The following is a 144,179-nucleotide window of genomic DNA, read 5'->3' as shown; positions in this document are numbered from 1 at the left end:
TAAAATGGCTCTGGGTTAGAGAAAAAAGAATGGCCCTGGAAATTCCCTGGCAGTCCAGTGGTTAGAACTCTGCACTTTCTCTGCCAAAAAAGAGAGAGAGAGAGATGGACAGAGGGAGAAAGGGAGGGGAGGAAGGGAGGAAGGAAGAAAGGCCCTGATAACAAAATCTTTTTGGCTACTTGACCCTTTTCCCCAATACTAGTTCTGCTCTGTCACTTCCCTGTAGGAAATCTCTAGGTTTTACATTTGTGAAGTGAAATGTAGTGAATTGTGAAGTGAGTCTGACCTAGAAACAGTCTCTGAGTTTCATTAACTGGACATTCAGAAGCTGTGCTCTGAAATAGTCTTTGCCTTCTTTCTACTTGTGCCCAAGTGATGGTAGAGCCATGTAATCAGGAAATAAGAGAGCATGCAGATCAAATCCAACCATAACAATCTCCCAGGAACCATTAGACATATCAGTTATTGCCAGTTATACCTGCAGCCCCAGCAAAAGCAAGATATCCATCCATTTGACCTGTGAAAGGAATAGTCCCTTAATTACCACTAAAGTTTGGTTTAAGGGCTAAGATCTGTCTTATGGCCCATCTTTGTCATTGGACTACCATATGGCCTGTCCATAATAAATGTTTACCCAAACAGACCAGAATGCCTGTTCTAGGAATCTGAATAATGAAATACAGAAAAAGCAGATCATTTGGTAGCCAGAGAAGATACTGGATGTATACAGTATCTTCATATGGACTTCATATGGTGTCTTCAAATTAAAGAAGCTTCCCAGGTGACTCAGTGGTAAAAAAAATTCACCTGCCAATACAGGAGACAGGCAGGAGGCACAGGTTGGATCCCTGGGATGGGAAGAGCCCCTGGAGAAGGAAATGGCAACCTACTCCAGTCTTCTTGCCTGTAGAATCCCATGGACAGAGGAGACTGGCAGGCTACAGTCCATGGGTTGCAAAGAGTTGAACACAACTGAGCGACTGAGCAACTGAGCATGTGCCGCGCGCACGCACACACACACACACACACACACACTTCATATTAAAGTTGGGCACCAAAAGCAAAATTAACAGATCTCTCTTTTGAGGATCCCAGACTTGTGCTAGACTCCAAGTCATTTCCCACTTCCTGTTTCATTTTCTAAAGCACTTCTACTATGATCCCAGTACTTGAGTTTCTGAGACACTGTTTTTCCAAACAATATATGTATTGTTTGAAATTTTACATTAAAAATTTTAAAATTATTGGAATAGATGATGCTTTAGTCTTTACAACCAAAAGAGCTGAATAAAACTGCACAATTATTTTATTACATACTACTAAATTCTGTTTAGTACAATAAATAAAGTCTATTGGGTAAATGAGTAAGCTGTTTTGTTATACTGCTGCTGCTGCTAAGTCACTTCAGTCGTGTCCGACTCTGTGTGACCCCATAGATGGCAGCCCACCGGGCTCCCCTGTCCCTGGAATTCTCCAGGCAAGAACACTGGAGTGGGTTGCCATTTCCTTCTCTGATGTGTGAGAGTGAAAAGTGAAAGGGAAGTCGCTCAGTCGTGTCTGATTCTTTGTGACCCCCATGGACCTCAGCCTACCAGGCTCCTCTGTCCATGGGATTTTCCAGGCAAGAGTGCTGGAGTGGGGTGCCATCGCCTTCTCTGCTACATATACTATATGCTACTAAATTCTGCTATGTCAAATAAGACTGAAATTAATACAGATTTGGCACCTGGTCTGCTTCTCTCAAGGCCTAATTTATAATTGCTGCAATATACTGCCTGTCATTCTTTTGGCTAATCAGACTGGCTCCATGATAATCATTGAGAATCTTAAGAATTCAGTAGGACATACCAGGAAGAAACATCTAGCACCATGCTTTATCTATCAGCCTAAAGATCACTTTTTTCTAAAGCCAATTCCATATTCTCTGGGAGCAAATTTTGGGCATTTGGTTTCAATCTGTCTATACCTGCTATACTAATAAGAAGCTGGATTTTTTTCAATTGCAGTGAAACTGTATATAAAAATATGTCTACTGATTAATTATGAAAGTAATGAATATTCTCACAGTAGGTCAAGCAAGCTTCTCTTTAGAGAAATCTTTTGGCCAATAAAGTTGAGTCTAAGGGTTTCCAACCTCCACAAGGCATTCAGCCCTGTAAATTTCATTTCCATCAACAACAGTGAGTTCTGTATGCCTTAGGAAAGAACAAAACACTTGGTTCTTTCCTTGTATTCTGACTCTCCATGCCCCTACTGCATCTAGCTCTTCTGACGCTCATCAGAACCTTTTTCACATGTTTTAATTTAATATTAACATGTCCCTCATTGGCTCATTAACTGCCATCCAGTGCAGGTTAAACCCTGTAAGAGGTCTCCAGTTGCTTTACAAGGATGATGAGCAATTCTCACCCTGCACTACAGCCAACAAAAATGTTGGACCTTTTTACAAGCAGCAGAAGTCCCAGAACGCCCCACGGTTCCATGGCATAATATATGCAGAAAAGTAATAAAAAGTTTTGTGACTCTGCATAAGCCAGCCGATCTCGGTAATGCCCCCAGGCAGGTAAACCTGGTGTGTCCTCACTCAGCCTCATGCCTTGACAATGTTAACCGATGGCACTTAGACTCAAGTGCTATTTCAGATAACTGCTTATGCCAGGCCCTACATGAGTGCATTCATATCTAATTGGTATCTTATCTAAGAAAGCAGGAGAATTCTGAATTTGAAACATGAAAGCTAAGCTATTTTTAATGAACGGGATGTTTTTAATACCCTTGGCAAACCCAGAAATACACATTCCACCTCCCAATGGGAAAGAAACAGGACTTTTTGCTTAAGATGTTCAACTGGATATTAGCTTCTGGTAGTTGTCTTCCATCCAATCTAAGTGTTCCTTGAGAAACTTTCCCTATGGGCTTCTCTGGTGGCTCAGTGGTAAAGAATCTGCCTGCCAATGCAGAAGACATGGGTTCGATCCCTGGGCCAGGAAGATCCCACATGTCACAGAGCAACTAAGCCCATGGCCACAGCTACTGAGCCCGTGCTCTATAGCTGCAAGTACAGAGCCCACGTGCCACAACTACTAAAGCCCTTGCACCCTAGAGAGCATGCTCTGCAAGAAGAGAAGCCACTGCAATGAGAAGCCCTTACACCCAATGAGTGGCCCCCACTCACCACCACTAAAGAAAAGACCGAGCACAGCCAACTATAAACAATTAATTTAAAAGCTTTCCCTACTCCCTGAACATATAATCAGCGGACACAGGGCTATTGCCAAAAAGTGGGGAAATCTTTTCAAAGGTTACCATTTCATTATATACCCCTTTAGATGGATGGTCAATACTTACACCGAGCAGGAGATGCTGGCTGTGGTAACCCCTGCAAAATAAAGTGGAGAACTGGAGGTGGGGAAACATGATCCAAGTAATAGAAGGAGAAATTCACCCACTAAGGAAAATTTATAAGTCACTCACTTTTTACGGAAATTTTAATGCGTGTATAAATTTCCTTAATCGGCAAATTTGCTCAGGTTGAGGGTCAAACCATGAACATCCTAGATGTTCATCCCTAAAATGTCATGAAATGCCCAGAAGGGAAAGTCTTTGTCTTTTATCAAACATTCATCATTTTGCTTTTGCATTTGTATAACTCTATATGCGTGTGAAAGTGAATTCGCTCGGTCGTGTCCAACTCTTTGCAATCCCATGGACTGTAGTCTACCAGGCTTCTCTGTCCATGGTATTCTCCAGGTAAGAGTACTGGAGTGGGTTGCCATTTCCTTCTCCAGGGGATCTTCCTGACCCAGGGATCGAACCCAGGTCTCCTGCATTGCAGGCAGACGCTTTGCCCTCTGAGCCACCAGTCAAGCCTATGCATGTAATAGGAATATATTTGTGTGTGTATATATAATGTGTGTATGTATATATATATGTATATACATAGTATATGTGTATATTACACAATATATTATTTATGTTTTGATATATACATAATATATGGATATATGACATTTGTTATGTATATTGCTAAGTCACGTCAGTCATGTCTGACTCTGTGCGACCCCATAGACGGCAGCCCACCAGGCTCCTCTGTCCCCTGGGATTCTCCAGGCAAGAACATGGGAGTGGGTTGCCATTTCCTTCTCCAATGCATGAAAGTGGAAACATAATATTTATTACTAACATACTATATATACATATATATATATACATATGTATTTTTTCCTAATACAGTTTTTTCTTCACTGAACTCTAAGGTAATCACCATCCAAAATATAATTGCTCACAGATTCTGTTTAGTTTCCTAAGATTTCTTGATCCTACAAACATGAATCTGGTCCAGAAAACTACACTGCTTAGATGTCTTCATGAAACATTGACGGAATTTCAAAAGAAATTCTGTTTCTTCAGAAAAAGAAGGATGTGATGTCCATGAGGTCTTTGTGAGAAGGTAAAAAGATCCAAGTGATTCACAACTACCCTTACTGCCTGCAGGTAAAATGGCATATCTCTCCGAAATATTGAAGCTGTCATTTCCATGTTCCTAAACCACATAGAAATTCACTGAGGTCTAGGGAGCTCATTCATCTGATTGTATGTTCTGTTGTCATCCAGATACATTTATCTTAGTGAATCCAGAAGTTTTAGATATTTCCTAATGGCTTCGATTGAATGATTTCATCCAAGCATGCTGCCTCTTCTTTTTAATTCTAAGGCTTCACTGTGAGTATTCCAATGACAGGGGGGAAAAAAATGTTTTTTTAATCTTACCCTAAAAATTACTTAAAGTTAAGATTTTCATAGTAACAGTATCTTAGTAGTTATAGACCACCTTTCCTTTCTTGGAAATAAAGCAACAAAACACGTGTAAAGATCATGTTCACCCACTGCAGAAAGCACCACCTTCCTCCCTGAAAAAATGCCACCGTTAAGCTGCCAACAGTATTCCCCGCAATCCCTTTGGCTTTTCCTCCAGATCTTCTTTCAAACTCTTACCACAGTTGAACCTGACATTATGGAGATCAGGCTCTAGGAGGATGTGACTATAAAAAAATGGAGATATTAATTTTAAAAAGCATTAAATGTATATAGATAAAAGTATTAACTTTCTTGACTTCATTTGCATATTCATTATTCACTAATACATTAACTGGCATGTAAATAACCTATATTTTGTTAATTGCATCATTAATATCATTATCTATTTACAGCAGCACTATCCAATACAAACATAATATGACCCACTGACATCTGTAAATTAAATGTTTTCATTTCCTATTCAAAAAGTGAAAATAAATTGAAATTTAATACTATTTTGTTACACCCAGTATGTTCAAAATAGTAACATATCAATATGCAATCAATATTTTTAAATTATTAATGAGATATTTTATGGTCTTCTTTACAATTCACAGTATATTTTACACTTGCGGCATATCTCATTTCATAGATACTGAATTTTCAGGCCTCAGTAGCCCCAGGTGGGTGGATGGTGCAGGTCTAAAGGATGCTGGATTTTAAAAGAGCTGCACAAGCCCTGTATGCGCACTACGAGCTCCCTCAGCTTTCCACTGGGGGCCAGTACAAGTTAGCACTTCAAATTAGCCCACCTTTTACATCCGCCATGCTATGTCTTTAGAGATTTGAAACTGGAGTCCAAAGTTTAAATCGCTTTTCACTGGTCTTAGTTGTACCATGTTAGAAAATAAACTCAGTGATGATTAATGTACTATTCCCCTATTGCTACTTTAACAAATTACCACAAACTTAGTGGCTTAAAACAATATAAATCTACTCTCTTACAATTCAGGAGATCAGAAGTCTAAAAATGGGTTGGCAGGGCTGCATTCCTTCTTGAGTCTCCAGGGGAGAATCCATTTCCAGCTTCTAGGGCTCACCTGTGTTCCTTGACTTGTTGACATCCTCCATTTAAATTTTTTTTTTTTTTTGCCCCACTGCTGGGCATGTAGAATCTTAGTTCCCCAACCAAGGATTGAACCCGCCCCTCCTGCATTGGAAGCATGGAGTCTTAACCACTGGGCCACCAGGGAAGTCCCTGTCCTCCATTTTCAAAACCAGCATCTTCAAACCTTTCTCTCAACCTGCTGCATCCATCACCACGTTTCCTATGCCTGCTCTGACTCTGACCGCTCCCTCTTAGAAGGAACTTTTTGACTATTTTGAATGCACTTGTATAACGTAAGATAATCTCCTAGTATGAAGAACACTAATTTAATCACCTATGGAAACAATTGATGCTTTTGAACTGTGGTGTTGAAGAAGACTCTTGAGAATCCCTTGGAATGCAAGGAGATCCAGCCAGTCCATCCTAAATGAAATCAGTCCTAAATATTCATTGGAAGGACTGATACTGAAGCTGAATCTCCAATACTTTGGCCACCTGATGCAAAGAACTAACTCATTGGAAAAGACCCTGATGCTGGGAAAGATTGAAGGCGGGAGGAGAAGGGGACGACAGAGGATGAGATGGTTGGATGGCATCATGGACACAATGGACATGAGTTTGAGTAGGCTCTGGGAGTTGGTGAGGGACTGAGAAGCCTGGTGTGTTGCAGTCCATGGGGTCGCAAAGAGTCAGACATGACTGAATTGAGCTTAAAGTCCCCTTTTGCCAGGTAAGGTAAATTTTCACAGATTCTGGGAAGTAGAATGTGAACGGGCTTCCCTTGTAGCTCAGTTGGTAAAGAATCTGCCTGCAGTGCAGGAATCTGCCTTCAATGCATGAGACCCGGGTTTGATTTGTGGGTTGGGAGGATCCCCTGGAGCAGGAAATGGCAACCCACTCCAGTATTCTTGCCTGGAAAATCCCATGGACAGAGAAGCCTGGTGGGCTACAGTCCAAGAGGTCATAAGAGTCAGATATGACTTGGAGACTAAATCACCAACCACAGAATGTGGACATCTTTGGGGGACCATTATTCTGTTCACCATGATTAAATATGTGCAACTTAGGTCTACAGGTAAAATTCTGTCACAACACATTTAGTTAGGACATCCATCTATATGGGCTTCCCGGGGGGGCTTGGCAGTAAAGAATCTTCATGGAATGCAAGAGATGCAGGGTTCAGTCCCAGGGTCACGAAGATCCCCTGGGGGAGGAAATAGCAATCCACTCCAATATTCCTGCCTGGAGAATCCCATGGACTGAGGAGCCTCGTGGCGGGCTATAGTCCGCAGAGTCTCAAAGAGTTGGACATGACAGAAGCGACTCATAGATCTACATGTGACAAAAACTAGCTAGGTCCTAGATGAATCCTTACTGTGTCAAGCAATATCTCAAAAGCATGAATACATAGTACAATAAATGTTAGAAATGTGCTCAGCATTTGTTTTTAATAAGGATTTGGCAGTCTAGAAGTAATTTAAGCTGGAAGCTTGTACTTTTTGATCACCTTCACCCAATTTAAAAGGTACAAAAGGTCAAAAGGTGCAAACTTCCACTTTAAATTATCTCTAAAAACTGCCAAATCCTACTTATTAAAAACATTATACAGAGTGAAGTAAGTCGGAAAGAGAAAGATACATATCGTATATGAAGAATATACATGGAATCTAGAAAGATGGTACCAATGCGTCTATTTGCAAGGCAGCAGTGGAGAAACAGACATAGAGAACAGACTTATGGACACAGGGGAGAGGGGAGGAGAGGGTGAGATGTATGCAGAGAGTAACATGGAAACTTACATTACTGTATGTAAAATAGATAGCCAATGGGAATTTGCTGTATGACTCAGGGAATAGGGGCTCTGTATCAACCTAGAGGGGTGGAATGGGGGAGGAGATGGGAGGGAGGTTCAAAAGGGAGGGGATATACATATACCTATGGCTGACTCATGTTGAGGTTTGACAGAAAACAACAAAATTCTGTAAAGCAATTATCCTTCAATTAAAAAATAAATTAATAGCAACCCACTCCAGTATTCTTGCCTAAACAATCCCATGGACAGAGGAGCCTGGTGGGCTACAGTCTATGGGATCGTTAAGAGTCAGACACGACTAAGCAACTAACACTTTGACTTTTGAATGGTTTTCACAAAACAGTGGGGTCCCAGATCCTTCTGGTGGCAACAAGATAGTCACGTCCAAAGAACATTTTCTCTCTCTCTCTCTCTTTTTTTTTTTTTTTTTGGCTGCACCGTGTGGCTTTTGGAGTCTTAGTTTCCTGATAGGTACTAAACCCAGGCCCTAGGCAGTGAAAGCACTGAATCCCAACCACTGGACCACCACGGAATTCCTCCAGTGAACACTTTCATGGTGCGGATTCAACTATATGCACAGTCAGCAAAAAAAAAAGAACGTTAACAATTTTAATAGTGCATACCATTTTGCTTTCTGGTTTTCAGTTGTTTAGACGTACGTTCTGTGTGTATTAGGTAAGTGGTACAGGAAAGTTTGTGTTTCTGCATCTTGGTTTCAGTTCCCGTGTGCCCATCATGACGTGTGCATCTCATCTTCCTGCGTGTGGTTCTAGTGTCTGAAGATAGGTGTTGTCCATACAAGTGGCCCTTTCAAAGCCAGTCACAGAATTCATCTGGTGTTTAACTGGATGAAAACAAACCAACCCTCACTCTCTTCCACTGCTTCTGGAAAAACTGCCTCTGTTAGACTTACAGACAGATGATGTCTGGGTCTTGGTCCCAACCCATGGCTGATGGAATCTGAAAGGTAATTTTAACATTGGGCTAGTCCATCAGTCAGAAAAGCAAACCACTCTAGATATTTCAGAGGATTTAAAATGGGGATTTAGGTTATGAAATTGTTCATAGGATGAAGGGGCAAATGGGAGAGGCTGAACTGCCCGGCGATGGGGAATTGAGGGGAAGCAGTTACAGCCCCCCGGAGCAGCTCAGATGCACACGGCCTGGTGCTGACTTTGCAGACTCTGGGCTGTCTGCTCCTGCAGGAGCCTGTGCATGTGTGTCTGCTTAGAACAAAACGGCTTCCACCTCGCTCCTACTGCCTTGCCTCCCACAAGTGCCTCCCATGGGCAGCCCCTTAGCAGAACCCTGCTGGCAAAGGAAATCCAGTCCCCAGGCTTCTATCCTCTTCTGGACAGGGGGGAGCATAGAAAAGGAGGTGTGAGAGAACAACATCCCATGCCATGATGTCCCCTCTGGGCTGAGATGCAACAACCCCTCTCCTGAGGATTCTCTGATGTTGTTCTTGTACCACCATGATGTACGATGTTGGTTAATTCATCCACAAAGCTAGACATCCTCCCAAACTTGCCATCATGGGAGAAGGAAGAATACAGAGAACGAGTTTTAGAAGTCCTTGGTCACCAGTATATCCCCAGACCTATCACGGTGTTGTGCACATAATAGACACTCAATAAATATTCAGGAGACAAATGAGGATCTTCTTTTCAACAAGTGTTTTGCCCTAGTCACCTCTTTCTGTCTAACAGACATACCAATCTTCATGCTGATAGGAATATGAATTACATGTTCCTTCTGGGGACAAGGGCTTCCCTTGTGGCTCAGCTGGTAAAGAATCTGCCTGCAATGTGGGAAACCTGGGTTCGATCCCTGGGTTGGGAAGATCCCCTGGAGAAGGGAAAGGCTACCCACTCCAGTATTCTGGCCTGGAGAATTCCATGGACTGTATGGTCCATGGGGGGTTGCAAAGAGTCAGACACACTGAGTAACTTTCACTTCTGGAGGACTATCTGGTAGAATACATCAGAGCCTTCAGAATGTACATATTCTGAGTGTCTAAACAGGTCCTCTAGGGGCAGGATGCCTTCAGGGAGATCAAGAAAAGCCAGGTGGGATGTCCACTGTGCAGCAGACAAAGAATGTGAACTAATGTGGGGGGCCAAGGCAAGTTCTGCTGTGTCCTCCAGAAACTGTAACACCAGGCACAGTGTCTGGCATGGAATGCCACCCAAGACCACCTTTGCCCCCCAGGTAAGTGATGGAGCTGGAACCTTATACACCAAAGAAGGACAAGGAGGCACCTCTCTGACCCCTTCCTGCTGCAGGCATCTGAAGCAACCCAGGAAGTCAGGGAGGGTCAGAGGGAGAGAAAGGATGAAGGAAGCAGAGTCAGAGTGGAGCAACACCAGAAGGTCAGGGTCCGCTGTGGTCGTCTTTGAAAATGAAAAGGCCACCAGCCAAGGAATACAGGCGGCCTCTAGGAACCAGGAAAGGTGAGGAAGTGAATTCTTCCCCAGCATGCCAAGGAGGAACACAGCTTTGATGACACCTTGATTTTAGAGACCCATGTCAGACTGCCGACCTGCAGAACTGTAGCATAATAATTTGCATCATTTAAAGCCACTAAACTCGCAGCAATCTGTGATGGCATCAACAGGAAACTCCTGCCCCGCCAGCTCTCTCCCCTGTCCCAGAAACCCCAGCGGACTCAGAGGCACAGGCTCTCCATGCCAGGCTTCAAGACCACCAGTGCTCCGTGTGCTGACCCTGCCCCTCTGTGGATAATCAGGAAGAGGTTCCAGTCAGCCCATGGGGAGTTCAGAGTTCTATCCCAGGCCCCAGTGGGGAACAGGCCTGCCAGCTGCTGCATGTGGAAAAGAGCACTTGTGCTTTGGAGTCTGAAGGGCCTGAATCCAAATCCTGAATTTGCCCTTTACTAAGTGTGTGACTGTGGACAAGACACTTAACCTCTTGCTGCCTCAGTTTCCTTCTGTGCAAACTGGGGAGAGTGGTACAAGCCTTAGAAGACTGTTTGAGTAAACAAGTTCACACAGGTAAAGTGCTTAGAACAGTGCCTGACACCTAAAAAATATGCCCAAAAATGTGAAAAAAAAATAATTAAAAATAAAAAGATAAAAACAAATGCCAGGCATTTAGGTTCTGGATGTAATGCACAACACGATGACTATCACAATATAGTGAATATTCGAAAGTCACTAGGAGAGGACTAAAAGTTCTCAATATAAGAAAAAAGTGTGTGACTGTGAAGTGATCGACATTAACTAGACTGATGGTGGTGATCATTTCCCAATACACACATATATCAAATCATTAAGTCATTTGTCTTAAACTTATACAATGTTATATGGCAATTATGTCTCAACAAAACTGGGAAAAAAGAAATAACTTATATTTATGCTCTGGCTGACCTGCCTCTTGAGAAATCTGTATGTAGGTCAGGAAGCAACAGTTAGAACTGGATATGGAACAACAGACTGGTTCCAAATAGGAAAAGGAGTAAATCAAGGCTGTATATTGTCACCCTGCTTATTTAACTTACATGCAGAGTACATCATGAAAAACGCTGGACTGGAAGAAACACAAGCTGGAATCAAGATTGCTGGGAGAAATATCAATAACCTCAGATATGCAGATGACACCACCCTTATGGCAGAAAGTGAAGAGGAACTAAAAAGCCTCTTGATGAAAGTGAAAGAGGAGAGTGAAAAAGTTGGCTTAAAGCTCAACATTCAGAAAACGAAGATCATGGCATCCGGTACCATCACTTCACGGGAAATAGATGGGGAAACAGTGGAAACAGTGTCAGACTTTATTTTGGGGGGCTCCAAAATCACTGCAGATGGTGACTGCAGCCATGAAATTAAAAGACGCTTATTCCTTGGAAGAAAAGTTATGACCAACCTAGAGAGCATATTGAAAAGCTGAGACATTACTTTGCTGAGGTCCGTCTAGTCAAGGCTATGTTTTTTCCAGTGGTCATCTATGGATATGAGAGTTGGAGCGTGAAGAAAGCTGAGTGCAGAAGAATTGATGCTTTTGAACTGTGGTGTTGGAGAAGACTCTTGAGAGTCCCTTGGACTGCAAGGAGATCCAACCTGTCCATTCTGAAGGAGATCAGCCCTGGGATTTCTTTTGGGGGGGATTGGGGGCAGGAGGAGAAGGGGACGACTGAGGATGAGATGGCTGGATGGCATCACTGACTGGATGGCCGTGAGTCTGAGTGAACTCTGGGAGTTGGTGATGGACAGGGAGGCCTGATGTGCGGTGATTCATGGGGTTGCAAAGAGTCAGACACTACTAAGCAACTGAACTGACTGAACATAAGGAAAGTCAAGATAATAGGTACCTGAATCAAGGCTAGAGAGAAAATTTGTGCACATCTGTATTACCTATTTTTAAGCTGCTTTTCCAAATTTGCCAGGGTGAATCTTCACTCACACTCTCAATTAATTAGTGCCACTTCTAGCATAAGCAAACCATAAAAGTTCATTTTCTAACAAGAATGTAATAAAGTTTCTGATTGGCATCGTGTTCTTTGATAAATTTATGCCACAAAGGAGAAAATATTTAAAATCAAATCAACAAATAGTTAATGAGAATAATATGAGGAAGGCATAGAGTCCAGCTGAGAATGCTTCATAACTTAAACTATAAATTCAACTTTCTTAAGAATAACAGTTACTTAAAGAATTTCATTAGCAATTATACAGGCAAAATGATTTGACTCACAAACTGCTCATTGATCCTGCTGGAATGCAGTTCTTTGAAGGCTGTCTTTTTGGCTTAACCATCTTCTCAGATTCTACTAATACACTAAAAGAGGCAGTAATTGAAATTATAAAACATGTGCTCCTGAACTGCCTGGAACACCATCTGAACACTCTGGACCCTATGGTCCATAGGGTTGCAAAGAGTTGGACATGACAGAAGCGACTTGGCAAGCATGTACATCTTCTTTGGATATACTCATGTGACAGGGAGAGAGTGGAAGACAGCAAACTCTCTGATGTCTCTTCCTGTTGTGTTTAGTTGCTAAGTTGTGTCTGACTCTTTCATGACCCCATGGACTGTAGCCCACCAGGCTCCTCTGTCCATGGGATTTTCTAGGCAAGAATACTGGAATGGCTTGCCATTTTCTTCTCTAGGGAATCTTCCTGACCCAGGGATCGAACTCACATCTCTTACGTCACCTGAATTGGCAGGCAGGTTCTTTACCACTGAACCACCTGGGAAGCTGATGTCTCTTCTTATAAGGACATTAATCCCATCATGAAGGCCTGCCCTCTCATGACCTCCTCTGAACGTAACTACCTCCCAAAGTCCTCACCTCCAAATACCATCGCATCGAGGGTGATGGTTTCTTCGTGAGAACTGTGGGGAGGTGAGGACGCCACACTTTGGTCCACAGGCAGGCAGATGCAAGATGTAGGCAAAGAAGAGTCTTGGAATGACAGTGTATGTTTCGGCAACACCGATCCAAGTCAGCCCTTTGGTCGTCCTCCAGCTCTCGCCGCGACGTCTTCCACACCAGGATGAAGTAAACGCGATTACTGCCGACAGCTCGTATGTCTAGCTCTCTAACCATGGTTTCAATGTGCTACCTCCAAAGCGTGTCTTCTATACAAAGGTGCAGCTTTGTAGTTAAACAATTACATCTTGAAGTGATGTAACAGAGAAGAACAAACCTGACTCCATATTACAGCTATTCCTTTAGCTCCAATCTTTGTGCTCTGTTACCTGTGCTTAGTCCTGCTGGTTCTGCAACTTTTGTAAAAATTTTTTTTTAAAAAAAGGAGGGGTTGCCTGTGGCCTGAATGTGCTGCCCAGCTGGCGCTAGTGGTAAAGAACCTGCCTGCCAATGCAGGAGACTTAAGAGATGCATGTTTGATCCCTGGGTCAGGAAAACCCCCTGCAGGAAGAAAAGGCAACCCACTCCAGTATTCTTGCCTGGAGAAGTCCATGAACAGAGGAGCCTGGTGGGGTACAGTCCATAGAGTTCCACAGAGTCAGTCACAAATGAAGAAACTTAGCACACAGGCTCCCATATCCTGAATTATATAGAACAGTCCATTCTCAAGGCTCTGACCTTTAACGGTGCAACACTTTCCCATTCATATAGAGATAAAATGTTGCAGAACAGAGAATAGCATTTGTCTTGTTTATAGGAACGTTGTGACCAGACCTACCTGTGTACAGATGCAAAAGCAAAGAATTCTAGCACCTAAGAGTGTGCAACTTTATAAAAGAAGCCTGAATTCTAACTCTTGGGTTCCAGTGCACCATCTTCTCAGATGGATGGCTTTCTGAGGAAAGTTGCTGTTCCTTGAACTTGTCTCTAGATTTTTTTGGCTTGTTTTGTGAGAAGTGAAGGAGAAGGCAATGACACCCCACTCCAGTACTCTTGCCTGGAAAATCCCATGGACAGAGGAACCTGGTAGGCTGCAGTCCATGGGGTCGCGAAGAGTCGGACACAACTGAGTGACTTCACTTTCACTTTTCACTTTCATGCATTGGAGAAGGAAATGGCAACCCACTCCACTGTTCTTGCCTGGAGAATCCCAGGGATGCTGGAGCCTGGTGGGCTGCTGTCTATGGGGTCGCAGAGTCGGACACGACTGCAGTGACTTAGCAGCAGTAGCAGTAGCTGTGGGAAGTGAAGGAGATGGGAATACCAGACCACCTGACCTGCTTCTTGAGAAATCTGTAGGCAGGTCAGGAAGCAACAGTTAGAACTAGACATGGAACAACAGAGTAGTTCCAAATAGGAAAAAAAAAAGTACATCAAGACTGTATATTGTCACCCTGCTTATTTAACCTCATGATGCAGAGTACATCATGAGAAATGCTGGGCTGGAGGAAGCACAAGCTAGAATCAAGATTGCTAGGAGAAATATCAACAACCTCAGACATGCAGATGACACCACCCTTATGGAAGAAAGTGAAGAAGAACTAAAGAGCCTCTTGATGAAAGAGAAAGAGGAGGGTGAAAAAGTTGGCTTAAAGCTCAACATTCAGAAAAGTAAGATCATGGCATCTGGTCCCATCACTTGATGGCAAATAGATGGGGAAACAGTGGAAACAGTGGCTGATTTTATTTTGGGGGGCTCTAAAATCACTGCAGATGGTGACTGCAGCCATGAAATTAAAAGACACTTACTCCTTGGAAGGAAAGTTATGACCAACCTAGACAGCATATTGAAAACCAGAGACATTATTTGTCAACAAAGGTCTGTGTAGTGAAGGCTATGGTTTTTCCAGTAGTCATGTATGGATGTGAGAGTTGGACTATAAAGAAAGCTGAGTGAGAAGAATTGACGCTTTTGAACTGTGGTGTTGGAGAAGACTCTTGAGTGTCCCTTGGACTGCAAGGAAATCCAACCAGTCCATCCTAAAGGAGATCAGTCTTGGGTGTTCATTGGAAGAACTGATGTTGAAACTGAAACTCCAATACTTTGGCCACATGATGCGAAGAGCTGACTCATTGGAAAAGACCCTGATGCTGGGAAAGATTGAGGGCAGGAGGAGAAGGGGACGAGAGAGAATGAGATGGCTGGGTGGCATGGACATGGATTTGGGTGGACTCTGGCAGTTGGTGATGGACAGGGAGGCCTGGCATGCTGCGATTCATGGGGTGACGAAGAGTTGGACACGACTGAGCGACTGAATTGAACAGATACAAGCTCGCTGCATGCTAAGCTGTCCATGGGATTCTCCAGGCAAGAATACTGGAGTGGGTTGCCATACCCTCATCCAGGGGTTCTCCCTGATCCAGGGATAGAACCCTTGTCTATTAGGTCTCCTGCACTGGCAGGTGGGTTCTTTACCACTAGAGCCACCTAGGAAGCCCTGTGCGAGCTTGGGACTTGGTGAAAATGTCTGCAGAGATTGAGCTTTCTTGAATTGATAGCTCTACAGAGAAACCAAAAGCTAGGTAGGAATATGACTTTCTTACCAAACCTCACTTTTTAAAATATTCTTATTTTTCTTGAAATGGAAATGGATAGGATAAAGTTTCATAAGCCAGGGAAAAGATGCAGTTTATGATTCCTAAGCTAAAATATCACTGTGCAGAAAAGAGAAGTAAATGATGAATATCCACAATGATCATTTTTATGAAACCTTAGTTTCCAGAAAATACTGAATTTTATTCAGGATTAGTCTTTTTTTTAAAAAAAAAGGAAAGGGTAGTTATTAATGGCAGAGATTAACTGGAAATGTTTATTTCTGTGCTTTATTCTGTATAAACACAATGTGATTATGCTTTCTGTTATGAATTTCAGTAAAACATGATTTAAGACTACATCAAGGGTGCCATTAAAATGTGAATATTAACTTTCCAATAATTTCTAGAAATTGAAATGGAATCTGTTTGGCACTAACATGACATTTTGACACCAATGAAAATATTTTATGTAGTTATGTAAGGGATAAAAATAAATGTTTTATAAAAACTTATCCAGAAAGACTTATAACTAGGAAAAACAATCATAATTAACAAGATTTCATAAAGTACACAGCAGCCAAAGACAACTTTTAGACCAGCTGAAAGTGATGAGGTCATTGCTGGTCCTAAGTTCATAAGATCTGAGCACCTGTAGAGATTCTTTTTAAAAGCACTTAAAAGAATTAATTTTCCAACCATGGACAGGCTGATGGTCTCCCTCTTTTATGTGAGTCTGTATTGTGCCAAACTAATGGAATTGAATGCATGCTTCAACTTTGCTAGCAGCTGTTCCTATGGTACAGAAGTAAACGTGTAAACCCTACCCGAACCAGCTGGAAAAAAAGATATGAATCTACTATTTCTGAATTTATTATGGAGCCTAGATTTTGTTTCCAGGATAGAATGTGTCCAAAGCAACCAAATTTAAGAAGAGAGTTGTGAAATCATCCAGTAGATGAGTAACCACCTTGACAATTCAACTGGCTAACGCAAACAGAACTGTATTGGCAGGTAAACCACTGTTTACTGCACTGGCTATGCAGTATTGAATTCTTTTTAACATTTTTAATCAAGATTATTATAGCATGAGAATATTAACAACAGCAGTGTCAGAAGGACAAAAACTAGTTTTGTCAAGCATACATGTGCTCAGTCGTGTTCTGACTCTTTGTGACCCCATGGACTGTAGCCCACCAGACTCCTCTGTCCATGGGATTTTCCAGGCAAGAATACTGGAGTGGGTTGCCAATTTCTAAATTTACAAGGTATACTGAGGATATACCTATAACAGAAGATGTTTCATTTACATGCTTATCTTTTGATTCTATATTTATTTTCATAAAAATATTAAAAATTACACTTCTAAAGCTAACCAAATACATACACACACTTTATATATATATATATATATATATATATATATATATATAGTTTCAGTTTGCTCTTTAAGCAGTTTTAGGTTCACAGAAAATTGAATAGAAAGTACAAAGTTTAAATATATGTAATGTATGAAACTGAAGCTGAAGCTCCAATACTTTGGCCACCTGATGCCAAGAACTGACTCGTTGGAAAAGACCCTGATGCTGGGAAAGACTGAAGGCAGGAGGAGAAGGGGACAACAGAGGATGAGATGGTTGGATGGCATCATTGACTCAACGGACATGAGTTTGAGCAAGCTCTGGGAGATGGTGAAGGACAGGGGAGCCTGGCATCCTGCAGTCAGTGGGGTCCCAAAGAGTCCGACATGACTGAGATACTGAACAAAAACTAAATGTATGTGTATACATTACAACACTACTGATCCAGTCTGGGTTGAATCCCAGGAAATTTCTGTAAAAGATCAGAAAAAGCTATGTGTAAGAAAATTAATTACAGTGATATTCATAATAGCGAAAACCTGGAGAAAACTAAATGTTTACCAATTGATATTTATCCATTCCAGATAGAAATTGTTTTATATTTTCAAAGAATAAAAAACTATATGGAAATTAAGAGGAATAAACTAATTAAAATCTTAGTTAATGTTGAGTGGAAGGAAATTTGAAGAAAAATATGTTCAACCTGTTACCAGTTATACAAATATGAAAACACATAAATTAGATGTTGTCTATGAATGCATGAATAAAGCTTAAAAAATGGGTTAGATGAATACTGAATCCATGAAAAGAAGTTATTTTGGGTTGAGGATTACAAAATGGAACTGAAGGTGAGTACAGAAAGAACACCCAATTCACTTGTAACATTTTCATTGTCATATTTTAAAACTATTTTAAGGAAACGTGAGCAAATACTGTTATTTATCAATTCTGGGTGGTGGCTATTCAAGGTTTTTAAAAACATTATCCAAGTACTTTGTATTTTTATTTTTCAAATTTAAAACATTAGATGTCAATGTTTTATTTAGAAAGAAATTTCCAAAAGTTGACTCAAAAAGACTGCAAATACCTGAATAGTTTAAAATCTATAGAAGATTCCCCCAAAACACCAGAGAATACCCTCTGAAAACGGCACCAAGCCCAACTGGTCCTATAGGTAAGTTTTATATACTTCAGAAATAATGTCCTATGGAAACCTAACCCTGATACAAAACAGAACTAGTTCATTAGCACACCAAATTCAGCAGGCATTTTAAAAATACTTTTTAAAATTTATTTATTTACTTGTGACTGCACTAGGTCTTCATTGCAGTGCCTTCGCTTTCTGTGTAGTTGCAAGCAGTGGCTACTTTCTAGCTGTGATGCAAGGGGCTTCTCACTTCCCTGGTTTCTCTTGTTGCAGATCAACGGCTCTAGAGCTCAGGCTCAGCAGTTGTGGTGCTTGGTGGGGAGGGTGGGTTGTAGTCGTCACACATGTGGAATTGTCCCAGAGCAGGGATTCAATACAAGGAAGTCTCAGCAGTGTATTAAATGAAAGAAAAATGCATCCTCTTGTATGAGTGAGGTTTATAAAAAGAGAACATTCATGATACAGCATCAAGAAGGCAATTTTTGTAATATTACTAAAAAATGAAATAAGGGAAAAAATCTTAATCTAAAGGCTCAAGGCTGAACGTTCAACTGATGGAAAGAAAAAAATTCGTTAAATTTGGTAACCTTTCTATTACGGATTTTTTTCAAATCCTTGCAAACTAGAATAGAAGAAAACTTCTAAATATATAGAGAAAACATTCTCCTTAGTTAAAAACAACAAAGGCTGCCTCTGCCCAGCGCTAGTCCATAAACTAAAATAAAATTTAATATTCGAAAGAAGGAAACAAACGTGAAAAGTTGCTGATTATACAAATGTCTAATTAGCAATGGAAAGACACCCGCGGACCAGCCCTGGAGGAGGCTCCTCGCCGGCCCTGGTGCCCCGCCCCCAAGCCCAGGCCCGCGCCCTTGCACGTACGCATGCGCAACTTGGGCGCACGCGCGCCGACCAAAGAGAGGGGAAAGATGGCGGGGCCCAGCTTCCCAACGCCGCTGCACGGACATGTGGGCCGCGGCGCCTTCAGCGACGTGTACGAGCCCGCGGAGGACACTTTTCTGCTGCTGGACGCACTCGAAGCGGCGGCGGCCGAACTCACGGGGTGCGAGGAGGGCGAGGGTCCCCGCGGGAGAGGGCTCGGGAGTCCTGGAGAGGCGGCGGCCCAGGACCGAGGCAAGGACTGTCGCTGCCCTCCCCGCGAGGAGGCGGTGTCGGCCCGCCTGGGGACAGCTGACGCCAGAATACTGTAACTGAGGGTTTTCCCGTGGATACACACAATCAGTGTGGCAGGGAGCTAGCCGCTTTCTTCCCAAGGTGCTGTTTTGGTTTCAGGGGCTCCGTGCTTCCTCACCACTTCAGGATGTATCATTTCCTATCAGCTGTTAATCTGAAGAACCTGAAGGGTAGCGATATTATAACACGTTCAAAAACAAAACGTCCTGAGAACGCTGCCTCGCAATATGACCGTTTTAAGTAAATATCAGTGCCCCGTGGCATTATTGAATCTACGCAGTATATAAAAGCATCCTCCAGCAGTGGAAGGGCACCAAAAAGAAATGAGGTTGTAAAATATTGGAGTAGGGGAGTGTGTTTAAACCCATTGGATAGCATACTCATCTACCCAGCAAAAGCCTGGCCACGTGTGGTTACTGGGCACTTGAAATGTGACTAGCACTGAATTTTTTTTTTAATGAATTTTTAATTGTAAAAAAATTTAAAGTTACATGCAGCTAGCTGCCTATAGAATATACCCTAGCGTATAATAAGTATTAACATTTATTTGTTGAAGGCTCATATAGATTTTAACATTATAAAAAGTGAATACTTACAGTGTCATTTTTTAGATGAAAGCAGTTGGGGTAGTTAGATTTAATTAATTTGGGCTTCCCGGGTACTTCAACTGGTGAAGAATCCACCTGCAGTGCAAGATACCCCCGCTTCGATTCCTGGGTTGGGAAGTTCCCCTGGAGAAGGGATTGGATACACACTGCAGTATTCTTGGGCGTCCCTGGTAGTTCAGATAGTAAAGAATCCCCCTGCAAAGTGGGAGACCTGTACTCCATCCCTAGGTTGGGAAGATTCCCTAGAGGAGGGCATGGCAACCCACTTCAGTATTCTTGCCTGGAGGATTGCCGTGGACAGAGCAGCCTGGTGGGCTACAGTCTGTGGGGTCCCAAACAGTCCACACGACTAAGCACACAGCACACACAGATTTAAAGATCAAAAGTTGAAATGGGTTTTTTTCAGGGTGAAACAAACAGCTGTCGGGCTTAGAAGGTCCAAATTGTATTTGTTTCTCTCTCTTGGTCAGGTTTTTCTGTGTATAAATTGCCCCAACGCTTATTAAACCAGTTTTTCATTGTAAGCATTGGAACTTTTGGATCTACTGGAATACAGAATGGAACAGTACTGTTTTATAACATATCTTTTAAGATTTTAAAGCACAAATTCCCTTGCTGTAAAAGGAACTGTTTTTATTTTAAAGTCTTGGGTATTTCTGGTCATGGAATTCTAATTATTTATTAGGCCATGATAGTTATTTTCAAATAGAAGCCTCCTGGTAAGATTCAGCAGACCTTCCTACAGCACAGTAAAGCCTTGTCAGATGTACAGAGTGGTTCCAGAAGTTAGAAACCCCTCAAGTCTGTTGTTTTTGAATATTTCATTTGGGGAAGTTGGGTGCTAGTGAAGTTGCTCGGTTGTGTCCGACTCTTTGCTACCCCATGGAGTATAGCCCACCAGGCTCCTCTGTCCATGAGATTTTTCAGGCAAGAATACTGGAGTGGATTGCCATTTTCTTCTCTAGGGGATCTTCCCAACCCAAGGATCAAACCCTCATCTCCTTAGGTGCTAGAGTGCCCCTTAAATACCATCAAATCTATTTCTGGAATGGGGATGATTTGTACTTTTACTGTATATACAAGATTATGTTGTTGTTTAGTCACCAAGTCATGTCCAACTCTTCGCAACACCCCTGGACTGTAGCCCGCCAGACTCCTCTGTCCATGGGATTTCCCAGGCAAGAATACTGGAGTGGATTGCCATTTTCTTCTCTAGGAGATCTTCCCAACCCAGGGATCAAACCCTCATCTCCTGCATTGTCAGGTGGGTGCTTTACCACTGGGTCACCAGGGACGCCCATGTACAAGATTATAGGGAAGGATAAGTACAGTAGAATCAAGAATTTATGTATTTAATTGCATTCTTAAGAGTATTATTAATATTCTAAGGTCAGATTACTTGGATGTTTTCCCAATTCACTGTAGAGATGTATAAATACAGGATTTCTCTGCTGCTCTAAATCTATTATTAGTAGAAGGCAGAGGTGCTCTTGTCTTCCCCTGGGATATGCTGATGGATTCATGAGTTACTTCAAAATGAGAGAAACATCTTTTATAAATAAATGTTGTAATAATACCTTTTCATTTTTAGGAAACACCAAACTAGGAGCTCCTTCTGGGAAAAGCTGATGTCTTCCATATTAATATTTCCAACCCTAAATTAACATTCCATTGTTTATGTAATGTTTTGTGAAAATCAAAAACTATTATTTTACAGACTTCGATCACACACCCAAAATTTCAACAGTTTTGAACACTAAATGAGCACTAAGTGATTGTTGGAAATTAGCTTATTTATAAATTTCTTTTATATTTCCATGTATTTTCAGGTGAGGGATGATTCTGGGAAATAGACATTAAAAGTAGCATGAGTTATTTTCCATGATGTGTATTTTAATACCACTGTGCTAATATTTATTTTATTTTGTTTTTTTAGAGTGGAAATATGCCTCGAGGTTGGCTCAGGGTCTGGAGTGGTATCTGCATTCCTAGCCTCTGTGATTGGGCCTCAAGCTTTGTATATGTAAGTGTAAGTATACACATTCATCCACACCTTGGTCTAAGAGATTCACTGTGACTATGACTGCTTGAATGAAACCATTTTTGTAGGTGGATAATATGTATCTGATAGTGTCTATTTTAAGTGTACTCTGAGAGTCCCTTGGACTGCAAGGAGATCCAACCAGTCCATTCTAAAGGAGATCAGTCCTGGGATTTCTTTGGAAGGAATGATGCTAAAGCTGAAACTCCAGTACTTTGGCCACCTCATGCGAAGAGTTGACTCATTGGGAAAGACTCTGATGCTGGGAGGGATTGGGGGCAGGAGGAGAAGGGGACGACCGAGGATGAGATGGCTGGATGATATCACCGACTCGATGGACATGAGTTTGAGTGAACTCCAGGAGTTGGTGATGGACAGGGAGGCCTGGGGTGCTGAGATTCATGGGGTCGCAAAGAGTCAGACACGACTGAGCGACTGAACTGAACTGAGGACTCTGATTACAAATTATGCCTCCCTAAAAGTGACAAATGCATGTTCAAAATTGTCCCATTATGCTGCATAATTATAGACGCCACATAATAATTTTAAGGCATCTGTAAATTTGAATCATTTTTAGATAATTTATCAGAAAAAAATTGGAACATAATAAAATTTCTTTTTAGAAGATTTGAGAATATAGAAAATATAAACAAGAAAATAAAAATCACCCATAAATTTTACCACACGTGGCCCAAACTGTTTCATTTCTTTCTTTACTTCCTGTGTTTTTCATTTAATACTGTATGATGAGCATTTTCCTTTTAAATTTCATTTTTGGTAGCTGCATTGTATTTCTCCATTAGATTCATAATTTAATAAATTCCTTCAGATATATTTGCATGTAGCTATATCCTACTCTTGGACTTTACATCAATATAACAATTTTTTTCATTAGTATGACAAATCTGAATTGTTTTTCTATTCACCATTATTAAAGTATTTCAGTTTTTTTCTAAATCTACTTTATATAAAAGGAGTGGGACATTCTTTGAATTTTTATCCATAGACATAGGGTATAGTTTTTTCTTTTCTGTTTATAGGTGCACCGATGTCAACCCTGAGGCAGCAGTGTGTACCCTGGAGACTGCACGCTGTAACAGAGTCCACATTCAACCAATAATTACAGATTTGGTAAGCTGTTACTCTTTGCCCAGCAGTGTAATAATTAATTTTCTTTTCAGTTAAGTTAAGGTCAAGATGATTTACATCAAAGAAACTTGAGTGGTTAATTAATTAACTTTTAACCCAGTTAAAAGTACAGTGCAGTTCATTCAGTCATGTCCGACTCTTTTAACCCACTAGACAAAGTAAATTCTTAACTGATCAGTTCAGTTCAGTTCCGTCGCTCAGTCGTGTTCTACTCTTTGCGATCCCATGAACTGTAGCACGCCAGGCCTCCCTGTCCATCACCAACTCCCAGAGTTTACTCAAACTCATGTCCATTGAATCGATGATGCCATCCAACCATCTCATTCTCTGTTGTCCCCTTCTCCTCCTGCCTTCAATCTTTCCCAGTATCAGGGTCTTTTCCAATGAGTCAGCTCTTCACATCAGGTGGCCAAAATATTGGAGTTTCAATTTCAACATCAGTCCTTCCAATGAATATTCACGATTGATTTCCCTTAGGATGGACTGGTTGGATCTCCCTGCAGTCCAAGGGACTCTCAAGCATCTTCTCCAACAACACAGTTCAAAAGCATCAATTCTTTGGCACTCAGCTTTCTTTATAGTCCAACTCTCACATCCATACTTGACTACTGGAAAAACCATAGCCTTGACTAGATGGACCTTTGTTGGCAAAGTAATGTCTCTGCTTTTTAATATGCTGTCTAGGTTGGTCATAACTTTCCTTCCAAGGAGTAAGCGTCTTTTTATTTCATGGCTGCACTCACCATCTGCAGTGATTTTGGAGCCCAAAAGTGATTTGGGGCTGTTAAGCTAATACAATCTACCTTTTCCACACTCCAAAGGAAACTTCTGCTGGCTTGTACAGATCAGGTATCATTCAGTCAGGAGTGAAGAGAATCCATCAAACCAGCTTTAATAAAAAGAGTGGATGGCTTCAGGCACGGCTAGCTTCAGGAACTCAAATGATGTTACAGGCATCTTTTTCTTAGCTCTAAACTTCTTTCTAGTAGCTCTGTTCCTCCGCAGTCTTTGGCTGCATAGTAGCAAGATGCTTACATCTCCGTATCTTATTTCTCAGCAACCCTATAGGGAAAGAAACACTTTCTATTTTCAGTTACTATAGCAGAAACCCCAGACTGAGTACCATTTGTATCAACTTCTGTCATATGCCCATCTCTCAGTCTGTTACTGTGATCCAGGGGGATTAGATACGCACGAGATTGACTTGAGCCTGAGTGGTAGTCCCACTCCCACAGCTGGGTTGAAATAAACCCTTACCCGTACCACTCCTGTTGAGGAGTGGAGGTAGAGTTTCCTCAACGAAAGTCAAGGAGACATCATCAGAAGAAGGCAGAACAGGTCCAAGGCTGGTAAAAACAACAGATGGCAACTCCAGAACCATTATTTTAAGTTACACATCATATATTTCTCAATTCCAGATTTTAGAATATTTTCAATTAAATGAGTAAGATTTGGATAATTTTGAACCTTTTTTTACTTATAAATATTAATGACTTTTTATAAGCAAAAATCATGATAGTATGTACAAGGTGGGCCTAAGACATATAAAACACTTTCATGTTGTTTGGCCTGTGTTACTCTTAGACTGATAAAGTTTTGAGGTTTTTCTCTTTTTTTAAACTCACAAATGATTTAAGGAATCAAGCCAAAGATCTAAGAAATTTTGTATCACTAGAAGTCGTTAGTGCTATTATTAAAAATTAGATTATCAAGAAAGGTACTCGGTTGATTTACATGAAATCAGTATGGTAATTTTGCTCTTGAAATTTTTAATATGTCCATGAAGTGAAGTCGCTCAGTCGTGTCCGACTCTTTGCGAACCCCATGGACCGTAGCGTACCAGGCTCCTCTGTCCATGGGATTTTCCAGGCAATAGTCCTGGAGTGGATTGCCATTTCCTTCTCCAGGGGATCTTCCCAGCCCAGGGATCAAACTTGGGTCTCCCGCATTGTAGACAGACGCTTTACTGTCTGAGCCACCAGGGAAGTCCTAATATGTCCCTAATTAGTATTATATGTTTTTTTTGGTATAACAATAAAACTTTAGAGATAGAAGACATAAGTCGCTAAACTAATACAGTGATAAATCCAGAGTTTATGCCCAGATTGTCTGAATCAAAACCTAGAGGTCTCACAGCTTTTTAAAGGTGGAAGTCAGTTCTAAAGCTGTCAAATCCATTTTGTCAATAGTGAAAGTTGACCATAATACTCAGTGCTGACTTGTGGCAAAGAAAATAGAAAGAGGTAGGTATGAAGTGAAGTGAAACTTGCTCAGTCATGTCCAACTCTTTGTGACCCTATGGACTATACAGTCCATGGAATTCTCTAGGCCAGAATACTGAAGTGCGTAGCCATTCTCTTCTCCAGGGGATCTTACCAAGCCAGGGGTTGAACCTAGGTCTCCCGCTTTGTAGGCAGATTCTTTACCAGCTGAGCCACAAGGGAAGATCACTTTGCCAAACTTTATATTTATTTGTATTCAGAACACTAGATATGAGGCTTCCCTGGTAGCTCAGATGGTAAAGCGTCTGCCTGCAGTGCAGGAGACCTGGGTTTGATCCCTGGGTCAGGAAGATCCTCTGGAGAAGGAAATGGCAACCCACTCCAGTACTCTTGCCTTCTTGTATTCAGAACACTATAGATTATCACAACTATCAAAAACCATTATTTTGGATAATTGAGTTTGTTTACAAAGTTTGTATTTCCTTTTTAGCTTTAGAAGGAAGTCTTTTTCAAATGTGTCTTATGCACTTCCTTACATTCTTAAACTGAACATAATTTTACCTTTTAGTGATTCAAGGCCATTAATATGAATATTAGTCATCATTCTGTACTATATGTGATGATGACAAGGCTTATTAGATTCTAAGTTTTTATTTTCTGCAGTGATTCTGAGTTTTTATTTTCTCTCCTCTTTGTCTTTTCACTTGCTTTATGTTGTCATATTTTAGTGCTCCCCATGGATAGCACTTCCTCTCTCTTTTCATATGCTTTGTGCTAGAAATGCATGGATGTGTGCCAAGTCAATTCAGTTGTGTCCAACCCTGCGACCCTGTGGACTGTAGCCTGCCAGGCTCCTCTGTCCATGGGATTCTCCAGACAAGAATACTGGAATGGGTTGCCATGCCCTCCTCCCAGGGGTCTTCCTGACCCAATGATTGAACCCATGTCTCCTACATTGCAGGCAGATTCTTTTACTGCTGAGCCACCAGGGAAGCCCTTGTGCTAGAATATCAAGCAATTGATTTAGTTAGATTTGTATTTAAACTGAGAGTTTAACAGTTCTGAACAATTCTATAGAAAGTTGTATCAGTTCAGAGATTTACAAGATGCCAAACAACTTGTGTTTTTAGTGTCTCTTCCCACTATTTTTAGTTCTTTTTTTCTTTGATATGTAATTGTTTCAGCCAGTACATTTACAAGTTACTAAAGAAGTAGAAAGAAAAGTACAGCCCCATCATCTGGTACTTTTGTCATGAATATATGTTTTCTGTCATCTTATAAAACATTTCCGTTAGTTGTAGAAAATAAGTATTTAAGTTAGCAGCTATAAATTTAACGTTGTGTACAAATCTATGTAAAATATATGAGAGCTTGCCTCCTTCTTATTTTATCTTCTAAAAGTGAGCCCAGAGTGTAGCTATTGAAGCTATTGAAGAGCAGAGTGTTCATTCTGATAAATAGCTTATTTTCCTTGTTTATAGGTGGAAACATGTTTTTTTTTAATCTGAATCAAAATACAAAAATATTTATCTCCATTTCTGTCTTAAATATGGGCTCTAACACACTTTTGTCTAAAAACGTGGGAGAATATATTTAAAGATTGATTGATTGATCCATCTATCCAACCATCTACTTATTTATTTATTTCTGGGTGCAGCTTAAAATTCTGACTCTCTTGAACATTTTTTAGGTCAAAGGCTTGCTACCAAGATTGAAGGAAAGTGTTGATCTTCTTGTGTTTAATCCTCCTTATGTTGCGACTCCACCTGAAGAGGTAAGACGTACGGCAAAATTTAATTACTAATATTTTCAGCTGTTTTCTATCTCAGATCAAATGTACTTCATCAAATGACATCAGTCAGCTGCTAATAACAGACTGCTCTGATTTTACTCATGGGTGAAAGTGAAAGTCGCTCAGTCATGTCCAACTCTTTGTGACTACATGGACTATAAAGCCCATGGAATTCTCTAGGCCAGAATACTGGAGTGGGTAGCCATTCCCTTCTCCAGGGGATCTTCCCAACCCAGGGATCGAACTGAGGTCTCCTGCACTGCAGGTGGATTCTTTACCACCTGAGCCACAAGGGAAGCCTAAGAATAGTGGAGTGGATACCCTATCCCTTCTCCAGCAGATCTTCCCAACCCAGGAATCGAACTGGGATCTCCTGCATTGCACGTGGATTCTTTACCAACTGAGCTATCAGGGAAGCCTGATTTTACTCATAATTGTCTATTATTGAATACTGTTGGTAGACATAGGAAAGGAGCCTGAAATTAATGGAAATTCAAACTGTGATCCATATCTAGTCTTTAAAATCCCATGCATATCAGGCCATGGTATTTAAATCGTATGTGTGTGTGTACCTTTATCATGAATAACAAATCTGCAAAACAAAATATTTTACTCAGCCTTAAATTTGCATAGGAATTATCTCTGAAAGGCTCAGGTTTCCTCCTTTCACAGGAATTTGGAAGTGGGGGAAGAGGAGAAACAATTCTCACTTCAGGTAGGAAAAGATACAACCTTGAAATACATAATTATAAAGTTTTCAGTCATGAAGAGGAAAACCATGTTAGAAGTGTTAGGTACTCAGTCATGTCTGACTCTTTGTGACCCTATGGACTGTAGCCCGCCAGGAGGCTCTGTCCATGAAATTTCCCAGGCAAGAATACTGGATTGGGTTGCCATTTTCTGCTCCAGGGGATCTTCCTGATCCAGGGATCAAACCCCCATCTCCTGTGCTTCTTGCATTGCAAGTAGATTCTTTACCTTCTGTGCCACCAAGGAAGCCAACCATATTAACCACTTCCCAATTTAAAGAAAGAATGGACAAAGCAGACAGAAGTCTAATAATGGACTAAGGCTTTCCTTTGAATTATTATACCTATTTTATTCTTTGATTATCAGCAAGGTGGATAAATCTTGCATTCATCTCCACTGAGAAGGGAGAGGTCTGCATTGCTGCTGCCGCTCGTAGTGAGAAGCTGTTTCTCCCTTGACATCAGTTCAGTTCAGTTCAGTTGCTCAGTCGTGTCCGACTCTTTGCGACCCCATGAGTCACAGCACGCCAGGCCTCCCTGTCCATCACCAACTCCCAGAGGTCACTCAGACTTGTGTCCATCGAGTCAGTGATACCATCCAGCCATCTCATCCTCCGTCGTCCCCTTCTCCTCCGGCCCCCAATCCCTCCCAGCATCAGAGTCTTTTTCCAGTAAGTCAACACTTCGCATGAGGTAGCCAAAGTACTGGAGTTTCAGCTTTAGCATCATTCCTTCCAAAGAAATCCCAGGGCTGATCTCCTTTAGAATGGACTGGTTGGATCTCCTTGCAGTCCAAGGTACTCTCAAGAGTCTTCTCCAACACCACAGTTCAAAAGCATCAATTCTTCAGCGCTCTGCCTTCTATAGTCCAACTCTCACATCTACACATGACCACAGGAAAAACCATAGCCTTGACTAGATGGACCTTAGTCACCAAAGTAATGTCTCTGCTTTTGAATATACTATCTATGTTGGGCATAACTTTTCTTCCAAGGAGTAAGCGTCTTATAATTTCATGCCTGCAGTCACCATCTGCAGTGATTTTGGAGCCCAAAAAATAAAGTCTGACACTGTTTCCACTGTTTCCCCATCTATTTCCCATGAAGTGATGGGACCAGATGCCATGATCTTTGTTTTCTGAATGTTGAGCTTTAAGCCAACCTTTTCACTCTCCTCTTTCACTTTCATCAAGAGGTTTTTTAGTTCCTCTTCACTTTCTGCCATAATAGTGGTGTCATCTGCATATCTGAGGTTATTGATATTTCTCCCGGCAATCTTGATTCCAGCTTGTGTTTCTTCCAATCCAGCGTTTCTCATGATGTACTCGGCATAGAAGTTAAATAAGCAGGGTGACAATATACAGCCTTGACGTACTCCTTTTCCTATTTGGAACCAGTCTGTTGTTCCATGTCCAGTTCTAACTGTTGTTCCTGACCTGCATACAGATTTCTCAAGAGGCAGGTCAGGTGGTCTGGTATTCCCATCTCTTTCAGAATGTTCCACAGTTTATTGTGATCCACACAGTCAAAGGCTTTGCCATAGTCAATAAAGCAGAAATAGATATTTCTCTGGAACTCTCTTGCTTTTTCCATGATCCAGCAGATGTTGGCAATTTGATCTCTGGTTCCTCTGCCTTTTCTAAAACCAGCTTGAACATCAGGAAGTTCACAGTTCACGTATTGCTGAAGTCTGGCTTGGAGAATTTTGAGCATTGCTTTACTAGCATGTGAGATGAGTGCAATTGTGCGGTAGTTTGAGCATTCTTTGGCATTGCCTTTCTTTGGAATTGGAATGAAAACTGACCTTTTCCAGTCCTGTGGCCACTGCTGAGTTTTCCAAATTTGCTGGCATTTTGAGTGCAGCACTTTCACAGCATCATCTTTCAGGATTTGAAATAGCTCAACTGGAATCCATCACCTCCACTAGCTTTGTTCATAGTGATGCTTTCTGAGGCCCACTTGACTTCACATTCCAGGATGTCTGGCTGTAGATCAGTGATCACACCATCGTGATTATCCGGGTCGTGAAGGTCTTTTTTGTACAGTTCTGTGTATTCTTGCCACCTCTTCTTAATATCTTCTGCTTCTGTTAGGTCCAGACCATTTCTGTCCTTTATCGAGCCCATCTTTGCATGAAATGTTCCTTTGGTATCTCTAATTTTCTTGAAGAGATCTCTAGTCTTTCCCATTCTGTTGTTTGCCTCTATTTCTTTGCATTGATCGCTGAAGAAGGCTTTCTTATCTCTTCTTGCTATTCTTTGGAACTCTGCATTCAGATGCTTATATCTTTCCTTTTCTGCTTTACTTTTCGCCTCTCTTCTTTTCACAGCTATTTGTAAGACCTCCCCAGACAGCCATATTGCTTTTTTGCATTTCTTTTCCATGGGGATGGTCTTCATCCCTGTCTCCTGTACAATGTCACGAACTTCATTCCATAGTTCATCAGGCACTCTATCTATCAGATCTAGGCCCTTAAATCTATTTCTCACGTCCACTGTATAATCATAAGGGATTTGATTTAGGTCATACCTGAATGGTCTAGCGGTTTTCCCTACTTTCTTCAGTTTGAGTCTGAATTTGGCAATAAGGAGTTCATGATCTGAGCCACAGTCAGCTCCTGGTCTTGTTTTTGTTGATTGTATAGAGCTTCTCCATCTTTGGCTGCAAAGAATATAATCAGTCTGATTTCGGTGTTGATCATCTGGTGATGTCCATGTGTAGAGTCTTCTCTTGTGTTGTTGGAAGAGGGTGTTTGCTATGACCAGTGCATTTTCTTGGCAAAACTCTATTAGTCTTTGCCCTGCTTCATTCCACATTCCAAGGCCAAATTTGCCTGTTACTCCAGGTGTTTCTTGACTTCCTACTTTTGCACTCTAGTCCCCTATAATGAAAAGGACATCTTTTTTAGTTGTTAGTCTAAAAGGTCTTATAGGTCTTCATAGAACCGTTCAACTTCAGCTTCTTCAGCGTTACTGGTTGGGGCATAGAATGGATAACTGTGATATTGAATGGTTTGCCTTGGAGACGAACAGAGATCATTCTGTGGTTTTTGAGATTGCATCCAAGTACTGCATTTTGGACTCTCTTGTTGATCATGATGGCTACTCCATTTCTTCTGAGGGATTCCTGCCCGCAGTAGTAGATATAATGGTCATCTGAGTTAAATTCACCCATTCCAGTCCATTTTAGTTCGCTGATTCCTAGAATGTCAATGTTCACTCTTGCCATCTCTTGTTTGACCACTTCCAATTTGCCTTGATTCATGGACCTGACATTCCAGGTTCCTATGCAATATTGCTCTTTACAGCATCAGACCTTGCTTCTATCACCAGTCACATCCACAGCTGGGTATTGTTTTTGCTTTGGCTCCGTCCCTTCATTCTTTCTGGAGTTATTTCTCCACTGATCTCCAGTAGCATATTGGGCACCTACTGACCTGGGGAGTTCCTCCTTCAGTATCCTATCATTTTGCCTTTTCATACTGTTCTTGGGGTTCTCAAGGCAAGAATACTGAAGTGGTTTGCCATTCCCTTCTCCAGTGGACCACATTCTGTCAGACCTCTCCACCATGACCCGCCCATCTTGCATTGCCCCGCAGGCATGGCTTGGTTTCATTGAGTTAGACAAGGTTGTGGTCCTAGTGTGATTAGATTGACTAGTTTTCTCTATGGTTTCGGTGTGTCTGCCCTCTGATGCCCTCTTGCAACACCTACCATCTTACTTGGGTTTCTCTTACTTTGGGCTTGGGGTATCTCTTCACCGCTGCTCCAGCAAAGCACAGCTGCTGCTCCTTACCTTGGACGAGGGGTATCTCTTCACCACCGCCCTTCCTGACCTTCAACGTGGGAGGCTCCTCTAGGCCCTCCTGCGCCCGGGCAGCCACCTCAGGTTGCTCCTCCCGGCCGCCGCCTCTGGCCTCGGGCAAGGGTGGCTCCTCCCAGCTGCCGCCCCTGGCCTCAGGCGCCGGATGGCTGCTCAGGGCCACCGCCTCTGGCCTCGGGCGTGAGGTGGTGTCTCCCGGCCTCCCCTGGCCTCGGATGCGGGGTAGCTCCTCTTGGCTGCCACCCCCGACCTCAGACGTGGGGTCTCTCCTCCCGGCCGCCCTGGACTTGGACACGGAGTGGCTCCACTCGGCCGCCGCCCCTGACCTCGGACGTGGGGGTGTCTCCTTCCAGCCGCCACTGACCTCGGACTTGGGTAGCTCCTGTCTGCCGATCCTGCGCCGTCGCAGCCTGGCACTCTCGGCAGCTGCCCCTGACCTCGGACGTGGGGTAACTCCTCTCGCCCGCGCTTAGTGCGCCGTGTCGCCGCCGCCCGGATGAAATCATTTTTGAGAAGGAAAGTCATTGTCATAAGATGAGCAGCAGTTGAGGGAAATGCAGCTAAATAAAATACATGCAGCTCAGGAAAGCACTATGGAAATAAATATCAAGAGTAACAAAAATGGTTTAGTCTAGTAATCTCAGTCTTTGAGATGTAATTTAGGAAAATCATTAACAATAGAATAAAAATTTACAAAAATATGTTTATTGCACCTTTATGTGTGTCTAATGTGTCGTCACTCAGTCGTGTCCACTCTTTGTGACCCCATGGGCTGTAGCCTACGCGGCTCCTTCTCCAGGGGATCTTCCCGACACAGGGATCGAACCGGGGGTCTCCTGCATTGCAGGCAGACACTTTACCCTCTAAGCCATGTATATGATGGCAAATAATATGAACCTCAGTATGTAACAGAAAAGAAACAAGTAAATCATGGTTTATCAGGCCCACAAGCTACTGGGAAGCCTAGTGAATGAAGAGGAGATTCTGGGAACATGCTGGCACGATTGGGCTTCCTTTCTGCCATATTCCTACTACTAAGCTATGCGTGTAATTATACAGATAATTGAGTGTGGGCAATGTCTTGGACTTTGTCACTTTTCCAACAGAGAAAGCTAGTGTCATCCGTTAGCAGAGCAGTTGGCAGGGTTAAAAGGCAGTGTAACAAAGATTTCCTCAAGCTTAAAAACATGTTTTACAATGTGAAACATTAGGAAACGAATTGAGAGACTGTAGTCTCTATCATGACCTGAACCAGTGGTCTGGAAACCAGATAAACTATTTTGGTTTATGAAGCTAAAAAGAATGAAATCATGAAGGTAAAAGTTGGGAAACTTAGAGGTTAGATCCAGGAGATGTAACATACAAATACCAGGAGTTTGCACATATAAAAATTGTGTCTATACTTACTGTTCCATCCCTAAACGTGAGGTTAGATATTGTGGTTTGAACCTGTGACCTGTCAAGGATTAGGAGCAGGCAGTCAGCAGGCCACCAAAGGTGACCCTCCTCCCGAAGATAAGAACTCCCCTCTGTGGCCTGTGAGATTGTGGTTGGTGCCAGGCCATCCTCCTGAAGGGCTGTCTCTAGTGCAAGCAGACAGAGCTGGCTGAGCATCCCCGGAAGGCAGGTAGACAGGGTCCAGCACCGAGGGCTCCTAGTCCATGCTAAACAGGCCATCACCATGCATGCTTTCCACAGAGCAATGTACCCTGTGAAACATTCAGAGAGTGGGCTCCTCTGAAAAAAGGGAGGAAGCCAAGGAGGAGGAAGACATGAGCCCCAGAAAAAGGGAGTGCTAGGAATGCTAGGAAAGGAAGTCTCCAGGAGGAAGGTCTTGATTAAAACAGAGGAACTGATAAAGTCCTTTCTGTGATTAACTTTGTGGGAAAGTATATGGAGAAGCTTATGACACTATGAGAATAATTGAAATACAAAAAAATTAAGCAAATGGACATGCTGAATGCCCAGCAATAGCTAAATAAGAGATGATACTTTTACACCATAAAATATTATGTAGCCATTAAAAAGGAAATGGAACTATACCTGATCACAGGAAGAGATTTCTATAGGGTCTTGTTGAGTGAGAAAAGTAAAATACAAGTAAGAATGTGGATACAATCCTATCTTTGTAGAACATGGACAAAAAAGAAAACCGTGTGTATATGTGTGTGTGTATAGAAGATGGGAGGGGAGCAGATGAACAAAACAGTAAACGGGGAAAAGTACAGTTGTTTTTCTTAAGGTGTATGAACACACTTCTTTTAATTAGACATGAACATCATTATAGGTATAAAGAAATTACTTTTATGCCTTGACAAATGAATAAAAGTAGAGTGTACAGCTGTACATAGATAATTTAAACTGAAATATGGACAAAAACCATTAAAGGGATTAGGAAGAAAATAATTATATTAGAGTTTAAGTAGTTTTTGAGTGACTTATTCAATATATTTCTTAGTTTTAGAAACAATATACAGTGGTAAGGCTCTAAAGATTTTTAATTCTATATAAACTCTCAAGGTTTTGTTTCTATAATAAGATTGTTATAGGAAAAAGTGCTTCTTTATACCTTTATATAATAAATGGGTTCCTAAGAAAGGGCTGTGATACTCTGAGTATCTAAGAGAGCTGGCTGCTCTGGGAAGTTGTCAAATTTTGTTGCTGTGAAGTAGATCTCTTATAATACAAGTTCTCCCGTCTAGTTTCTTTCTGATTGTTCTGTTTTAAATAGAAGAATTTAAACATGTTGATGGTAACAGCTATTACTAACCCACATTATTATGTGCAGGGCACTGTTCTCAAACTTTAAATATACTTCCTCATTTGTTCCTAATGGATAAAAAGATTTTTTTTTTTGATCATTTTCCTAACTGTACAGATAAAAGTGTTACTTTCCTAATGTTGCAGATGAGAAAGGAAACTAGTTCATCAAGATTAGAGACTTATATACAAGGTTACACATGCTAGGAAACAGTGGGGCCCAGATTCAGCTTTACCGCCACCTCCTCATCAGCTGTCAAATACACAATACATACCTGTTTGGTCATCGTAGCTTGTCAAAAAGATTCCATTTTTTGTGTGTGTGTAACTTAGAACAGTCTTTCTAATTTGGTACAGGTTGGGAGTCACGGGATACAGGCGGCTTGGGCTGGTGGCAGAAACGGTCGTGAAGTCATAGACAGATTCTTACCGCTGGCTCCAGATCTCCTTTCACCAAGAGGATTGTTCTATTTAGTCACCATTAAAGAAAACAATCCAGGTAATACAGACCATTTTATCTTTTAACCATTTCCTTAGCTGAAATCAAGGTTACTTGTGTTAAAGACTGTAATTAAGTAACCCAGAATGTTAATGAATGTAGTGCTGACAACTGCTAATACAGACTAGCATTCATGTTGAAAGAGGAGATTTTTAAGAGGTAGATTTTTCTGATTTGAAAGAGTATTGTGTTTTTGAGGGGTTTTCCCCTAGTTTATAAACCAGTACTCAAATACAGAGTCTGTAGTTTCTTCTTCTAACACCTGACCTTCAGTGCTGTGGGTTTTCTGTTTTCTAGTCTTTTATGTCATCGGCAGTTCTGCTGTATGTTCTTTAGTTCATCTGAAGTTTTATCGTGAAAGCTGTCTCCTGATACCGATTTTTATATCCTGGCTTTCAGATTAGTTGGTAACTAAATTGACTGTAATCTTTCTTCTCTTTTCTGTACGTCTCAGGTTTGATTTTTATGTGGCATGTTATATTCTTAGTCCCTCAGATCACATCATAATTACCAGTGTTGTTGGTTTTAGAGTGGGGGAAGTGGGTTGTGTGTGTGGTTTTTTTGGGGGCAGTAACTCCAGTTTCCTGGTTTTATCTTTGTAGTGTTATATATTAACAAAGGGAAGGTTTTACTTTTTTCAATACTCCTGAAAAAAATAAGCTATTTTGTTTACTGCCACTTTTCGACATCACTGTATGATTTGCCCATACCCTTGTTGGCGTTTTTCATCCAGAAGGAGGAATGTAGGGCAGATATTAGAGTCAGGCAACTCAAAAATGAATCATTTATTGTAATAGCAAGTATAACTCCTGTTTCTGTTGAGTCCAGAGCAGGCTACCACTGCAGCACAGTCATTCACTCTTGATTAGAGTTCTCAGCAACACCCTGAAAATACAGATTGCGCTCATCTATCTGAAGTCCAAGTTCACTTTAATAGAAATTGCATGGTGTTCACTGTTTTCTCAGATGAGTGGAATTTGTAAAAAGTCCGTTTATCATCTTACTAAACTGTCTAGTGATCGTACATACTTCACCAAATGATTGAATTGGATTTTATCTTTTAATTTTCATTTTAGAAGAAATTTTGAAAATAATGAAGACAAAAGGTCTACGAGGGACCACTGCCCTTTCCAGGCAAGCAGGCCAAGAAATGCTTTCAGTCCTCAAGTTCACCAAGTCCTAATCTACAGTGTGTGCTACTTAAAGCCGAATGCTTTTGGCGTATTTTGAAACTGAAAGGTCTTTCTTTGTTAACAAGTAAAATTGTCAGAAATTTGTTATCTAGAAAAAGGCAGGCGAGTACAGCATTTCCTTTTACCCAGCAGTCAGGCCTACAGGAATATTTGCACAGATGCAAGTAAATATATATATATATATATATTGAATTTCACATATTTATATGTATTATATGTGGAGAATATATAATGAAAAAATTACACTTAATTATATGTGAAAAGGATGTTCATTTCAGCATTACTTGTAACGGCAGAACAATGAAGTGAACTGTCCATCAGCAAAGGGATTGGTAAAATAAAGTGCAGTATATTCATGTTACTAAACATCTCCAGCCATTAAACACGAGTCATGTCTGTATATACTGAACCAGAAGGGGTTCGTTATGTACTACTGATCAATGAAAAAAAAGCAAGTTGTAAAATAATGTTCTATATGTACATTTTTTAAAAACTAACCAAGAAGGTTTGTGTGTATGTGTATATAAGAAATTCTCAAAAGGTACATGCTGCTGCTGCTGCTGCTAAGTTGCCTCAGTCATGTCCGACTCTTTGCAACCCCATGGACTGTAGCCCACCAGGCTCCTCCGTCCATGGGATTCTCCAGGCAAGAATACTGGAGTGGGTTGCCATTTCCTTCTCCAAAGCAGAACAGATGGGAATAGAGGAACCTTCATTCTTTTGTGTTGGCATTTGTACAGTGATAATCTATTCTGTAAGGAAACAGTTTTTTATATAAAAGTTTTTCAAGTTTACATGCTTATTGTCTCCATTCTCTTCTATTATTTAGCGTGGCTTCTGCTTCCATTCTTCTCTCTGGTCACATTTCTCTCACTTTTTATCCTTTATCATATATTTCTATTTTCTTCTTATATATTGCAAACTGCTCTTATTTTTTTTCTTAGATAAGGGAGAGTTGTATGTAAATAAACTCAACACTCAGATTAATCACATAATGTAAGAGCCTAGGGACTTCCTTGGTGGACCAGTGGTTTAGAATCTGCCTTCCAGCACAGAGGACGCAGGTTCGATCTCTGGTCAAGGAGTTAAGGTCCCACATGTCATGGGGAACTAAGCCCATGCACTGCAGCAAAAGAAGCCTGCACACCACAACTTGAGAATCCCATGCGCCGCAAGAAGCTGCCAGTGTGCCTGCCACAGCAGCAGAAGCCCAAGAAATGCGCCAGAGCCCCAGTGCAGCCAACATGTAAGTAATCAATAGTAAAAAGTTTTTTTTGTTTTTTTTCTCTTTAAAGAGGCCAGGTTAAAGCGTCTGCCTGCAATGCGGGAGACCTGGGTTCGATCCCTGGGTCAGGAAGATCCCCTGGAGAAGGAAATGGCAACCCACTCCAGTATTCTTGCCTGGAGAATCCCATGGACAGAGGAGCCTGGTGGGCTATAGTCGGTGGAGTCACAAAGAGTCGGACACGACTGAGTGACTTGACATGTATCTTTCAAGAAATGTCAAATTACCTTAACTAAGTTTAGGAACCTCTTCTGTAATTCCCTCCCCAACCCCCATTTAAAATATGCAGTTGACCCTTGAATAACATGGGTTTGAACTGTACAGGTCCACTTACTTGTGCACAGATTTGTTTCAATAAAGGCACTGCAGTACTTCACAATCCATGGTTGGTTGAATCCGTGGAGACCATGGAGGGTCTGGCTATAAAGTTACATGTGGATTTTTGATGTGCAGAGGGGATCAGTGCCCTAACCTCTGTGTTGTTCAAGGGTCAACTGTATTTATGAAAGTCAGTTAGCAGGACTGTAGGACCAGAGTGAGAGGAATCTAGAATTTATTTTTAGTTTGGTTACATTCAGAATCACCTGAGGAAGTTTCAGTTCAGTTCAGTCGCTCAGTCGTGTCCGACTCTTTGCGACTCCATGAACCACAGCACGCCAGGCCTCCCTGTCCATCACCAACTCCTGGAGTTTACCCAAATCCATGTCCATTGAGTCGGTGATGCCATCCAACCATCTCATCCTCTGTTGTCCCCTTCTCCTCCCACCCTTAATCTTTCCCCGCATCAGGGTCTTTTCCAGTGAGTCAGCTCTTTGCATCAGGTGGCCAAAGTATTGGAGTTTTAGTTTCAACATCATTCCTTCCAATGAACACCCAGGACTGATCTGCTTTAGGATGGACTGGTTGGATCTCCTTGCAGTCCAAGGGACTCTCAAGAGTCTTCTCCAACACCACAGTTCAAAAGCATCCATTCTTCGGCGCTCAGCCTTCTTCACAGTACAACTCTCACATCCATACATGACTACTGAAAAAACCATAGCCTTGACTAGATGGACCTTTGTTGACAAAGTAATGTCTCTGCTTTTTAATATGCTGTCTAGGTTGGTCATATCTTTCTTTCCAAAGAGTAAGCGTCTTATTTCATGGCTGCAATCACCATTTGCAGTGATTTTGGAGCCCAGAAAAATAAAGTCAGCCACTGTTTCCACTGTTTCCCCATCTATTTCCCATGAAGTGATGGGACTGAATGCCATGATCTTCATTTTCTGAATGTTGAGCTTTAAGCCAACTTGTTCACTTTCCTTTTTCACTTTCATCAAGAGGCTCTTTAGTTCTTCACTTTCTGCCATAAGGGTGGTATCATTTGCGTATCTGAGGTTATTGGTAAAGACAGTACTTAATGCGTCTGTGTGGTAAGCTGAATAATAACCCCCAAAGATATCCATGTTCTAATCCCTAGACCTCTGTAAATATTACTTTATATGGCAAAAGGGACTTGGCAGAAGCAACTAAGAATTTTGAGATGGGAAGATGATCCTGGATTTTCCAGGTTGCCTCTCAGTGTAATCACAAGTGTATTATGAGACAGAGGCAGAGGGAGACTTTACTACAAAAGAGGAGAAGGTATTATGACGACACTGCTGTCTTTGAAGATGGAACAAGGGACTGTCAGCCAAGGAGTGCAAGCGATGAGCCCTGGAATCTAGAAACGGAAAGGAAATGATTCTCCCCTAGAGCCTTTGAAGGGCTTGAAGCCCTGCTGTCAGCTTGATTTTGGTCCAGAAAACTGCATTTCAGACTTGTGGCCACCAGAACTGCAAGAGAATAAATTCCTGCTGTTCTAAGCCACTAAGGGTGGTGGTAATTGGTTGCAGCAGCCATGGGAGACTAATACATTATGGTCAAAGTTCAAGGGTAACTACCAAAATAGTAGAAACAGGAGAGGAAAACAGCAAATTATAAAACAAAAAGCCTCAATTAATGCTCTAAGACACCACCTTTTGGTCTTTCTGAGCTCTTAGTGAAGGTTTACCTTTAGTAATACTTTTAACTTCATCTGTAGGCCGGAATTTGATTTTTGCTTAAGACAGCAAAGTGAAAACAATTGAGGCTGAGTCTCACTGTCATCCTCACAGATCTTTAAACTCCAAGTACATTGGCTTAACTCATCAGCATAGGCAATAGAATTGGCAAGAAGGACCTCACGATTTAAGTGAAGAGTGGGAAAAGAGTGTGAAGTATAGGTCACCAGGGAGACTTGTTTCCATCCTGTAGCCCTTGGCGGTGGGTCCTACAGAAACACTTCTGCAAATGGGCCCTTACAACGTTTGGGGTGTGGACTATTGCATGAAGACCCATTGGCTCCAGTAAGCCAGCATTAATGGAGGTTTCGCAGGGAATACTGCAGGACTCAGCACTGCCCAGAAGTGTAGAAAGATCGGAACATTTACCCTACTTGAAAGCTAAGAGGTTAACCTGACACAGTTTCACTGTTGGCAGACGAAGGCAGGCTTTCTGAATCAGAGACAAAGAACTTCATTACTCAGCATAGCAATTAATATGAACATCAGCATATTTTCATCGGCTTCCCCATGCCCCTGAGCCCCATGGGAGCACCATGGAGGGGCCCAGATGGGTACCTGCTTACACAGTGGGTTGCATTATAGGAGAGAAAGCCTGGACTTGGGAAAGCTCAGTTCTACACCACAGGCATCAAGCATGCCTTCCCTTTGCTGTGGAGACACACAATGTTTATCAGACTGGAGGATAAGAGTACCTGTTCTTTAGTTGAAAAGTGTCTTCTCTCTGCTTTGAGAGACACTATCCCTATTTGTATAGTGACCACAGGATGGTCACTATACAAGTATACTTGAAGAGGTAATCCAGAACAGAGAGAAGTTAGTGCCTTGATTTCAAGACATGAAGAAACTCAAGAGACCCATGGAGAATTATGTTCCAACATGAATCGTCAATCAAGTAGGGGAGATAAGGGACTAGGAACAGTGACTGCGTGTCCACAGGGCCTGCAGTGACTGTAACAGCTCATGTGATAAGAGTCGCAGAGCCTGGGTCATCTGAGAGGTGGTTTCCCTGCATGACTGCACCAGTAGGGTGATGGTGGAGATTTCTGGTGAAAGGTTTGGTTCTCCAGGCCCAATCCTATTCAAGTCACCACAACTTGGGCTATGCTAACAAACTGATTTCAAATAGGTGACAACTAGGAAAATGTAACCCTTTATCATCGCCAGAATTCAGAATTCATTAGCGAGACAACTGAAGTTTGGTGGCACCACCAGAGGCTTCTGTTACAGCTTTGGAGGGCTATTCATGTTGTGTTGCTCTAGTTCAAGGGCTGGCAAAGCATAGCCCACAGGCCGCATCTGGCCCACTATGTGTTTTGGTGAATAAAGTTTTATTGGACCACAGCTCTTCATTCATTTGATTCTGTGATATACCGGCAGAGTTGAATAGCTGCCCATAAAACATAAAATATTTACTACCTGTACCTTGGGCTTCCCCGGTGGCTCAGATGGTAAGGAATCCACCTGCAATGTGGGAGACCTGGGTTCGACCCCTGGGTCAGGAAGATCCTCTGGAGGATCTTACTGTCTTGGATCACTCACTCTGGAGGAATCCAGATGCTATGTTTGCTGGAAAACTCAACCCCTTGAAGACATCCAAGTGGTGAGGGGCCACAGTCTCCTGCCCACAGCCATGTGAGTGAATCATTTGGAAGAATATTCTCCAACTTCAGTCAAGTCTTCAGATGATGACTACAGCCACAACTAACATCTCAACCCCAATTTAATGACAGACCCAAAATAGAACCACTCAGTTAGACCAGCCTCAAATTCCTGACCCATAAAGAAAATGTATCAGAAAATAAACGTTTTTAAAATGGAAGGCTTGGGATGATTTGCCACATAGTAATAATAAAACCATTAAGTAGCTTTCTACTCAGTGTTGAGCTTCTTAATTTGTAACATGCACTTTGTGGTCAGATGTTGGTTGTATCTTCAATGGAATGAATATTCAAGAGGTTCATTCATTGTCGTGAATTGAATTTTAAAAATTTTAAGTCAATTTTGGCACTGATTTAACTGATTTCTTTTGATGTGTCTAATGACACTGGTATAAAAACTGACATTAACTACAGAGTTCTGCTAATGGGCTTCCCACGTGGCACCAGTGGTAAGAACCCGCCTGCCAAAATGAAAAACGTGGGTTCAATCCATGGGTTGGGAAGATCCCCTGGAGAAGGAAATGGCAACCCACTCCAGTATTCTTGTCTGGAAAATCCCATGGACAGAGGAACCTGGCAGGCTACAGTCCATAGGGTCACAAAGAGTCAGACACAACTGAAGCAACTTAACACACACTCTGCTAATGAAACACATCAATTATGATAGTTTCGCTTTTCATGTGCGAAGTTAAAATTGGGATAGAAAATAATGAAATTATTTGAGAAAAATCAATTGATTTAAAATGAAGTCATGCTTCACAGAGTGATACGTAAATGCACTTTTTGCAGTAGCTTATAATAAAGCCATTGTTTTTGAGCAATCACCTTGAAATAATTAAATTCAAACTCACCTGCTTCATCACTTTCTTAACTTAGAACATTTTTTCTAGCACAATACTGCTGCTGCTAAGTCACTTCAGTCGTGTCCGACTCTGTGCAACCCCAGAGATGGCAGCCCACTAGGCTCCTCTGTCCCTGGGATTCTCCAGGCAAGAATACTGGAGTAGGTTGCCATTTCCTTCTCCAATGCATGAAAGTGAAAAGTGAAAGTGAAATCGCTTAGTCGTGCCCAACTCTTAGCGACCCCATGGACTGCAGCCTACCAGGCTCCTCCGTCCATGGGATTTTCCAGGCAAGAGTACTGGAGTGGGGTGCTGTTGCCTTCTCCAGCACACTTCACCCAAATCTGTATGTGCTCTATCTCCACTGTGCAGATTTTAAAGTACGTCCACAAATTCTTTGACACTCCTCCCTTGAAAACATGGAGCCTACTTTTCAACGTCTTGGGTGTAATTTGGACTTAGTGATTCACTTCTGAGGATCAGAGTATGCAAAGAGAAAAACAGTAACCACAACAAAGTAGAAATAATAAACACAATGAAGTCTATGAAGAAATTTATTTTATTTTCACTATAAAATAAAAATGCCAAAATGCTTCCTGTATTTTTTTAAACAAACTCAAATTATCAGTCATATTTAAAACTATGAAATGGAAAAGTACTTGTGGAAAATGGCTCAACTAATAGAACCTCATCTCCCAAATACATCTCCTAGAAAACAAAAAAATATAGAAAGTCAATGAAAAACTTATATTACAAAAATAATAAATAAACCATTACAAGTATAAAGAAATAATAGGAAAAAGTAATGAAACGAAATCTGAATGGTTAAACAAAACCTGCAAAGATTAATTAGACAAATCTTTAGTTAGTTGATTGAGAAAAAGGACAAATAAATATTAGGGATGAAAAGATCATACTTACAAATAGTGTACAGATGTTAAAATTCGTAAGAAAATATCACAGCTTTATACCAAGCCATTTGAAAACTGATGAATAATTTCTTAAGAAAATAAAACTAACTTGTAAAAAAAAAGAGTCTATGACCGTTAAAGAAAGTGAGTTAGTATAGTCTGTCCATTCTATTTTGCAAAATAAAAACAGGCTTCCCAGGTGGCTCAGATGCTAAAGAAACTGCCTGAAATGCAGGATGCCTGCCTTTGATCCCTGGGTCCAGAAGATTCCCTGGAGAAGGGAATGGCTACCCACCCCAGTATTCTTGCCTGGAGAATCCCCATAGGCAGAGGAGCCTGGTGGGTTATATAGTCCATAGGGTCACAAAGAGTCGGACACAACTGAACTGACAAATACACATGTGATTCTACAAATGAGTTTTACCAAACATTCAAGAACCCTAACATTTTTTATATGAATAAGTATATCATTGATATGCTAGTATATCAGTGATACCAAAAACAAACAGAAACAATATAAGAAAATTTTAGGTTAATCTCACTTGTGAATATACAGTACAAGAAAGATTATCATAGGGTGGTTTGTGAACAAAGATTCAAACTTCAAAAAAAATTTTCAAATCCACAAATATATTATTAATAATAGTATTGATCATGACCAAGTAGGGTTAATACCAAGCATGCCAGGATGGTTCAACATTAGAAAATCTATTTAGGAAATCACCACAAGGATAATGGGAAGGAAAAAAGAAAACCTTGCCATTTAATTAGATGTAGAAAAAGCATTTGTTTAAACTCACCATCCATTCAGACCTTAAGAAAACAAGATGTGAGATTCTATAGAACTTTTCTCAGAACTACTGTCAAGCAGATTATGATAAAACTTGAATTACTTAGCCATGTAAGGGTTTTAAATTAAGAGAAGTCTATCCAAAAAAAAAAAAATCTAACTACTTAATTGTAATCTTGAGACAACTGAAAACTCATTTCTAGTAACACATGTTAAAGTGTATATTATTTTGTTGACAGAAAACGTAACCTCTACATACCTGTGTGGGCCTAGTTTTTAAAAAATACACTTCAGTCAACATATGGCAGGCAATTGAAAGCAGAAGCAGACATGAGAATCCAGCTATCTTCCATCAAGTCAGACATTAAAGAAATCTACAAAATTATCAACTATGTTGCTTTCCCCCTAAACATTTTATTTTGGAAAATATAAATGTTTGTCATAAAAAATAAGCTAGTTCTGTACAAACAGGTGACGGATTTCTTACTGTCATTTAAAATTAATATGTTTTAAAGAAAATACAATCTTTTCACTTTGTCAGAGCTGTCAGTTCTTATTAGGGAAGAATTAGGGCTTCCCTGGTGGCTCAGCACTAAGAATTCACCTGCAGTGTAGGAACCACAGGAGATGGGATTCAGTCCCTAGGTTAGGAAGATTCCCTGGAGGAGGGCATGGCAACCCACTCCAGTAATTCTTGCATGGAGAATCCCATGGACAGAGGGGCCTGGCGGGCTACAGTCCATGGGGTCGCAAAGATTCAGACACAACTGAAGTGACTTAGAACAGCACACACAGGCTTTGACTATGAACAGTTTTGTTTAACTTCTCTCTTTTCTGGCAATGACTAGGATCCTAGCAACAGGGCCTTTGGAAGACCTGGCCCAAGCAATACAGCAGTTTCTTCAACATTCCTAGCTCCATGACTTGACTGGCTCACCTGGAAGATAAAGTGACCTGCTATTTGTAACAGATGCTCTAACACCAAATCTAAAGTTAAGAAACATTTTTAACTCTCTAAAACTTTCAACAAAAAGCTGTTTGTGTGAGTCTGTCAAACTTGTATGGTAACTTGCTGCCAACCTTTCACTTACCATTTGTCAGAAAACAATTTCCCAAACAAATTTTAGATAAGTGTGTACCACTTCACATATTTGAATAAAATAATAGCCAGGACATGGAAGCAACCTAGATGTCCATCAGCAGACGAATGGATAAGAAAGCTGTGGTACATATACACAATGGAGTATTACTCAGCCATTAAAAAGAATACATTTGAATCAGTTCTAATGAGGTGGATGAAACTGGAGCCTATTATACAGAGTGAAGTAAGCCAGAAAGAAAAACACCAATACAGTATACTAACACATATATATGGAATTTAGAAAGATGGTAATGATAACTCTGTATGTAAGACAGCAAGAGACACAGATGTATAGAACAGACTTTTGGACTCTGTGGGAGAGGGAGAGAGTGGGATGATTTGGGAGAATGGCATTGAAACTTGTATACTATCATGTAAGAAACGAATCGCCAGTCTAGGTTCGATACAGGATACAGGATGCTTGGGGCTGGTGCACTGGGATGACCCAAAGAGATGATATGGGGTGGGAGGTGGGAGGGGAGTTCAGGATTGGGAACTCATGTACACCCATGGTGGATTCACGTCAGTGTATGGCAAAACCAATACAGTATTGTACAGTAAAATAAAAAATAGATAAATAAATAAAAATTTTTAAGAAAAATCAAGTTTAAACAAGTGTAAATAAGATAATTTCCAGGGGCATACTATAAATACATTTTTATAAACAGAAATTGCTACATCATTCTTTTAAACATATCTAATAGAAATTAAATACTACAGCAATTTGATTCCCACCATTATCAATAAAATACAGGAAAGTTCAACAGTCAGACATCTAACATCATTCACTGGATCTGTATTTTTACTCCATTTCCCTTACAGAACTATAGTATCTTTGGGGTGCTGAAAGGAACTTATTTTATTCCCCCTACAATGTATGTGTGTGTGTGTGTACACACCAAGTCACTCAGTTGTGTCCAACTCTTTCTGACCCCATGGACTACAGCCTACCAGGCTCCTCTGTCTCTGGAATTTTCTTCATCCAGGGCATCTTCCTGACCAATGATTGACCCGTGTCTCTTGCATCTCTTGTATTGCAGGCAGATTCTTTACCAATGAACCACCAGGGAAGCCCTATAATACTGCTGTGTAATAAAAATATGAATATAAATTTAAAAAAATTTAATTTTCTGTGAATAAGCTGTAGGTATTAAAAATATTTTTCTAGATTGTTACTAAATAAAAATTAGAACAGAAATGTTAAAGATAGAAACATTAAAAATATTATAGGTAATTAAGAATAAAATATTTTAAATCATACTGAAAGTTCATCGGTTAGAGTTGAGAGTAGTTTGTAGGGTTTTAGTTCCGTTTCATAAATATATATTACTTATAACTATATATATTACTATTTCTATAACATTTATATATAACTAAAACAAGACAGCAGTTGACATAAATTCTACTCCTACTTTTCCTGTTTATAGATGAAATCACTGAAAAAACTTTTCATGTAAATATGTAGATAATGGAGTTTTATAGTAACTCAGTCTTTATTACTTGGTGTCACTACCTTCACTAAATTTTTCTGAGTAATATGCTAAATATGCAATAGTGCCTAATGATTTATTGACTGAGAGCTCTATTAGGACTTTCCCTTTTAGGCCATGCGGCATGTGAGATCTTAGTTCCCTGACTAGGGATCGAACCCATGCCCCCTGCAGTGGAAGTGTGGAGTCTTAACCACTGGACTGCCAAGAAGTCCCTCTGCTAAGCTTTTAAGCAACTGAAAACCACTGAGTTGCAAACAAGTATTTGTTAGCCATTACAAACGGGTTTTGCAACATATTTCAAATTACCTCTCTAGATTCCCAGGGTTTCTGTTTTCCCCACCATGGCCACTGTAAAATTAGAGCTACATGAGCCAGAATCATGTCTTAATTCTGTAAACAAAAGGAAAATGTGTAAGAGATGGTAGGAAAGAGAACCAGTCTGAGGTGAGTATATTAACAGGAAGATTTATTTTTGGAGAGTACATGAGAAAATAACAGATTCACTTAAAATTCTCCCTGCACAACAAGCATCCCTTGAAAAGTCTTGGTGTGTCCTATTTGCTAAAATCTGATTTAGGTAACATAAGGGTATTTACTGTCTCACATTTAGGAGTAAATATAGTGTCAATGAGGGTCTCTGCTTATGAATTAAAATGCAGCCACTTCTGCATATTGTCCGAAGTTATATTGATGAATATATCTGAAAGAGAGTTGGAGGGTGTGGACAGTGAAAATCACCTATCATTCAGAAAGCCTTCACACTGGTGAGGATTTGGGAGAAAAAAAGAAACAAGGTTTAACTCAAGGATTGATTTAGTATATCTGTGTATGTTCTTACCCTGCAAAAATCTGAATATTATATAGTCTCTTAGTGTGAGTCACTTCTGTGAACTATAATTGACACAGAGTCAACAAAGTATCCAGATGAAAAGACTAACTTAAAATCAAACTAAAACACACAGTGAAAGTTCCTGAACCAAGACAGATCAGATTCTAGTTTGAGATCAAATAAAAAGGGAAAGTATGATCTACAGCTGGCTTCACCAGTGCTTCTACCACACATCCTCTCTCCGTCCAAGCGTGAGATGGTGAAAGCGAGTGAAAGCTCTACATGGACTGAGACATGGCAGAGTGATAAAGCATCCTGAAAAGTGCTCAAGCAGAGATACCAAAGTGTTACATGTGTATATAGTACTGCTTTGAAGGTTATAAAGTTTCTAAAAGAAGAGAGGAGAAAATGAACAGAACTGATATTCTAGGCATAATCTAGGTAACTGCTTTCCTCTAGTGGGAGCTTTGGTCACGCTACAGATTGTGGGGACTTCTGATTTTGCTATAGTAGACTAACATTTTATCAGGCCAAGTGCCCTGGCCAAATATTAGATGTAGTTATAGACACAAAATCCACCTGCAATGCAGGAGACTCAGCTTCAATCCTTGGGTTGGCAAGATCCCCTGGAGAAGGAAATGGCAACTCACCCCAGCATTCTTGCTGGGGAAATCCCAAGGACAAAGGAGGCTGGCGAGCTACAATCCATGTGGTCGCAAGAGTCGGACATGACTCAGCAACTAAACCGGCACCATAGATACCAATATAAAGATGGAGAGATCTTTATGGTCTACTTGAAAAGACCAGGGCCACCAAAGCAGTAAGGACTGAAGGCTCAAGAGCATGCCCAGAAGGGAAGTACAGAAATGAGGCTATTTAGCATTTGTTTTCCTCTTACGGCAACTGCCAATTCATAAGCAGTGGCCCAAGACTGAGAAGTATGAACAGGCAAAAAGATAGGACACTGAAAGATGAACTCCCCAGGTCAGTAGGTCCCAATATGCTACTGGAGAAGAGTGGAGAAATAGCTCCAGAAAGAATGAAGGGGCTCTGAGCCAAAGTGAAAACAACGCCCAGGTGTAGATGTGACAGGTGATGGAAGTAAAGTCTGATGCTGTAAAGAACAATACTGCATAGGAACCTGGAATGTTAGGTCCATGAATCAAGGTAAATTGGAAGTGGTCAAACAGGAAATGGCAAGAGGGAATATTGACATTTTAGGAATCAGTGAATTAAAATGGACTAGAATGGGCAAATTTAATTCAGATGACCATCACTTCTACTACTGTGGGCAAGAATCCCTTAGAGGAAATGGAGTAGGCCTCATAGTCAACAAGAGAGTCCGAAATGCAGTACCTGGATGCAATCTCAAAAACAACAGAATGATCTCTGTTCGTTTCCAAGGCAAACCATTCAATATCATACTGTGCCCCAACCACAAAGCTGAAGTTGAAAGGTTCTATGAAGACCTACAAGACCTTCTAGAACTAACAACCAAAAAAGATGTCCTTTTCAACATAGAGGACTGGAATGAAAAAGTAGGAAGTCAAGAGATACCTCGTGTAACAGGGAAATTTGGCCTTGGAGTACAAAATTAAGCAGGGCAAAGGCTAACAGAGTTTTGTCAAGGAACACACTGGTCATAGAAAACACTCTTTTCTAACAACATAAAGGACGACTCTACACATGGACATCACCAGATGGTCAACAACAAAATCAGAGTGCTTATATTCTCTGCAGCCAAAGATGGAGAAGCTCTATACAGTCAGCAAAAACAAGACTGTGAGCTGACTGGCTCAGACCATGAACTCCTTATTGCAAAAGTCAGACTTAAATTGAAGAAAGTAAGGAAAACCACTAGACCATTCAGGTATGACCTAAATCAAGTCCCTTACGATTATACAGTGGAAGTGAGAAATAGACTCAAGGCATTAGATCTGATAGGCAGAGTGCCTGATGAACTATGGACGGAGGTTCATAACACTGTACAAGAGGCGGTGATAAAAACCATCCCCAAGAAGAAATGCAAAATGGTTGTCTGAGGAGGCCTCACAAATAGCTCAGAAAAGAGAAGCAAAATGCAAGGGAGAAAAGGAAAGATATATCCATCTGAATACAGAGTTCCAAAGAATAGCAAGGAGAAATAAGAAAGCCTTCCTAAGTGATCAATGCAAAGAAACAGAGGAAAAACAATAGAATGGGAAAGACTAGAGATCTCTTCAAGAAAATCAGAGGTACCAAGGGAACATTTCATGCAAAGATGGACACAATAAAAGGCAGAAATGGTATGGATCTAACAGAAGCAGAGATATTAAGAAGAGGTGGCAAGAATACACAGAACTATACAAAAAAAGATCTTAATGACTCAAATAACCATGATGGTGTGATCACTCACCTAGAGTCAGACATCCTGGAGTGTGAAGTCAGGTAAGCCTTTGGAAGCATCACTACAAACAAAGCTAGTGGAGATGATAGAATTCCAGCTGAGGTACTTCAAATCCTAAATGATGATGCTGTGAAACTGCTGCACTCAATATGCCAGCAAATTTGGAAAACTCAGCAGTGGCCACAGGACTGGAAAAGGTCAGTTTTCATTCCAATCCCAAAAAAAGGCAGTGCCAAAGAATGTTCAAACTACCGCATGATTGCACTCATCTCACATGCTAGCAAATGTAATGCTCAAAATTCTCCAAGCCAGGCTTCAATAGTACATGAACTGTGAACTTCCAGATGTTCAAGCTGGATTAAGAAAAGGCAGAGGAACCAGAGATCCAATTGCCAATATCCGTTGGATCACAGAAACAGTAAAAGAGTTCCAGAAAAACATCTATTTCTGCTTTATTGACTATGCCAAAGCCTTTGACTGTGTGGATCACAATCAACTGTGGAAAATTCTTAAAGAGATGAGAATACCAGACTACCTTACCTGACTCCTGAGAAATCTGTATGCAGGTCAAGAAGCAACAGATAGAACTGGACATGGAACAATGTACTGGTTTCAAATTGGGAAAGGAGTATGTCAAGGCTGTATACCATCACCCTGCTTATTTAACTTCTATGCAGAGTACATCATGAGAAACGCTGGGCTGGATGAAATGCAAGCTGGCATCAAGACTGCTGGGAGAAATATCAATTACTTCAGATACACAGATGACACCACCCTTATGGCAGAAAGTGAAGAGGAACTAAAAAGCCTTTTGACGAAAGTGAAAGAGGAGAGCGAAAAAGTTGGCTTAAAGCTCAACATTCAGAAAACTAAGATCATGGCATCGGGTCCCATCACTTCATGGCAAATAGATGGAGAAACAGGGAAACAGTGACAGACTTTATTTTCTTGGGGTCCAAAATCACTGCAGATGGTGACTAGAGCCATGGAAATGAAAAGATGCTTGCTCCTTGGAAGGAAAGCTATGACCAACCTAGATAGCATATTAAAAAGCAGAGACATTACTCTGCCGACAAAGGTCTGTCTAGTCAAAGCTATGGCTTTTCCAGTAGTCATGTATGGATGTGAGAGTTGGACCATAAAGAAAGCTGAGCACCAAAGAGTTGATGCTTTTGAACTGTGGTGTTGGAGAAGACTCTTGAGAGTCCCTTGGACTGCAAGAAAATCCAACCAGTCCATCCTAAAGAAGATTAGTCCTGAGTGTTCATTGGAAGGACTGATGCTGAAGCCGAAGCTCCAATACCTTGGCCACCAGATGCGAAGAACTGACTCACTGGAAAAGACCCTGATGCTGGGAAAGGTTGAAGGCAGGAGAAGGGGATGACAGAGGATGAGACAGTTGGATGGTATCACTGACTCAAAGGACATGAGTTTGAGCATGCTCCAGAAGTTGGTGATGGACAGGGAATCCTGGTATGCTGCAGTCCATGAGATCTCAAACAGTCCGACGTGACTGAGCAACTGAACTGAATGGAACTGAAGACTGAAAAGCTAAAGGTGGGAAAAGCTGAGCAGAAAATGGTAGTCCAGAGGTTGATAAGGTAAATAGAGTTGAACACAGTCTTATAAGTGTGGGGATAAACCAAAACTGGAGTTCAAGATCAGCTGAGGTGAAAGAATGCTGGATGAAATGTAAATATACCAACCTTCAAAAGGACTGAAGATCAGTTGTGAACCAGTTAATTCTCCCAGTGATCTGTTTTTATGCAAACTGCCTGCTGCTAGGGTCAAAAAGTAAATCCTTTCTGGACTTTTGGTGGCACAGAGGATAAGAATCCTTCTGCCAAAGCAGGGGACACGGGTTCAATCCCTGGTCCAGGAAGATTCCACATGGCACAGAGCAACAAAGCCTGTGTGTTAGAGCCCATGGTCTGCACCAAGAGAAGCCACCACAGTGAGAAGCCTGTGTACTGCAACGAAGAGCTGTCCCTGGCTCACTGCAACTAGAGAAAGCCCTCACAAAGCAGTGAGACGTGGTGCTGAGTGTAAAGTACCCAAAATGGCTGGAGCTTGAGCAGGCACCTTGGAACATGGAGTGGAGTCACACATTGCAGATAGTGGAGCAACAACGTAAGAAACCAAGGTCTATATACATATATAAGAAACCTAGGTCCATATTCATACACAAGAAAGGTCCATACACATACATAGGAAACCTAGGTCCATCTTCATACACAAGAAACCTAGGTCCCCAAACTGCTTATATCTAGACTTCATTTAAAAAGAGAAATTTCTTTCCTGTGTAAACCACATTTATTTTGGATTTTTTGTCACGCAGAACTAAACCTAATCAATACTGAATCCACAAGAACTTCTCCTAAAACTAAAGAATATTAATATCCTAATACTAGACTAGATCTTATCTAGTATCCAGAGAATAGTAATAATAATAAAAAAATCTTAACAGCAACAACAAAATTTTATCCCAATTTAAAAATGAGCAGGGCTTCCCTGGTGGTCCAGTGGTTAAGAATCCGCCTTGAAATGCAGGGGACACGGGTTCGATCCCTGGTCTGGGGAAGATCCCACATGCCACAGGGCAACTAAGCCTGCGTGCCACAACTACTGAGCCTGCGCTCTGTAGAGTCCGCAAGCTGCAACCACTGAGCACACATGCCACGACTGCTGCAGCCTGTGCCCCGAGCCCATGCTCTGCAATGAGAAGCCACTGCAAAAAGAAGCCCTCACACTGCAACCAGAGTAGTCCCTGTCCACAACTACAGAAAGCCCACGTGCAGCAATGAAGACCCAACCGAGCACAGGCAAAAATGAATAAATTTGAAAAAAGGCTAGACAAGGGTTTAAATGAAATAAAAATGAACAAGATATTTCTCCAAAGAAGATACACAATCAGTCAACAAGTATGTGAAAAGATGCTCAACATCATTAGTCATGAGAGAAATTCTACTCAAACTCACAAGATAATACTATCTACCCACTAGGACGGCTATAATTTTTAAAAATGCAAAGTAACAAGTATTGGAGAGACTGTAAAGAGAGTGGATCCCTCAATGACCTTGCTGAAGCAGAATGTAAAATTTGGCAGCTGCTGTGAAAAACAGTTTGGTATTTCCTTAAAAAGTTAAATACAGAGTTACCAGCAATTCTACTTCTATGTATGGACTTCCTTGGTGGCTCAGAGGTAAAGAATCTGCCCACAACGCAGGAGACCTGGGTTCGATCCCTGGGTCAGGAATATCCCCTAGAGAAGGAAATGGCAACCCACTCCAGTATTCTTGCCTGGAAAATCCCATAGACAGAGGAGCCTGGCAGGCTATATAGTTCGTGGGTCAATAAGAGTCAGACATGACTGAGCAACGAACACTTTACTTCACTTTCTACTCCTGTGTACATACCCCAAAGCACTGAAAACAGGCGATCATAAAAATAATTGAACACAAATGTCCATAAAAGAAGCACTATTCACAACAGTGAAAAAGTATAAACAACCCAAGTATCCATCAAAGAAGATTGATAATCAAGTTGTGGTATATACATGCTATGGAATGTTATTTAGCCATTTAAAAAAATGAAGTACTGATACATGCTACAACCTCAAAAGCACGCTAAGTCAAAGATGACAGGCATAAAAAGTCATGTGTTGTACAATGCCATTTATATGAAATGCCCAGAATAGGTAAATCCATAGAGACAGAAAGCAGGTTGGTAGTCACCAGGGGCAGTGTGGGAGGTTGGGAAGTAATTGTTTAATGTACCAAATGCTACTAAACTGTTCATTTAAAATAGTTAATTTTATGTTACATGCATTTTGCTTTATTAAAAAAGAGGCAAATTCAGCAAAAGCTATTTAACAAATCCAGTAAGAATAAAAAAGCCTCTCTCTCCACAGTCCTGATAAAAGACTGACTATTCTACAGCCAGTAAAAAGTGAATTAGCACCAACTCAGAATCTATTTAATCAACAATAACTTGATCAAGTAACCTTGCCTCTGGAAGCCAACCATTCAGTGAGTCTCACACTTTTGAAGGTCAACCAGTCGACAAACTTATCACTAAATCTTCTGACAGCCAGCTGGCCAATGTGTCTTGCCAGAATAACCATGTTTGTAAGGGTGACGTCAACCCACTCCACCTTTGTAACCAACATAACACGAAAACAATACCCAAATCAGAAACCTTATGTAAAATTAGCAGTTGGATTTACTCAAAATGACAGGCCTAACCAGCATAACTTTCCCTTAAATAATACAGATTTTGTTTCAGATATCAAGTGGTAATCTTGATCTCTCCCTTGGACAACCCTCAAATCAAGATTTTTTTAAAAGACCTTACTGACAGTATCCCAGGGGACCCTTGGACCAACAAGGAAGACCAGTGGCCTCTTGAGTCCCAGACTCCAATAGTTCTCACATCTGTTGCCAGGTGAGTCTCTCAAAAACAATCTGAACTTTGACTAGGTTCTTTGAGATCCAATTGCTGAATTTATTTTATCTAAGAGTTCTAAACAACAGATCTTCGTATAAGGTTACTGAGTACATTAAGATATGAATTTATGATGATCAGACCCATTGCTTGGCTTCACTTTCTTGTTGATCTATTTATATAAATTCTTATCTTATATATTCTTATTTTGTCCCTTACTGTCTTGTATCTGTTGAACATATATGGAAGTGCTTCGGAGAGAACAGATGGAGGCGTAAGCTAGGTCTCCAAGTCTACGCAAGTTGGCCTTAAAGACTAATGGTTCATTAGTTGGATGAAAACAGGCTGCTAAAATGACTGTGTCAAACTTTGCTTTGAGTCCCTGATGAGATCCTCTTAAGAGTACTCTGCAAGGCCTGGCAATTTGTGAAGAAGTTCATTTTGTTTAGTCTGTATTTCAGGACCAATTGCTGGGGTCCCTGATCACGTGGCTCCTTCTTATCCTCTGCTTCACTGAATTAACAAACAGCGCTGTTCATTAGCAAACACACTTCACTGTCATTAACAAACACACTTGACTTACATAGTGCCTTTTCCTTGTTGTCACTGATTAGACTATGTCAAAGGCATGATGTTCTCCTGGCAGAATTCTCACAATAATCCAATCCCTTGTGCTTACCTTGATAAAGAGAGATTTTTGCTAAAACTGTCTTAGAATTACAATACCATTATAGGGAACTTCTGATAGATCAAAGTTTATATATTTCAAAAGAGCTCTAGAAAAATAAGGGGGAAAAAGCCTAAAGCATTCAACAGTCAACTGCTGAGGCCTTAAAATGAAACGGACTCTTAGCCTCCCTGAAAGAAATACCAGTTAATCCCTATTTTAACTTTCTGAAACCCACCCTGCTTGCACCTTTCTCTCTACCCAGCTGTATCTCTACTATCCACTAAAATTCCTTCTATCCTTCTGCACCTTCTTTTACCTCCCAAACAAGTAACCATTTCCTGCAAGTTTTTCTTAACAGATCATTTACATTATACATATCCCTTCAAAACTAATATACCAGAATACAGATCTAAAGAAACTGATCTTTGAACCTTGATCTAAAATCAAGTTGAGAGCTTTGATCAAGGATTTTTCTTAACCTTAGGAAGACAGGTTTATACAGAGTTCAGATTTTGTAAGATTTTTACTGTCCTGGACTACTAAGTTTGTACCAACCAGTTCACTTAATTATCAGCCCCTAAGATGAGGGCAAAAGAGTCAAAACCAGCAAAAACAATGACAACAAAAACAACACAAAAAGCTAGGAGATGGCTTAAATATTCAGCTCTTCATAATTCAAGGAATGACCTGGAACGAGTAAGCAAACAGGAAATGTATGATTAAGGCATTTCAGATGCCTTTCCTTTAGGAAAAGTCTTAATGAAAATCAAAACTATAAACAAACAAACATAAAAAGATGAGGTGAGTAAGTAGCAGATTTCAAAACAAATCCAGAAATAATTTCAAACAACATTCTAGAGTATCCTCAAAAGCAAACGTGAAGATGGGCTTGCCTATTTTTTTGAAAATGGACTCCAGAAGTACCAACTGAGATGATCTTCAACATGTCACTAAACACTTCAATCTAGAAATCAAAACAAACTTCTGACCTTCAAGATAAAGCAGATGATATACAAAACAAAAATAAAGACCAAAAGGTTCTCTGTTCTATGAGAGATGGGCAGCTGTGTCAATAATACCATAAGCAGGAAGGCCAGGGGAAGAATTCACGTTCTGTAATGACTAAAAAACAGGACAACTAGCCAAAATCTCCCCAGTAACTTACTCCAGGAAACATTAGTTAGTGTTACTCGCTCAGTCGTGTCTGATTCTTTGCGACCCCATGGACTGTAGCCCACCAGGCTCCTCTGTCCATGGAATTCTCCAAGCAAGAATACTGGAGTGGGTTGCCATTCCCTTTTCCAGGGCCCTGGCCTTTTAAATATAGATGAACAACAATATACAGATATGGGTAATATCTTTACATACTAATAATTCTAGAGCCACAGAACATCAGCTCCCTCAGAGTACTAAAACCACTCAAATGGTGGAAATGTCCAACAATCTTTAATGATTATCTTGGGACCATTATCAGAATTTAGTCCTTTCCTCATGATACAACAATTTAATAGGTAAGGTTTTGTTTCATAAATGACTGCCACATAAAATTTACTGCAGAATTATTTTTCAAAATTGTGGAAAATGCTAATATGACCAAAGTATAGCTGATTTTGACATACAACTACACTATTCAAAAATTAACCAAAGGATAAGCTACAATCCCAGAATTTTATGGGCAAAAGACTCTCAAGACATAGGTAAAGTATTTGGAGGTGAATTTAAGGGTCTAGGCTGATTCCTCCTAGATTATCATAAGCCTTTCTTTTTGTACGGACATGTAAGGTTAAGCCTATACTGTCCAATACAATAGCCACTAGCAACATGTAATTAGTGATCTCTTGAAATGTGGCAAGTGTGACTGAGAAACAAAATTTCAAATTTTTATTTCATTTTAATTAATGAAAATTTCAAAAGGGACACCAGTTCCAGTTATTGGAAGACCTTCAAGTGCATTTGGGAAAAACTTGGGCACATGAATTTAACAGTAAATTTTCTGAAATCAAAGTCTTTCTGATGAAAATTTCCTATCTAAATTGGAATGTGCTATAAATTTAAAATACACTGAATTTCAAAAACAATATGAGAAAAGAATATAAAGTACCTAATTCTTATTGATTAAATATTGAAATAGTACTTTGGATACCAAGTTAAACAAAATGTGTTATTAAAATTTCACCTATTCTTAAATTTTAGGCTACAAGAGAACTTAAAACAGCATATGTGGCTCACACTGTATTTCTATTGAATGGTGCCTAATTAGTCCATGTTATAAGGCAATGACTGTCGCTGAGGGGCAATTTTACCACCTGGAGAACATCTAGCAATGCCTGGACATTTTTGGTTCTCACAAGGATGGTACACTGGCATTGAACAAATATAGAGGCCAGGGATGCAGCTAAACATTCTACAATGCCCCAGGACATTCCCGGAAACAAAGAATTTTGCAGCCCAAAATGCTAACAGTAGTGAGGCTGAGAATTTCTGCTCTAATGGTTTTTCACGAGCATGACAGAAATAAAAAATCTGTTGCCTCCTACAGCCCATCCTTTGAGCCACCAGCTTATTTTCTCTTGTACCAAGAAACTGCAGCCTAGATTAATTAGTTGAAGTATCTTCAGAACTTGTACTCAGGTCACCTTTAAATTTGATTGTATCAACCACAGTTTAACATCATAATGCTGAAAGACTGAAAGCTTACCCTCTAAGATCAGGAACGAAACAAAGATTATCTGTTCTCACCACTGCTATTCAATACTGGAGTTTCTAGTCAGATGTCTAATAAAAAGCATGCAGACTGGAAAAGAAATAAAACCATCACTACTGCCAATGGTAAGACCTTATATATAGAAAATTCTGAGTTACACACACACACACACACACACACACACAAACTATTAGAACTAGTAAACAAGTTCAGCAAGATTGCAGGGTACAATATCAATGTGCAAAAGTAAGTCTGATGATACTATATGTCTTCACTTTCTCCTTCTCATTTTACTATCAACTATACACTAGAAATGTATGCCTTCTCATATTGAGAAATTCTCTTAACTTTAGCTGATGAAATAAATTCCCATGGTTATACGTACACAGTTAAAGAAACCCATGCTCAGAACAGATGTGTTGAACACTCCACTCCTAAGTTGTTATAGATAACTGATTGTTAATGGGTCTTAAAGAATGAAAAGGAGCAATACTCTCTGGCTATACAATAACCACACTAGAGTTTTTTAGCATCCAGTACTTAACTAGGTAGACTCCAACGGTCAAACTTACAGTCTTCTATAGGGTACATAATATTCCTAAATACAAGAGTAAATTGTATACTGCAGCTAGTATTTTTGAGATAACATGTCAATTTGGAATGCCATGGAAACAGGTTTCTTGACCTCCTCAGGTACCACCATAAAATCTGGACAACAAATATACGAATTACTTATGCTTTTGCGCTACCCAAAGAAGTTGCTCTCCTTAAAAAGAAAGTCACAGTTAAAAAAAAAAAGACTGTCAAAGCTACTGGAACTAGCTGAACACATGCTAAACACTCTCCTTAGCCCAAAAGTCGTTTTGCAGAAACTTGTGTAAAACAGGTATCAACCCACTCCAGCATTCTTGTCTGGGAAATCCTATGGACAGAAGAGCCTGGCGGGCTACAGACCATGGAGTTGCAGAATCAGACACAACTAAGCAACTAAAACTTTCTTCTTATAAAACAGAAAAAAAAAAATTCATGGTGAGGTTCAAGGATTTCATTCATAAACATATAAAATTTTTGCCTCTAATTTTAAAAATCATACAGAGAATAACTGGACTGTAAAACCTTAAGTATAAAATCTGGCAAAGCCAAAAGAGCCTCCTGGTCCCACCAGTTAAAGCCTAGGATGGACACCTACCAGATTCTTCCATAAGACAACTCATAGTAAGGGCAAATTGGTCATGAGAGAACACAGGAGGGGAAAAGAGAGTTAAGAGAGCTCTTGGACGGCAGAGGACATGTCTATCTAAGAAAAGTCTTAAAGAAGAATAAGACTACTCTGCGAGATTAATTGTAAAGCTATTTTTTAAAGAAAGAAATATATACGTAGAATTAACACAGATAAATAGACCAATGGAATAGAATACAGAGACCGGAAACCAATACACATACAACAAGATTTGGTAATGTAAGTGAGAAGGCACTGCAAAGTCAATGGGTAATGGACAGACTGTTTAATAGATAATATTATGAAAGCTGGCTACCAATATGGGGTAGGATTTCTACCTAACACTCACGAAATTGCGTTTCAGGTAAATTAGGTATATGTTGAAATTCGTAACTTTTAGAACAAAATATGTAATATATACATATATATTTTTAAATCTGAGGGAAGGAACCAGTTTTTAAAAACGAACACAGAAAAGCCTCAGCCATAAAGGAAAAGAATGATCAATCTGACTAAATTTAACAGAAAAATTCTGTATAATTACAGACAGCCAAAGACCATGTTAATGTCAAGCCACCTGCCAGAAGAATCCCTGTCCATATCATGTGCAATCTGCAGGGAAAACAGGCATATAGATCATATATTCACAAATAAAGACCAATAAATATATGGAATAAAGCTAAGATTCATGGTAGCCAGGGAAATACAAATGAAAACAAAGAGCTACTATCTCACAGCTCCAACTGGAAAACTTGAAAAGTGATAAGACTAAGTGTTTTGGTGATGACGTGGGAAAACCAGAATCCTCTTGTATCACCATTGAGAGCACAAACTTACACGCCACTCTGGAGAGCAATCTGTCAACATGTAAGAGTCAGACACAACTTAGCGACTGAACAACAACAACAAAGTCACAGAGCACATATCTAAAATCAGAATATCTGTTACCTGAAATCCCATTTGGGGGCGTGTGTTCAGAATACCTAGCATGTTTCATCTGCGTAAGAAAATATTATCAAGAGTGTACACTGGCAGCGCTGTTCAAAATGGCAAAGAGTAACAACTGAAATGACCATTAGTGAGGGAAACGATAAGCAAACTGGTATAATGATACAAAACAGCAGTAATGTTGAACGGAAAGGGAAACTTACAAAAGAACACATCACAAAATTTTGAAAAACTGCTGTATTATTTATGGACACAAACATGTGGTAAAATATAAAATCTTAAGCAGGAAGGAGTCATACCAACTTCAGGAGGGTGAGCGAGCTCCAGTGAGGGAAGGAGGAGATGGTCTCAGGGAAGAGTACAAAAGAGTAACATTTTATTTCTTTAAAAATCAGAAGCAAATGTGGCAAAATAGTTTATGAAGAGTACAAGGGTATTTATATTATTATTATTGTTATGTATATTTGAAATATTTTGCAATTAAAAAGAATTTTAATGGGCACATATGGTATAACAATAAAATAATTATTCACACCATACAAACTCAAGTAATGACATTGCTTTAAGCCACAGAAACTTATATACATACATTACAGCATGTGATAAATAAGAGTTAAAAATAAATTCTAAAATTTGCAATTTACATCAGGGCTTTAAATTAACAATTTTGCTAATAGGCTCTGAATCTCATGCAATTTTAAAATGTCCTTAATGCTAGAATTTTTAGGGATGCTCTCGAGTTGTCAAAGCTATATAAACAAATTTAATTATAATGTGATATTCTGAATTTCAGTTTTATTTCGGAAAGCTTCTTCTTTAGTGTATAAACAATAACAAGCTTTACATTTGTATTTACAAGTCTCAAAGAAATGTGCCAAGAGTCCTAAGTATGACGAGTAGGCATTTCACTTAATTATACTGTTTCACGGGAGAACCTGATGCCCTGAAGAATAATGTGGAAAAACAAAGCTCCATTATTCCCTTTTCTTTTCTACTTGGGGTCTGGGTCAGAAGCAAGATGTACCACTACTGGAAAAGTTATAAACAAAGCCTTACTATAAAACAATTTTAAAGGAAAACTGTGTAATTTTCACAAAGGAGTAACACAATCTTTTGGGTTTACTATGTCAGAGAAAGACATAGGAAAAAGAGAGAATATTTTAAGAAAGGGGTTAAGAAGAGGTAGTGGAATTTTGCTATCTGTATTCCTTGAGCCTAAGGCTATAAGATAATAAATACTACAGAGAAAATTTTAGGAGACAGATAAAACTGGGCAGGACACTGCATCTACAATACAACTCAAGATCTTTAACTCACACGGAATTCTTCAGTCTCCACTACAATGTTCTGACCACATTCATACTATTTCAATAATAACCATTTTACCCAGTAGATAGTAAGCAGTAATTTTATTTAACAGGAGTTGCTTTTTGCCAATTAAACATTTGCAACAGAGATGATTAGCTGAGTCTTCATGTTACCTTGCTATGAGACAGGCTAATTATTTCCCATGTGATGGAAGACTGCAAAAAATTTATTCCAAGTTCCAAACTTTCACACTTTTATATTTTGGGCACAGTTTTTAAGGGCAGTAATGCTGTAGCAGACCTCACGTCTTCACCTACCCCATTTCAGCCTGTTATACTGAATTATACTTAGTATTAAAATGTCTAACTCGCACTTATGAAGGCTAGAAAAAATTAGCTCCCCTCAACTCTCTCTAATTTAGTGTAATTCTGACCAGTAAGAATAGCAAAATTTGCTTACAAAATTTAAAGCCTCCAACAATGTTTTTATATTTTTTGCTTTTTCCACCATTCTTAAGTTTCAGAAATAGCTCACTATTTCTTTGCTCTTGACAGAGAATAGGAACCACTCTGCTTCATGAATGAAATAAGGTGACTTCTGTTTCTCTCAAATTCTCACCCTCCGGAGACTCACTGCAACTGAGTAATAAATTCACTGACACGTCTGCAATCCAAATTTCACTAGCACAAGGAAATTCTCTTACAGTAAAAAGGTCAGTGTTCTGAATTTAATTTTCTGAATTTCAAAACCCTTAATAAATGGAGGCACCTGAAAGTTCAGTTTATACTCTTTTACATAGGCTTTCAGAGCATGCTTTAAATAGCTTAAGATAAGCTATATTAATAGCTTATGTCACTTTATCATTAAAATAATCTACAAATATCAGAAAACTAATTAATTTTTTTGTTGTAACTAATAAATAAGTCTCAAAATATCTGTGGATATAAATCAACCCTCTCATTTACCTCACTCGGACTGTTCTAAACATAGATAAACTAACTGAATAAGTTTATCAATATAATATACTTGTGCAATGCTTTCACTAATTCCAATTCTGTACTTTAGGGTTTTTCCATATTTATTGTACAAAGCGATTAAACTATTAATATAAATATTTTTCTCTCCAATATGTAATATTTTTATGTAAAAGAAAAGGTTTCCAAACATTTACAAAGCAATCTAAAGATAAGTAAACCTGATTTTAGGATCATTACATGAACCAAAATAATTTTCCAGAGAAGGCCCTATTTGAAAGTAATGCTCAGTGGCCTCCTCACATTAGCACTTCAAGATGAATCCAAATCCACTGCCTTTGCTTGAATTTCTTCAGGGATCAATTCCAATGAGGGGAAAAAAAAAATCTCAGAAAAAGGTCTCGCGACAGAGTGGACAAGTGGATTTGTTGCTGGATGTAAACCATTTGTACTGAAAAAGAAAAGTCTAAGTGTTAAAAACTTTTTACACTGCCATTTTACATATACGTCTAAAGTAACAATTTTTTAATATAAAAATTTACTTTATTAATTACACAAAATGGAAGTTAAAGAAAACATTTCTTATCAAACTGGCCAAGTTGAAAAGACAATATTATCTTTTTTAAAAAATAAAACAAGATGAATACAGCAATCCTTTATTGAACAATGATGCTCAGCTTTGCATATTCCATTTAAATAGTGGTAGGTTTTACATAAATCATCTTCTTTTAATCCTTTCAACAACCTTTAGAAAAGTATTACTATCTCCATTTTACAGATGAGAAAACTGGAACGCAGGTCAGTAAGTTGGTGCTTTGCAGACTAAAGTAACTTTAAAATGATTAAAGTAAGAAAAGGGAGACTACTGAAGTGTTTGTTCTTTGCATTCATCTCCAAATCAACACGGTTCAGTGCTCCTTCCAGAGGCCAGTGGTTCTCCGCACTCAGGCTCACGCTCACAAACATGGAAGTGTATAAAGAAACCTGCTGTGACGGGACTGAGCATAGTGAGACTTTCTTTATGATGTCTGAAAAGGGCAAAAAGCTCTGATGCCAGATGGCTCTCAGTTCCAATTTGTTCAGTCTCCTTTATGGTATACATCTTACAAAGCCATCCATTTTTTAAGTGTCAAGAGCTATTTTAGAAACTTCCATTTATTAAAGTGCTTTGATGCCACCAGTCTCAGTAAATTACTAATTTTCTTTTACAGATTTTGAAAAATCATTTTTAATATGTCTCCCATTAACCACAATTAAGAGTTTAACATCCACAGTTTTCCAAGGTTAGATATGATCCATATATAATATTAATATATGTATGATATAAATAAGCTAGTTTCTCTTTAGACTTACCAAACAAGCTGAATGGAACTTTTTTTTGCACGTTCTACAGGCTTTTTTGGGAAGAGAATAGTTGAAACCGTGAATGACTGAGAAACAAATCATGCAATCTTCAACACCCTCAAAACGTTTGTCTACATTATTTTTCCATAATGCTAAGCCTTCCATAATACTTCCATTCTGTTAACAAGGAAAAAAAAACCAATAAAGTTAATATACCCTTTAAATCACCAATATCATCTTTATTCAATTTCACAAATTTTAAAATTGCATCATAATCTGGAGAGAAGAGAATCCGCTTGGCTATATTCACAATTCTAAGTTTTATGAATACTGGTTTTCAAAATGACCTCCCACGTTTTAGGAACCAGGTACGTTTCTTCATTAAGTGTCGACTTGAAAGAAAGGCTTCTGACCCAGTTTTCAATTTTTATAGTCTTAGCTTGTTATTTGATGAAACTGTTTAAATAAGTTGTTTGGATCAGTTCTCCTAACTTTTAATTAAAAATGATGTAATTAACTATCTCACCTACTCAAATGCTGATTGTTCCAGCTCTATAATACTAGTGAACAGACTTGTTTTAAAATACTTTTCCTCTACTGTAGAATGCCTGAGAAGCATCACCAGGTGCAAACAAAACTAGAGAAGACTTAACAATTTGTTTAAAATGCAAAAAGGTCTTTGAAAGTACTGGGATTTCTCTAACCACAGGAGGAGAGGTGAAACGTTAAAGTAAAAGTAGCTCAGAAGACATTCAGCTGTCCCGAGACTTACAGAAAGATTCCCTCTCAAACTTTAATACCAGGTATTGTTCTATAACATCTACAGGGTCAATGAAGAAGAGTCGATTCTTTTCAAACACAAGGGAAAAATGCTATAGAGCATTTTTAATTTTAAAAAATTAAAATAAGCTTGGCAGGGTCAAATCATTTAGACATATATCTGTTTCAGTTTCTGTTCAGTCACTCAGTCGTGTCTGACTCCTTGTGAAACTGTGGACTGGAGCACGCCAGGCTTCCCTGTCCATCACCAACTCCTGGAGCTTGCGCAAACTCATGTCCATTGAGTTGGTGATGCCATCCAACCATCTCATCCTCTGTCATACCCTTCTCTTCCTGCCCTCAATCCTTCCCAGCATCAGGGTCTTTTCAAATGAGTTGGTTCTTCGCATCAGGTGGCCAAGGGATTGAAGAGTCAGCTTCAGCATCAGTCCTTCCAATGAATATTCAGGACTGATTTCCTTTAGGATGGACTGTTTGGATCTCCTTGCAGTCCAAGGGACTCTCAAGAGTCTTCTCCAGGACCACAGTTCAAAAGCATCAACTCTTCAGTTCTCAATCTTTAGTTTTGGTCCAACTCTCACATCCTTAATGACTACTGGAAAAACCGTAGCTTTGACTATATGGACTTTTGTCAGATTCAACAAAAGATAGTAGCCATTTCTACTGAAGCAGAACAGAGAAAGTTTCACTGCCCTTTCACACAGTAAAGCAGCGACTTCTCTCTAGTTCAGAAAGCCTAACAAGCATGTACATGGACACTTACTTGATGGGTGAGGTAAGTGCTTAGCTGAAGCATCCAGTTTCGCCACTGCTGCACAGCCACTCCAACTCTTTTCCCACTCTCCACTGTTATTGAGCCCAGTGGATAATTTGAAGGCAGCTGTATTATAAGTTCAATCACTATATCCTCAATGCTGTAAGTGGCCATGACTTCTCGAGTAGTAGCTCGAGCTTTAACCTGCAACATATGAAAGGTAATTTTTTTTTGGCCAATTTTCTTTTCCTCTCCTTTATTCAAAAACCATCTTGACAGGTTGACAGATAGCAGCCAGTCCTCATTCAAACAAAACACGGGTAAACATATTCACTTATCTAATGTGAGATATTTAAGAAATAGGTTCAAATATCTGACGTGTTTCCTAGTGATGTTATGACAAAGATGTTTTTAAAAGAAATGCACTGAAAAAGTATGTTTTGATTATATTAGCCTTGTCATATTGTAGTTTTTGAATAGAAGAGTATAGAATGGGTTATTATTAATTATCCCTTCTCTTCCAAAGTCAGTATATCAAATATCACTTCTATTTAGATGTCTTTCAAGTTTTCCCTCGGAGAAGGCAATGGCACCCCACTCCAGTATTCTTGCCTGGAAAATCCCATGGGTGGAGGAGCCTAGTAGGCTGCCGTCTACGGGGTCGCACAGAGTTGGACACGACTGAAGTGACTTAGCAGCAGCAGCAGCAGCAGCAGCAGCAGCAACAGCAAGTCTTTCCCTACCACAGAATTCCCCTGAGCTTTAGAACCAATCATCAACTGCCAGAATATTTATACCTGATCTTGATTTTCTTACTAGGATTGCAAACTCAATAGAGAATACAAATCACCATCCTTTAAAAATTTATTCTTCTGACTTTCATATTCTATGCTAAAAAGTGTAGCATCATCTTAAATTTCTCTTTCAGATATGAATTAGCTGTACGTTTGGTTAAATCACCACAGAATTTCTCACATCCCTCCCCTTTTAAGGACTAGTCTCACTGATACTGTTTCCCACAGGCCCTCCTCATAATGTCTACACATTATGAGCCTCCCTAACTGCTCACATGAACCCACGGCCCATGCCAACAGCCCACGCTAAGACTTCAGTCACAGCAATTTCACTGCTTTAACTGCGACACCGTCACTGCCTCGGAAGAAAAAAGTTAGTGGCTACGCAGTACTAAATATTTTAGACTGTTAGTTGATGCCTTGTCCAGTATGGACTCAATTCATCACAGAAGCAGTCTGTTCTCTATTTACCTTCATGAAAACTACTTTATATGAATACTGGGCTACTCATTATTTCTTAAGCAATCACAGAAATTATTAATAGATTCTCATCTTCAAACTTTTTGCTTTTGCTGTGCTGTTTTCTCTATATTAAATGCTGTAACCCATAGGAGCATCCTGCCGACCTCAAAATAAACTGCCCCCATCAAGTCTTACGCAGGCCCCTAAGCCGGATGACCTTTACCCACCCTAACTGCAGAACACTCTTCCTCTTAATGTGCCACTTTCCAGTTTCCAATGCAAAGAAACATTACCAGTATTACCCCTCTTTCCTTTATCGGACTGCATGTTATTACACAACAGGAATGTGACCCTCTGAACTGTCTATTTTGCAGGTGACTGCACAAAGCACCTGGCATCTATACGTATTCCGATATATATTTTGAATTAACTAATGAATGTTCAAAAACTATTTAGCATAGGTAAACGAAATTATAACATCACTTCAATCGATGCATTAATTTGAGATCTGATGTCCAAGAATCAGAAAATAAAGTAGACAATTTCTGTAATTTCTGAACCAAGAGCTACAATTGTGATCATACTCACTACAATGGATAGGCATAATCAATACTGAGACAACTTTTCCAGAAAAAAATTCAAGATAATACTAACCGTCATGCCATTAAACAGCTGTGTACTTGTTTGTACAGAAGATATTTCTTGAAACGAAAGAACACTGCTAACATACTTGCTGGTAAATCTATCTACGATATTGAAAACACGCTTCTCACTACTGTTCCACCACAGCCTAACCATGGCTGGCAAGTCTTTTAATGTCATGTGGTAGACTGAACAAGCCAAGTGTGGAATATGGTAGGGAAGAGCTGAGGTATCTGAGGAAAAAACAAATTCTTAGTTAGCAACACGTATCTCTTACACAGAACAGACTAATACGAGTACTTTCCTTGGAAAATCACTTTCAATTCTTAACACTAGCGCTAGAGCTCATAAAACAAATATACCAAGGAAACCAGAGCTCTGTAGAATATTAGCTTTTTCTCCCACATTCGAAATGAACAATTAGAATGGTAGAAAGAAGATCCTGAAGGATACTGAAAAATCTGCCCCCAAATAGCACTATTTTGCAGGAAAGATCACAAATAAAATGAAGCACACACACTTCAAAGAGGAAAAATTAAAGATTCTTTTTCTTATGAAAGTGAAGTCGCTCAGTCATGTCCGACTCTTTGGGACCACATGCACTGCAGCCTATCAGGCTCTTCCATCCATGGGATCCAGGCAAGAGTACTGGAGTGGGTTGCGATTCCCTTCTCCAGGGGATCTTCCCAACCCAGGGATTGAACCCGGGTCTCCTGCATTGCAGGCAGACGCTTTACCGTCTGAACTACCAGGGAAGCCCCAAATTATGAAAAAAATATTGGTGGCCTTTACTTTCCCCAGAGTTCACTGATGTGTTATACAGAAGTTCTAGAGTCCTACTGTACTACTCACAAGACAAAGTTCCAACCTCAGATCTCCAAGGCATTTAAAACAATTCCTATTCTCAGGATATCCTTTTTAACACTGAGGCATAGCTAGATGCATGCATTTCTACCCCTTCAGCTAAAATGTGAGCTCCCGGAGTGAAAAAATAATAAATTTTACTCATCTTCGTTTCCCCAACAGAAGACAATCCACAGGCCTACAAAACATTATTGGCTACAGAGTAAAAGATAATAGTAATCAAGAAACTGAGCTCCAAAAATTAATGAAATTCCTAAAAACTTTAACTGTAAGATCTAATTATTTATTCTATGTAGAGAAATAGGGAAAATCTGGCACTTCAACAATGTCATACAGGGGACCCACGTTTGGGGTTACTCTCCATGTCCTCATGGTAGAGAGTCATACAACCTGACTTGAGCCTCGTCCCCAGGAAGAAATACACACACACATCATACTGACCTCTAATACCCAACTGGAGCTCCTCTGTAAAGAAAGTTCGAGGGTCCTTATTGGAGAGCTCAACAGCTGTCTCTGCAAAGGCTGGATTTTCTGGCATAAGCCTGAACAGGTGATAAAGCAATTTATTCAAACTTTTTGTTTTTCGAAGGTACATTGAATACAGAGCTCGAAGCTGGTGGAAATGAGAGAATTTTTATTAGTAAACCCAATTAAATAGGACATTCAGCAAACCTGGAATGAATTAAAGTATAAAGTATAAACTTCCCTATGAAGTTTATACTTTATAAAGTATAAAGTATAAACCACTGGGGGTGGTCCAGTGGCTGAGACTCCATCCTCCCTGTGCAGGGGGCCCAGGTGCAATCCCTGGTCGAGGAAACTAGATCCCACATGCTGCCACTAAGATCCAGCACCGCCAAATAAATAAATAAATATTTTAAAATATATATATATTACCTATATATATAGTACAATGTATATATATGTGTGTGTGTATATACATATATAGTACAAGAACACAATGAAAAAATGCATTTATCTGAATACTGAGAATGACATGGAAGAGTCCTACAAAATACATCACACAGTGTTACTTTCCAGTCGAGTTGTCTGATGACCCTGCTTCCCCTTCTCATATACTAGCAGAAGTTCTCACTACCCCTTTGTTATCACACATATGCCTCTAACATCTTAACCAAACTGTCTCCTATTGATAAGTTCACCGCCACTTGGGAGTCTGAGCTGAGAAAAATCTATTTGCCACTGCCCACAGATGCTTCACTCATTCTCCTCCCAAATCTTCCACACCACAATCTCTAATCTTTCAAAATTCTGCTCAGAACGAATCCCACTGCTATGGCTGCCCTCACCCTACACCAAACATTCCAGCATCCCTTTATGACAGCACAATCTGGCAGCTCAAAACGTCCTGGAGTTGTTTTATAAATCAAGAAACTTCACCTAATAATATGGCTTTTTTTTTCTGATTTTTTTCTTAAAAATAGGAAAAATCTGGCACCACGGGGTATACTACAGGTATCCACATGAGACATGTGCTTTAGAAACTCATTCCTCAATGATGTAGTTTTCATTTGTTCACATTTACCTTGCAGTTCTTTGGTATTTGTACCTGTTTTAAAATTCCTTTTTCCACTATGCCATATTGTCTCCTCAGAGTACACAGACACCATTTTCTGGACACAATGAATGCTCAGATACAAAGATCAAGCCACAGGATCTGGCATTTGGGATTCTTAAAAAATCAACCAAAAGACCTTTACCATGAAAAAATCTGGAGGACACTACCTTTACCAAGTAACCAAACTTAACATCACCAAATAAGAGGACACACGATATTTTGTGCTCCTAAGGTGACAGCGAGAACACAGCACCACCGTGCAGCAAATCCTCTTGCTGAAAAATAACCAGAATATAACTAGGAGGAAACTACACACAAACCCCAACTGGAAGAGAGTTTACAAAATAACTGACTTGGTGAATGACAAGTAAGAAAAGGAGAGGAATTATAAGCTAAAGAAATATGATAGACAAATACAAACATAATCCTTGACTGAATCCTCAATAGAAAAGGAAATAAAACTATAAAGGACATTACTGGGAAAACTGGGAAATTGCTACTTTTTTAGGGGGCAAATTTTAAATACTAATAGATAGTATTATTGCATCAAAATTAGAGTATAATATCTGTATTACATTTACGATGAAACATGTTCTTATCTTAGGAGTTTAGGTGTATGTACATGGGTGCTTGGTTGTGCCTGACTCTTTGTGACCCCAGGGACTGTAGCTGGCCAGGCTCCTCTGTCCATGGGATTTCCCAGGCAAGAATACTGGAATGGACTGCCATTTCCTACTCCACTAGATCTTCCTGACCCACGGATCAAACCGAGTCTCTTGTGTCTCCTGTGTTGGCAGGCAGATTCTTTACCACTGCACCATCTGGGAAGGCCATTTCTAGGACATACATGTTTAAATACTTTTAGCAAAGCATCATGATGTCTGCTGCCTACCATCTCTGCAAATCTGAATATTTTTCAAAATAAAAAGTTGGAAGGAAAGTAGAATTTTTTTAAAAATTTATTGCATATATCAATGGGTTTTTAAAAAACACATGTCTACTAGCCAGCAGTCCCACTCATAGTATACAACACAAGAGAAATTAAAATAAATGAACACACAAAAACTAAGGCATAAACCTTCACAGCAGCTTTATTCACAATCGGCAAAAAGTGGAAATAACCTAAACACCCACTGGATGACTGGATAAGCAAAATGTGTTATAGTCATACAATGAACTATGTTTTGGACATAAAAAATGATGCCATACTAACACACGCTGCATTATGAACGAACCTTGAAACCATTGTGCTATAAGAAATAAGCCAGACACAAAAGGCCATATATGTGAAAAGTCCACAGTAGGCAAATCATAGAGACAGAAAATAGGCCAGTGGTTGCAGTGGCCAGGGGGTTTGAAAGGAAAAGGGAGCAGGTGGGTAAGGGTGTCTTTTTTTTTGGTGGGGGGGGGGGGGTGTTGGGAGGACGGCTGGGTGTTGATGTGTGTGGATATTGAAAATGTTCTAAAATTAGATGGTAGTGATGGTGTACAATTCTGTAAATACACTAGAAACACCAAACTGTACTCTTTATCATTTTTTTTTTGGCCACACTGGGATCTGAAGTTCCCCGACCAGGGATCAAATCTGCGCCTCCTGCAGCAGAGGCGCCTCCTTAGCCACTGGACCACCAGAAGAGCCCCCAAAGCTGCATCCTTTAAATAAGCAAATTTCTTTTTGATGATATGTGAAATACATCTCAGCAAAACTATAAGACACGGACACACAGACACACAGACACACAGACGTTTCCAATTCAATTTAATTCACTAATTCTTTTGAGACGAATGTTAAAACCAACCCAGATTAAGGACCAAAAATTTATTTAAAAAACGGTCTGTTTTAGGATTCTCCTAATTACTGTTATTTACTGAGTTATGATGGTTTACTTGTTGACAGCTCAGCTCAACTTCTAGGCTCAATAAATGCTGATCTAATTGTGCCCCTCCCCCACCCTGGCTTAATGAAAAAGATGATGTACTCATAATTTCTGAGTGTAAGAATTATATAATTATTTCTAATTTCTGAGTATAATAAGAAATAAAAAAGATGATGTATTCCTAATTTCTGCATATAAGAATTATATAATTATTCCTAATATCTGAGTATAAGATAACAAGAACAAAATTCTTAGATATAAGGCCTCAATATGTTGCAATTTTTTAGAGATCAACAATATTCTAAGAAACAAATGCAGAAGCCCAACAAGTAGTTCTTGAAATATATAATCAGTGAATTAAGTCAAGCTCAAATCACAAATCTAAGTGGTAAGACTGAAAATAAGTAAAACAATCTGAACATCTAGATCAGTGTTGCCTCTGTGATTTCATTTTCTCCTTAGATAAACAAACGCAAAAATGTATATGTTGATATATTTGTACCAAGAAATAGATTATTGAGCTTCCCTGGTGGCTCCGGGATAAAGAACCCGCCTGCCATCGCAGGATACATGGGTTTGATCTCCAGTCCGGGAAGATCTCCTGGAGAAGGAAAGCAAAACCCACTCCAGTATTCTTGCCTGGAGAATCCCATGGGCTACAGTCCATGGGGTCGCAAAGAGTCAGGACTAAGTGACTAAACAACAACATGGGTTATTAGCAACAACCTAAGTTATAACTTAAGGATTCTGAAAATCACATTGAAAATGAATGCCATGATATTTAGTCACACTTTAAATATGTAGTGATTTAAGTCTTGTTGTATTAACCTAACACAGAAGTGACCTACTTTATTAAACTGATTCAATGTTTGAAACTTATTAACTGGAACAGAGCTTTCCAGCTTCCTTCTTAAACGTGAGACAACAGAGACATCTAGTGGCTGCTAAAATAATTTGGGCAAAATAATTACTATAGGATATTTTCATTATTTAGTGATAATAGCTTGAATTACATATGGTAATATTTCATAGGTCTTTCTCTAAACAGTGATTTTCAAATAAGGTGAATTTCCTTTGATATTCCCACAAGAGTCAGTAGTTGACCAAAGGGAAAAAGAAAATAGCAAGATCTGGTTCTTTAGAAACTGTTACTATGATAGCACAAAAGTAAATTATAGAAACCTGGTTTCCTGAAATAAACAGACTTGGTGGATACATTCAGTTAGAAAAAAACTGATCCAAGCAGAAAACTGTGGGAGGATGACAAAGTAGAGACAGAAATAAATTTAGCAGAATGTCTGTCATGAGCCAGATAAGACCAGATTAAAATGTGAGGCAAACCAATACAGTATTGTAAAGTAAAACAAAGTAAAAATAAATAAATGAATAAAGCTCTTCAACAGTAATAATGGGTAAATGGAATCTTTGGGAGAAAACATTCATTTATTGTCTTGGTGGTAATGATTTCATGAATGTATCCTTATCCCCAAAGTCTTTGAGTTGTGTACATTAAATACGTACAGCTTTTCACAAGTCAATCATCAATAAAATGGTTTTTAAATATCAGAAAATAAAATAAAATAAACTGTGAGGCATATCCTCATTTTTCTCCAAAAGGAGGGGAAGGAGAGGGTTTAAGACAGTAAGACAGAAATGCATATAGGACAGAACTGTCAAAAGCTGTCTCATTTTATTTACCTGAGATGAAGCAGCTTTGAAGAAAGTAAGTATTAATTTCCACGTGAGGAGGTACCCCAGAACATAACAGAAGTCTTCACTCAGTGGCTTGATAGTAACTATCTGTCCAACAGGAATACATCCCAAAACATTCTCTAGTAAGTCCTCTTGAGTGCTAAGAAGAGACATCAGTGCAGCTGGTGGCGACCTAAGAATCAACGATTAAACACCACAGTTTTCTTCATGATTTGTCTCTTAACAAACTGACAGCATGTATAAATTTGAAGCATTTTAGAAATATCTTCCTCTTCCTCTATTTTCCAAAAACCATTTTAAAAGTTCCCCTTTATAGGTTTAATTTTGACCCCTAATTTTGTATAAAGGCAATTATAGAGTCTGAAAGGCATAAAGTGATATAGAAATATATACATATATTTGCATATTTATAAATATGTAAGATATGCTATAAAATTTACTCTAGAAGTTAGTACTTAAAGGAAAAACTCTTTTCAGTTCAGTGCAGTCGCTCAGTCGTGTCCAATTCTTTGCAACCCCATGGACCACGGCACACCAGGCCTCCCTGTCCATCACCAGCTCCTGGAGTTTACCCAAACTCATGTCCATTAAGTCAGTGATGCCATCCAACCATCTCATCCTCTATCATCCCCTTCTCCTCACGCCTTCAATCTTTCCTAGCATCAGCATCTTTTCAAATGAGTCAGCTCTTCACATCAGGTAGCCAAAATATTGCAGTTTCAGCTTCAACATCAGTCCAGGACTGATTTCCTTTAGGATGGACTGGTTGGATCTCCTTGCAGTGCAAGGGACTCTCAAGAGTCTTCTCCAACACCACAGTTCAAAGGCATCAATTCCTCTGCGCTCAACTTTCTTTATAGTCCAACTCTCACATCCATACATGAGTACTGGAAAAATCATAGCCTTGACTAGACAGACCTTTGTGGCAAAGTAATGTCTCTGCTTTTTAATATGCTGTCTAGGTTGGTCATAAGTTTCCTTCCAAGGAGTAAGCGTCTTTTCATTTCATGGCTGCAGTCACCATCTACAGTGATTTGGGAGCCCAGAAAAACAAAGTCAGCCACTGTTTCCACTGTTTCCCCATCTATTTGCCATGAAGTGATGGGACCAAATGCCACGATGTTAGTTCTCTGAATGTTGAGCTTTAAGCCAACTTTTTCACTCTCCTCTTTCACTTTCATCAAGAGGCTCTTCAGTTCTTCGCTTTCTGCCATAAAGGTGGTGTCATCTGCATATCTGAGGTTATTGATATTTCTCCTGGCAATCTTGATTCCAGCTTGTGCTTCATCCATCCCAGCATTTCTCACGATGTACTCTGCATGTAAGTTAAATAAGCAGGGTGACAATATACAGCCTTGACGTACTCCTTTTCCTATTTGGAACCAGTCTGTTGCTCAATGTCCAGTTCTAACCGTTGCTTCCTGACCTGCATACAGATTTCTCCAGAGGCAGGTCAGGTGGTCTGGTATTCCCATCTCTTTCAGAATTTTCCAGTTTATTGTGATCCACACAGTCAAAGGCTTTGGCATAGTCAATAAAGCAGAAATAGATGTTTTTCTGGAACTCTCTTGCCTTTTCAATGATCCAGCAGAAAATGTATATTTCAACCTTTTGTTTTATAGATGAATAAAAAGCATATACCCAGAGAGGCTAACTGATTAGTCTGAAGTCCCTGCCTAGCCAGGGGAACAATTAGGGCTAACAAATCCTATCAGGTCCTTTATCAACCAACAAAGGGTTAGAAGATCACAAGACTATATTGTCTTTTAGCACAGTTAAAGAAATGTTAAAGGAAACTTAACATTCATATTAACTCATGGCAATGTAAGGTAATTTTCTTCTTTATGGAAGTAGTGTACTTATTAACATCTTTAAACAAGCTTGTAAGAGTCTCAAGAAGTGAAATACTTGTGTGTGTTGTTGTTGTTCAGTTGCCAAATCATGTCTGACACTGCAACCCCATGAACCGCAGCACACCAGGCTTCCCTGTCCCTCATCATCTCCTGGAGTTTGCCCAAGTTCATGTCCACTGAATCAGTGATGCTGTCCAACCATCTCATCTTCTGTCACCCTGTTCTCTTGCCTTCAGTCTTACCCAGCATCAGGGTCTTTTCCACAGACTTGTATCTCCAGTCAAATTCTCTCTGACATTCTGACTTCAGTCTCTTGTTTTACCTCTGTGATCTTTCTTTCCTTGTGGCCTCCTACTACCAGCCCATAAGTCAAAGTTCTCTTTAAGCTTCTGCCCTTAAGTTTTTACCTTCAGCACCACCATCTCATGTACCAACCCTTCTCCATTCCATACCAACCATCAGCAGATTTTACAAAGAACAACTCTCCACTTTACACACTAACCTCTATGCACTTTGGAACTTCTGGAATGGCCTCCAGCTCTGCTTGCTACTTGTTCAGTTTATGAATCAGCTGACGGTATCCCATCTTCTACCATACAATGCCCCGCTCTCCAGAAAATGTCATTTTGAAGGCCCTTCATCACCCTCCAGCTTTATCTTTCACTCTGTGCTCCCTGCCTACTCCACACATACTCATTTATTTGGCTGCACTGGGTCTTAGTTGCAGCACGTGGAACGTCACTGCATTGCAGCACAGGGACTCTCTAGCTGTGGCACGTGGGCTCAGTTGTTTCAGTACGCAGGTTTAGTTGCTCCCCAGAATGTGAGATCTTAGTTCCCAAACCAGGGATCAAACTCACGTCTCCTGCATTGCAAGGCAGATTCTTAACCACTGGACCACCAGAGGAGTCCCTCATTTATTCTTTTACTCAACAAATGAGGATTATTCATAATAACTCAAGGCCAACAACTGGGTGCTGGGGGTGGGGGTGGGGGGTCAGGAATAAGAGACTAAAAGCCTCACAGAGCTTATATTCCAGTGGAAGATCTAAAAATTTAAAAATATGTCACATGGTAACAACCTGATATTCCCCAAGCATATCATGAGCAGTCATGCCTCAATGCCTTTGCACATGGTGTTCCTGTAACTTTCCCCTGCCTGCTGAAATGCTCCCTAATCTGAAAGGTCTTCCCTTTCATCAGTGTCTTCCCTTCTTGGCACAGCAGTTGTGTCTCACTAACATCATCCTTTTTCTTAGCACTTGTCACACACTGTCTTCTATTATAGGGTGGTTGTTTAGTCACTCAATCGTGTCCAACTCTTTTGTGACCCAATGGACCATAACCCACCAGGCACCTCTGTCCATGAAATTTCCCAGACAAGAATAATGGAGCAGGCTGCCATTTCCTTCTCCAAAGGATCTTCCCGACGTGGAGATCAAACCCGCATCTCCTACACTGGCAGGTGGATTCTCTACTGCTGAGCCACCAGAGAAGCCCACTCAGTTTTAGGATAATACGTCGAAATTAGATTATAAGCTCCTTAAGAAAACAGCTTACTTAGCACTATATTCTCCCCTCACCATTTAATTAACACTTGCACAAAGGGGTGCTCAATACATTTTTGAAGGGGTATACTCTTTCCCCAGTTACTATGTGGCCAAAGAAAGTTTTACTAAACAGTAGCAAACTGAAAATGACTTAGAAACAATTAGAAGAAAGAGTAACTATCTCTTCAAGTGAGCTCTAAAATTCATTTATATCTTACAGATAAACATACAAGATTTGTGGAATGAATGTATTCACTAAATTTAGAGCTTCTGCATTGCCTCAGTCTTCTAAAGTCATCATGATGGATTATGAGAATTCAATGAAGCAATCCAACTTACGACGGTTTGACTTCTAATTTTTCAACACTACAATAGTGTCAAAGCGATGAGTGTTCAGTAGAAACTATACTACAAATTGTGACCTTTTTTCAGACTGGCTATATGCAGAATGATACTCTCTCACAATGCTGGGCAGTGGTGGTGAACTGTAGCTCCCAGTCAGCCACGCAATCACAAAAGTTTAACAACCAAACCACTCACAACCCAGACAACCATTCTGCTTTTCACATTCAGTACAGTACTCAATAAATTACAGGAGATATCTAAGACTTTATCATAAAACAGACTTTGGGTTGGATGCCTTTGCCCAACTGTAGGCTGATGGGAATGTTCTGAACATGCTTCAGTAGGCTAGGATAAACTGATGTTCAGCAGGTTACATGTATCAAATGTATGTTTGACTCAACATGTGTTCAACTTACAATGAGGACGTAACCCTGTACATTGAGGAAGACTTGTATTAAAAATAACTTACAAGGCTGGTTCTTCTTCTTCATCTCCATAAGACTTTAGATTATCTTGATCATATTGTGGGAATTCAGGCATCAATCTGGAAGTCAGAATATTAAGTTACATGTTTCAATGCCATTCTCCCAAAGTAATTAACCTCCAATTAAAATAAATAAATTTAAAAAAAAGAATATTAAGTTACATGAAATGGTTCATTGTTAAGTCATGCTTAGCAATAGAAAGTCCAAAACTTATTCTGTAATGAGTATATCCTTTTACTGAGCTTATTCTGAAATAATCCACTATGGCCAGGACTATATACATGTAAACTGTGCATGGAGAACAGTGACCATTCCTGTTACTGAAACGCTTAGTCAAGCTTACTCTGTTGCTGTTTTTACTTTGACTTTTTTTTTTTAAGTTTTGGTAACTTCTTTCTACTTTGACTTTTTTTCCATATGTCAAAGTCACTCAGTCTTGTCCGATTCTTTGGGACCCCAGGGACTATACAGTCCATGGAATTCTCCAGGCTAGAATACTGGAGTGCATAGCCTTTCCCTTCTCCAGGGCATCTTCCCAACCCTGGGATTGAACCCAGGTCTCCCGCATTGCATGCAGATTCTTTACCAACTTAGCTATCAGGGAAAGCCAAAACTATATTTCATTTTTTAAAAAACCACCACAATACTGATTCAACTGAAAGAATTCTTACTTGTATAGCATATGATAGACAGCAATTTGCACAGGCCGAGCTCTGTAAAGGAGTAATGGGGCTAATGTATTTAACAAAGTCTGGAGGTATTCTGGCAAGTTTGTTTTCTGACCAGCAATCAATCTTGCAGGGAGTTTCTGACTCAATAGCTGATCCTTTGGGATATAAGTTAATGTTTCACACATGGGCTTCAGCATTGCATTCTGAAATGATGTTTCAGATGTATCTCTGTTTTCTCCTGATGACAAAAAGGAAAAAAAGAGTCATACCCCAAACAAAGTGAGTAATACAACTTGACCGATTCATAGACAACCAAATGTTATTTAAGAAAATGAAATAAAAACTTGACAAACATTAGAGCAGTCCAAACTAGAAGCATGAACTGAATATGTATTTCAGATAATCTCAACTATTTAATGACTTCTATTATCTTATCCTTTAAAAGAAAAGAAGTTTGAGTTAAAATAATTTATTCATATTTTCTGAATTAGTATGATTCTAATTTTCAGGGATCTTTAGGTATCTTGTGATGTTTCAATTCTTGTCTGTAAAGCAGAAGAATATACGATGATTCTGAGATGCTAAACTTTCTCTCTGGCTCTTTTACTATTTTGTGTTGTGTGACCTAAACATCCAAAGTTGATTTTGGGGTGTTTTGTGTTGTTTGTTTTTTTAGTTTTTCAAAACAAGTTATTTCAATGATTCTCACTATTACTCCCTTTTTCACTTGCCTGTAGCAGTCACCAAAAGAGGTAAAAGCAAACTGTGGATGCCAGGAGAAAAAAATTCTTTCCATTCACTGATTAGATTTACAGGAAGGCTACCAGTGGTGCCCAGAGTTGTGGAATCAAAAAAAGCGCTGAGTTCACAGGCCAAATCACAGCTGACATAGGCAAACAGTTGTACAAGTGGAACAGAATACAGTGCCTGATTCTCATTTGTTGTCTGAGGAAACAAAAATTAAATAGGTAAGCAGACCTCCTGTAGAATATTACAAGTCAAGGCAATAAAGAGAAGTCCCTTTCATTTCTCTAAATTTGAAAATAAGAAACAGTCTCAGGAGACTCAGGAGACATTTATATATCAAAATAACATTTTCAGAATTAAATGTTAGGAATTAGAATTAACCCATTTATCGTGAACTGTTCTTTTTCATTTCTGCAACCATGAAGGAAAATAATATCAATTACCATATACCAAGTTAAACATATTAAAAGCACATTTATAATCTCAGGAGCCCTACTAATTGGGGATTATTAAGTTATTTTAAAATGAGGAAACTGAGGCTCAACTAGGTAAACTTTAATACCCTAAGCCACACAGTAAACAGCAGGCAGAGTTTGAATCTAAAGATTCAGACCAATTCAACACTAACTGACTTGCTGCATGACTTGCTACCTAATACTCATAGTTATTACACAGCTGGTTACTTGGAGTCATAAAAAGAACTCTAATTCCCTCTGAATTTGTTTAATCTTTACTGCACTAGTCTGGCAATAATGAAACAGTACACTGTAAGAACAGAAGCAAAAGACCAAAAACCTTGTCATGAAAAGATAAAACCTTAAAGGGCTATGCTACATTACACTAAAATAAGCTAATGGAGAGACCATTTTAAAAGCAGTTAGCAGAATGGTTACTGAATGATATCAGCAAACATTAAACCTCAATCATTTTACTGATCTGTCAAGCAGCAGTCAGCAAGGAACTTATCTATAAAGTGTTCAAATGTTTGCAAAGGAGCTAACTACAATCATTACTTAAAGAGGATGAGAAAATACTTCTGGCACACAGACATGCACAAAAGCCCAACAACAGTGATGACTCAGAAGGTTAATTTACCTCCAACCAAGCCAACATGGAACACATGATGAAGTCCCATTCACTCTCTGCCAAAGGAGATGAGCAGTATTTCAGAAACAGGGAAAGGAAACGGATTATTTCTATATTTACAGCCAGTATCTCTGGACTTACTTCTGACAGATTACTGTGATAAAGACAAAAATAAAACATTGACAAATTATACAGACATTCATTGAGAAAAATTTAAATCTTATATACTTAGACTGACTTAAATGCCTACCATCCTATTACTCTATGAAATAGTGACTATAAGACACATAATCTGAGTCCACATCATATACAGAGGGAAAAATATAAAGTATTACCTACCAACTGAAAAGAAAAATATCTTCTTGATCTTTTTTCCAAGTTATCAGGATTTTTAATAGACCATGTAATAGCTCTCCATCATCTATGCTTTTGGTCTGCAGACAAGAATTGAAAATGGCAAGATGTCCAAAACCTCCTATAGCAAAATTAAAACATTTTAAAATTGTATTGCTACTATAAAAAAAGAAAGCCTATGCTGAGATACGTTAAAGACTTTCTTCAAAAGTGTCCAGGTTAATAACTCTAAAATTAGGGCTTGTAAGAAAGAGTCAACAAATGAGCTTATAAACTCCATAGGCAGGGACCTGCCAACATACTCGGCCCCCAGCACAGAGAAGAAAGTGTGGCGGGGCAGGCAGAGGGAAGCAAGTGAATGATACTATGCATTAAACTAGCCTATGCCATTTTTTTCTTTGTTTCCTTACGTATAGGACTTACTCAGCATACCAACCTCTCAACAAACAAACAAATCTCTAGCTAGAGTACAAAGTTAAATAAAGTTGGAAAATAGAACATACTGTTTTGTAATTCATATATTCACTCAGTAAGCATCTATGTTGGGAAAGCTCGTGTGGGCTTCCCTATTCTTTAGACTCCCTGATTCCTCCTTATTCTTCAATTCTCAGCTTAAATACTGCCTCCACTCTGAAATTCCCAAGTACCTCAAGTATGCCCCTCTCCTCACTCCTCCAGTATCACTTGTTTGTTGCCTTTACAGCCCTAATGTTTGTTATTATCTTATCAGGAAGTAAGCTCCATGAAAGCAGGAACCTTGTCAGTTTTACTCATCACTGTTATGGCCCCCGAACACAATGCCCGAGATACATTTATTTTGACTGACTAAATAAAGAACGAATAAATGAATGCATTCAAAGTACACTGCTAGACAGATACCAGGGAGAAAGCTGAACAAAATCCAGTCCCTGAAGGGACTTACTCAGTAGTACTGGCAGACTTAAAAACAAATTAGAATAATATGGACAAAAGCTGAGACCCAGAGCAGGAAACTATAGTGAGTCAGAAAAGGCTTCCCCAAGTTGGTATGTGAACTAGGATTTTCAAAAGATCAAAGTCTGCAAGACTAGGAAAGGGACGCTCCAAGGGGTGCTAAGGCACAAAGCTGTAAGAAAGTGTGGACTGATCAAAATTCATGACAATTTAGCATGGTCAGGGCCCAGAGTGGAAGCAAAAGAGGTGAAACTGGAGAAGTTGGTTGCAATAAGATTTTAAAACATCTTACAGGCCAAACTAAGGACTTAGGTTTTTATCCTGTAGGCAAAAGAGAACCAACAAAGAAAGCAAAAATTAATTAATTAATAACAATGTAGTCTTCCTTTAAAGGCAGAGGAAGAATTTTTTTTTTAATCTTCCTGACAAAATATCAATAGAAGAGGCTTCAACTTTAATCAGAAACAACTCAAGTTCTAATAACCGAAAAGTATTCGTTAGCTAATTCTGCTTCATCACTTGGGCTAGAAGAGAAAAACTAATTGTCAAACCTTAACAAATACTCTTCATTTACAGATTATACTACCACCTACCTGACATGGACTCTGAAAGCAGTATTTCCATCTAGCCAACAGCCTACTGCTTACTGACAATCCCCATTTGAGTACTTGTTCCATAGCCACCTTAATCGTAATCTCATTTGTCCAAACCTTAACATCATCTCCCTGTACACTCCTTCGCCACCTTCCGTCCAGCTCTGAAGTCTCCGGGCAGGGTTTCCTATAAGGCCTCATGGTACTTCCATCTGCCCAATCCAGAAATATAACCACAGAACCCCAGAAATTCTACTTCCTCTCTCTCTCAATTCCATCTCCACTCTTCCATCTGTGCCTAGACTCAAAAGTTCTTATCTCTCATTTTGATTATTCGAATGGCTCTCTATCTACATAGTCTCTTACCCCTAATTCCTCTCTTCTCCCATATACACCCTTCACCCAGCTGTCAAGATAATCTTTCTAATGTGAATATGATAGTCTGACTACTTTCCTACCGAATTTGGGCCACTAGTTCCTTACCTCCTATCGCTTAAAGTCCAAACCCCTTAACTGACAAAATAAGGCCTTTATGATCTGTGCCCTGCCATTCTCAAGATCCATATTCTTGTGCACCCTAATACTCATTGTCCCAACTTTCTACCTTAAATCCAACCAAAATGAAGCTACCTGCACTCTTCTAGTTTCTGTGTACCTGGAATGCCTTTCTCTAACTATAAGGAAAAGTACCTTTTACCACTACTAAAATATTTCTTTTTGTCAAATAGCCACTGCTATCTCAAAGGAAAGTGGAAAATCTTTTTATGCACTTCTGCACATAAGATATCTTTTTGCTATATCAGTAATCATAACTTTATATCTATCTTCTCTACAAAAGAGACTGCCACATGGTCAGGGCTCAGTAAGTGCTTGTTAAATTAGCAAGCAGAGGAACTAACAAGAGTACAGAATGTCCGAAAAGTTTAAAACGTAACAAAAGCTGTTTCCTCTTTTGCTTTTGCAAATTCACTCGTCGGCTGACTAGGGGGAAATGATGTATAGCTAAGAAGAGCTACACATGGTACAGAAATGATTAGAGGGTACCTGTGGTTATACACCTTTCCTTAGGCTGCATATTTCCATACTGCAAAGTAACAGTCACTCTCCAATGAATGGCACTTACTCTATTGAGTCAACTTGTTATGTAACAAGTATATTAACTAGGAAAAAAAGTAGCTATAATTTATCTCTGTCAGATTTGGATTTAGATGTTAAGAAACACTTCTTTCATCTCAAGCAATAATTAAATTAATGAAATATTTATTACCAAGTAACTAACCATTAATATGGCAAACATTTTCCTTTGTCCAGGCCAAAAGGGCAGGTATACACTCAGCAATGAATTCTTTCTTGTCTTCTTTTGACAAAAATGGACAGAGACTTTGAATAGTATGCATATTACCTTCTGTTAGTGGAAAAAAACTGTTTAAAGAGGGGAGAAAAAAGGTGTGAATTATATTTATCCTAAATATTTAGTTATTTCAGAAAATTCCTCTTATTCATACAATTTAAAAAGACTAAAATTTCCACAATATAAAATAACTGAATAGAAAAAGAATAAAAGAAACTCTGAAAGAGGTTGACACTTGCTGATTCTCTTTGATGAAACTGTGGACAATTATTTTTTTCTGCTTCTCTTTCTTACATGTTTCTGATTTTCAAAAAATAAGCATATATAACTTTCCCCAAGGATGATTTTTTTAAATTATACAAACAGTACATGATTATGCTGTCATTAAGAGCCAATTAATTCAATTTAAAGAGGACCAGTGACATATTGCTCATATGAACTGATACTCATATATATGCATATACATACTTGGGTTTTATGTATCTAAATTTTATATTACCTGACACTTATATACTTTCTAGACCACTTTACAGCAGAACATATAGGTACAAAGTATTCTATTTTAAAACTACATATCTAAATAAAAACCAAAACCAAAACATTTCATACAATCATAATTTAACTATTTTTCTATTAGTGAACATTTAGGTTTTTTCCATCAGATTTTTGCTCTTTACAAATAACACTATAATAATTGTCCTTGAACAAGTACTATTCTGTGTATGTGCAAACACCTCTTTAGGCTAGATTCCTGGACACAGAACTTCAAAATCAAAGGATCTGCAAGTATTATATTTTGCTAATTTCAAGTTTTTCTTCAAAGAAGAATAATCAATTCACATTTTCACCAAAAATGTACAAGTCTGACTTTTCTGCTCCACACCTAATAATTCTTTTTAATTCCTGGCAATAAGGCAGATAAAATATATACTCCTTTATATTTGTCATTATTAACAAAGCAAATCCTTTCCCAGTCCACATTTCATAAACGAATTACCTTTGACTGTGTCATCTATGAATTACCTGTTCAAGTCCTTGACACATTCTTCAGTTTGAATAGTTTAATTACTAGAAGCTACTTATATTATAAATATTAATTCTTTATTAATTAACAAGTATTTTCCTCTATTTTGTCACCTATCCTTCATACTGTATTTTTATCATACAGAAGTTTTCTTTTTTAACTGTGGTAAACTATGTAGAATTATGTAAAATTTACCATATTATTTTAATTAAAAAAAATTTTTTTTGGTCATGCTGTGCAGCATGAGGGGTCATAGTTCCCCGACCAGGGGTAGAACACACGCCTCCTACATTGGAAGCATGGAGTCTTAACCACTGGACCATTAGGGAAGTCCCGCAGATTAACTATTTTTAAGTGTACAGTTCAGTGATGTTAAGTCCATTCACACTGTTGTGCAACCAACCTCCAGAACTTTTTCATTTTACAAAACTGAAACTCTGTCCATTAATAAGAACTCCCCATCTTCCTTCCATTCAGCCCCTGACAACCACCATTCAACTTTCTGTTTCTATCAATATGCCTAAGTACCTCATATAAGTGGAATCATACAGTATTTGTCTTTTCATGACTGCTTTATTTCACTTAGCATAATGTCCTCAAGGTTCATCTACATTTTAGTATGTCAAAATTTCCTTCCTTTTTAAGGCAGAATAATACTTCATTATAACGCATACATTTTTGTTTATCCATTCATCTGTTGATGGACATAAAGGTTTTTGCTTTTACAAAGTCAGGTATCTACTGTTTCTTCTATGGATTCTGGGTTTGTGCTATGCTTAAGATCTTCCCTGTGCCAAGACTATACAGTTTCTTATTTTCCCAAATACATTTATAGATCTGTTCATTATATTTAATTTTCATCTGGACCTTACTTTCATGTATAACGTAAGTGAGTGGGTCTTACTTTTTTTTTTCAAATGTAAGTCCAATTTTCCTATCTCATTGATCTGAAAGACCACCTGTATCAAAAACTAAATTTTCACTTATGTGTGCATTGGTCTTTGGACTCCATACTTTGATCCAAGGATATATCTGTTCACCAATTTCATACTGCTTAATCACTGTGTTGGTAGGGCAAGTCCTTTTCATTTTTCTGTTTCATAAATTTCCTAGCTATTCTTGAGCATTTTTTCCTTTAAATGCATACCATGTTTAGAAGAGTTTGTGAAATTTTTCAAAAACTGCTGCTGAAATTTTGACTATCATTACACTGAAATTAGATACAACAATTTTTACAATTTATCTTCTCACTTTGTTTTGTGATCTTTAAGTTTTACAATTGCAATTTTTTGTTAAATTTATTTCAAAGTATTTACAGTTTTGTTGTCAATGTGAAAAGAATCTCTTTTTTCCTATGCCATTTTTAAATTGATTATTACTGATGATAAAAAAGATACTGACTTTTATATGTCAAGTATATATCCATCTCACTTGTAATTAGTTCTAGCAGTTCTTTAGTTAATTCTCTATGACTCATGTAAACAGAAAAAAATTTTTTAATTATGCTGAATAAAAAAAGTTAATATAAAAGGATCATATGCTGTATGATTCCATTTATATAACATTCCTAAAATGGTAAAAATTATAGAAAGAATAGATTTACTGGTTGCCAGAGAGGAAGAGAATGGCAGGAGGGCAGGTGGCTGTGGCAAGAAAGCGTACCACAAGGTATCCTTATGATACAACTATTCTATGTCTTGGAATGTGGCAGTAACATGTGATCTACAGAGTATATACGTGGATGCAAGTTAATTCAGTCAATGAACTATATCAATGTCATTTCTTGGTTGTGAAATTGTACAAAAGTTATCCAATGGGACCATTTGGAAGAAACTAAGTAAAAGGTACATAGAATTTCTTTGTGTTTCTTATAATTGCATGTAAACCTATAATCCACATTAACTGAACTCAAAACAGTAAATTTAAAAAAAAATAAGACTTAGAAATCAAAATTTAGCTTACAATTTTACTGTGCCAGAACATATATACACACACACACATACGTATATATACACATATATATAATTTCCAAATTCTTCTTGATAAATCTGTAAATTCAAAATGGCTCTTGGTAAGTTTCAGGTAAGTGTTTAATCTGAATGCTCAGCTTCCCTAATATAATCAACTCTAGTAAATCTGTAGTATGTCCAACCTCACTATCTATTTCTTTGCCTTAAGGAATATATTTATTGTCTTTTTAGAATTCACTTCAGTGGGATGATCCTTATTTTGAAGAGTAAGTAACTTTCTTATTATTTCCATTTAGCAAATAAAGGGACAGAAGCATGTTAGAGAGAGGGAAAAAGATTCTACCCGAGAGATTTCTGGGTAAAAGAGAATAAGCTTATCAAATGCTAATTATTTAAAGCACATACAAAATTCTTCAACAAAATGTTATAAGGTTAAAAACACCTCTTAAAAAAGTATGGGTCCTCAACCTAAAATGATTGGAACTGTTTTACACTCTTTAAGTCTCATATTCTTTCATTTAATTTCCTCATGTCCTAAACCTGTTTTCCTGATTCATTACACAGTTAGTCAAGGGTTGCCAGTGACCAATCATAATAAATTTCAAAGTAAAAGTATTTTAAATAAAAATACCCTTCTTTTCTCTTATAATGCTGTTTTACTTCATCAGATGAAACACTTCGGGAAAGGATCAATTTAGCAATAATGAGAGACCAAAGGGTGCCGTTTTTCCTGGATCTAAAAAAGAAAAAAAATTCTGTTTTGAAAGTATACTTAATGTTCTGAAACACTTGCTTACCTGGATACCTTTTACAGAACTAAATAAAACACCTTGCAGGGTATAAATTCACACAGTACTTTTGCACGTAAATAACTGCTGTTACCAAAAGGATTGGCAACTTAGGCTTCTGAAACTCCTTTACTGAGCTCTCATCAAGGCATTCTCAAAGCCCCTTAGTCCCAAAAGGGAAAAGGATCTTAAGGATTAAGCTGGAGGATCAGAAGCTGCAGCCGGAAAGAGGACAGAGAAGACCCAGAGGAGACCAAGGATTAGTGAAGCTGAGGAACCAAGGAGGGTATTAACTGAGGAAAGTTCTGCGAGTCAAGTAAGTGGACGGGGACTCGAGAGGAAGACCTGTTCAGTCTGAGGCCTCCGATACTGCAAAGCATACGAGAAATACTACAGGCAAATGTAAAACTCTTCAGGAGAAAGCAGTTCAACAGGACAATTTCAACCAGCTAAACATCAGACCACTATAACCTCTACAACAACTCTGTTTTCACACCTATTTCCTCATCAAGGGGCAAGGGTTTTGTGGTTATGATATTAAGACATACCTGCAATAAATAACATACAAGATAAAGGGCTAAATTTTACCTTGGAAATTTTAAGTGGAAGGATGGGTCACATATGACAAATTAAAACAGCTTCTACAGGACTCTCTCTCTTCCACTGTCATCTGCCCCTTGCATCATATTCATGGATTTAATAACACAGGCAAAGTACAAATATCTCCACAGAAGAAGAAATCAAATACTTAGTACCCATAAAGTATTTATCGTTAATGACTAGGATTAATTCGGCACAACCCTCTGATTCAAAGATTAGCATGAAGTGGGCTTACATTTGACAGACACAAAACCATAAACTAGCAAAACAGTCATGAAATAGAAATTGAAAAAAGGTTCCCACCTGTCAAATAACAGCTGCAGAAGGCCGGAAGTATTACCAAGTCCACGTAAGTTATCATACGTGATATTCATTTTCTGAAGCATTTCACAAAATCCAGTTAGGAAAATAGGCGGATTGTCTAATTCTTCATACCACTGCAATGAATAGAGCAGTTCTGCAACTAACAGAATGGACAGCACATTATCGGGTGCACTCTGTGAACAGCGCTTCCAGTTGCCCTCACTTGTCTCCCATTCTCTAACACCGCTGTGCCCACCAATTCTAAAATATCTATGAACTTATTTCCAGCTCCTTGATATACAAATATAATGAAAACTGAGCATATCAGATACAAAATACCACTCCTCTCCCAAACCTGACTTGGTCCCTTTTCTGGTGAGTTAAGAAAGTGACAGGAACCGAAGTTATCAGAGATGCCAGAAGAATCTTCCTACTGTTTTTGCCACAAATGGTAAGAAGCTGCATCCAGGATAAACAACTAAGGGACCCAAGACCTGAGAAGTTCAAGTCAATGTGTTAAGGAAGAGAGCAGGACCCAGTACACAGCAAAGGGCCTCGGTGACAGACCAGTCTGGATTCAAAAGAGCTGCATACACTGTTATCAACCAGGATACGATAAATCTACCTCAGGGGACTGTTGAGAGAAGGACTTAGTCTCACGAAATCTGGCCATACCACAGGTTCTTAATACATAATCAGTCACAACTCTCCAGGTATGGATTTTAGAGTCGAGAGACTTGAAACCTGGTTCAAAATCTAACCCCGTCCCTTGAAAGATCCAGATTAAGAAAAACAACAAAAATTATTACCCTAATTCCCAGTGTTGTTTTTGGACAAATTCACTGAGTAAAGTAAACAGCAGGCTAAGCTCCTTGATCTTAACTGCAGGTGGAGCTGGCTCACCGTAAGAGGTGTTTCCAGCTTTCTTTCACAGGCATATATTCTCTTCTGCTAGGAACCATACTCCACTGAGGGCTTACAACCAAGCCTGACACAGGAATTATTCAAGTCCTCCACCTTTCAAACTATTTTGTACAGGTCACATGGTTACCTACAATGCTATACCATTTCCTAGAATGGGAGGGATTTTCCAAATCTTTTTGAAATTCAACATCTGAATGACCACTTGCCAGGGAAAAAATTATAGCCCTATACAAAAGGACTGATCCAAAAATTAACTGAAAAAAATATTAATTGAAAATTCAGAATCCCTGATGAAACACAAGACTTGATTAACCATTTTCCTCAGGGTTATGTGCTACAGGGCCTGCTTTTATTGACGTCATGCCAGCTAAAGTAACTGTGGTGGTGGTTTACTCGCTCAGTCGTGTCCAACTCTTTGCGACCCCATGGGCTGCAGCCTGCCAGGCTCCTCTGTCCATGGGATTTTCCAGGAAAGAATACTGGAGGGGGTTGCCATTTCCTTCTCTAGGGGATCTTCCCCACCCACAGATCGAACCTGGATCTCCCGTATTGCAGGCGGATTCTGTACCGACTGAGCCACCAAATTCTGCTCTACTGATAACAAGACTATAGCAAGATTTTTTGGTATGATTCCATCTGATTTGCAACTGAACATTCATCTCTTGAGAGGCCTCAATTTCTCATCACTAAAATAATTTAAAGGAGCTGGAGATTTTTCATTCTTTAAAAACTTAAAGTATAATCAAAATTATTTCAAAATTTTAATTAATTTTAATTAAATTCAAGATTTTAATAAATTTAATTTTAACTAGTTCAAGACTTATATGTATTTATCTGAATGCTCATATATAATTACTTACTTATTTTCTCAAGTTCATTATTTTCTAGGGCTGTTTCCTTTTTCAGTGCAACTAATATCATTTTGCTCAATAATGCTGAAGTACACAAATGGCTGGGAAGTTTCTTTGTATCTTGCTCTTTAAAATCTGTTTTGAAACCCTCATAATTCAAACTCAATCTTCCTTCTAAAAGAGGCCTATGCAACCACTGTGAAAAAAAAAAGCATTAAATTATATACAATATCATTCAACAGTCTAAATTATTTACTACCTACACAATTAAGGCAGGGAACAATGATGAAGTTAGTAGACTATCTTCAAAATGTTCTTAGAATAATTTCAAAAAGGAAGCTATTGTTAGTTTACTAGTAAAAGCACAGAAGCCTAGAAATTCGGTTTCTAGTAGCAGAAATTACCAACATGTGTATTTTAGGGTACCTTCAGGACAGAACTATGTCCTGTTCACTGTCAACTGTCATGTCAACTGCTGTCTTGTAAATATCAAATATCCAATATATGAGCATTCAAAGGCAGAAAGGGAAAGTAAGATACATATTTCATTTACATTTTTTCTTTCCCAGAATACAATTAAAATATTTAAACCTGTATGAAATACAAACTTCAGAATGATATGAGCACTCTCCAATATCAAACACACCTGAACGGGAAGAGACTGTCTCATTTTTTCCCATTCGCTGTTGTCTGGCATTACACTTCCAATATAAGCTCCCAGGAGATTAGCATCTTTACTCTCTAGAAGCACATTTAGCAAATCATCAACAGCAGACAAGAGCACCTGAAGACTGAAAATAAAGCAAGGAACTTAACTGCTGTAGTTATGCTACAACCAATCAGGTAACAGTTTACCTGAGCAAAAAGACAAATGAAAATAAAGGTAAGTGACACCTCCACCCTCCTCTCGTGATTGACACACAATCGAATCATCCAACATTCATAATTTGAAATTAAGTGCTGTTTCTATTTCAGAAAGAAGGAGACCTATTTTAGATCAGGTATTTCTGAAATATCTCATTTCAGAGGTATTCAGCTACTTCATTTCATGAAAAGAGCATGACACTCAGAGAAAGATTTAACCCAACCATGGCAGCTCTGGACGTGTTCTCTTAGTTTTCATTTTTTTATATATTTGTGGATTTAAGTACGAGATGTGAAAAACATCTGCAATTTCAACCACTTACAACAGTGTCTATCAGATTCCCCCCCAAGAAACCAACAATGAAAGACAGTCACTGTCTGTGGTGGCCATGAGAAGTTACAGAGTCACAGCCCACACCAGTGCAAGACCAGGACAGAAACCTATCACATCAGTGACCATAGTCAGGAGTTCAGCAGGGAAGCGAAAATAAATCATTCTTCAACAACTTGAGTTCAAACGGATGTTCATTAAAACAAAATCCTTTTGGAAAAACCTATTTGGATCTTCTCTTAGAATCCTGTAGGTTTCTTACATAACAAGTCATTTTTCACAGGCACTCACACTAATAATGAAAACTTATTTAAGGACAATGATCAGTTATTAAAGAGAATCTGCAACGGAGCATCAGAAAAAGGTTACCTTGTGACATCCAAAGTCAAAAACTGAACTTGGTTCTTCAGCCACAGAGCAGATAAACGTAGGAAAGTGCTCTGTTTAAATGTGTCGCCAGTTCGATGAACCAATAAATTCACACCAGAGAGCCAAGTATTTTTCAGTTTACTGACGATAAAGTCTAAAATCAAGATGTCAACAGTAATTTGTAGTCCCTCTAAACTAACTATCAGCAATACAAAATGCTTTAAAGCACTCACTGTAGACCTGAGATTTTTAAGGTATCATTAAGAAAACATAAAACTATTATTTGCTTGCCAAAACAAAATAACTATGTCATAAATATGTGATACAAGCTAGTTCATGCCATACAAATGTAAAAATGGTTAAGAATCTCAATTTCATTCTAATATATACCAAGATTGAATGTTTGTAACTATTAAGAGACTGAGATATTAATATATCCCTTTATGAATATGGAAACTGAGGCATCAAGAAATTAGCAACTTGCCAGAGATACTGAATGAAGGGGTTAGGACTAATTCATCTATCACAGCTGCTTCTAAACGGTTCACTCAACATCAAGTCAGAACTTGAGACAAAAGGTCTACATTCATCTTGGTTTGGAAACTGGGTTTCTAAAGCTCAAAGTGTTTTAAGATTTGTAGCCCTTTACTCGAAATGCTTTCAACTCGCAAACACATTATGATTCAATTAATAAAGCCTGGGCACTTACACTATGAAGGTCAGAGCCGGAGAATCCCAACAAAACATTTGAGCAGTAGGCTATTACCTGGCAAATGTGTTTTTTCTTTGCTCTCAGCACATAACTGAAAGAGAGTTAATAATAAATCTTCAGATGATGGCATTAGCAAGCATCCTTTCGCTGAGCTGAAATAGTTATAGGCCACATCACAGATAAAAGACACTGATGAGTCATTATTTTCAGCTTCTGACAATTTCTTTGCTTTGGATAAAGTTTCATGAAGTTTAACAATAATTCTTTCAACATAAACTTCTCCAATCAAGTAATCTAGAGAAAAAAATTCAGACAGACAAAATATAAATAATATTAACAGTGAATTTTCTTTTTTTCAATCTTTGTTTTTCCTTTTTCAATCGGTGTATTTTAATACTTCACTTTGGGTTAACATTCCACCTTGTCTCTCCATGTGTTTTTTAAAAATCAGGGTGTTTATGTATTAGATAGAAGAAAATTACATCAATAAATCAATCTGTTCCGTCATACATAAAAGGCTTCGTATAAAAAAGTTTTAAATTAAGGAAAAAAGACAAAATTAGAGTGAACAGTTAAACTCAAATCCCTTTAAAATATAAAACTAAAAGCATTAAACATCTCAAATGTTACAAAGGAGAAGGGGACGACAGAGGACAAATGGTTGGATGGCATCCCTGATTCAATGGACATGAGTTTGAGCAAACTCCTGGAGACAGTGAAGGACAGGGAAGCCTGGCGTGCTGCAGTCCACAGGGTTGCAAAGAGCCAGGCACAACTGAGAGACTGAACAACAACAGGGTGTTTACAAGATTAAGATATCTGAATGAACTAAATCTTGCTATTCTCAACTAATACTATGCTAACTGAATAACATGGAATCCCCCCAAAAAGGTGAAAAAAAATGACTCCCTTCCTACTGAAAAAACAAGCCATATTTTCACCTACCGTTTTTAACATGTTGGGATAACACCAAGCTTAAAAGAATCCATCTTTCTGAGAAGTAAGGTTCAGAAGATACTGTGGATTCCAAGTCTTTGTTACAAAGATGCTCTGCCAAGGTTACCAATTTCTCTCCAAGGATATCTCCTTTGAGCCAAGGTGTTACTAAAGCATGATTATCTGAACTAGAGCATGCCTAAAACCATAAAAATTGTAGTAAAGAAAACAAAGTGTACCTGCCCAAAATATTACCTACACCTTAGTACCTCCCTTCATCAGCATGGACCCAACTTTATCCCCCACTCCTCCTCCTCAAGTGCTAAGAAAGCTGGTATCTTCCCTACTCCCCACTAAGTCTCGCTTATGTACACTTCCATGCTTTGTTCATGCTAGCTTCCCAACCATAAATATTCCCTCTCTCTTTTATTTATCAAAATTACATCCATTACTATATTCAGTATAAATCCCACCTGCTTTGTGAAGTCTCATATAACAGCCCATACTCATCACTGCTTTTCTCTGAATTTCTAGCGCAAATAATGTTTCATCTGTGTATGTCTTGTTTCCAATGAAACTGTAAGTTCCTTGACAGCAGTGACTGTCTTAAACTTCTTTGATACCTGCTATCAACACTGTAGATATGTTCAATGAATAATGAATGGATGAACTTTAAAGACAGATTTTTAAATGCTCTACAAATATTAAATTGTTGTTCATTAATTTTGTTAAAATTAAAGGATAATTAACATATAACAGTGGCAAATTACTTCAATATGAACAATGGGACTTATTATTTGCCCAAATTTTATGAAATAGTTACTGAAGCCAGATATCTGACAGCAACTGGTTTATTTTCAGGTGGTGGGGAAGGCAAGGAAAAAAACTGTAAATCCACCCCCAAAAGCATAGTGATCCATGTTCCCAGAGCTTCTTTTGGTATAAGGGCTGAGAAGAAAGGAATGTGTAACCTGGTTCATTTCAAAGCAATCTGGAAAAAAAAAAATCCAAATGCAGATTGGGTAGTGTCTGAAAAACTATTTTATCTCCTTATTTAAAATATTGTAGGTAACGAGAGCTTTATATTTTAGCCCAAGCTTTATCACTATTCTGGCTTTATGACGTTATACAAAGCTTTTAATCAACCCGGACCTATTTCTTAATGAAAAAAAATGAACATTAACTTAGACAATCTCTAAGGTCCTCTTCCAGTTACAAAATTCAGGTTTGTTTTTAAAGAAGCTGGCTTTAGGACTCTGCTCATAAAGTCTGAAGTTGCATAAAAACATAAGAAAAACTAGAATTTAGATGGCTATTAATATTGGCTTTCCTAAGATAGCTTACCAAATAAAACCTCTCTATGGAATTCTATAGAATCCAGAAAGTAAACTCCTGAATAAAAAGTCTCTCAGGTTATCAATACCTGAAGTCCAACTCCTCAATGTTTTAACACTTTCACAGAAAGAATCTGACCAGAGGATAGTGAAGCTAGTTAGGCACGAAGTACAGAGGCAAACACTGGCTATGAACTCCCAAACCCTGCCGAAGCCTTCCAAACAGAGATATCTGAACTATGTGGCAGCGACCTCCCTAAGTTGGACACAGATGTATCAACCTTCTCTTATCAAATTATTAACTACTTTTGCTCTGATTTTAGACTTTTCCAGCAGCTTTATCATAATTTGGCTTTTCATGTAGGCTGCCTATAGAGAAAGAGGTAATGGATAAAGTAATTCAAATGGTGTGCCTGATAAATTATATTTTTCATTGAAAAACAGTAAATCAATACTCAGCGTTTACTTTGTAAAAAATAAACTGTTGGGGGAAATGGGGAGTTTTTGCTTAATGGGTATAGAGTTTCAATGTTGCAAGGTGAAAAAGTACTAGAGATAATTTGCATAATAATGTAAATATTAACACTTAACACTTCTAATATTCACTTAATATTAACACAATACTTCTAACACTACTAAACTGTACTTAGAAATGGTTAAAGATGATAGAGTTTATGTGTCTTTTTACTGTAATTTTAAAACACAGGAAAAAAGAAAAATTTTTGTAAACTAGAGTTATGTATGTAAAATTTTAAAATAATGGAAAAATACTTTTAAAACAGGAAAACTTTTAGGCAACTAGTCATAATATTTATTTGGTTGGAAAAGTGTTACATTATATAATTTACAACTTCATTAGGAAAGAATACTTAAGTCATTTAGAAAATTTTCTAAATTGTTTATGTTCCTTGACTTCTTTTTATTATTCTGATCACCAATTTTCTTCCTTAGTCAAATGGCAAGTAAATAAAAGTGGGAAGACTTTAGTTTGCCTGTATAGTACTCTAGGGCAAAACAAACTTAATTTACTTGTGCATTCTACTTAAAGCTAGAAACACTCAACCCATCTCTACAGATGAAAAAATAACTAGGGTAACAGAGAAAACCTTAGCTTAAAATATAAACTAAGATAAAAGATAAAGCATTTAACTCTTCCTTTGTTACCCACTAGGGAAGAAACATTAGATTTTCAGGAATCTGCTCATTCTTCCCTGATATTCCTAACCAGAAAAATAATTCTATAGAAAGGTGAACACCGTTAAGTCTTCCCAAATTATGAGAAGAAAGTTAGAATAATAAGGAAGTTCTTTAACAGAGACACCTGATCACGCACTAGTACATGAATATGGCTGTTTTTTTTTTTCCCCCTATACCTATAAATACAGAAAAAGGAGAGTATCTCTAAGGTACCTTTTCAATGATCTGAAGAACAGAGTTCCATTTCAGCTCCACCTAAAAGAAGAAAAAGAGAAACAATCTGCTAGAACAAACAGTAACTGGAAAAACTGTTTACAAGTAAAGTGAGCGTGAAATCACTACAAAACTAAAATGCTTTTTAGCTAGTCCAGCTTTAAAGAGTCCAACTTTAAAGACTGCAAGAACTTACCCTTTCATTACCAAGTTTTTGTCATCTTAACATATTTACTCTTCACTGGACAGTGACCCAGAAGTCTCACACACTTCTTAATCCCAATCAAGAAGATACTGTCGGCAAACTGACATTCAGTCAAGAAACGATCCCAAAAAACCCCCATCCGGGTCTCATTCTACTCACACGTTATCAGTGCACCAGTGTAAACCACTACAGTTTAGAGAGAACAGGAGCTTCCCAGGTGACTGGGCAGTAAAGAATCCACCTGTCAATGCAGGAGACACGGGTTCCGTCCCACCTAGCAATTAAGCCCAACTAAGCCCTTGCCCCACAACTACTCAGCCTGGGCTCTAGAGCCTGGGCGCCACAACTATTGAGCCCGTGAGCCACACCTACTGAAGCCCAAGTGCCTAGAGCCTGTGCCCCTCAAGAGAAGCCGCTGCAGTGAGAAGCCCGCGCACCACTAGAGAGGAGCCCCCACTCGCCGCAACTAGAGAAAAGTCTGCACAGCAATGAGGACCCAGCACAGCCAAAAATAAATAAACATTTTTTTTTATGGTACAGAACAGTAATACCTCAATAAGATCATCCAGAATAGCTTTTCTTTCCACATTACTATCACAGCAACAGAGGGCACTGTACAGAATGTCCACCAGGAAACCGGCATCCTTCCTTTGATCTTCATTTAGCCAACCTGTTATTTTCTGGTATAGAAACTGTACCGCGGGATTTTTTTGTACAAGTTTGGCTATTTCAAGAGGCTTGCCTCTGACAGTGCTCTGTTTTTCATCACCTAGCAGCACTTTAAACACTTGGCTTGACGAGAACGAGTTGAGCAGGGTGGAAAGAAACCTGAGATGTTGCTCCGACTTCTGTTCATTGACGTAATTAATGCTCATCTCTGCCAATTTACAGACTAAGTCTTTCAAAGGTTTCTTCCTCAGCGGGGATATACAGTTGGAGCAACTCGGAGAGACAGAAGGTTCAGCCATTAACTCAGAGCCTTCACTGTTCTCTCCCTCTGAGGAGACACATTTTTCATTCTCCTTATTATTTTCAGGCATCTCATCAGCAAATCTAACCTTACCAACTTTTTTTTTATTCAACTTCAAGGAGCTCTTCGGCTTTTGAAGGACCTGCAATAGGTTAGAAACACCCAAAACTGACTTAACATCGGCTTCTGGCTCATTGATTTTCTCAACACAGATCTCTGATAGTTTTTCCCAGAAATTCAGCAGCACTTTCTCCAAGTTGCGGGCTGTTTTATCATCTTTTTCCAAATCGGCTCTGGCTTCCCAGGAACTTAAAGTTTCTGCTAAATGGTTAAATAGCTTCCCATCTTGCAACTTTGGGTCTTTGAGAACTGCATCAATAAAAGGAATTAACTGAAAGAGAGGGCAGAAATATAAAAGTTCACTTTTCAGGAGAAATAAAATTTGAACCTTATTTGTAAAGCATTAAAAATTTTCTTATTTAATAACTGAAAAACATGATGTTCCCCCCAAACTCTGACAAGAGTTAAGTTGAACTGGAAAATAATTTTCACATCATTCAAAGAGCCTAATGATTTCACTGTTTCTCCTGTGAATTACTTTTTATGATATAACTGACCAAGATTCTTGGTCATCAACAAGTAACGGTTTTCTTTGTATCTTCTGAATTTACTCAAGTTTTTTGCTTTTCTCTGAACCAATATGAAAGAAATATAGGACCCACAGAATTCAGAATGCTTTCTCTTAAATTACAAAGGTAAGGAAAATTAAATATCTGAGATCAACTAGAACTTGGCTTCTATAATCACAGTAATTAATTTCCTGCCTTAAGGAACCTTATTTCAGAACCTGCTCTTATCACTAGTCCTAAAAGCTAAGCACAATTATTCACAAAAGGATAGATGTACTACATATTTTAGAAGGAACAAGATGATTATTATATAACTTAAACTAAAACACAAAAGACCGAAAGTCACATCTTCTAAATTGTTTTGCATTTCAACTCTCTAAAACAGGGTTTGCACAACCAGAGAATAACTAGCCCTTAGACATTATGGTATCATGCTAGTAACTAATAATACAGAAATTTTTATTTATCTGGTGTCAGTAATACACATTACTGTATAAAAATTTGCAAATCATAAAAATGAAATCTTTACAAGGAAGGCTAATTAATAAAAATGACAGAAACACAATGAGCTTGATTCTTTACACATAGTGTGCAAAGGCACTGATGAGTTTTACAATATAAATACCTGATCATTGACGAGCATCTCTTCTATCTCTTCCTCCCCTAAGTTTTGTTGCATTATAAAACGTAAGCATTCAAAAAAAGCAGATATCACTGCTGAGCACTCTGAAAAGCTGGTTTTGGTTCTTTCTGTTGATAGCCTAAGAAATAATAAATACGTGTGGCTTATTCTTTCATGAAAAAGAAATAAGCAATTCAAAAACACCAAACTAAAGACATGGAAAACGATTTCTAAAAAATAAAATTCTTAAATGAAAAACTAAGGCCAACCAATCAAAATACAGCCCAACTAGAATAAAAACTTGAAGAACTGAAAAAAAGCATATTTTCAAAAATAGGTCAACAGAAGATAACATTTATTTTCTATTGATGAACAAACCCACCTGCAAATTTCAAAGAGAAAACTTAACCAAATAAAAATAGGAGTGTTGTGAAAAAAAGATTTTTAATCATTAATAAAACTGGGTATCTTTTACTAACTTCAATAAACACACCGAAATGACATTTTAAGTGTGAGTTTAAAGACCTATTATATTTAAGTTAATGGAAAACCCGTCACCAGTTGATTTTCTGCATTTGGGCATTTGTATTTATCAATATACTGAAAAAAAGGGTCATTGACAAAGAGCCTATTCCACCTAAACGGTCTTACAATACTTTAACCTCACTTTCTGCTATAGTCTATCACTGCAGACTTGAAAGCACCACAAAAAAAATTCCAGTTGTTAACTGTCTGAAAACTTTAGAAGTGTTTAATGAACAGCAAAACAATTTGAGGAAATTTAAGTATGACAATAACTACGTCATTCTGTCCATTTATAAAAATAAGAAAAAAAATCTATTCAGCTTTAAAGGTCAAGAATTTAAATTCCTGGGGCTTCGCTGGTGGCTCAGTGGTAAAGAATCTACCTGTCAATGCAGGAGACACAAGTTCGATCCCTGATCCGGGAAGACCCCACATGTCGCAGAGCAATTAGCTTGTACGCCACAACTACTGAGCCCAGGTGCTACAACTACTGAAGCTGGCGCTCCCTAGAGCCCAGGCTCCGCAAGGAGAGAAGCCACTGCAACAAGAAACCCATGCACCACGACTAGAGAGGAGCCCCACAACCAGAGAGAAGCCCAAGCAGCAGTGAAGACCCAGCACAGCCAAAACTAACTATAAATAAAATTATTTAAAAGCACACACACAGACAAAACTTAAATTCCTTACCCTGCAACTAGGGAGGTGAGAAAATTCTTGAAGAAATCCAACTTTGGGTCTGTAATGGACTGAGGGAGTTTGCTGATGAAGGGCAGAAGATAAGGATATATGACAGTAGCCAGACCCCGACCTCCTTCACGAACCACAGCTGACAGCTTGGGAAACACACTTTTTTTTGCATTTACATGAAGCCAACAGTCCTTAAAAAAAAAAGATTATAATGATAATTAGAGATCATAAACATAGAGAAAAGAAAAAAAAAGATTAAAAAAAAGATTATAATGGTAATTAAAAAAAAAAGATTATAATGGTAATTAGAGATCATAAACATAGAGAAAAGACACAAAGACTCTCAAAAATAAAATTCAAGTATTTTACCTAAAGGGGGTAAAAAAATCTGTCACTACAAACTAAAAATTTGAAATTATAAGAAATTTATTACATATGGTAACCAAGTATCCAACATGCTTCCAGGACAATATACATCAAAAATAATTATTTAACTTGAAAGATTCCTTAAAAAGCTGCTTTCTAAAAGTGACATCAATTATTGTTGTTGTTTAGTCTCTAAGTTGTGTCCAACTCTTGCGACCCCATGGACTGTCGCACAACAGGCTGCCCCGTCCTTCACTATCTCCTAGAGTCTTAAATGTAAGATTCAGATATGTTGACTTCATTAAGCCGTATAAGAATTGATATTGACTAAACTGAAAGCTGGGCTGGAAGAAGCACAAGCTGGAATCAAGATTGCCGGGAGAAATATCAATAACCTCAGATATGCAGATGACACCACCCTTATGGCAGAAAGTGAAGAGGAGCTAAAAAGCCTCGTGATGAAAGTGAAAGCGGAGAGTGAAAAAGTTGGCTTAAAGCTCAACATTCAGATAACTAAGATCATGGCATCTGGTCCCATCACTTCATGGGAAATAGATGGGGAAACAGTGGAAACAGTGGCAGACTTTATTTTTGGGGCTCCAAAATCACTGCAGATGGTGACTGCAGCCACGAAATTAAAAGACGCTTACTCCTTGGAAGGAAAGTTATGACCAACCTAGATAGTATATTCAAAAGCTGAGACATTACTTTGCCAACAAAAGTTCGTCTAGTCAAAACTATGGTTTTTCCTGTGGTCATGTATGGATGTGAGAGTTGGACTGTGAAGAAAGCTGGGTGCAGAAGAACTGATACTTTTGAACCGTGGTGTTGGAGAAGACTCTTGAGAGTTCCATGGCCTGCAAGGAGATCCAACCAGTCCATTCTGAAGGAGATCAGCCCTGGATGTTCTTTGGAAGGAATGATGCTAAAGCTGAAACTCCAGTACTTTGGCCACCTCATGCGAAGAGTTGACTCATTGGAAAAGAGTCTGATGCTGGGAGGGACTGGAGGCAGGAGGAAAAGGGGACAACAGAGGATGAGATGGCCGGATGACATCACCGACTCGATGGCCATGAGTCTGAGTGAACTCCGGGAGATGGTGATGGACAGGGAGGCCTGGCGTGCTGCAACTCATGGAGTCATAGAGTCGGACACGACTGAGTGAATGAACTGAACTGAACTGAAAGTAAAATAAAAACTCTATTTCATTTTATAGTCAGTTTAAGATTTATACCAAGTTTTGGATTAAAGTATTTGATGTCCAAGAAAGCATTTTTCTAGCAAGTTTTAAAAATTATAACCTGATAGGCTCTCTTGCATGGTATGTAAGGCTTCTAAAACACAATTAAAGGAACTTCCCCGGTGGTCCAGTGGCTAAGACTCCATGCTCCCAATGCCAAGGACCCAGGGTCCCATCCCTGGTCAGGGGACTAGATCCCACAAGAGGCAACTAAGAGTTCACATGCTTCAACTCAAGATCCCAACTAAAAGACCTCACATACTGCAACTGCAGATCCTGCGTGCACAACAAAGGTCAAAGATCCTGCATGCTGCAACCAAGACCCAGTGCAGCCAAATAACTAAATGAAAAAAAAAAAATACAATTAAGAAGATAAGTATTTCCAGATATACTAAACGTACCTCTCTTAACTTACCTCAACAGTTGTAAGTGTATAAAGTACAGCTTCCCAGAGAGCTGGGCATACAACAGGGTCACTGTCATCGATGCTAAGAAGAACAGACGGGCTCACTTTGGATGCTTCATCTTTCATCAACTGTGGAATACGCTGGCACAAAGCAGAAACCAACTCAAAATAGGCTGAGCGGATCTGAAAGAAAAAGTGGAAAGCTGACTTAAAGTCTAGAAAAGATATGACAAATTTTTTTTTATTTACAGCCATGGCAGGTAGGTTATTTATACTAACCTTCCATATATAAAACTAAAAAGGTTGGAAAAAACTTTTTAAGAATCTTAACATTAAAAAAAAACCTTAAGGACACCACATGGCTGAAAAGACATTAGGATTTACCAAGCCAAAATTGAAGGCACAAAGAATTCAACTTTCTTCTTCTTTGGCTCAAGCAAACAGAAGTCTTCTCGAGTCTCAGAAGCCTTCATTTGGGGACTCATATCCTACTAATATACTAGTCAGCACAAAGCTGAATACAGCCCAACAAAAAATAAGATACTATGAGCTACTATGAGCATAAACAAAAGATAACACAGAGACCTGAGACTTTAAAGTTTAGAATTATCTGTCAGTTACAAACTCCCTATCAACAACCTTTGTTACATTTAAAGAAACCAAAGTTTAAAGAAATGTGAAGGGAAAAGGATCTTAGAAAAAGCACAGCAGATCTGGAAAAGAACCAAGTACAATTTCTAAACTAAAAGTAAATACACAAATAAATAAGAGCACAATTCGTAGTTTAAAAGCATCATGCCACCACCACTTCCATTCAACACAGTACTGAGGACATAACAAATACAGAGGAGAAAGGGGGGCAGGGGGAAGAACTGGAAAGTAACCCGTTACTATCTATAATCATAGCAAAATAGTAGGCTATAACAATATTAAAGAAATAATTCAAAGGCAAGAGTCGCTGGATACAAAATTAACAAAAGCACAGCATTCCTATACAACAGTAGAAACAAAACAGAATGTGGAATTAAAAATAAATTCACAGTAGTTACAAAAACCACATTCAGTATGCAGCATATTATAAAATATTATTCCAGGATGCCAAGGGCCTTATATAACCTAAAGAATTCTGAAAAAGAAGAGCAAAGTTGGGAGGGTTTCAAGACTTACCATAAAACAATAATAAGAGTATGGTATTGGTATAAAGACAGGCATAAGATGTAATGGGAGAAGAGCCCAAAATTAAAATCCCACACATATGTTCAATTTAATTTTGACAAAGAACAGGGCTGGGGTGGGGGGAAGCAGGGAGTTAGTAGTCTTTCAACAAATAGATACCTATACAAAAATAAATCTGACTCTCACCTTTATGCCTACACAAAAATTAACTCTAAATGGACCTAAACTATAAAACTTCTAGAAGAAAATATTTAAAAAAATCTTTGTAACTTTCAAGTAGTCAAAGATTCTTTACATAAGACATCAAAAGTATGAAGTGTAAAAGAAAAAAATTGATAAAAGGACTTCAAAATCATCTACTCTACAGAAACCATGAAAAAAGTGAAAAGGCAAGCTATATACTAGAAGAACACAGTCATGATGTTTTATCTGACATCATACTTGTATACAGGATAAAAAAAGCACATTCATAACTCAAAAATAAAGACCAAAAACCGAACTTAAATAGGCAAAAGAATATGGAATAGTGAAATAGTGAAATTGATACATTGATCTTCCTGGAAAGAACAACTACAGACTCTATGAACCAGACCCAAAAAACTATCTGAGGACTCTGAGGACTGAAATACACATTTTGGAGGAGGCGACATCACTTGGAGGAAGCAGTTCACACATACTGAATTCCCATTTTGTTCAGCTTTGCCCTGAAGGTGGCTACAGTCACCAGCACAGAGGCACAGGGGCAGCTACAGCTGCCTGAATCCTTCTGGGTGGAGGAACTGAAGGAACTAGGGAAAGGAGCCCAGGGTAACCAAGGCGGCAAGAGAGTGGCAGGGAACTACAGAGAGAAGACAACCCCCTCATTCTGAGTTTAAACAGCCTGAATCTACAGCTGACACTTGAACCATGCCCACTGCAGGCATGAGTTTGAGTTTGCTGTTTGAGTCTGACCAAGTTGATTGCCCATTAACACAAACATATCAACACCCTTTGGAGCAATGTAAAATAATCCTGTCTCCAAAACATAATATTCCAGGTGGTAATCTAAATATTTATATCCAAGATAAAATCTAACATCACTCAACATACAAAAGCCAAGGAAATGTGATCCCATCTCAAAGCATAAGATAATTAACTGATGCCAATCACAAGATGATCCCGATGTTATCATCAAGACATGGACTTTAAAGCAGCTATTATAACTATACTCAGCAAGGTGAAGGAAACTATAACAATGAACGGAAAAACATGAGATAAATGTCATTATACATCTGTCCAAACCTACAGAACACACAGCATCAACATGAACCCTAATATAAATTCTGGATAATAATGATGTATTAACGTAGGTTCATCAGTTGTGAATAAAAAAAGTTTCACTCTGGTAAGGGGATGTTGATAATGGGGGAAACTATGTATGTGAGGGTCAGGAGGTATATTTGAAATATCTGCACTTTTTCCTCAATTTTGCTGTGAACCTAAAACTGCTCTTTAAGTATAAAATTTCATCAAAGAAACAATATAAAAAATCAAGTAGAAATTTTAGGTATAAAAGATACAACATATTAAATTTAAAATGAGCAAAAGGGTTAAAGAGACACCTCAAAAAAAAAAAAGGAGGTGGGGGGAATTCCCTGGCAGTCCAGTGGTAAGGACTCAGCACTTTCACTGCAGGGGCCTGGGTTTGATCTCTGGTTACGGAACTAAGATTCTGCTTTCCCACTTGCCAAATGATATGGCCAAAAAAAAATAAAAAAAGATATACAATGGCCAATAAGCACATTAAAAGATGTTCAATATCATTAACCCTGCTGCTACTGCTAAGTCACTTCAGTCGTGTCTGACTCTGTGCGACCCCAGAGACAGCAGCCCACCAGGCTCCCCCGTCCCTGGGATTCTCCAGGCAAGCACACTGGAGTGGGTTGCCATTGCCTTCTCCAATGCGTGAAAGTGAAGTCACTCAGTCGTGTCCAACTCTTAGTGACCCCATGGACTGCAGCCCAACAGGCTCCCCCGTCCCTGGGATTCTCCAGGCAAGAACACTGGAGTGAGTTGCCATTTCCTTCTCCAATGCATGAAAGTGAAAAGTGAAAGTGAAGTCACTCAGTCGTGTCTGACTCCTAGCGACCCCAGGGACTGCAGCCTACCAGGCTACTCTGTCTGTGGGATTCTCCAGGCAAGAGTACTGGAGTGGGGAGCCATTGCCTTCTCCACATTAACCCTGAGGGAAATGCAAATTAAAACCACAATGAAAAGTCTCTACTCCAGAGGTCAGCAAACATTTTCTTTAAAGAGCCAGAAAAGAAACATTTAAAACTGTGCAAACCATACGGTCTCTGTTACTACTTTGCTCTGCCAAGGTAGCATAAAGCAGCCACAAACAATACAAAAACGATTCACAAAAACAGGGCAGCTGCACCAGATTTTGATCCATGAGCTGTAAGTTGCTGATCCCTGATCCCACATCTGAGAGAATGACTTAAAACAACAGACAATATCAAAGTAAGGAGATAGAACTAAGTACCTCATACACTGCTGATTAGAGTGGAAACAGTACAACCACTTTGAAATACTGATACAAGCAACAACAAAGAATCTTCAAAACATTATGCTGAGCAAAAGAAGCCAGATACAGGGAACTCCCTGGTGGTATAGTGGTTAGGACTCCAAGTGCTCACTGCCAAGGGCCCAGGTTCAATCCCTGGCCAGGGAACTAAAATCCAACAAGCTGTGTGGCATGGCCAAAAAAAACCCCAGCCAAATACAAAGTAATAAATAAATAATTTTAAAAAATTTTTTTAAGTGAGAAAGGACTTCATAAGGCAAAACCAGTGGTTTTGATTACATCGAAATTAAGATTTATAAATGAGAGGACACATGAAAGGTAACAGAATGGGAGATAATTTACAATGCCTGTAAGTGACAAAAGGACTAATACTGAAAATACACAAGGAACTCCTGTAGAAGAAGAAAAAGAGAATTCTAGTAGAAAAAAAAGGGAAAAAGATATGAACAAGTAGTTTATGGAAGAAACACAAACATTTCAAAAGCTTATGAAGAGATGGTAAATCACCAGTTAGCAGAGTAATTAAAATTAAAGACCGCTTCATTTGATACTGATAAAAAAAATTAGAAGTTGAATGATGCCTAGCCCTGGCTACAGTATAAGATACATATTAACAGTATTCATCACCTATTGCTGGTTGAGTCTAGAGCAATGCAGCCCATCAGGTGAGTACTCTGATGCTACTTCAGCAAATTAACTATGTATATACTCTCTGACTCAGCAATTCAAAAATTAAGAGGATTTCAGAAAAAGAAATTCTCACAGATCCAGGGATACATGAATGAAGATGCTAACTGCTGCCTTATTTGTGGGAGCAGGGAGTCCGAGGCAACCAGGGTGTCTATCACTGGGGAAGTGAACAGGTATAAAATGGAACAAATGCAAACTTGTGACTACTCCCCATCAGTGAGAAGCCATGGGCTAACTATACAGATACAGGAATGTGAAATAGTTCAGTACTTTTAAAAAAAAATTGCTAAGTAAAAAGCAATAAACGAGATGAAATATAACAGAAATCGTTCATGTGAATTAAAAACACATAGGTTGGGACATGCCTAACAAAGAAAATTAGATAAACGTCATTCAGGCATGAACGCTGTGTGGGAGTTCAAAGTTAGCGAACTAACAATATATGTTAATTAAGGTGTCTTTAAACAGACAAATATAAAATTAAGGTAATGTACTGACTGATTACCAAAACTATTGTGATCAGAGACTCACAGGAACCCTAAGAGCAATGCTTCAGTATTTAGGGTTTGTGCATGTCACAGAATGTAATTATCATAAACAATGAGACAACTACACAAGCAAAAGCACAGAGATTAATCACATTTAGAATGGTCAGCTGGTGGAGGTGGAGAATGGAGAAAGACAAGAAGGAAAAAACAAACATATTAAATGAAAAAGCCTTACACACACACACATACAAGTTTTAAGGTGCCATGAACAGAGGAAGACGATGACTCAACTCTGCATCTAAGGTCCAAATAACTAAGTAAAACAATGAAAATACAATTAACATTCTAGTAAGAGAGGCAATTCAGCCCCAGCACAAAACTGTGTTTGCAGAGTTTTAAACATAAACAATGAACATTAAGCATAAATAAAAACTAACAAGATCAGGGAGAAAAAGGAATCAGAGAAATGTCTTAAAACCAAAAGTTTAAGATACCTGAGGTATACTGTGTTTTCCATACTTCCAAAACTTATTCTGTGATAAAAGAGACTTAAATTTCTCCTCCAGAGAGTCAAGCTCATTCTCAGGTAACAGGCAAAGCAATTTCTTTAATGCCAATAAGGAACAAGTTACGACTCGGTAGAATTTAGCATCTCTCTCTTCCTCTGGAACAGTTCTTAATGTAAAAAGAAAATAAATATACATAAGGATTGAGGATAAGACAAGCTACATATGCAGCACTTCTATTTTAAATGTTTTATTGCTGAATATCTACCAAAGTTACTTTATTTCTATATTCATTCTCCCTGTGTCAAACCCTCACACAAAATACAAATACACATACAATTTTAATCACATATTTTTTGAATAATACCAGGTTAAAGCAGCTGAAAAGGAGTAGCCTGATATAAGTGTATATGTATACATCACTCTCAGCAGCAGTTAACTGGATGTTTCTGGAGAATAAATAATACTGCATCTAAGAGTGTTTTCCCTTACAGACTCTTAATAGCTTGATTAGAACACAAGAGTAAAAAGCAAATGGAACTTCTCAGTATTCTTTAAATAGAACTATTCACAGTTCTTCAGTTATTTTCATCCAGACCTCAAAATGATTCCTGCTATGACTGTCAAAAGGCAAACGTGGGGGGAAAAAAAAAAATCTAAAAACATCTCTTCGTAAAAGAACCAAATGTGTGAGTTCCCAGATAATTCAAATTAAATAGAGGGACAACTTGCAAGTAAAAACACTTAAAATTGCACCTGGCAAATAGTATTGCATTAAATATCTTCATCTCTACATTCCGAATTCTTTTTTTTTTTTTTAAGAATCCCTTTTTACAACGTCACATTGAAATTATCCCCTTGTTACCTATGAGTACAACAGAGTTTCACTGAACCTGAGTCACATAGACACAATACAACTTACTGTGGGTCACTGAGGGTATCAGGTGTTTCTTTGATAAGATGATCCTGTAGCACCTACAGGGGGGGATTGAGATCTTATTGAACTGTCAATGGTGAAGAGACAAGAGTAAAAACTACATCTTACCTAAAAGTTCTTAATCCTCTTCCTCACGAAAGAAGCAAAACTAAAAGGTCTGAATTTCACCAATTTTTTCCCCTTACTAATTCCCAAGGTTGCCAGCTGTTAGGGTAAAGAAGGATAGGGTACTTCTTTCAAACATCTCTAGTTTCTGCCAAGAGGACTTTCTCCCTAAATACTCTTGTCCTCTTGCTTTTTCATTCCTCTTTGCACGCAGCAGTGAAGTGAAAGGACTCCTGATTAGCAGGTCTGGGACAGAATCAGGCTCTGCTTCCCTCGCCCCACTTTTTTGAGCACCTCCCTCCTCACAGGGAAGAACACACACTGTGTCCTGCTCCATCACAGAGGAAGGTCAAAGGTTCCAATTGAAATGCAGAGGAAGGCTGCTTATTTCTGGGGTGGAGTTCCAGCAAGTCCACTGCTCCAGTATCAGTCTTACCAGCAATAACAATAGCCCGCTAAATTTACTGAGCTTTTCCACCCACCTTGCATCCCATGCATTAATTAAATGAATCCTCACAGCAACTCAGTTAAGTACCCACTTTAACAGATGAGGAAATGGAGGCACACACACTTGCTGGTGGCCAAACACCCCAGCTAATGGCAGAGAAGGATGGGACCCAGTGGCGTGAGCCAGAGCCCATGACCTCTGCCAGACACTATGACATTTTAATCTCATTTGTGTTACTCCTCTCTAATAAACTGATTCTGAACGCAGAAAGTTCAAACCGGTTTCTGTATAGCTGTGACACGGCCAATTAAAGGTGAAATAATACAGCAACTAATCCACATATTCAATGATCAGTTATCCATTCATAACAAAGCCAAGAAGGAAAAAAAAACTACGAAGAACCAAATTAATTGTCTCAAAACTTATTTTCTAAAACTCTTAAAGTGTCCAAACTCATGACACTTCACTCTCATAACATTTATGCTTGATATTTTAAATAAACCCATGATTCCTAACTTACAGTTGGGTCAGAGAACTCCCTTTGAGACTATGATTAAAGCTACAAACCCTCATCCTAAAAAAAGGACTTTGGTCCCCAGAAAAATAAACAATGGAAGAACCAAGAATCTAAATAAGGAGCTAGAATGCATATGTGTGCCTGTGTAAAGATATGCTGGGTGAAAAGATCAGATATGTATATAATAAAGGATCATGAAGAATCCTGCAGGCCAAGAGAAGCAATTTCAATTTGTAAGGGTAACGGGAACTACAGAAAGGCTGATTAATTTAAAGAAGGCAGGAAGGGAAGGAGGGAGGGAGGATGTTTAAGCAGGATTATACACGGGTGCTAAACAAGAGTACTAAATGGGGGAATGAATGAAAGCATGATTTTTTTTTAAATCTCATCTCTCCTCAATGGACTCACAGCTCACTTATTCTTACTTTTTGCTATAAAACTAACAAGTCTGGAATTTACTTTTTCTAGTTCATATACTAGGAATGGCAAATGAGGGAAAAAATGAAAAAACGACAGTATTACACACAAACTGGAAGTCACAAAAGCTATGGCCAATATCAATTTGGTAAAGGTGTTGGCCAAGTGTTGGAGAAATGTATACCTGTTAAGGGGAGTATAAATTTGGATGGCCTTTTGAAGGGCAATTTATCCATATCTATAAAAATTTTAAACGTCCTTATCCTTTGACCCAACATATTGAATTACTAGAAGTTCTGGTAACTCCCATCCTTACTGGGTATGAAGAGATCTATTCAAAAATGTTCACTGAAGCAGTGTTCGTTACCATAAAAAACTGGGGGAAAACCTCAAATGTATACTAATGTGAAAGATGTTCAATAAACTGTAGTATATTATACAAAGGATTATCAGGATGAAATATATCTGTGTACATGTATGATTTGAAAATATGGGAGAAAAAAAGTTTAGATTTAATTTTTAGATGGACTGTTTTTTTAGTTTTATATTACAAAGCACATACCTCAAGTTTTTTAGACATGGTAAGTTAGATATTAAAATAAAGAAGGAAAAACCTAAATAATTTAAGAGTGATCCAATCCAAAAAGTTTATTATGTTTAAAAAGCCAAAATGGTCAATTTTGTTATACACCATTTAAAAAAGGCAATCTTCCACTAAAAATGTTTTCATTTCTCATTCCTTTACAATGCTAGGTGAAAGAGGTGCCTTTGTAATATGCCTCATATCCCTTAAATACTTTAAAAATTAGATATGGAATGGTTCCTAGGACTTACACTTGTGATTTCATCCTTACAAAATGCTATGGCTTCAGGTTGCTTGCTCGGAGGGAAAGCTGCTTCAAAGGCATCTTTTGCTGCAGAGGCAGCTGGTGTGTAAGTATCACACTGAGCCATCAGCCAATAACCCATTAAACTTTTTAAATAAGGAGCCAAGTGTTTCTTTACTTTAAGGATAAGTTTTTCAAAAGCTTGCTGTGTGGCTTCTCGAACCCGGCGGTCATGATCCTGTTGAAAACACAGTAAGGTTTAAAACAGTTCTAACCCATAAAAACAAATACAGACATTTCTGGGTATGCTATGAAGACCCATTAATAAGAATTCACCTATGTGCAGAGCTAAAGGAAAATCCATAATTACATAGAAAAATTGATTAATTCTTCCTTTTTCCCAATGAGATAAAAGGAACTACATTCAAGATGGAGTCAAGGCTACTTCTGGGATAATGAAGCAATTCATTCTCATTCTTCCGGAGCAAGTATACAAAGAAATTACATTGTCAAAATTTGTTGCTATTTAGTCACTAAGTCGCCTCCAACTCTTTTGCACCCTGTGGACTGTAGCCAGCTACTCTCCTCTGTCCTTGGGATTTCCCAAGCATGAATACTGGAGAAGGATGCCATTTCCTTCTCCAGGGGATCTTTCAGACCCAGAGACTGAAACCTGAGTCTCCATTAGCAGGCAGATTCTTTACTGCTGAGCCACCAGGGAAGCCCTGTCAAAATCTACTATCACTTAAAAGTGTCTAGGGGGGCTTCCCTGATAGCTCAGTTGGTAAAGAATCCACCTGCAATGCAGGAGACCCCAGTTTGTTTCCCGGGTTGGGAAGATCCCCTGGAGAAGGGAAAGGCTACCCACTCTAGTATTCTGGCCTGGAGAATTCCATGGACTGTATAGTCCATGGGGTCTCAAAGAGTTGGACATGACTTACATTTTCACTTTTCAAAAGTATCCAGGTAATTCTACGGTAACGACCTATTTTCTGAAAACACATACTCCTTTGCACAACCTACATAATCTAATCATACTGTATGACTGTATAACCATACTGACATAACAGTCCATAACCCTCAGCAAAAATGAATCATATAAATTTGACAGTCCTCATAACTTCAAACAAAAACAAAACATCAACACAACAGAAATAAAATAGGAAAGTCTGAATACTTACAAGTGAAATTTTGCAGAAAATTCTTGGCCAGTATGGAAGAACCCCTTTTACAATTTCTGTGTCTCTCTCTGTACACATGGTTCCAAATTCCTGCATAGCCTAAAAGTAAATTATTAAAATCATTAGCCAATGAATCAACAGCCATAATATTAAATATTGATTATATTTCTAGTTTTTAAAATTGCAGAAATCTTTTATGTAACATGAGAATACTTTGTTCCTGTTTGTGCCATATAATACTAATCTTAAGAGTTCCATCACAGATTACTACAGGAGAAACTTTTTCTTTCCCTCTTTTTAAAAAATACAAAACATATACAAACAAAAAAACCCATTTACAATTATAGGGTCAAAATTACATTATCCAATAGGAAAAAATGTAAAGGCAGAATTCCAAAGTGATTCTAAAAAGTGCAAAACAACAAATTAATTTATAATCCAGAAGACAAGTATAAAATGTATCAGAAAAAAAGTACAATTGTAGAAGTATTTATTAGTGGTAAATGATTTCACTGTTCTTTATATAACATATGCTAATGATGGGTATTCCCTGGCGGTTCAGTGGTTAGGACTCCACGCTTCAAATACAGGGGTCACAGGTTAGATCTCTGGTTGTGCAATCTGGCCAGGGGGGGAAAAAAAAAAAACCAATGACATCTTAACAAAAAGATTTTCTTGATCATTTTAATGAAAACAAAACTTGCTTTTAGTTTTGTTGTGACATCTTTCTTAGAAAGTTTCCGCAGCACCATTCGGAAATCAGAATCCACAAGACTGTCTATTTCTTCAGCTCCTTGAATAGCAGGAACATAGCCTAGGTCACTGTGAAATGTTCCAAAACCAATAAATCCAGGCACTGTTCCCTGTTCCTTGGCAAGGAGTTCTGCAGCTCGGCCACTGTTTGAAGGCTGGTGAGAGAGTAGGGAGAAAAACAGTCAGAGTTCAGGAAGAGTTCAAAATTTAACTTTGAGTTCTTTAGAATAATTTCCTGACAATTCCCACAAGGAAGCAAACTCATTTGAGGACATTTTTCCCCTAGCCAATGCCTCTATTGTAATATTCCCCAAAGATGAATACTTCTGTTACAAATACTTAATGATCCTAGGAGCTATTTCCCAGTTTCCTAAACATCAGAACAATGTTTTTTAAGTTATGACTACAAGCCATTAGGGGCTTTCCAGATGGCTCAGTGGGTAAAGGATCCGCCTGCAATACAGGAGACATGGGCAGACGTCCGTATGATCCCTGCATTGGGGAGATCCCCTGCAGAAGGGCATGGCAACCCACTCCAGTTCTCTTGTCTGAAGAATCCCATGGACAGAGGAGCCTGGTGGGCTACAGTCCATGGGGTCGTAAAGAGTCAGAAACACTAAAGTGACTGAGCATGCACACACACACACGTCATTAGAGGTTCCTGATATCAACTTAACAGCCTGTAGGTCATTTTAAAGAAACAGAACAAAATTTAAAATATCAGAATACATCACATGTGGTAAGAATAAGTACTGTTTTGTGAAATTTTTTGTTTCAAATTTTTTTATAAATAGTATATATACAAATATATGTGTGCTGTGTACTGATGCAAAATTAAGTCTTAAATGGATTGTATCTTTTCATTCATTCACTCATTCAAGAAATTACTAAGCAACTATCACAAGACAAGTCTAATGACAGCAACTTGTAGACCAAGAGTTCCCTGTGGGCAGACACACTCATTTCCACATACTAAAGCCTAGCCTAATGGGCTAAAGTGGTTACAAACTACATTAGTTAAGGACATAAAAATAAATACAGTGGTCAGGATATAAGATACATTCTTTTGTTTTGAATGATAGTCAGTGGTTTGTTGGAAGGTACATAATATGGTAGCTTCCAGTAGGATTCTTTGTGACAGATACAGAAAATATCTAAACTGTTGAAAGAAATTAACGTATTCACTGTCATCTAATAAGAAAATGCCTCAGTTCAATGTCCAGGATGACATTACAACCCATCTAAACTCATGTTTATTTCTCTGTAAGAATGTCTGAAAATACAAATGTGTGATTTAGCTTGCTGATACCTAGCAAAACTGTGTTTGGGAAACTCATTTATCAGGAAATTATCATCTGGAGTACTTTCTGAACTGAAATGAATGACCAGAAATGAAAACGATGGACTCATTTTTTCCCCCCAAAACAGAATCATTTAAGACTAATTTCAAAAAAGGTTTTCTATTTTGAGACTTTACTAAAATGAACGAACATTATTCAGTCCACCTTTCTCAATACTGATACATGAATAAAGAGCTACAGAGGACTTAAGCATCCACCTGCCAGCGCAGGGACATGCATTCAAGCCCTGGTCCCAGAAAAGCCCACATGCTGCAAGGACACCACGCCTATGCGCCACCACTGGCACTGCAGTGAGAAGTCCACCCAGGAGAACTGGGAAAAGCTCGTGTGTAGCAACGAAGACCCAGCACTTTGTTTTTAGAAAACAAAAGTAATTTATATTTTAAAGGACCTACAAAGGAAGTCAGTGAAGTATAATTCTTTTTTTTTTTTTTTTGAAGTATAATTCTGAAAACCAACAGTGATGACACTAAGACATTGGAATTTTCTATATAATCTCATGAGTGAAGTTTCATTGTGAAACAGAATAACGAAATAGTATAAAAAGCTAAAGGAGTCAAGGCTGAACTGACCTTAAGATCAGAGCTGACAGTGCAGAAGAAAAGGTATCAGATTTCTAGTTTCAAAAATAACAAACTATTCTTAACTAATTATATCTTTTTCAAGGTCTACTTTGAATTTAAAATGTAGTTACTGTTTCTCATTACTTTCTCCATTGTGGATTAGCTACTTGTACCCACAGTTCAAAAATTAAGAACTTGGATTCTATTTCTGGCAGTTAATTTTCTTATACCACACCTACTTCATTCTTTGGTGCCCGGCTTCTAGAGGCATTTGAGGTGGCAACCCTGAGTCTACAGTTTAAAGACCAAATTCAGGACGACTTTCAAGATTTTCACCACCTGGACTCAACCTCTCCAGTCACCTTCCTGACACTCTTTTCTTCCCTCTCCCATTACCCTCCTCTCCTCTCTTAATTTTGTTCCCACCATGTGTGTTCCAGACCCAAATTCAATACAAAGGTCCCTGCATATGTTATGCCTTTTCACAATTTGATCTTTTTCTTCTTAACAGCAAACTTTTAAAAAAAATTCTTTTTTATTGGAGTATAGTTGATTTACAATGTTTTGCTATTTTCAGGTATACAGCAAAGGGAATCAGTTATTCAGTTCAGTTGCTCAGTCAGGTCTGACTCTTTGAGACCCCAAGGACTGCAGCACGCCAGGCTTTCCTGTCCATCACCAACTCCCGGAGCGTTCTCAAACTCATGTCCATCAAGTTGGTGATGCCATCTATCTCATGCTCTGTCGTCCGTCCCCTTCTCCTCCTCCCTTCAATCTTTCCCAGCATCAGGGTTTTTTCAAATGAGTCAGTTCTTCAGATCAGGTGGCCAAACTATTGGAGCTTCGGCTTCAGTATCAGTCCTTCCAATGAATATTCAGGACTGATTTCCTTGAGGATTGACTGGTTTGATCTCCTTGCAGTCTAAGGGTTTCTCAAGAGTCTTCTCCAATACCACAATTCAAAAGCATCAATTCTTCAGCACTCAGCTTTCTTTATGGTCCAACTCTCACATCCATACATGACTACTAGAAAAACCATAGCTTTGACTCAACTCTTCGCGACTTGATGGACTGTAGCCTGCCAGGCTTCTCCATACATGGGATTTTCCAGACAAGCATACTGGAGTGGGTTGCCATTTCCTTCTCCAGGGGATCTTCCTGACTTAGGGATCAAACCCAGGTCATCTGAATTGCAGGCAGACTCTTTACCTTCTGAGCCAGGGAAGGTGGCTTAAAATGACGTAACAGTACTAAATCATTACTTAGGGTGAAGTCATGAAAACATAAAGTTTTCAAACTACCAAAATAATAATTGATTTCAGGAAGAATCATCAAAGGATGCTCAAAACCATTAAGTGATATTCTGTAAGAGGTTAGTCCCAATCTCAAACTACCATTCCACAGATTATTTGTTGATAGCCAGTGGAAAAAGAAACTTATACAATGAACATCAGCTTAATCAAGTGATTAAACATACACCACCCATAATGGGACAGGCAGGTACCATGTGTCTCCATGGTGTGAAAAGCACTAAGAAAGACACATCACCAAAGAAGCATTTCTGTCAAAAACTGTTTAACCTGAATCTAATTATGAGGAACAATTAGACAGATCTAAGTTAAGCAAGTCAATTGCCTACATTCTGCCAAATTGTTCATGCTATAAAAGAATGCTCCTCCAAAAAACAAACAAAAAAAAAGGCACTAAGAGACTGCCTAGATCTAAATGGAATGAATGATCCTTCAATGGATCGCCAATGTTTTTAAAAGTGTTGTATCTAAAATAAAAGTTATAGAGAACAATACTGAGATGACTACAGAAATGTGAATATAATATTGTATATTATTAGATAAGAGTATTATGAAAGTGAAAGTGAAGTTGCTTAGTCGTGTCCGACTCTTTGTGACCCCGTGGACTGTAGCCCACCAGGCTCCTCCGTCCATGGGATTCTCCAGGCAAGAATACTGGAGTGGGTTGCCATTTCCTTCTCCAGGGGATCTTCCCCACCCAGGGATCAAACCCAGGTCTCCTGCATTGCAGGCAAACGCTTTAACCTCTAAGCCACCAGGGAAGCCCCCACCATATGGTTAAGCAAAATACATATATTTAGAAAGAGAAAGCAAACATGACCAGATTACCAACTGGTTTGTGTGTGTGTCTTAAGCTACTTCAGCTGTGTCCGAATCTTTGTCACCCTTGGACTGCAGTCCGCCAGGCTCCCCTGTTCATGGGATTACAGGCCGGAATACTGGAGTGGGTTGCCATGCCTTCCTCCAGGGGATCTTCTGTACCCAGAAATCGAACCCACATCTCTTGTGGCTCCTGCACTGGCAGGCCGGTTCTTTACCACCAGTGCCACCTGGGAAGCCCTACCAATTGGTATTTCTAGGTAAAGAATTTATGAGTTGTTGCTCCAATATTCTTGCAACTTTTCCTCATATTTGGAATACTTCAAAACTAAACATTGAGAAAAATTTTTAAATAAAAAATTAAAATTAAATTAGGATGCAAGTAAAGTATTTAAAAGAGTACTGATACAGCCTAGTTACTGTTATTATTGTTGATATTATTAACCACGAAAGAAAACTGACAGATCTAAGAAAACCGTGGTACTGAAATCACTAGAACTGGATCAGAAAGAAGCATCTTCATGAAATTAGACTGTACCATTAAAAATCTAAAGTACCATAAAAAAAATCTTTATAAAAAATACACCATTATGACATTCTCAGTCTTATATGCTTAGTCCACACTGGGGTTTAAACAAGCATTTAGTGAACTTCTGCTATATGCCAGTCCTTGTTCTAGGTCCCAAAGATAATAAATAGCAGCAGATAAAAACACCTACCTTCATAAAATAGTTATATCCTATACTAATATTCTAACCAAGCAAGACAGTAAATGAAGCAGGGCAATCAACAAATAGAATGTTAGAAGTCAGATATGCAATGGGATAAAATAAAGCAGGAAAAAAGAACAGGGAGCGGTGGGTGGAGGGGTGGTGGAGGGGAAGGCTACAACTGAAAATAGGGTGATCATGGGAGACCTCACTGAGATGTCTCGGGCAAAATTTGGAGCCACCTAACAAAAGAGAGTCGGGAGCCTGCCATGCAAGGTCAAGGTTCGGGAAGAGATCAGTTTGGCCTGACGGAGTGAGAGACAAGGAAGCTGAAGATGGGGTCGGAGATGCAAAGGGGCCGGAGCAGAGCCCATATCGTGTATATATATCATCGTAAGAGCTTTGCCTATACCCTGATAGATGTGGGGAGCCACAGATTTTTGAGGGAAGGAGCGATGTGATCAGAGACTCCGTGCACTCCAGGCTCACCTTAACTATCTCCCACTCCACTCCCTTGTTCACGATGCTACCCCCTGCTACCCTGGCCAGGTAACCTTCCAGGGGAAGCTGACACTGAACCAATTCTTAATGAAAACGGGGAGGAGTGGGGGGTGGCTAGGAAGTGCGCTCAGCTGGGGACAGCTGGACACGGTAACATCTTTTCCCTCTGCTTAACATCCCCATTCTGCTCAGAGATATCCCACCCCGCCCGCAGGGACGCACACACAACAGAGAGGTCACACTGGACACGCAAACACATGCCAGTCCACAGTCGCGCTCAACACAATCTCCGGCCATGCGCCGGGCAGACAGAGCCAGTCGCAGCGATGAGAGAACTCCCGCGCCTGCACTCACCCTCAGATTCCCCTTGGTCCTCTGCTTGTTCTTCCCGCCCATGGTCGCGGTCTCAGCCGCTCTCACAGCCCGAAGCCCCCGGGTTGACACAGCCGGGCCACAACTTCCGGCCCCTGCCACCGGAAAAGGACTCACAGGAACAACCACCCCCAGCCCGCCCCTTCCGCCACCCACCCCGCCCATCTCCCGCCCCACTTCCGCCCCCACCTCCAGCGGCTTCCGGGACCATCCGCTGCGGGAAACGTCACACTTTGGAGCCACGCCCATCCGAGTGACGTAACTCCTGCTCAGTAGGAAGCCACGCCTTGGAGACCCAAGGCGCCAAATGCTGCTTTTCTCGCTTTGCTAAGGCAGTATTTGTTCCCCCCTTAGCGATAGGAGAATTTCTAAAATTCCTGCACCTGTCCCCACCTCCTCTGATTTTAGCCAGTTCTGCATTTAATTTTCCTCTCTCTTATCTCCACCAGCTTCCTGCTTATTTAGAACTTGAAAACACGTGTTTCATACCAGTGGTCATGTATGGATGTGAAAGTTGGACTATAAAGAAAGATGAGCGCTGAAGAATTGATGCTTTTGAACTGTAGTGTTGGAGAAGATTCTTGAGAGTCCCTTGGACTGCAAGGAGATCAGTCCTGAGTGTTCATTGGAAGGACTGATGTTGAAGCTGAAGCTCCAATTCTTTGGCCCCCTGATGCGAAGAGCTGACTCATTGGAAAAGACCCTGATGCTAGGAAAGATTGAAGGCGGGAGGAGAAGGGGGCGACAGAGGATGAGATGGTTGGATGGCATCACCGACTGGATGGACCTGAGTTTGAGTAAACTCTGGGAGTTGGTGATGGACAGGGAGGACTGGCGTGCTGTGGTTCATGGGGTCACAAAGAGTTGGACAGGAGTGAGCGACTGAACTGAACACTAAAGCTAGCATATAATAGGTCCTATTTATGAGACCTGCTGATTGCCGTGTGTGTACAGTTTTAGGACATTTGTAAACGTCTCGTTTAATCTTTACAGCTTCCTTTGAGATAGGCACGATCCCATCCATGTTTATAAACAGAGAGAGTCGGCAGAGTAAATCCTCTTGCCCTGGCTCCTGCTGCCAATGCACAGTGTAGACAGGACTCGAACGCAGCTTTTTCTGACTCTGCTCCTAGATGTTAACTACCTGCACCGTGTCCCAAGCAATGCAGGGCTCAGAGCCACTCGGGCTTGCTTGTATTTCCAAGTGGCCTCACATCATAGTGGCGGAGTTCACTCTGGCAACGTCCACTCTGTAAGGATGTGTTCCTTCCCTGTTTTCCTTTTGCTTAAGCAAAGGAAGCTGCTAGAGGAGAGTCTGAGCCCTTGATCCTCCATAACTGCTCACTTATAAGTAAAATGAGGGCTTTCCTCCTGGCTCAGCTGGTAAAGAATCTGCCTGTAATGCGGGAGGCCTGGGTTCAATCCTTGGGTTGGGAAGGTCCCCTGGAGAGGGAAATGGCTACCCATTCCAGTATTCTGACCTGGAGAATTCCATGGACTGAATAGTCCCTGGGGGTTGCAAAGAGCTGGACAGGAGATTGGCCTGAGCCAAATGGGAGGTATTTGCATACAAGGGTAGCAGTAGAATGACATGGTAGTGGCTGAAGGAAGATGGGAAAAATGTTCAGTTCAGTTCAGTCATTCAGTTGTGTCCGGCATCAGGGTCTTTTCCAATGAAAATTTTCCATTTTGAAAATGTTAGACCTTTCAAAATGCGATTATCACCATCTCATCTGGATGTTTCTTAGAAATGCATACTGTCAGGCCCACTTTGGGACTATTAAATCAGATTTTGCATTTTTAACAATGTTCTCAGGTCTTGTTAAAATTTGAGAAGGACCAGAGCGATTAGCTATGCCCGTTTACTAAATTCTACTTATTCTTACTTCAAAATAACTAATGATTTTATTTCTATTTCCTTGACACTATCCACATTTCATAACAAGGATCCACACCTCTTGATGTGGACCTTCAAACTATTCCAAACCACACAGGTCTTTGTTTGATTTTCCTAAAGCCCCATCTTATTATTTTTGAGCGTTTGAAAATAGTCTCCATTATGTAACAGTTTCCAGTGCTCATCTTTTTCAGCATTACTTAATCTTTTGAAGATAAGACCCTTTTAAAAAAGTAATCTAAACGGTCCGTACCAAAAGAGGTAATATTATGTCATGGTCAGTCATTTCAATCATGTCTGGCTCTTTGCAACCCCATGGACTGTAGTTCCCCAGGCTCCTCAGTCCATGAGATTCTCCAAGAAAGAATACTGGAGTGGGTCGCCATTGCATTCTCCAAATATTATGTCAATTCCAATCAAAATATCCATAACGAATGTAATCCAAAGAATTAATGAACTTCGGAAATATGATTTAAATGTTTACTTGGAAGAATAAAAGAATTAAAAGGATATTTTTTGTAAATAACAAAGAAAAGTTTGTCATGTCAGATTATAACATCTATTTTGACATTATCAAATAATAAACAGGTTTTAATTAAAGATAATTGTCTAATTCAAAATGCATAAAAATTAAAACAATGTAGATGCAGTACCTAGGAGAAAAATGCTACAAATCTTAGGGTCATAACTAGAAAGAGGATGGGAAATTACAGTAGCTGAGATGTCAACTCTCAAAAGCTAAGTTTGAAACCTGTATACTCCCAACAGCATCCTCAGTGAGATTTTTGTTTTCAGATATCTCGAAACTATCTCAAAAGCTCATACGAAAGAATAAGGAAGATATTTCGGAAAGCAGGCATAATAATGGTTTGTCCTAATAAACTTCAAAACTCAAGATACTGCCAATACTATCCTAATGGTGTTGTTAGGACTAAACTGAAATAGAATAGCAAATCTGGAACTCACACTCAGGCTCTGATGAAAGTAGCATGTCCTATGTCTGAAGAATATAGATTATTCCAAAAAAAATCACTGAATTAACTGCTTACCTTTTGAAGAAATAATTTGAGTACCTACTTCATGAAAGTGTTAGTTGTTCAGTCCTGTCTGTTTGCAGGGGATCTTCCCAATCCAGGGATCAAACCCAGGTCTCCTGCGTTGTAGGCAGATTCATCACCTACTTCATGCAGCACTCTAAAATGAATTGCTGATGACTGAATGTTAAACATAAAGCCATAGGGACTTCCCTGGGGGCCCAGTGGCTAAGATTCCGAGCTCCCAATGCAGGAGGCCCAGGTTCGATCCCTGGTCAGGGAACTAGATTCACATGCTGCAGCTGAGACGTGATGGAGCTAAATAAATAATTTTTTAAAATGACGCCATAAGATATGGCATAGGAACACATACATTATGAAAGTACAAAGAGATATATGGGAATGATAAATTCTTTAGGGTGGGGTTAATGCTGCCAAGGAATAGGACTGTAATCAGCAAAAGTACACAAGAGGCTTTCAGCCACACTTGTGTAATAGAATGGTAAAGTTTTGCTTGTTGGCTAAGTTCTCTTAAAGGAGTTGGTAAGACTATGACTTCATTTTTTACTTCTTTTCACCTTTTTCTATAAGTTAAATGCTCATAGTAAAATAAATAGTATGGATGTTACATATCTACTTCACAATAAGATTTTTTTAAACAAACAAAAAATTATGAGGGTCTATAGACACATTTTCAAATTATCCTGGAGTAGGGAAGTATTCTTCCCAGTCAATGTGCCAAAGACAGAAGACCATAAAGAAAATGACTGATACATTTAAGTAACATTAATTTGAAAGTTTTTTTTCTATGTCAGAAAAAAACAAATAGACAAACTTGGGGAATATCTGTAACATTAACTAGTTGTTAATAGGCTTACCATTAAAAAAATTCTTACAGGGAGCTCCCTGGTGGTCCAGAGTTAAGACTTGGCCTCCCAACACAGAGGCTGTGGGTTCAATCCCTGGTTGGGGGCTAGGCCAAAAAACCAAAACATAAAACAGAGGCAATATTGTAGCAAATTCAATAAAGACTTGAAAAAACAAATGGTCCACATTAAAAAAAATCTTAGAGAAAGAAATAACTAAGGTTAAATTAGTTCTATTTTTAAAATTCTTACAAAAAATATTTTAAGGCTGCCCATTTAAATAAAAATTAAGTAAGGCATAAACAGGCAATCCACAGCAAAAGAAATATAACTGACCAGTACACATATAAAAAGTTATTAACTCACACTAAAAGTCAAATGAGCTGAAGTGCTAAGTCGCTTCCTTCGTGTCTGACTCTGTGACGCTATGGGCTGCAGCCTGCCAGGCTCCTCTGTCCATGGAATTCTCTAGGCAAGAACATATGTACATTACCTGGGGACATATGTATACTTATGACTGAATCATCTTGATGTTTGACAGAAGACAACGAAATTCTGTAAGGCAATTATCCTTAAATTTAAAAATAAGTAATTTTTTTAAAAACTGAAAAAAAAAAAATACTGGAGTGGGTTACCATGCTCTTCTCCAGGTGATCTTCCTGAACCAGGTCAAAAGTCAAATGAAGATAATATAAAACAATACAGATTTTTTTTTTTCCAGTTGGCAAAATGATAATAACCAATGTGGGTAAAAATCTAGGGCAAAAGAAATCTTATGTCTTTACAATTTTCATTTCTCAACCTTTCACAAGTACAATTAGTAAGACAAATCCAGAATTTCAGAGTGAAATTCCACTTCTTGAAATCTAACTTGAAAAGATAATAATGGATGCTCAGAGCAGCTTTGTTTTTGAAACTGCAACTAACCAGTGAACTGCTGAAATCAATTACAGTATACTCAGACAACTGAATACAAGATAGTCTTGAAAATATTTAATTTCATGGAAATGTTTACAACCTATTGTTTTATCAAAGAAGGCAGATAACAAAGCAACACGGACACTATGACTTGTGTTAAAAAACAAAGACCACATATACAAAAATAATATACTAAAAAAACGTAAAACAAAATTTTTTCTTCCTGGGAACAAGGTTATGGGTGAGTTTTATATCCAGTTATTTGTACATTTTATACAATGGTCACCTTTTCAGTAAAAATATATTTCACAGACTTACTTGCATATATTTTGGGATGTAGGGAGAAAAGAAAACACATTTACAAAACTCAAAACGCCAAACACCCCAGAGGAAAAAAATTAAGTCTCCATATTGCATGAGCAAAACTTGTATATTTAATCATCCAAAGCAAATGATTCTTCAGGGACTATCTGAAAATAGATAGTCTGAACATATTTTAAGAACAAAAGTGATGGTCTATCAAAATTTACTTTTTCCAAGAAAGTATATATTTGTATAATTGTATCACTTTACTGTAATAGAGAAGTTAACACATTGTAAATCAATATATTTTGATAAATTTTAAGAAAGAACTCCAATAAAACGAACTTTAGGTCAATAAACAAGAAATTTTTTTCTAAATAAATAACTTTTTTTCTATCCTATTTTAATTTCGGTTAAATTTAGTGTTATTTAAAGAATCATTAATTCGAATTTCAAAATATCTCAAGACGACAATATTGTTGAGCACTCCGGTCATTTAAATTTCTCTGAAAAGACTTCGATTCGTTTCAAACAATAGAGTATCAGTTTAAAACGAAATAAAAATAGTTTTAATATAAAAAATATAATTAAGCCTCCATTTCAGTAATTCCTTGGTTAAGATCCAGGGACAGACACCCTGGTCCTCAAAGACACCATTCAGGTCCCTAGAGCATCATGCCTCCAATTATTCCAGCTGTTAGCAACACCTGGGCAATCCCAAGAGAATGTGGGTCGATGCCATTTTTTCCCCCGAAATATAAATATTAAAAAGAAAAAAAGCGCATCTCAACACCAGAGAAGCCTCTGTCAGGGTTGGAGGATGCCCGCCTGAAGGACGAGCCCACCGGGAGCCAGGGTCAGCACCCTGCCGACAGATCAGAAACCAGCGCCCCCTGCCGGACAGCCTCAATACGCCTTTGCCCCTAAGAGGGAGCGTGCTTCCGGGGCGCATGCGTGAAGTCACCATAGGGGCCTCCCAGCTGCGCAGGCGGAGGTCCGGTGACTGAACGCTGCGAGCGTGTGAGCGAAGCGCGTGAAGTCTGTGTATTTGGGAGCATCTCGGGACCCTGGTGTCCGTAGGCAGCCAGTCACCTGCTTTACGCCGCTGAGCTGGAGTCTTCCCTCCCCGGGGTCTGCTCCTCCAAGGAGCAGATGTCTGCCTTTGACATTTCGTAGAGATGGCAGAGGCAGAGGACTTGAAGGCGTACATCCCTCCTACGACGCGGTGGGTCAGATTGCCAGATGGTGCTAAAGGGGAAGACTCCTGGTGCCCCTTTGCAGAATTTTTGTGGGCTTAGATCTTCACTGGTGGCTCAGGCGGTAAAGCGTTTGCCTATAATGCGGGTAGAGCCGAGTTCAATCCCTGGGTCGGGAAGATCCTCTGGAGAAGGAACTGGCAACCCACTCCGGTATTCTTGCCTGGAAAATCCCGTGGACAGAGGAGCCTGAAGGGCTACAGTCCATGGGGTCGCAACGAGTCAGACACGACTAAGCGACTTCACTTTCTTTTTTTAAGTAGTTGTAATCATTGTTTCGGGGGGACAGGGGACTGGCAAGTAATGTACCTGTACCTGTCCTTCAGTTCAGTTCAGTCGTGTCTGACTCATTGCGACCCCATGGACTGCACCAAGCCAGGCCTCCCTGTCCATCACCAACTCCTGGAGTTCACCCAAACTAATGTCCATTGAGTCGTTGATGCCATCCAACCATCTCATCCTCTGTCGTCCCCTTCTCCTTCCTTCAACCTTTGCCAGCATCAGGGTCTTTTCAAATGAGTCAGTTCTTCCCATCAGGTGGCCGAAGTATTGGAGTTTCAGCTTCAGCATCAGTCCTTCCAGTGAATATTAGGGACTGATTTCCTTTAGGAAGGAATGGTTGGATCTCCTTGCAGTCCAAGGGACTCTTAAGAGTCTTCTCCAACACCACAGTTCAAAAGCATCAATTCTTTGGCACTCAGCTTTCTTTATAGTCCAACTTTCACATCCATACATGACCACAGGAAAAACCATAGCCTTGACTAGATGGACCTTTGTTGGCAAAGTAATGTCTCTGCTTTTTAATATGCTGTCTAGGTTGGTCACAACTTTCCTTCCAAAGAGTAAGCGTCTTTTAATTTCACGGCTTCAATCACCATCTGCAGTGATTTTGGAGCCCAGAAAAATAAAGTCAGGTACTGTTTCCCCATCTCTTTGCCATGAAGTGACAGGAGTGGATGCCATGATCTTAGGTTTCTGCATGTTGAGTTTTAAGCCAACTTTTTCACTCTCCTCTTTCACTTTCATCAAGAGGCTCTTTAGTTCTTCTTCACTTTCTGCCATAAGGGTGGTGTCATCTGCATATCTGAGGTTATTGATATTTCTCCCAGCAATCTTGATTCCAGGTTGTGCTTCATCCAGCCTAGCGTTTCTCATGATGTACTCTGCACAAAAGTTAAATAAGCAGGGTGACAATATACAGCCTTGAAAGTGAAGTCGCTCAGTCATGTCCAACTCTTTGCGACCCCATGGACTGTAGCCTACTAGGCTCCTCTCTCCATGGGATTCTCCAGGCAAGAATACTGGAGTAGGTTGCCATTTCCTACTCCAGGGGAATCTTCCTGACACAAGGATCAAACCCAGGTCTCCCACATTGCAGGCAGACACTTTAACCTCTGAGCCACCAGGGAAGCATATTCCTTTTCCTAATTGGAGCCAGTCTGTTGTTCCATGCCCAGTTCTAACTGTTGCTTCCTGATCTGCACACAGATTTCTCAAGAGACAGGTCAGATGGTCTGGTATTCCAATCTATTTCAGAATTTTCCACAGTTTTGGTGATTCACACAAAGGATTTGGCATAGTCAATAAAGCAGAAATAGATGTTTTTCTGGAACTCTTGCTTTTTTGATGATCCAGTGGATGTTGGCAATTTTATCCCTGGTTCCTCTGCCTTTTCTAAAACCAGCTTGAACACCTGCAGGTTCACAGTTCACATATTGCTGAGGCCTGGCTTGGAGAATTTTGAGCATTACTTTACTAGCATGTGCTGCTGCTGCTGCTAAGTCACTTCAGTCGTGTCCAACTCTGTGACCCCATAGACGGCAGCCCACTGCCAGGGTCCAGCCCCGGTGGATCCAGGGAATTTGAAGCGGGGACGGCGTTGGCGAGGAAAAACTTATTTATTTAGAGATATAAGATTAGATTAGGAAGAAATAGTATAGTAGGAAAATTAAGTGGAGAAAAGAGGCTGAATAACTTGTTATACGTGGAGAGCCAATAAAGTTCCAGACAAGAAGCTTGCACCATCTACATTAGGCCACCAGCGTCCGTTTGAATATCGGAGAGTGCCCTGCCTTGGGCTCTGTCTCTTACGGATCTTAGAAGCCGGGACAAGTAAGTAGACATGGTGAGCCTCCATGCCCCAGATGGGAATTCAGCCAAAAAAGGGAGAAAAGAACGACATGAGCAAGCCCAGCATCGGTGCAAGACTCCAAAAATAAGCTTATATACCCCAAGTTGTACATAAAGAAATAATGGAATATGCAGAGTTATGTAGGGGCCGCAGTCCTGACCCTCATTGAGACAAACAAGGCTTTCTTTTTGCATACCCTCCCGTATACAAAAGGTCTCAGGTGGTTTACATTATCTTCTGGCCAAGAGGCCTGTTAACATTTTTATGGTTCTCTTCCTGGATAATTGTCTATCAACCAGAAAACTCCTTTTCCTTTCAAGTGTTTTTTCTTTACTCTGCATCACCCTCAAAGTACTAAATAAAGTTACATTCCTGTAGAACAAAGGTGCAGTGGGTTATAACAAAGAAAGTACTTAACTCAAAGATCTAATGTTGCTAATACCAGGTCTACTACCTGTTTTTCTATATACCAACTATATCTAATAATAAAAGATATGAAAATTTGGCAGCAAGTATTGGGTCAACATATGAAACCTTTAATCAGTCCTATTCTAATGACTTTGACACACCTTGGAAGCCCCTACATTCCTAGGATGTTTTAAGCTTCCTGTGCCTCCTGCTGTCAGGAGGCCTCAAACAATCACATGCGCAGCTGTACGAGTCCTGCAGGCAGGTTAGAAAGCCATCAGAAGGGTTTTTGGATTGAAACACTCGTATTATGCCCAGGAGATTTATTATCTAAAAGCTCTAATCTTTTCCAGGAAATGGTGGTGGGGGCACAGCCCCCTGTTAATGACAGAAGAGTAGGTGGAAAGCATAACACAGTAAAGCAGGCAGACTCTGGTCTTGGGGGGTGGATGCTCAGGAAATTCCAGGGAGAACCCCTGAAGCCAATCATGTCCTTGCGTTTTGTCAGGCTTCCTTCCGCATGACCTTGTCACGGCGGGATTCCTCACGCTGGCTCCCGGCAGCCCACCAGGCTCCCCTGTCCCTGGGATTCTCCAGGCAAGAACAGTGGAGTGGGTTGCCATTTCCTTCGTGTGGTAGTTTGAGCATTCTTTGGCATTGCATCAGTTCTTCTTCTGTTCTAGCAACTCTTGGCTGCCTGGTAGCTTTAGTGGAATTTCACAAATGATACATTGTTGGGTTTCCCTGATATACAACTTTCTTTAAAAAAGAAATCTGTGCTTGTTACTTTTATATAGGTGCCAAAAGTAATCATCAGTTCTGCTGGACAGCAGATAACAGTTTGTTTGGTTTTTTTTTAATGCACTCTGTGAAAGTAATGTGCAGGGGGTAGGTTTGACTTTGTTAATGCAAACTTAATTTGGTTTTATGAGGTTAAATTTAGGGTTTTTTATTTTGTTTTGACTTAAGAAAACTATTGTTTGCACCAGAATTACTTTTACAAATAAAAATGTCTATGTAGCGAGTTTCCTGCCAACACTGTTGGTTTCTATAGATTCTATCAATTATGTTAAACATAACTTGAGACTAAGACTTTCTTTTAAAGATTTATCATTTCTTTACAGATGATTTCAGTTCAAGATACTTTTCAGATTAATATGTTGACAAACTGTCATTGTGGGATAAACACCATGCAATCATACTGAATAATTTTACATTTAAGTATGTTTATATACGTAGTACATTGGTTTGGTTGGTTAGTCACTAAGCCATGTCTGACTCTTGTGACCTCGTGGACTGTACCCTGCCAGGTTCCTCCGTCCATGAGACTTCCCAGGCAAGAACACTGGAGTGGGTTGCCATCTCCTTCTCCAGGGAATCCTCCCAGCCCAGGGATCACACCCCTGTCTTGGCACTGGCAGGCACTGAGCCACCAGGGAAGCCTGTAATCATTGGTATAATGAAAAAAGCTATATTGCCTATTACATTTAACTTTAGTTTCTTACAGTTTTTACTGTGTCTTTTACATTATATAATGTAGGCAGACTATGTAACTTGCTGTTTTCTTTATTGATGTATTTCTTTATTGAAGTATTGACTAATATTTCGATTCATTTTCAGAGATAATTTCTTAATTACGCAGCTGAAAACTCTGTACTTCTCTTGGTCACTGTGTTAATAGTTCAATGTCTAAATTTGACAGTAGTCTGTGAAGAAAGCTTATAAAGCTACATTAGTGTAGTCAATGTTTTTATATTTCGCTTGAGATCTATATATTTATACATACAATGTGTTTTTCATTAAAATAATGTACAAAGAGTAAAGAAGTTTTAGCAGTTTAGCCCTGCTGAAAGTAACATGGGCATCACCTGGCCCCCTTGGTGGCTTGTTGCCATGTCGGTATCATGTTTGGTGGGGTACTCATCCAAACCTGGAAGTGGCGGGGGAAGTCAGAAACTAAGGTACAGCTGGTCCATCTGGCTGTGTGGTGGCAGCTGAGGAGGGCCTGGCATTTCCAGGGCAGCTGACAGGGCACCGGGGAGGGGGGCAGCAGGGGGGGAACCTGAGAAGGCATGTAAGACTTGCATCCATGAACACCATTTGGGTTTTCCCGTGTGTGTATATCCAAGGTCTATCTACGTTTCCTTGTAGTTCTTTTATCCCTTTTTGTTTTCTACCTACACTTAGTGATGGCCACAGAAGTTGCCTCTGACTGTTTTACTAAGATAAACAATGTATTGTGCCCCCGACTCCGACCTGTCCCTCTATCAGAGTCTGACTCAAGGAACACCCAACACACAGGATCAACCTGGGTGCTAGCAATTAGTAAATACTTAATCATCACTTTTGAAACTGGTTTATGCAGGGTCTCGAAAACCAGGTTGTGTGTTTATTTGAGTGGGTCAATTTGCTGAAAGTAGATTTACAGAAAGCCACTTGCAGAATGAAAAAAATGTGTCAAAATCCAATTTGCCAAAAACAAATGCTCTAAATTACCAATTCCATGCATGCTTGAGACCTATTAAAAAGTCTTCTAAGCCTTCTCTGAGGTAAGCCAAGGAGCAGGGCAGAGCATGAGCATACAGAAATAGAGATGAACTGCAAACTCAGTTTAAGAAAAATCCCACCTGTCTTTGTACCAAATGGCTGGGGTACATGCAAAACTAATGCTCTGAAAAAAATCTAATTGGCAAACTCACTTTCAGCTGCTAGTAACAGGCACAGAAATACAAATAAAACTGGTTTTATTTCTTAATAAGCTGTCTAGAGATAGGCAAGTGCTAGTGTTGGATCAGTGGTTCAACTGCTTGAGGATTGGCATCTCTGTGGCTCTCTTCACCTTCTTCCTTCATGGCTGAAAGGACGACTGCAGCTCTAGCGATCATTTTGGTGCTTGTGACAGAAGAGAGGGAAGAGGTGCCCTAGTTGTACCTATCACTTTAATCAGGGAAGCAAAAGTTTTCCCAGAGGTTCCGTGGTCAAAGCTGTGTCCCCCGGCCACCCTAGCTGCAAGAGAGTCTGAGACAGTGAGCATTTAGCTTTTCCAGGTTCTTAAGTGGAGACAGATACAGGGGAAAGGGGTTGGGAATGGGTGGCAAGTTGGACCACCAATGTTATAATTAAATATAATTAACTTCTTTTTCAAAATAGGTAGCTTGTAAGTCAAGAAATGTCTATCAACAATTTTAAGATTATAAATTAAAACTCAGTTCTAATCATGACATATTTTTAACAGATGCATTTCTGCTACATTGCTTTGCCTTTTTTTTCCCTCCCTAACATTCTAGAGTGGGACTAAAGTCAAAATCTTTCAAGCAAAAGAGAGGAAAAAGTCAAAAGACCAACAGTGGCAAAACGCTTTCAGCCACTCCCCTGCTCACTGTCCTTCCACACCAAACAACATCTGGAAAACATTCCCACATTTGTTGGCATTCAAAAACTGATACAGCTGACCAAAGTCCATGTGGTTTCCTCTGGCTCCATTAACACTGAATATTTTTTCTTCAAAAACTGAAAATTTTCTTTGTCTCTCCATGTCCTCACTTGTACCATCAAAAGGAATATCTTCTCGATGGCGAATTAAAATTCTCTTCCAGTTTAATTTTCTGAGCCTGAAAAGAAATTTTCAGAGTAGAAAATTTGAAAATGTGTACTCTAAAGCCCTGAAAGTAGAAGTTATAAAATAGATTTATCAATGCTTTTTCCTAGAAGTAAAGAAATGTCCTTTCATCTCACATGGATTTTATTTTAATCTAATATGATTCCAGTAATGTGTGATCAGTCATGTCTGTTTTGCAATGCTATGGACTGTTAAGCCCACCAGGCTCCTCTGTATAAGGGCTTTTCCAGGCAAGAATACTGGAGTGGGCTGCCATTTTCTCCATATCCCATCCCCAAACTCATCTACTGCTATTATGACTGCCTGGTATCAGCATTTTACAAATGTAGAAATTCCTGAATCTTGACCTCTTGAAGGGGCTTGTGATTTAGGGTATCAGTAGAGAAATAAGATTCCCTAGTGGCTCAGACAGTAAAGAATCTGCCGCAATGCAGGAGACCTAGATTCAGTTCCTGGGTCAGGAAGATCCCCTGGAGAAGGGAATGGCAACCCACTCCAGGATTCTTGCCTGGAGAATTCCATGGAAATGGGAGATTGGCAGGCTACAGCCCATGGGGTCACTAAGAGTCAGACATGACTGAACGACTGATACTTTCCATTTCTCACTTTCAGAGAAATAAGATTAGAAATCTTGTTCCAGAGGGTAACCACAACTTACAACATCGCTGAGAGAAGAATCAGATCCGTAGAAATGGAGGGGACGGTAGACAGTGTTGTGGGCAGGGGCGGGATTTAATGTCTATCTACAGAATATCTTCTCTGTGCCGTGTGTCAGGTGAGAGGAGTACACTGAAGAAATGTGAGTGCTGTTTTAGACTAAATCCTGACATGACTTCAGGGACACAGATTTCCACATCTCTAGTACCATGTGATACATGGCACAGTGACAGATTTTTTTCTTGGGCTCCAAAATCACTGCAGATGGTGACTGCAGCCATAAAATTAAGAGACACTTACTCTTTGGAAGGAAAGCTATGACGAACCTAGATAGCATATTAAAAAGCAGAGACGTTACTTTGCCAACAAAGGTCCATCCAGTCAAAGCCATGGTTTTTCCAGTAGTCATGTATGGATTTGAGAGTTGGACCATAAAGAAAGCTAAGTGCTGAAGAACTGATGCTTTTGAACTGTGGTGTTGGAGAAGACTCTTGAGAGTCCCTTGGACTGGAAGGAGATCCAACCAGTCTATCCTAAAGGAAATCAGTTCTGAATATTCATTGGAAGGATGGATGCTGAAGCTGAAGTTCCAATACTGTGGCCAACAGACGCAAAGAACTGACTCATTGAAAAAGACCCTGATTCTGGGAAAGATTGAAGGAAGGAGGAGAAGGGGATGACAGAGGATGAAATGGTTGGATGGAATCACCAACTCTATAGACGTGAGTTTGAGTAGACTCCAGGAGTTGTTCATGGACAGGGAAGCCTGGCGTGCTGCAGTCCATGGGGTCGCAAAGAGTCAGACATGACTGAGCGACTGAACTGAACTGAGTATCATGTTGTATACTGTAATAATTGACAAGGCATACAGAAGTTGTGAAAACCCTGGACTTCTCTGGTGATACAGTGGATAAGAATCCACCTGCCAGTGCAGGAGACACAGGTTTGATCGCTGGTCCAGCGAGATTCCACATACTGTGAAGCCGCTAAGCCCATGAGGCACAACTCCAGAAGCTTGCATGCTTTAGGGTCCGCAAACCACAGCTCCTGAAGCCCTGTCTGGCGTCTTAGAGCCAGCAAGTCACAACTCCTGAGCCCATGTGCCTAAAGCCTGTGCTCTGCTACAAGAGAAGCCACAATGAGAAGCCCACAGACCACAACTAGAGAGTAGTGCCCACTCGCTGTAAGAGGAGAGAAAGCCCGCACATAGCAACGAAGACTTAGCACAACAACAACAAAAAAGGTGGTGATAGCCAACCTTGACCAGAATTCTTCACAGGCACCCTGTGGGCCTTCCACACAAACAACACCAGGTTTCCCAGGCATGCTAAACCCAGAGAGGGAAAGCTCCTTTGCCCACTCAAGAATATTCTTTCTTTTATATTTGTTGTAGATGTGATGGCTGTAGATCCAGAGCCTTGTGAGAACGTGGTCGCCTGGCTGGACTGTACTTCCTGGAGCAGGGGACGGGGTGACGTCTTTGCTGATGTAGCCAGAAGCATGTTCTCGAACCCACTCTGTGGCATTCAGTATACAGACATCTCCGAGACAGTTCTTTTGTAGGTACGCAGTCAGATCCGTATTCAGCTGAGCCTGCTCGGATCTACTTAATAATTCTGACCTGATGGAAAAGATATGGGATTAAACATTAAATCAATTTTCTCAGAACAAACTTGAGAAGTGCTTTTGTTCTCAGATTAGTTTTGACCTCTAAAGTTGGCCAGGGTCTGTAACGTACCTGACAGTAATTTCAGGCAGAACTGCAGGGTATTTAAAAGGAAGAATACAGGCCAGAGAAAACATCACCTGATTAAGAAAAGAGAGAGAGAGAAAAATTGCCCTAAGTGCTGTTTTAAGTTGAGACATATTTCAATGCTTCCAAAAGTAACACTGAATTACCATTGCTTCCTCAGATACGTCCAGATTCATACTGATCGTAAAGTAAACTTTTGAAGACCGTCCTTCCATGGTCCTCTTTTCAATGCACTCTTTCAGTTCTGCTAAAGCCAGCTGGTCATTCATGATGAGCTCGTTCTCACCGGGGAACATACTGGCCAGCAGGTCCAACTCAGAGAGTTGGGCCTCTGCCTGGTCAATCTCAGTCATTTCGGGGTACCTGGAAGTATCTAAGAAGGTAAGGATAAGAGAGACATTTATAAATACAATCTTGGGAGAACTCAACATCGGTACATGTTGAACATGGGTACTTACTGAAAATCTTAATAAAATACGACATTTAATCAGAATACCTTCTGTGTTACTTTCAGATGTAATATACTAAGGATCGAAAGGGGTTTCCCTGGTAGCGCAGATGGTGAAGAATCTGCCTGCAATGCGGGAGACCCAGGTTTGATCCTTGGGTCAGGAAGATCCCCTGGAGAAAGGAATAGCAATCTACTCCAGTATTCTTGCCTGGGAAATCCCATGGATAGAGGAGCCTGGCAGGCTACAGTCCATGAGGTGGCAAAAAGCTGGATGTGACTGAACGACTAAACCACCACCAGTGATCCAAACTACAGGACAACCCAATGACAGTGGTAAAACTCCAAAGAAACCCAGGCACCAGATTTCTCTATAGATAGTTGATGTGGCGTCTTGAGATACCACAATGAGCAATTACATGGAAGTAAACTAATTGTGTAGTCAAAAGTCATATCAATGATATAACCAGGAGAGAGGCTCTGACTGGTTACCTTGGAAACTTAGAATGAAAAGAATAAGGAAGAAAGTTAGATGTGTGGTCATTTTTTTCTCTTAATATTCATTAGTTTTTAAAAAACAGAAGAATGTGAAAAACAGAAAATAAAGGCTAATTATCCCATAGCTCAAGTAACACATGTCAACAACGGCAAAAAGTTACAAGATTATAAAATTCAAATGACAGAGAAAGGTTAAAAGTGAAGACACAGTTTGCTGCTGGTGATTGCTTCCCCTAGCTAAGCCCCCTATCCAAGGCAGAGATTTTGGTGTTTCAGAAACATTTTAGGCATTACACATATACCATGGTGGTATAACGTGTAAATATATGTAGAGAATGAAATATATCATTAAAATGTATCTAGAAGGGGTGATATTTACAAATCTTTTGTCCTTACTTCCTAACTCTCTCCTCACGAAATATATTTTGGAGATCTATTCACTGAAAATTTGAGATACCAAGGGAACATTTCATGCAGAGATGGGCTCGATAAAGGACAGAAATGGTATGGACCTAACAGAAGCAGAAGATATTAAGAAGAGGTGGCAAGAATACACGGAAGAACTGTACAAAAAAGATCTTCACCACCAAGATAATCATGATGATGTGATCACTCATCTAGAGCCAGACATCTTGGAATGTGAAGTCAAGTGGGCCTTAGAAAGCATCACTATGAACAAAGCTAGTGGAGGTGACGGAATTCCAGTTGAGCTGTTTCAAATCCTGAAAGATGATGCTGTGAAAGTGCTGCACTCAATATGCCAGCAAGTTTGGAAAACTCAGCAGTGGCCACAGGACTGGAAAAGGTCAGTTTTCATTCCAATCCCAAAGAAAGGCAATGCCAAAGAATGCTCAAACTACCGCACAATTGCACTCATCTCACATGCTAGTAAAGTAATGCTCAAAATTCTCCAAGCCAGGCTTCAGCAATACGTGAACTATGAACTCCCTGATGTTCAAGCTGGTTTTAGAAAAGGCAGAGGAACCAGAGATCCAATTGCCAACATCCGCTAGATCATGGAAAAAGCAAGAGAGTTCCAGAAAAACATCTATTTCTGCTTTATTGACTATACCAAAGCCTTTGACTGTGTCAATCACAATAAACTGTGGAAAATTCTGAAAGAGATGGGAATACCAGACCACCTGACCTGCCTCTTGAGAAATCTGTATGCAGATCAGGACGCAACAGTTAGAACTGGACATGGAACAACAGACTGGTTCCAAATACGAAAAGGAGTACGTCAAGGCTGTATATTGTCACCCTGCTTATTTAACTTATATGCAGAGTACATCATGAGAAACGCTGGGCTGGAAGAAGCACAAGCTGGAATCAAGACTGCCGGGAGAAATACCAATAACCTCAGATATGCAGATGACACCACCCTTACGGCAGAAAGTGAAGAGGAGCTAAAAAGCCTCTTGATGAAAGTAAAAGAGGAGAGTGAAAAAGTTGGCTTAAAGCTCAACATTCAGAAAACGAAGATCATGGCATCTGGTCCCATCACTTCATGGGAAATAGATGGGGAAACAGTAGAAACAGTGTCAGACTTCATTTTTTGGGGCTCCAAAATCACTGCAGATGGTGACTACAGCCATGAAATTAAAAGATGCTTACTCCTTGGAAGAAAAGTTATGACCAACCTAGATAGTATATTCAAAAGCAGAGACATTACTTTGCCGACTAAGGTCCATCTAGTCAAGGCTATGGTTTTTCCAGTGGTCATGTATGGATGTGACAGTTGGACTGGGAAGAAGGCAGAGTGCCAAAGAATTGATGCTTTTGAACTGTGGTGTTGGAGAAGACTCTTGAGAGTCCCTTGGACTGCAAGGAGATCCAACCAGTCCATTCTGAAGGAGATCAGCCCTGGGATTTCTTTGGAAGGAATGATGCTAAAGCTGAAACTCCAGTACTTTGGCCACCTCATGTAAAGAGTTGACTCATTGGAAAAGACTCTGATGCTGGGAGGGATTGGAGGCAGGAGGAGAAGGGGACGACTGAGGATGAGATGGCTGGATGGCATCACGGACTCAATGAACGTGAGTCTGAGTGAACTCCGGGAGTTGGTGATGAACAGGGAGGCCTGGCGTGCTGCGATTCATGAGGTCGCAAAGAGTCGGACACGACTGAGCGACTGAACTGAACTGATCTGAACTGATTCACTGTCAGCACATAGATTGATTTATCTCATTCTTTCTGGTGGTTGACTCATAGTGAATCAGATAGATACGTCATAATTTATTGCATTCCATATCTACTGATGGGCACTGGGTTTTTTCCCACAGTTTTGCTATTACGAACACTTCTATAATGGAACTTTATGAATACACACACATACAAACACACACAGTTTGGTGAGCTGTGAATAATATATACACAAGAGTAAGTTTGCAGAGGTGGCTGATTGGTACAGCATTTTACAAGTTTGGATATTGTCAAGTTGCCTTCCAGAAAGTTGCTACATGGAAGTTTAAAATTTTCACACAGTCCCCTGCTTTAAGAAAAATTCTTGGTATATAGTCTTTATATGATGTTCTGTGTCTGTGTGAGCCATTCATTCGTTATTACTTTTAAGGAGGCAGACTCACCAGCCTTTTCTTTTACAGCTTTTGGACTTTGAATCTTCATTGGAAAAGAGTCTTCCCCACTCCAAGGTTATAAAGATTACAAGATGCTAACCAAAATAGGATTTTAAAACATTTTTTAGAATTTGATAACTTGATTTTCATTTGCAAGAAAGTGCAGGGCCATCTAATAAAACATGGAGGCTGAGCACATGTATTTATTTCTCTTTCTCTCTTTTCCCTCCATTAAAATTAGAGTAAAGGAATAGATTCTTAAATATAAAGGGACAGAAATGACAGATAAATGCTATCAACAAAATACGGGAAGATGGAAAGGGGTGAATGAGTCACAGCTAACTTAGATTTCAGCTTTTTTTCCTTTATTAACTGCTTGGTCGGGTGGGGAAGGGAACTGCAGAACTTCAGAAGGGCTCAGAACTGTCAACACCAGCTACTTTGGAAAGCTGCTCTGTATATGCTGCAGAAAACATGAATTTGTTGAAACTCTAGAGTCTAGACTTTAGACTCTCTTTCAGGGTTTCTTAATATCGGCACTACATATCTGATGGCTGAATCACAAATTATAAGACTGTTGTTCTAAATGTATGTAGAAGAAAAATTTAAGATTATTATATCGTTGAATTAAGTGACATAAGGTTTCTGTATTTTACTGACACTGGTAAAATATGACACCAGCAGACTATAATGGGTTGCTGCTTCTTCGTGTCAAGTCTGGGATATTTGAGGCAAAAAAAAAATATCCAAAGGAGTGATCATCACGTCCTTCCTTGGGTCCTGAGGTTCTTCACTGATCTGCCACCCTCTCTCCACCTTTCAGAATATTGTTGTCCTATATATATATATGTCCTATATATATATCATGATTCTTTGGGGGAAGACTAGGAAAAATATCCTGAAAAGTGGAAGTCCGTCTAACATGATATTTTTAATTTATCAAGTTGGCATTAAAACAAAAGAAAAAGGGGGAAACGTTGGTATAAGGAAAGCTGATTTAAAAATGCCAATCTTATGAAACTGCCCTAAAGAAAAACCAACACATAAAACTGTGTTTCTAAGGATGGTCACTGTTAATAATAAGAAAAAAAATCAGAAATGGCTTAATTGTTCAGCAACAGAACAGGAGTTAAGTAAATACATAGGCATATCTTGGAGATACTGCAGGTTTAATTCTAGACCAACATAATAATGTGAGTATCACAATGAAGTAAATGACACAAATATTTTGATTTCCCAGTGCATAGAAAAGTTATGTTTATACTACACTGTATTCTGTTAAGTATGCAGTAGAAATATGTCTAAAAAAAAAACAATGTACGTACCTTAATGATCTTTTTGTAATAATGACATCAAAGATCACTGGTCACAGATCACTATAACCAATTTGGTAATAATGAAGTTTGAAATATTGTGAGAATTACCAAAATGTGAGAGAGAGACACAAAGGGAGCAAATGCTGTGGGAAAAATACCACCAGGAGATGTGCTCAAGAGTTACAACAAAGCTTCAATTTGTAAAAAACAAAAAACACACTATCTGCAAAGTGCAATAAAATGAGATATGCCTGTACACCCTGTATACCCAAACAGTAGAAGATTATGAAATAACTTAAAAAATGGATATTCACATTGATGTTCATGATGTATGGTTACTTAAAATAGTAGACTATAAAAATAAAAAATAAATGAAAATAGGTTGTAGAACAATATAAATAATCTGTAAATAATATTACTATTCCTTCTTACCATCACACATACATGAAAAAAAAAAATCACAAAGAGAATTCACAAAACTACTAACAGTTGGCTAATATGGGTTGACAGAAGAAGAGAAGGATTTTCATTTTTTAATTTGTATGCTTCTATATTGCTTGAAGTTCATGATTAGCATGTAGTACCTCTAAATTCACTAGAAAGGAATGAGTTATACTTCTGAATGGAAAACTGAATCCCACTGATACAGAGGAAACATGGCTTACCTTCTCAACGAGAATTTACTCTGGGGAATCAAACACCATTATTTCAGTTGGTGGTGTCTTCATGGACTTCCTTTTCATCTTTGGTAAAGGTTGATTGGGCAGCTATTATCTGTAGAGCTTCATCCTTCATTCCTTCCTGGAACTATTTAGTTTGAAGATCAGGACTTGTATCTAATAAAACATAGAACAGTGAAGGTAAAAAGGCCAAGTGTTCAGTGACGAGTATTATCACAAGGATTAAAATGAGGGCATGATCAATAAAATGGGTCATCAAAAAAGATTTGAGGAAGGTGGCACGATTTGAGTTGAGCCTTAAAGGAAGGCAAAGACTTAGACAAGGGAGGAGGAGGCATAATGTGCCAAGGGAAAAAAGGTGTGCAAGGCAAGAAAGCATAAGAGAAACAGCATGGACCTGAACCTGTCCCTTCTTCACAAGTCCAGCTGCCCAGGTATAATTCAGGGATTCATCGTTTGGAATATTTTCCCTTATGCTACTTATTGTTTGTCCTCTAAACCCATTCTTGGTCCTTCTTTACCCTTCCCTGGACTCTGGACAGCTGACCTCCACAGCCTATAGCACCCAAGTCTGCATTTCTTGTGGTTGGCCAGTGTTCTGGCTGGAAGTGGGAGGATGAGAGGAGAAAGAAGCCAGGGTATTTCTTCATTATTCTTTCCCTGCTTTGGTAGGATTCTGACAATGACCTATGACCAAGCTCCTGCAGGCAGCCCTTCACTTCTTTAGCTCCAGTAGAACTTTCAGCCTAGAGAAAGTCATGGTTCCTTTAAATCTGGCCATACCTTGGGACTTCCCCCCGTGGTCTAGTGGTTAAGACTCTGTGTTTCCACTGCAGGGGGTGTACGCTTGATCCCTGGTCAGGGAACTAAGATCCCGTGTACCGTGCTGCTGCTGCTGCTAAGTCACTTCAGTCGTGTCCAACTCTGTGCGACCCCATGGACAGCAGCCCACCAGGCTGCCCTGTCCCTGGAATTCTCCAGTCAAGAACACTGGAGTGGGTTGCCATTTCCTTCTCCAAAGCATGAAAGTGAAAAGTGAAAGTGAGGTCACTCAGTCGTGTCCAACTCTTCATGACCCTATAGACTGCAGCCTACCAGGCTCCTCTGTCCATGGGATTTTCTAGGCAAGAGTACTGGAGTGGGGTGCCATTGCTTTCTCCGCTTGTACCATGTGGTAAGGCCAAAAGATATATATGTAGGGGTGTGTGCGTGTGTGTGTGTCTGTGTGCACTTAGTCGCTCAGTCATGTCTGACTCTTTGTGACCCCTTGGACTGTGGCCCACCAGGCTCCTTTGTCCATGGAATTTTCCATGCAAGAATAGTGGAGTGGGTTGCCATTCCCTTCTCCAGGGGATGTATGTATACACACACACATATATATTCAGAATATATATATGTGTATATATATATCTTCAGAAATATTTAAAATCCCTGGACTATTAGAATTCCTTATCTTTTCTAGTCCTGTTGGAGTTGGGGAACTAGGAAACAACTTGTTAGATGGTTATTAGAGGAGGTGAATTTACTTTGGTTTTTATCATAGTGGTTAAGTATACTCTGTTGCCACACTGCCAAGATGCAACTCCTGGCTCTGCCACTTACCAACTGTGTGACCTGAGGCAGGTGGCTTAATTTTCTGTGCCTTACTCTTCCCATCTCCAGAATGGGAATGACAGGGCTGCTGTAAGTTATTAAATGAGGATGTGTGGGAAGTACTTAAAATGATGCCTGGCAACAGAGCAAGTGCCATAAAGAGCTTGCTATTTTTATATTCAATCAACAAACATTTCTTGGGTACCTATTGTATGTCAAGCACTAAGACTGTAATGATGGACTAAAGTAACAAAAACAAAAAAAATCTCTGCTGTCAGAGATTTAACCTAGTGGGAGCAGCCTATGATAACAGAACACACACACACATTGCCATCCCCGCATCCTGGGGATCTTCCCAACCCAGGGATTGAACACACGTCTCCTGCAGCTCCTGCACTGCAGGCTGATCCTTTACCACTGAGGCACTGGGGAAGCACCTCATACACCGCTCCCCTGCACCCCACATATATGTCCAGTGAATAACTGTTATGAAGAAGGTAAATAAGATCAGGTGCAAGTTGCTGGGGGTGGTTCAATTAAACACAGGCTGGCCAGGGACAGCCTTTTTGCTAAGGTGACTGCGGGGGAACGAGACTTGAAGGCACTGAAGAAGAAAGCCATGTGTTGAAATGAGCAACAAGTCTTCCAGGCAAAAGGAACAGCATGTCCATAGCCCAGGAAGCACGATGATGCTACACCAGGTGGCTGGAGCAGTGAGCCAGGGGCAGGGTTTTAGGACAAAACGTTAGAGAGGAAATCAGGGGCAGTCATGTTGGAACTCAGGGAATGGCTAGGATTCAGGTTTTTTAAAAAGATATATTTATTATGTATTCGGCTGTGCCAGGTCTTAGTTGCAGCACTGGGGATCTTGCAGCATTCGACCACCGGGGAGGTCCCAGGATATGGGGTTTTATCCTGACTGATATGGAAGGCCACTGAAGGGGTCTGACTTATCAAAGGCTCACACTGCTGGGAAGAAGGATGGAAGCAGAGTTAGCAGGTAGGCACTACAATGATAGAAGGAGAGATGATGGTGACTTGGATTAGGGTATGGTAGTGGAGGTGGTGAGCAACTGTTCTTGTTCTAGACATGTATTAAGAGTAGACCAACAGGATCATGGATGAATTCTATGTGATATGTAAGAATAACTCCGAGGCTTCCAGAAAACTGCAAGAACGGACCTGCCATTTACTTGGATGGGGAAGATGGTGTAAATCTGAAGCTTGGTCTTAGACAGACTAGGTAATGAAATGTCTGTCTGGCCACCTAGTAAGTAGAGACGTCCAGCAGGCAGCTAGATGAACAACTATGGCGTTTATAAGCGATCTGGCTGAAGATGTAATTTAGGGAGTACTGAGCATTTCTCTAAAAGCACGTTTGTTTAGTTAGTCCGGGAGTGAGTTAATTTGGGAACAGGGTTCCTTGAGTTTGGAGGTTTGGGTCTCAGCGACGTATAGCTGGACAGCTACCGGAGTGATGTCACAAATAAATGATTTGTCCAGTTATTTTCGTAGACGAGGTTTCAGTCCCAGAAACACCTTGGACAGGATTTTCTGACTCAGGGTTTTAGTGAATATCACTGTAAGAACGCAGAGTGACACCAGCTTCCTTTCTTTTTTCCTTGCAGTTTGTTTTCTTTTTAATTTTGACTACTATTTTTTTTAAAGGACTTGGCTGTCCAAGTCCTAACTTACTCAGAAAGTTTCCCCTGGCCCCTATCCTAACGACAGACCATGCTCAGGATGTGTGTGGGGTATGTGTGTTTGGGGGAGGGGGCGGCGCGGGGAGGTGTAGAAGAGACGAGGGTGGGCGGGGCCAGGAAACACGAAGCTAGTTCTAACCAATGAGCGGTGAGAAGTTAGTGGGAAGGCGGGGCCACCAGGTCGCCGAGTTACCAAGCGGTGGACTGGGCCGCCGCAGCATAGGAACTCCCGGTCCGCAGGTGGACAGAAGACTCACCTCGAGCCATGGACCCACTCAGTGCTGTAACCCCGCGTTTCCTGGCTGCATAAACGGCTCGATTCTTATTCGGAGACACCCTCAAGGATCCCAGGGCTAGCGAACCGGAAGCCGACAAACAACCTTGGTCCCGCCGCCTCTGGAAAGTGAGACACCGCCCTCCCGGACGGGCGCATGCGCGTTCTCAAGCCCGCGCGTCCCGGAAGTCGGAGGTGATAAAACCGGGATCCCTGGGCCCGGCTTCGTTTCTGCCAGCCGGATAGTTTTTGTTCTTCCCTATTCGTGTTTCCCAGCTGCTGCCACTGTCAGTGAGAAGCATGGCCGGCAAGTTTCCTGGGTCAGGATATGGTCCACTGAAGCAACGCCCCTCAAATTCGAACTTGTGGCGGAGTCCTTCGGGGATCTTGGTATAACGCAGATGGGATTCGGAAGGTAGCCTTGGAGTCCCACGTTTTGCATTCCTAAGATCTTCCCAGGTAGTAGCGGTCCTGCTGGCCCCTGAACGACGCTGAGTAGCAAGGCAGTAGGGACAGGTGAGCGTGGATGGTGGCCGTGGCGACCCTAGGAAGGACCCTGTGCCAACACAGAAATTTATCGCCACGAATCAAGGACAGTTTTAAGCTGACTCCCCAACACGAAAGTAATTAAAAGATGTTTTTCTTAACCAACTAAATATACGCAATGTACCTTTTCCTCTATGTTACATATTCATTGTAGAAATCTCATAAGATTTATCGCCTGATATTGGGTCTTTCCTGGCGGCTCAAACCGCAAAGAATTTGCCTGCAATGCGGGAGACCGGAGTTTGATCCCTGGGTTGGGAAGATGCCCTGGAGGAGGGCTTTGGCAACCAGCTCCAGTATTCTTGCTTGGAGAAACCACATAGACAGAGATGCTTGGCGGGCTACAGTCCATAAGGTCGCAGAGTCGGACACGACTGAGCGACTAAGCCCAGTACAGCACAAGCTGGTATTAATATTAGGTACTATCATTGCTATTTTTTTTTTCTTTTTAAGATGTGTTTAAAGGTCTTCATAGCTTCATTTTTTACATGGTGTTTTGTGAGCATTTTTCAGTGTCATTAAATAATCTTTCTCCAACTTTTATGGAACATTTCAAGCATTACAGCAAAGTTGAGAGAATTTCAAGTGAAGCAATTCACAAAGAAAGGAGAAGGAGGAAGTTGATTTTGCTCCCCAAAGGATTTTTGGAATGTCTGAAGACATTTTGAGTTGTCACAACTGGAAGGGTGTGTGCTTTGGGTACCTAATAGGTAGAATCCAGAGATACTTAGCAGGGTGCACCAGGGTACACCAGGGTATCCCCCCTACAAAAAATTTGCTGGTCTAAAATGCTGGTAGTGCTAAGGTTAAGAAACTGACCTCAACAATGCCTAACTAGCTTTGTCATAAATCTAATTCAGCCATCCCATCTCTTATGCCTTTCAAAGTAAACTGCAGACATTAGTCTACTTTTAAGTACTTAAGCATACATAACATTAGGATTTCAATTATGTAGGGTTTTTTTTTTAAGTAAAAAGGAAATATATATCTTAAATGTATATTTGCTGAGTTTTGACAAATTCATACACCTTGGTAACTCAAATCCTATTAAAATATAGAACATTACAGCACCCCAGAAAATTCAGATTCCTTCCCAGTCAGTCCTCAAGGAACTCAACAGGCAACTATTAGTCTTTTTTTGTTTTTTCCTCCACACCATAATTAGTTTTGCCTGTTCTAGAACTTAATACGGGGAAGACAATGGCACCCCACTCCAGTACTCTTGCCTGGAAAATCCCATGTATGGAGGAGCCTGGTGCCCTGCAGTCCATGGGGTTGCTAAGAGTCGGACACGATTGAAGCGACTTAGCAGCAGCAGCAGAACTTAATAGAGATGGAATTATCCAGTAGGTACCTTTGTGTAACGCTTCATTGTGTGTATCCATGTTCTTGTGTGTATCAGTAATTTCTTTTATTCCTTAGCTGTATCCACTCAGTGACTATACCTCAGTTCTTCCATTCCTCTTTTGATGGAGACATGGGCTGTCTGCAGTTTTTTGGCTATTATGAGTAAGGTGTGAATAGTCAAGTACCAGCATTTCTCATGACTGAAATTTCTTCAGTAAGTATTAAGCATTATGTTCCAAATACTTCTAGGTTCTAGAGATATAGCCAGGAGATATAGAAGAAGACAAAGATGCCCCCATCTCAAAGAGCTTAGGTCTGCTTGTTTCTGGGGCAGGGGAGAAAGGAAATGGCACCCTACTCCAGTATTCTTGCCTGGAAATCCCACAGGAGGCCGGCGGGCTACAGTCCATGGGGTCGCAAAGAGTCAAGACTGAGTAACACACACACATAAGGTCAGGGTGGTGGGGCAGGGGGTAAATACATAGGTAACTATGAAACAAAGATACCAGGTTGTGATAAATGCTGGGTAGAGAAGTAAAATAAGGTGATGTGAGCGATAGGGTAGCCATGTTACCTATGTTTTTCAGCCAATTTCTTTATGTGAAAGTGACTTTTAAAGTGTGAACAGAATTAAAAGCTCAAAAGTGAATGGCATTCTAGGTGTGGTACAATGGCCCTAAGGCCATTTTAGAAAAGAGGAAAAAAAAAAAAAAAAGGCCTTTGTGCTAAATGATGAAAACTTAAAAAATTATATAAGCAGTATAGAGCAGGAGAGCCGTTTACCCCCCAAATTTAACCATCATTACTCTGGCCAATTCGACAGGTTAGGGTGCCCCTTTCTTAACCTACTTTTATCAGATTACTAATAACGATAACTATTTATTCATATCATGTTTTTATTGTGAATTACCTGTTGATATCCTTTGCCTGCTTTTCTACTGGGACCTGCATCTTTTCCCCTAGCGATTATTGTGTCTTCTGCATAGGACTAAACTCCAAGGCGACGAAAGCCTATGTTTATTTCACTTTACAGAGAGCTTGGCACTTAACCTATTTCTAACGCATAAACAGTAAATATTTGTAAATTTTACTTTGTCAGCAAGGTTATTTCCAGACTATATACTCAATTTTAGAAGTCCGGCTGGTCAGAATTCGGGAAAATGAGTAAAATTTAAATGTCCCCCTTCAAATGTGATGTTTGAGTAAGGTAACCATCCAGGAGACTACAAATGTCTAACCACCCCCAGGTACCAATACTTTAGAACTGTTTACCCAGAGTCGCTCAGTCGTGTCCGACTCTTTGCGACCCATGGACTGTAGCCCACCAGGCCCCTCTGTCCATGGGATTCTCCAGGCAAGAATACTGAAGTGGGTTGCCATTTCCTTCTCCAGGGAATCTTCCCAAC

At 39.5% G+C, this 144,179-nt stretch overlaps 3 protein-coding genes across 5 annotated transcripts; 1 reads left to right on the top strand and 2 right to left on the bottom strand.

Moving 5' to 3' along the window:
• The first annotated feature begins 19,076 nt into the window (after positions 1 to 19,076).
• On the top strand, positions 19,077 to 36,289 carry N6AMT1 (N-6 adenine-specific DNA methyltransferase 1). 2 transcript variants are annotated; one of them, XM_068981731.1, is made up of 6 exons: positions 19,077 to 19,210; positions 21,886 to 21,972; positions 23,031 to 23,121; positions 27,052 to 27,135; positions 34,841 to 34,982; positions 36,059 to 36,289. In XM_068981731.1, the coding sequence occupies exons 1-6, from the start codon at positions 19,077 to 19,079 to the stop codon at positions 36,163 to 36,165; spliced, it is 645 nt and encodes a 214-aa protein (XP_068837832.1). In that variant the 3' UTR covers positions 36,166 to 36,289. The 2 variants fall into 2 exon arrangements, with proteins under 2 accessions (XP_068837832.1, XP_068837842.1); XM_068981741.1 differs by lacking the exon at positions 27,052 to 27,135.
• Positions 36,290 to 59,885: 23,596 nt separating this feature from the next.
• Positions 59,886 to 116,974, bottom strand: LTN1 (listerin E3 ubiquitin protein ligase 1). Of its 2 annotated transcripts, XM_068971178.1 has the most exons (30): positions 116,933 to 116,974; positions 111,266 to 111,469; positions 110,562 to 110,660; positions 109,388 to 109,618; positions 107,052 to 107,104; positions 106,118 to 106,298; positions 100,713 to 100,886; positions 98,692 to 98,882; positions 97,483 to 97,618; positions 95,810 to 96,619; positions 95,054 to 95,095; positions 92,319 to 92,508; positions 91,428 to 91,667; positions 90,662 to 90,815; positions 89,744 to 89,888; positions 89,107 to 89,293; positions 87,323 to 87,482; positions 86,263 to 86,367; positions 82,566 to 82,708; positions 79,746 to 79,881; positions 79,416 to 79,560; positions 78,305 to 78,518; positions 77,574 to 77,811; positions 76,887 to 76,961; positions 72,655 to 72,841; positions 67,942 to 68,113; positions 66,649 to 66,869; positions 64,748 to 64,942; positions 63,214 to 63,381; positions 59,886 to 62,311 (listed from the first exon to the last, which is right to left on the bottom strand). In XM_068971178.1, exons 1-30 carry the CDS (start codon positions 116,972 to 116,974, stop codon positions 62,249 to 62,251), a joined length of 5,301 nt encoding a protein of 1,766 aa, XP_068827279.1. In that variant the 3' UTR covers positions 59,886 to 62,248. The 2 variants fall into 2 exon arrangements, with proteins under 2 accessions (XP_068827279.1, XP_068827289.1); XM_068971188.1 differs by lacking the exon at positions 95,054 to 95,095.
• An 11,343-nt stretch (positions 116,975 to 128,317) lies between these two features.
• RWDD2B (RWD domain containing 2B) lies at positions 128,318 to 141,002 on the bottom strand. The gene is made up of 6 exons (XM_068978528.1): positions 140,864 to 141,002; positions 137,296 to 137,466; positions 131,939 to 132,165; positions 131,778 to 131,845; positions 131,298 to 131,660; positions 128,318 to 129,374 (listed from the first exon to the last, which is right to left on the bottom strand). Exons 3-6 carry the CDS (start codon positions 132,143 to 132,145, stop codon positions 129,140 to 129,142), a joined length of 873 nt encoding a protein of 290 aa, XP_068834629.1. The 5' UTR covers positions 132,146 to 132,165; positions 137,296 to 137,466; positions 140,864 to 141,002; the 3' UTR covers positions 128,318 to 129,139.
• Positions 141,003 to 144,179: the final 3,177 nt, after the last annotated feature.

Source organism: Capricornis sumatraensis, chromosome 1 (genome assembly GCF_032405125.1).
Source record: "Capricornis sumatraensis isolate serow.1 chromosome 1, serow.2, whole genome shotgun sequence".
Classification (NCBI taxonomy): Eukaryota; Metazoa; Chordata; class Mammalia; order Artiodactyla; family Bovidae; genus Capricornis; species Capricornis sumatraensis.
This window is presented reverse-complemented; position numbering and strand designations above follow the sequence as displayed.

What these genes read in the sequence shown, in the direction of transcription:
- LTN1 (XM_068971178.1), bottom strand. Translation starts at nt 116,974, where the DNA reads ATGGGCGGGAAGAACAAGCAGAGGACCAAGGGGAATCTGAGG. An exon ending in ATGTCACAACAAAACTAAAA is followed by an intron (nt 110,661 to 111,265) that starts GCAAGTTTTGTT and finishes ATTTACTTTTAG; the next exon opens with GCTATGCAGGAATTTGGAAC. An exon ending in GATACCCTCAGTGACCCACA is followed by an intron (nt 106,299 to 107,051) that starts GTAAGTTGTATT and finishes TTTTACATTAAG; the next exon opens with AACTGTTCCAGAGGAAGAGA.
- N6AMT1 (XM_068981731.1), top strand. Translation starts at nt 19,077, where the DNA reads ATGGCGGGGCCCAGCTTCCCAACGCCGCTGCACGGACATGTGGGCCGC. An exon ending in GCGGCGGCCGAACTCACGGG is followed by an intron (nt 19,211 to 21,885) that starts GTGCGAGGAGGG and finishes TTGTTTTTTTAG; the next exon opens with AGTGGAAATATGCCTCGAGG. An exon ending in AACCAATAATTACAGATTTG is followed by an intron (nt 23,122 to 27,051) that starts GTAAGCTGTTAC and finishes AACATTTTTTAG; the next exon opens with GTCAAAGGCTTGCTACCAAG.
- RWDD2B (XM_068978528.1), bottom strand. Translation starts at nt 132,145, where the DNA reads ATGACTGAGATTGACCAGGCAGAGGCCCAACTCTCTGAGTTGGACCTG. An exon ending in ACGTATCTGAGGAAGCAATG is followed by an intron (nt 131,846 to 131,938) that starts GTAATTCAGTGT and finishes TTTCTTAATCAG; the next exon opens with GTGATGTTTTCTCTGGCCTG. An exon ending in CTGCCTGAAATTACTGTCAG is followed by an intron (nt 131,661 to 131,777) that starts GTACGTTACAGA and finishes CTTTTCCATCAG; the next exon opens with GTCAGAATTATTAAGTAGAT.